The sequence below is a fragment of the Zootoca vivipara genome, chromosome 4 (genome assembly GCF_965207765.1).
Source record: "Zootoca vivipara chromosome 4, rZooViv2.hap1.1, whole genome shotgun sequence".
NCBI lineage: Eukaryota > Metazoa > Chordata > Lepidosauria > Squamata > Lacertidae > Zootoca > Zootoca vivipara.
In genome coordinates this window covers 10,800,250-10,922,145 of record NC_142587.1, presented here as the reverse complement: position 1 = coordinate 10,922,145, position 121,896 = coordinate 10,800,250, and the positions used below count along the sequence as shown (strand labels likewise).

Sequence of the window (121,896 nt, the reverse complement as noted above, 5' to 3'; positions counted from 1 at the left end):
GTACTCTGTGGACTGTCTGGAACGGATTAATTCACTTTCCATTACTTTCAATGGGAAAGTTCGCTTCAGTTTATGAACGCTTCAGTTTATGAACAGACTTCCGGAACCAATTGTGTTCATAAACCGAGGTACCACTGTACAGTATCCTCCCAAGTAGGCTTGTCTCATACATATGTCCCCATGACTTCAGCATACCAGGCCATCATTCTTTCTTAGTAGCACCAAAGTGACCTCCACAGGGCCCAAGCCGTACAAGACCCCCACCCAACCATCTTAGGGACTCCACTCCAGATTTGTGTAGGGCTTACTCTTTAATCTCTCGTGGAAAAATTCCGCAAGGCAGTGGAAGTTTAGGGTCAGGGTTTTTCTGCCCCTCACTTCCCTCTACAGCATGTTTAGAAACCGTTGGACCTGCTATTGGTCTCACATCCGCTCAATCCATTGGAGCCTGTCTTCACATGCATGGAAAGTCCCTAACTCAAGGGTTTTGAGACCCATCGGCTACCCTCACCTACAGATCATAGTTTCATTTATTTTTAATATTGAATCTTGGTGTTTTTCTGTCCCCTCTAAGCACCTCAGCGAGTAATATCCAGCAATGCTCACTGCATTACGATAGGGCTGGGAATTATGCCCCTTGTAGCGTTATTGTGGCTTATGTCACAATAAATCCCTCAGTCCATCAGCCCCTCCCCCCACCCTTTGTTTCCTCTCGCCCCCCCCCCGGCCGAAGTAAGAGTAAGTTAGGAGCCTTGACGCGTAAATTGCGCTGGTTCGACGGCGACGACTACCAAGCAAGAAGGCAGACGCGCAACCCGGGCGCAAAAGACGCCACTGAAGCCCGCGCTTAAACTTCCAAGCTTCAGGATCGCGCTTGCGACCCCTTTGCTGGATCTTGCCACTAGATCCGCCCTGCGGCAGCCAGCGGACTACGAAGGGTGCGTGCATGAAGCCGCCTACCCTGCTCTTTCCTCCCCTTCTGCTGCTGGGCATGTGCGGCCCAAGGCGCACACATACGCGCCGGGCGCGGAGGATGCGCAGACGGCGAGAGGACTGTCGCTTCGCCTAGCTTGGCTGGAGCCCGGATCGGCTTCTGCAGCCGCGTTGAGGCGGGGAAGGGGAGCCTCCTGGAGGGAGGGAGGCGCATCTCGTTTTGTTTTGGCCGTCGGGAAGCGAGGCGGCGGCGGAGGCGGCGAGTCTCCTTTGCGGGCAAACTGCAGGGGAGGGCGGGCCAAGCCATCCAGCCCGCCTCCCAGGAGCGTCGCCTCTCCGTGCGCCACCCCTCGCTCCGAGGAGGCGGGAGGAGGCAGCCCTCGCGGCCGCCTCACTGGCGCTGCCCGCGGGGTGGGCGGGCGCAGGAGGCGGGCGCGGACGGGAACGGCCGTCGCGCAGCTCCAGGCGAGACCCGCAGGAGCGCGGCGGGTGCTGGGAGAGGGTCGCGCCACGGAGCCCTGCAGCACCCCCGAGGGATCGCGGCACCGGGATCCATGCACGAAGAGTTAGCATCCACCGACGTGCTGCCTCGCTGCTTGCAGCAGGGCATGAAATGTCCCCTTGCAGCACGTTTCCTCGCGAGGGAGCCGCGCTGAGCTGCAGGTGACCTGCTTTCCAAGGGCCGCGCAAGGCTGCGCTCTTTCTTTGGACGCCGTAAAGGAAATCGAGGACGCCTTTGGCTGGGGCCCTTGCTCGCTCCCGGGCTGCTTCCTCTGGCCTCATGGAGAAGGTGAGCTCGGACGGGGCGTTCTCTCACCCCCTGGAGCCCTCCGCCGACCCGCTGCAAGGCGTCGGCAAGGCGCCGTCGGGGGAGAAGCGCTTCAAGTTGTGGTACGTGGGCTGGTCGTGCCTGGACCGGCGCACCACGCTGCCCATGCTGCCTTGGCTGGTGGCCGAGATCCGTCGGCGCAGCCAGAAGCAGGAGCCCAGCGCGGTGCCCGCCCGCGAAGTGCTGCTGCTGCTGGGCTCGCCCAACCTGCGCTGCATCCCGTCGGCCATCAGCAGCGCCTCGAACCCGGCCGTCTTCATCTTCGAGCACAAGGCGCAGCACATCTCGCGCTTCATCCACAACAGCCACGACCTCACCTACTTCGCCTACCTGATCAAAGCGCAGCCCGACGACCCCGAGTCCCCGATGGCTTGCCACGTCTTCAAGGCCACCGACCCCAGCCAGGCAAGTCCAGGCCCGGGAGGAGGGAGGGACGGGGGGAGGAGGGCTGGTGTCGAGCGGTGGGCTGCGCCGCTTCCGCGCTTTGGCCGCTTCCGCGCTTTGGCTCTTCCTCCTTCTCCGCCCTCCCCCGAAGGAAGGCCACGCGCGGGGTGTTGCCAGTCCGAGGGTGCAAACAAACCGCATGCGTATCCTTGCAGTGGTGCTTCGTGGCCCCCGGCTAGGCTAGGGCTTCCGCAAAGGTCTGTAACTCAAAGTGGGATTTGAACCCGGCTCCAAGGGCTCTTGCACCAGCCTTCGGACTTGTGGGAGAAACACCCGGATCACCCCAAAGTGAAATGGATTCACAGGCTGAGAGAATGTGCTTTCGTCTAGTAGTCTCCTAGACTAGCATTCTGGTGAAAGTGATCTGAAGGCTACAACAAAGTAATTTGAGAGAAAGCATCACTGAACTCAAGCTTTTGAGGAAACTTGCTTAGAATTGGGCTGCAAATGTAATGCACAAAGGCTGTGATGGACAGCCAGGTCCGCACACCTTTTTGAAGCTGTGGGCACCTAGCTAATATTCCAGGAGTGTAGTGTTGTGTCCAAAGTGGTTCCTTCCCGTGTCTGCTCTGCCCTCTATGTGCAGAAGGGAAAGTAACTTTCTGATGCAGAAGGGAAAGTAACTTTCTGGTGAATCGTGGTGGGTTTCCAGATTTGCAGAGGTGCATATTCCTCTTAATGTATAGCCAGGTGACATATTTCACTTACCACGTTAGAGTGGTGCTGGGGGTGGGTGGCAGTGGAACTCTGGAAAAAGCAATGTGAGAATGGCAGCCTGTGCTTCCCTTGAGTTGTCTTCTGTACAGAATGAGTCCCGCAGGTCCCCTGACTGCATTCATAAAGGAGACTTGAACCAGGCTATTCTCTGAATCCTGTAGTGCAGGGGTCAGCAACCTTTTCCAGCCGTGGGCCGGTCTACCATCCCTCAGACCATGTGGGGGGCCAGACTATATTTTTTTGGGGGGGGGGAAATGAACGAATTCCTATGCCCCACAAATAACCCAGAGATGCATTTTAAATAAAAGCACACATTCTACTCATGTAAAAACATGGGCCGTCCATGAGCCAGATTGAGAAGGCGATTGGGCCGCATCCGGCCCACGGGCCTTAGGTTGCCTACCCCTGCTGTAGTGGGAGCCAAGAGTCAAAATAGGGCAGTAGCGGGTGGAGCAGTAAACTATTTGCAGGTCCTGATGTGTTTCTAATTAAACCCTAAAAATATGCCACCTGAATGCAAAACACACCTGTGCTTTCATTGCACCTAAATAAAAAACAAATTCTGGTGCAGCAGCAGCAGCAGCTGTAAGAGGGAAATAATATTTGATTTTCTGAGTATTGCACAATGCATGTTTACATAGAAGAAAATCCCCACCCCTGGGAATAAGTGTATATGTAAGAGCCTCAATACTTATGCTGGGTAACTCTCACTTAAATTCTAATAGCAGGAGTATCCATCTTGGCCACTAAACCTTTCCTTCCAAATCGTTCTACTCCAATAGGACACATTTTGGCCTTGCTGTACTTAATCTTGGTTCATTCCTTCTGTTATCCAAATATTGTTGGGTATTTTCAGTTACTTTTCCCTAGAGCTCTCCCCATGTTGCATCCCACCACCTCTCATTGCATTAGCTTTAGACAACTCCAGCTAAGGGGATTTTTTTTAAAAAAACCTATGCCTAGATACTGTACTGAGAATTAGTACAGTGGTACCTCTGGTTAAGAACTTACCGTAATTCATTCTGGAGGTCCGTTCTTAACCTGAAACTGTTCTTAACCTGAGGTACCACTTTAGCTAATGGGGCCTCCCTCTGCCGTTGCACTGCTGCTTCCATGCGATTTCTGTTCTCATCCTGAAGCAAAGTTCTTAACCCGAGGTACTATTTCTGGGTTAGCGGAGTCTGTAACCTGAAGTGTCTGTAACCTGGAGCGTCTATAACCCGAGGTACCACTGTATCTTTGATATCAGGATCGAAATCTAGCTCAGATGTTGCTTTTGAGTAATGAAACCTCCGTAACCGCTGCTTCAGGTGACTAGAGAGGAGGAAGGAAACACACAAGAGATGTGAGATACCAAGTTGTGTTTGATATGCAGGAGTATGCTAATTCTTAAGACAAATGCATTCAGGTGCAATGAAGGAGATAGGCCCATGGTTTGGAGACCTGTTGGAGGCATATCAGTTCTTGGCAGGGAATCACAAGGAGAGTGCTGTTGTTCCACTTGGGTCTTGCTTGTGTTTATCACAGGCATCCAGTTGCGCATTGTGAGAACAGGATGCAGGACTAGATGGGCCTCTGTTCTGATCCTCCGGGGCTCTCGTTATGACCTTGTATCTTGGACAAGCGTTTTCCTCATTTTTAATGGGAAAAACCCCATCATTCCCGAATCTTCTGCTATGGCAGTTGCTTCAAGGTGCAACCAGATGGGCAATTTCTTGGCTTGGCACTTGCAGTTACAGGATGACGACAAAGAACTAACTTCATTTGTATTGCTGGCTCATAGTGTTGCTTCTTGCCAATGTGTACTACTACCCTAGCAGTGTGCAATCTGTCCGGGTTGCTTCTGTGCCCTAATAAAACCCCAATTGTACCTTATCTGGAATACACTGAAGGCTCATGACACAGCTTTGTGGCTGAAGGTGAGCACCTGGTCTTGGCTTGCTATGGCCTCACCATATATGAGATTATCTGGGAAGCAGGTGTAAGATACTCCTTGAGGGAAATGTGGGTCTGGGGTATCAGATACTCAGTAGCCACTAAAAGCTTGGCTCTGGTGACTTTTACCAGGGCTGCTTTTGAGGTCACATCTGTTGCCTAGAAAACTTTGTTGGCGCTTTAAAGTTCCGGAGATCTTTACAAGCTTTTATTAATGCCTCTCAGTTCATGTGGCCTGCAGCAGTTTTGCAATCGCAGGTGTCTGCAATCTGTTCTATTTAGTGCAGGCAGGGACAGAAACATGGAATGAAATGGCAAGTTCTCTTGGTGTAGATACTCTATTTCGGTTAAACTAGCATGAGTTTTCTGCAGAATATCTTGGAGCACCAATCCAGCCCAAGTTTAACACCTTTAAGCAAGTTAAAGGGCTATGATTCTAAGATAACTGCTGTTATAATGAGCTGAGTTGCTTGAGGCACAATGTAATCAAAATGCGATGAATTTCGAACTTTTTTCCAGTTCTGATTCAGTGTGATCCACAATTGCCCTTACTCAGCTCAATAGTTGAAAGGCCAAAACAACCTGCTTCAGACAAAGCTTAAAGGGAAATAATGCAAAGGAAGCAGGATTAAATAAATAAATAAATAGGTTTTCTAAGAATGGCTGGGTGCTTTGTTTTGCTTCACAAGGATTAAAAGCCAACTTGTTTGAAAAGTCTTGCTGCACAGCTAGTTGACCACTCCTGTGTGGAGTCACCTGTGCTCAAGAGAACACAGGTGACACAATCTTCATCACCATGCTAAACTATGGGATGGAAAGCTGAGGACCAAGCCCCACGTTAGTTTTGAAGTTATATACGCCTCTTATAGAGCATCTCGCTTTAGCCATATAGTAGGTGCACACTGGCAATGAGGTTTATCTAGAAGTCTAGAAGTCTGCACTTTTCATGCAGTCTCAAACTTGAGCTAAAGCAAGTGCATTCAACAGGTTCAGAACTGAGGATTTGCTATGAATTAGCTCATTAATTTGGATTTATTCCATCACAGAACTACTTAGGCCGAAGCTCCTCTTTCTTCATTGTGTCTTCCAGGAAGTATGAATTAAATTTTCTTGTGCAGAATATTTACTTGCCCAGCATGCAGCATCACATCTGCACATTTCTCCTGTGAAGGGCGTTTTGTGTCAAGCAAACATTCATGCCACCTGCCTGATCCATTAAGATGCAGGACTGGACTATAAATAGGTAACTCATTGTAGCTACGGGCAGGTCCGTCAAAAGCTTTTAAAATATTAAGTTAACCTGGGAGATCTTAGTGCAGTAGTACCACGCTCATGGTGGGACGTAGGTGGCGCTGTGGTCTAAACCACAGAGCCTAGGGCTTGCCAATCAGAAGGTCAGTGGTTCGAATGCCCGTGACGGGGTGAGCTCCCGTTGTTCGGTCCCAGCTCCTGCCCACCTAGCAGTTCGAAAGCACCTCAAAGTGCAAGTACATAAATAGGTCTGTCGGGAAGGTAAACGCGTTTCCGTGTGCTGCTCTGATTTGCCAGAAGCGGCTTAGTTATGCTGGCCACATGACCCAGAAAAACTGTCTGCGGACAAACGTCGGCTCCCTCGGCCAGTTAAGCAAGATGAGTGCCGCAACCCCAGAGTCGTCCGCGACTGGACTTAACGGTCAGGGGTCCCTTTACCTTTACCTTTACCACCCTCATAGTTTGCGATCAGTCACCCAAAACAGTTCTTAGTAGAATTATTCACTCTACTGGTGTAGTAAGAGAAGATGTGTATGTGTGTGTATGCGCGCGCACAAAAGTGATGATAAATGTTTGGCTGCAGAAGCTATTACTTTAAAACTGCCCCTTCTATTTTCAGGCGTTATATAGTGTCTTCCTGTGGCCAAAACTATACATTATGGTTGCCACGTATTTTTTTGTGGTGTGCTGTCCTATGAATCAGCTGATTTGCATGTCTTTTGGTGCTGCGCTGTTGCACAAATCAGCTGACCTGCAGAGTAGCGCAGCACCAAAATAGGCACATTTTAGGTCATGTTTTTCAAAAAGTATAAAATGTTGCTGAATATACACGCGCAACTATACACTTTGTTTTGGCACTCACAACCCAGGAGCCTTGTGGCGGATAGCTTTTTTATCGCAGTTTCTAACACTGCCCTGGCCGCCTTAAAATTAAGGGAGGTTTCCAACATTTAACGTAGCGACATATTAAAACATCAACCAAAAGTGGCATTGTGAAACAAATTTTCAGCAAAGGCAGCTAAATATTCCAGAATGTTAGGAGATTTCTGAAAACGTTTTCAGGAATATAAGCCTAGAAATTGCCTGATATGTTTAGAGGAATAAAGTACTTTAAAGATGCGCCCTAGGCTTTGCTGTGTTCCAGATCATTTCCCTGCGTAGCTACCCCTAAATGACAAAAAATGCTGCATTGTTCTGAAAGAACAAAACATTGTGAACAACCTGCGTTTCTCTGCTGCATGAACTGAAGGAGTCAAAAGCACGTTTAGAAAACTTCAGCCTGAGTTCTTGTGATGGAGGCTAAGAGTCTTCTGCAAGGTTCTGCTGGAATAAATCAGTTTGATGGCAGAAAGGCTTTGTGTAGTAGGACTGAGATCTGCCAGACTGCGCATCACATCAATTTCCTGGAACTCTGCCACAAGCCTGGGAGGGAACTGTGTTCTGAATGCTTCTTTATTAGGAGGTACTGGGTACGAGTTTTGACCTCTGGTTTCAGGCATGTCATAGGCAGAGTGGGAGCAACAGCTTTCAGTAGTTGTTCAGAATTAACTAGCAATACAGACACAATATTCTCTCTCTCTCTCTCTCTCTCTCTCTCTCTCTCTCTCTCTCTCTCTCTGTGTGTGTGTGTGTGTGTGTGTAAAAGCAGATGAACTTTGCTTTTGCGTTGTGGTCTAAACCACTGCCGATCAGAAAGTCGGCGGTTTGAATCCCCGCGACGAGGTGAGCTCCCGTTGCTCTGTTCCAGCTCCTGCCAACCTAGTAGTTCGAAAGCACACCAGTGCAAGTAGATAAATAGGTACCGCTCAGGCGGGAAGGTAAGTGGCGTTTCCATGCACTGCTCTGGTTTGCCAGAAGCAGCTTTGTCATGCTGGCCATATGACCCAGAAGCTGTCTGCGGACAAAAGCCGGCTCCCTCGGCTTATAAGAGCGAGATGAGTGCCACAACCCCAGAGTTGTCCACGACTGGACCTAGTGGTTAGGGGTACATTTACCTTTTACTGGAAGTGCTGCTTCCAAATCGATGCCCAAAGTAGCAATGGACTTCCTCTGTCTCAACATTTGAGTCCACGAGTGTTGCTCTGTGCTGGAGTGCTACTTTATTGTGAAGTGATTTTTGCAGCCCACATTTCGATGCATCATTTCCAGCCAGGGTAGATTTGATTTAAATCACTAGTCAGTCAGACTTGATTTAAATCATCCCCCCTCCCCCGAAAGACTCATTCTTCCTGGTGTAATCTTAATATTTACAACCAGATGAAGGTTTCATTTTTGAAATAATAAATTTTGAGAGTAGTTTTTACAATTCTATCAAAAAAAATTTCTGATTTGCTTATACTATTAGAAATACATAGACCGATAATTGTGAAATTATTGTGAGGTTTAATAAGTTGTTGTTTAGTCGTTTAGTCGTGTCCAACTCTTCATGACCCCATGGACCATAGCACGCCAGGCACTCCTGTCTTCCACTGCCTCCCGCAGTTTGGTCAAACTCATGTTCGTAGCTTCGAGAACACTGTCCAACCATCTCGTCCTCTGTCGTCCCCTTCTCCTAGTGCCCTCCATCTTTCCCAACATCAAGGTCTTTTCCAAGGATTCTTCTCTTCTCATGAGGTGGCCAAAGTATTGGAGCCTCAGCTTCACGATCTGTCCTTCCAGTGAGCAATTTGTCCATAGAGTTTTCCTGGCAGGGATACTGGAGTGGCTTGCCAATTCCTTCTCCAGGTGGATCACGTTTGGTCAAAACATAACTTCTCTAAGTTATTTAAGCCCCTTCGCCACGACAAGGCAGTGATCCATGAAGGATCCATGAAGTTTAATAAGTTAACTGTTTATATTTGGACAACTTTTCTGCTGTACTTTATTGGAAGGAGAAAAAAAATCATTTCCTTAATAACAATTTAAACAATTTGTTTAACTAAAACAATAACATTATAGCATATGTATCCATGTTTGTTAACTGATGTGGTTAAACTGTTTAAACAAAAACACAACAACTTAGAATGAGTTTTAGCACACATGAAAAACTTAAAACAAATTCTTATTTCCTGATGAATAGGCTTTGGACTATAATGTAACTTAAGCAGAAAACTACCTTTAGAAAGATTTTCTCTCAAAAATCAATTTATTTTTAAAAAATCCAATTTAAATAAAAAATCCAATTTTAATTTTTTAAAAAAATCTATTTTTTATTTTTTTAAAAAAAAATCATTGATTTTTTTATCCACCCTGTTCTTTGCTCATGTCCCATTTTGGCACTGAAGGGTCCTCAAATGCAGGTCTTGAGCCTGGGAAGGGGCAGGTGAAGGTAGCTGTCTCTCCCCTTACTAGGCTCTGAGAGTATTTGGAAAACAGCAAGAAATGTTGCTGCTTCTGAGTGATTTGAAAGCTCAGCATGATCCCAGGTGATACACTGAGTCAGAGGAAACAGAGGGCTGGGTGATGGTAATCATAGATTTTGTCTCAGCGCAAAGGGCACCCCCAAAATGTGGATCCCCTCAGTAGCCCAGGGATGGGGAAGATGGATCCAGTTGTCATTGGACTCCAATTCCCATCAGTCCCAGCCAGCATGACGGATGATGGGCTTTGTAGTCCAAGAACATCTGGAGGGCCAGATTCCCCACCTCTGTGTTCATAGATTGTACATACACTCAGATTGAGGCGTTCTGGGGGGTACCTTAACAATTTTGGGTTACATTTTGCACGATATATCCTATCTTTGAGGTAGAGAAGAACGATTGCCTTGTTTTTGAGGTTTCTCAAGCAACTGGACTGTTTTGGATTATATGTGATAGCAAAGCTGAGGGTCGTTCCCTAATAAATTTCAGCGCTGCAATTTCTATGAGTCTGTTCGTGGGGCCTGAAAAGTCTTTACATTAGCAAGCGGGAAACTTCAAAGTGAGCGTAATTTTAGCTTGGCAATGCTTGGTTTAATTTATGGCTTCAGAATAGCTTTCCTTATAGAGGTTATGATTTGTAAGTTGAAAGAGTTACTCCTTTTAACCACACATTAAAAAAACACTCACAAAACTGTACAGTAATTTCTATTTTTTTATTTTTCTCACTGAAGAAGACTGTAGAGAGAGTGAGTTAAAAATTTTGTGCAAGACTTGTCTTTCACTTTTTCTTTCTTTAAGGATTAACATTAAATCTTATTTTGCTTTCTCTTGGTAGTTGTACTAGTAATCCTCTTCCTTCTGAAAAATCAGCATTAAGGGGACAAAATAGATAATTCTGGCCCAGGGTATCTTCTTGTCTTTCCACACAAAAATATTTGGGTAGAGTTGCATTTTCTGCCATGGCAGCCTCATTATTCACATGGGCTACAGAGCGGGTGAAGCATTGTGCATGGCACTGTGACTCGAGGTGGAAACAGGGGCAGTAAATTCTCAGAAGAGCTGTGTATTAAGCATTTAGCCTAAGATGATTCCTGGAATACTGTAGGACATGGGCAGGCAAACTAAGGCCCAGGGGCCAGATGCGGCCCAATCGCCTTCTCAATATGGCCCACGGACGGTCCGGGAATCAGCATGTTTTTACATGAGTAGAATGTGTCATTTTATTTGAAATGCATCTCTGGTTTATTTGTGGGGCCTGCCTGGTGTTTTTACATGAGTAGAATGTGTCCTTTTATTTAAAATGCATCTCTGGGTTATTTGTGGGGCCTACCTGGTGTTTTTACATGAGTAGAATGTGTCCTTTTATTTAAAATGCATCTCTGGGTTATTAGTGGGGCCTGCCTGGTGTTTTTACATGAGTAGAATGTGTCCTTTTATTTAAAATGCATCTCTGGGTTATTTGTGGGCCATAGGAATTTGTTCATTTATTTAAAATGCATCTCTGGGTTATTTGTGGGCCATAGGAATTTGTTCATTTTTTCTTCTTCAAAATATAGTCCGGCCCCCCACAAGGTCTGAGGGACAGTGGACCAGCCCCCTGCTGAAAATGTTTGCTGACCCCTGCTGTAGGAGGAAGCTGGAATAAAAATTTGGACAAGTTCTAATACAGTGGTACCTTGGGTTAAGTACCTAATCCGTTCCGGGGTGCCATTCGCACCCCGAAAAGTACTCAACACTTCTGGGTCCACTGAGTGCACAACCTGAAAGTACGCAACCCGCAGTGTACTCAGCCCGAGGTATGACTGTAGAAGCCATTGTAGATGCTACCATAACAAGCATAAGAAAAATTGAAATGACAAGCTATACTCTAAAACTTAAATACTGTATTAAAGAACACTTTTCTTAAGGGTATTTTTCTTTTGTTCCTGATCTACACTGAGGGAAAGGAATGAGTTTGGGCTCTGGCCATACCTGCCAAGTCTCCCGCTGAAAAATGCGGGATCGGCAGCATTTTTGGCCACCGGGCATGCGTAGAAGCAACATCTGGGGCCGCTCTGCCCGATTTCTGGTGTCCACACATGGGAAGAGCGGCACCCAAAATGGAGGCTCCCTGGCAGGTAGGAAATCCAGGGGATTTCCGGGATTTTTCTCCATTCGGGAGAACAGCGGGAAACGGATTAAAATCCGGGGGTTTCCCGCGAAAAACGGGATACTTGGCAGCTAAGGCTCTGGCTGTCCAAAGTGGACTGCTAGCAAGCTCCATTGATCAGGGAGGCCATTCTTTCCACATGCCCCTCTTGTTTCTGAAATTGCAACAGAGGAGCTAGCAGGTAATCAGATTTGGCCATGTGGCCTGCAGTAGCTAATCTGTATTTTTCTGGTTCCTGCCTTATATTTTCTGTTTTAAGAGTCTAAAGCTGAGCGTATATGGTAAGCAGATTTAGCAATATTTCTTAATTGAATGTGAAATGCAGAATCTCCTTCCTTAGGCTGCTGACGTTTGTCAATGTGTGTGTAGGGCATTATTTATCGAGAACGATGATTTCAATTTTCAGTCTTTGGGGATCTGAATGTACAGAGTGTGCATCATAAATAGGATAGTTTGTCCAAATGAAATAAATAAATTGAGAAAAAACAATAATAGATTGGCTCTGAAAAATTGGGGGCTTGCTCGGAAAGGAAGCAGTTCATTTTTGTGAACTAACTTTTTTTAGTAATCAGTCACGTGTTATGGATTCTGGACATATCCAGCCAGTTTTACAAGTAGCCTGTCTAGAAAGTTCTGAGTTCAAAATTGCCCTCAGCACTTGGCCTCTGTTTCCCCAGTAGTATATGAAAAGAAACAAGCCAAGGAATCTTAGTTGTGAAACTGTGCAGTAGCTTCCTCTATCTAGTTCTTCAGATTCCTCTTGGACGACTGCACCTTTGCTTATATTTTAGGCACCCTGCGTCGGTGAGTCAGCATAACCTACTTAATACTGCAAATAAAGATAGCTGGCTGCTAACGTCCTAGGATTTTAAAGGGCACTGTATTTGCCTGATATGCATGCATTAAAAAAATCCTGGAATTCTATATAAAAATAGCAGACTCTGAGTGTGGATCTTTTTGTAGCCAAAAACAGCACCATCCAAGCCCATAAAAGTGGAATCAGCAGGCTTAGGAAACAGCAAAACCTGCAGAGGTACAAAAAAAAAATTCAGGGGGGGGAACCCTAAGGTAAAATCTTCCTCTCGGCCCCCCCGAAAGCATCCCAAGACTGAAAAATGCTCAGTAGACATGGAATGCTGACTGTGAAGAGGAGGGAGAATAGAATGGAGGATCTCTAACGAAGGCATGGCTGGCTGGAATCCTGAACAGGAACACTGCATACTGTAACATTTTGTTGCAGGACCCACTTCAGGCATCCCCAAACTGCGGCCCTCCAGATGTTTTGGCCTACAACTCCCATGATCTCTAGGTAACAGGACCAGTGGTCGGGGAAGATGGGAATTGTAGTCCAAAACATCTGGAGGGCCGAAGTTTGGGGATGCCTGACCCACTTCTACCATTTCTGACTGGACTATACTGTTGCTTTGCCAATGCAACGGTCATCTTGAAAATTGGTGCATCACACGTGCATAGAATTTTAAATTTATGCACAGTGCTGCAATACTTGTTCACAATAGGGATCCGATTGGCTTGATGTTGGAGATTTGACAGCGTCCCAATTCACGCTTGTCCTACATGGCGCTGGTCCTTTTCCTTTTTGCAATCTTCCAGACCTACGTCCTTTATTGTGCATGGGGATATGCTTGCATTTGATTTGCAAATAACGCCGGACGTATCAACAGTCAGCCGGGTTGCAAGGGTTGAGTTGTTTTCTGTGCTTGAATATTTGTACTAAATACTTGGATGACCACTTATCAGCACAGAGTCTGCCTGTTTTCCAGGCGAGTTCCTAGTTCAAATGATATTGTTGGAGATCCGAGCCCTTGATAGACACATCCCCTAAGGGGGCCTTGGCATGACTCATAGTTGGAGAGGAAGGTGGTTGGAATTGGAGAGAGGAGGTGCATCCTGGGAAGTCACTCTTGGGCAATGGCTTCACTTGCATGAGCAAAACTGCACCACAAGGATAACTGAGTCATAGGCCAGTGGGCCGTTGCCATAAGCCATTACAGTCGTACCTTGGTTCTCAAACTTAATCCGTTCCAGAATTCCATTCCAAAAGCAAAGTGTTCCAAAACCAAGGCGCGCTTTCCCATAGAAAGTAATGCAAAACAGATTAATCCATTCCAGACTTTTAAAAACAACCCCTAAAATAGCAATCTAACATGAATTTTACTATCTAATGAGACCATTGATCCATAAAATGAAAGCAATAATCAATGTGTTGTACGGTACTATAAAATAAATAAGACAGTGTTGTAGATGATAGAAATAAAAATTATTATTTTTTCTTACCTGCACTGATGTTAGTCATTGTTAGTTCAGTAGCTGAACTGGGTTCCACACAGTCACCAAAACAAATTAACCGAAAAAGCCTCAAAAACAAATATGCAAAATAAATAGCAAAAACAAAAGCGCTAAACTTGATCCATTCCGGAAGTCCGCCTGACTTCCAAAATGTTCGGAAACCAAGGCGCGGCTTCTGATTGGTGCAGGTGCCCCAGAAACAATAGCCGACAGCCGCATAGAACGTTCGGTTTCTGAAAAACGTTCGGAAACCGGAACACATACTTCCGGGTTTTCGGTGTTTGAGAACCAAGGTACCACTGTATTTGCAAGCTCTGTCCAAGGTGACCCTGAAGAGAAGACCATTGAGGACAGATTGACTTCCTTGAAAAAGGACTTGTCCACCATTAGCATCCTTCTCCTTCAAATGCTCCGCTCCCAGCAGGGTGTTGTGTTGGATGCAGGCAGACAACTCCATTTTCCGCACAGGTGCAACCTGCCAAAGCTGAGGACTGCCTTCTGTGAGCCGAGTGGAGGCTGTGCGGATGTTGGTGGGCTGCAATTCTCGCCCTCTGGTCATTAGCCATGCTGGCTGGGTCTGAGGGAGTTGTGGTCCAAGCAGGTCTGGAAGGTCACCGCATTGCCCACCCCCACCCCAGTCGCTGTCTTGACCAGACTGCTCAAGGTGCGAGAGAAAAGGGAGGCCGCGGCGAAATAATGACAGGGGTCAGTGAAAAGAAAGGAAGAATCAGGTGCTATAAAACAGGACCTTTCTTTTTTTAAAAAAAACCCACAGCAACCCACACATTTTAATTATAGACCTGCCTAAGGGACCCAGGTGGCGCTGTGGGTTAAACCACAGAGTCTAGGGCTTGCTGATCAGAAGGTCAGCGGTTCGAATCCCCGCAACGGGGTGAGCTCCCGTTGCTCGGTCCCAGCTCCTGCCCAACCTAGCAGTTCGAAAGCACATCAAAGTGCAAGTAGATAAATAGGTACCGCTCCGGCGGGAAGGTAAACAGCATTTCCGTGCGCTGCTCTGGTTCGCCAGAAGCAGCTTTGTCATGCTGGCCACATGAACCGGAAGCTGTCTGCGGACAAACGCCGGCTCCCTCAGCCTATAGAGCGAGATGAGCGCGCAACCTCAGAGTCGGACACAACTGGACCTGATGGTCAGGGGCCCCTTTACCTTTACGAGACACTAAAACAGATGAAAACTTGTGTAGTCTTCCCATTATTATTATTATTAGTAGTAGTAGTAGTAGTATTTGCATTATTAGGATGGGATTATTATTATTATTATTATTATTAGAGTGGGGGTGGTCCTACGGTACTTGTGTCTCTAGCACCTGTTAGAGAAAGCTTTTGGGGGTGTAATTTTATAATCTACCTTTTACCCACTGTTTTTATGTTATGCTTGTCTCTACTTACTGTTGCTGTTTTGCTATGAAATTGTGATCTTAACTAGGTATTGTAAGCTTCCCGGAGTAATATTTACATGGTAGAAGGGCAGGATTAAAGTTCTTGTATAACTAACCCTAGCGTAGAAAGTTGAAAAGCCTGTCAACAGTAGCAAGTTGTCACTTCTGCTATAACTAACACAGGGGTAACCCACCTTGATGTTCTGGGTAAAAGCAGGGCATTGCTTTCCAGATACCCTCATGGCCCTTTTCCCTGACTTGCGTTAAAAAAATATGTACTTTGAATGATCCCTTGATTGATTATCAAAGTACTTGTGCTAAGTGTTTTTCAGGCTAATTTAACATGATAACGGTGAATTTCAACGAGAGCCCCAGCCATATGGACCTTCTAAGCCGGCATAATGAGTCACATGCTGTGTCCTGTTTTTCTGAAGTGTTAAGTTAAACTTGATTGCTGTAAAGTCAATATTATCCCAGTTAGATAAGAATAGCCTTTTATTCATCCAAAATGGACTCTGGTGTAACGAGGCAAAAGCTCAGCATTGATGGCTTTCTTTTTGTTGACATAGTTGAGAACGTGCTGTACTAGTAAGATTTAAAATTGGTCCCATTCAGCGGACTAGAACAATGTAACAACAGGATTGTCTTTTGCAGGTGGCAAATATGGATGTTCTGTTAATAGTGAACTCTGTGTGCTTTGGGCTTGTTAAAGGGGCTCTTTTTAAACACCCTCCTCTAGTTTTCTTCTAGTTCTGTACTGTTGCAGACAAATTGGACTTCTTTGGAAAGTTTAATTGATTTAGCTACATAGGCTGAAGGCAACATGTTTCAGCTGCCCAAATTTGACTGCCAACGAGGGCCAGTTTCTGATACCCCTAATGTCAATGTTTGAGATAAAATACCACCAATAATAATTCTTGTCCGGTGCACTTGAAATGTACCCTTGAAAAATGCCCTAAATCATCCAGAAATTCTCCTTGGTGTCATTAAAAAGCAATCAGACTACAGCAGTGTTGTGTCCTTATCTTTATCCTTCACAATATTATTTCTAGCGCAGCCAAGGATAGATTGCGCAGCACCATGTGAAATATATGTTTCGAGCTGATTGTAAGAGAGGTTTGTTCTTCGTGGTTTCCAAAATCTACTTTCGGATGTGCCGACATCCACGGTGTAACTGTGCTTTCTGAGAAATGCCATTGGGGGACCCTCGCAACCCAACTCAATCCAACCATGTTATTTTAATACGTTCGTTTGTGTTTCTGCACTCGTCAGAGCTGTGTTGGCGGGCTCCATCCTAAGAAGGTTTTAGCTATGCATGGACAGCTCAGTTGGTTAGAGCGTTGTGCTGATAACACCAAGGTTGCAGGTTCAATCCCCTTAAGGGGAAGTTGCATGTTCCTGTATTGCAGGGGGTTAAACCTCAAGGTGCCCTTCCAACTCTTGTGATTTTTTTTAATTAAATAAATCAACTCTTATGATTCTGTGTCCAGTTACACTGCATGGCTGTATAGTTTAGTATGGGGGCAGGATACGGGTGGCTCATAGGATAGAACTTGACCTCACCCACTCTGGGCAGCTTCCAACAAACATAAAAGCATAATAAAACATCAAACATTAAAAACTTTGCCATACAGGGCTGCATTCAGATGTTGTCTAAAGTTTGTAAACCTTGGTTCTCAAACGCCTTGGTACTCAAACAACTCGGAACCCAAACACTGCAATCCCGGAAGTAAGTGTTCTGGTTTGCGAAATTTTTCGAAGCCGAATCTGCTCCGACTTGAGTGCCACACTTCCGATTTGAGTGTTGCAAAAACTGTCTGTTTTTGCTCTTTATTTTGTGTTTTGGTTTTTGCGGCTCTTTTTTGTTTTTTGTCACTGTGACTGTGTGGAACGTAGTTCAGCTACTGATTGATTGATTGGTTTTGTGACTGCAGTCCATTGTTTATTGCTTTCATTTTATGGATCAGTGGTCTCGTTAGATAAAAAAATCATGTTGAATTGCAGTTTTAGGGGTTGTTTTTAAAAGTCTGGAATGGATTGATCCATATATATATAATTTTTTTATTGATTTTCACATTTAGGGGGAAAAAGAAAAAGAGGGGGGAAAGAAAAATTTAAACAAAAAAATACAAAAATACAGAACAATATCATCACATCTTGTTTCTTCAAACTTCTTCACTTCCCCTTCTTACCATCCTTTAATAATTAACTCATACCATTTCCACTCTTAGCTCGACATCAAAAAATTACATCTTAACTCCCATTTCATATCTAATTCATACATAATTCTTATTCATTTTGTATAGAAAGGTGAAGAAAAAATAGAAAGAAAAAACCCACAAAAATAGTAAAAAGACATAATCATATTCTTTCAATTTCTAATCTAAGCATTTCGGACTTCCTCATTCCCCCTCCTTGAGTTCCTTATTGTTCACTAATTATTGCAGTTTCCAAATCTAAAATTACATTCTTTCTTCCAATTTGTAACTTCTTTTTAACCATTTACCCTTCATTCTTCTCTTTACCTTTATTACCCAACATTCTCTACCCTTTTGCATTACTTTCTATGGGAAGGCGCTCCTTGGTTTTGGAACACTTTGGTTTTGGAACAGACTTTCGGAACGGTTTAAGTTTGAGAACCAAGGTACTTACCTCCTTGACACCTGATGGGAGGGTTTTCCACAGGGAGGGCGCCACCACCAAGAAGGCGCTCTCCCTAGTTCCCTCTAACTTAACTTCTCGCGGTGAGGGAACCACCAGAAGGCCTTCGAAGCAGAAATCACCACTTTCTATATTTTGTAGGTATGTAACACCCTGTTTTTCAGACAGTAATGTGGGAGCCCGTATAGTTGGTACTCCACCCTCCAAACTCCACACACACACAGATGAGTAATTTCTTTTAATACAGTTGGCATTACCAGACTAGGAGGGCTTTTCAAAAGGGTAATTTTGGACTAGAGGACAGTTATGTCACTTTTGGTAGTACCAAAAGCAAGGTAAAAATAAGCAGGGTGAGGTGTCCCCCCCCCCTTTGTAACTTTGCTATACCAAAATATCATTTGATTGAATTAAAGCATGGGCACAGTTGCAGCCTTGAAGCAGCAGCTGTTCTCTGTCTGTTGCTGTTTGTCACGGGAGATCTCGCAAGGTCAGTAAAAGACTTTTTCCTCTCAGAAATGGCAGGGATGCATAATGCATCCCAAATGGCAAAGTGTAACCTTGCTCTTTTTGAGACCTGAAAGCAAAGCATCATGGCCAATCCAATGCCCTTTTAAAACATGTTTTTTTTTGGGGGGGCGTATTGGGTTACTCTTGTTTTTATTACGGTATGTATTTTGTGATTTTATATTGTGATTTTTATGTTGCAAACGGCCCCGAGACCTTAATAATAATAATAATAATAATAATAATAATACTTTATGTGGTGGATATTGCTTCCCCACAGGCACTGATTAGGGAGCCTATATTTGTGAAAATCAGAGGCCACCCTGTTGCCCAACTGGACCATTAATCCAGCCGTTAACACCACCAGTTCCCAAGGCCTCCGGCGGCAAGGACCCCGTAAGGAGCTTCAACGCGGCATTCTGCACCCGCTGGAGTTTCTGGGTCAGCTTCAAGGGCAGCCCCACGTAGAGTGAGTTACAATAGTCAAGCCTGGAGGTGACCGTTGCGTGGATCACAATGGCGAGGTCAGGGCAAGAGAGGTGATAATACAGTGGTACCTCGGTTTTCGAACGTAATCTGTTCCGGAAGACCGTTTGGATTCCGGAACGTTTGAAAACCGAGGCGCAAAGGGAAGTCTGCAGAAAACTGGAAAAATGACAACAACATCTACATGCAGCGGGAGCCGTTCGACTTCTGAGGTGCGTTCGAAAACGGAAGCATTTACTTCCGGGTTTTGGGCATTCAAAACCTGAAACATTCAACTTCCAAGACGTTCAAAAACCGAGGTATGACTGTAACAACAACAACAACATGTTTAAGTAGTGTTTAATATTGGAGTAGTCCACCATTTTCTAGCTTTCCACCTTCAGAGAGCCATTCCCACAGTGTCTCGTGTTATGAAAAACCTCTGTGTGCTGCCCCCGGGACTCGGCACATTCCAGAATATTCTGGTCCATGTTTTCAGGTGTGCTCTTTGCTCATGGAGAGCATTGCCCAAGCCTGTTTCTTAGCACTCGCCCGGGGCTTTATGTTGCAAAGTGAGATCAGGAACTGTGGCCAAGATGCCTTTCAGCAATGCTCCCATGCCACTATTGATCTCACAGAGGAATCCCAGATTTTCCTGGCACATGGCACGAGAGCCAGAGGCAAAAACAAACACTGTCGATAATCAAAATAACTTTTTAATTATTCCAAATTTCTGAACCATTTCTCAAGCCTTCATGTTAAATATTTTCCACTACACGGATTGCTATATTAGGAAATAAATAGGGTTGCTAGCTTGTTACAGAAGAGGTGAAGCGCGATCCTATGGGTGTCTACGTAGAAGTAAACTCCATTGAGTTTAATTGGGATCATTCCCAGATCCGTGTGCAGAGGATTACGGCATATTGTGCAAATATTAGTGCATTAATTGGTCAGTTTGAATACATATACTGTAAGTAAAAACAGAATTTTTTCAGCAAGAAAAATAATCTTTATTTTTATTTGCACGTTGCGCGACGGGGTGAGCTCCTGTTGCTCGGTCCCTGCTCCTGCCAACCTAGCAGTTCAAAAGCACATCAAAGTGCAAGTAGATAAATAGGTACCACTCAGGCGGGAAGGTAAACAGTGTTTCCTGGTTCACCAGAAGCAGCTTAGTCATGCTGGCCACATGACCCGGAAGCTGTACGCCAGCTCCCTCGGCCAATAAAGCAAGATGAGCACCGCAACCCCAGAGTCATCCGCGACTGGACCTAACGCTCAGGGGTCCCTTTACTTATTAGAGGCATTATCAGAAAAAGCATTCCTTCTGTGTGGAGGATAACCAGATGCAATGGAGGGAAAAGCTCCTGCACCTTTAATAATGGTGTAGAAGCAAGAATTTGAGCAGGTGCAGTTTGCAAGCAGCTACAAAAAGGTGCACTGATCCTTTACCCCTTTGCATCTGACTAACCTCCTTTTTTTGTGGAAGGAGAGAGGATAGAGTTTTTAAGATGGTACTTGCCACCTGCAGTTTATATAAGCGGAATGATTTATTTATATAGAAACCAGCAACTCAAATAATCGGGACAGTTGGATTTTTGTCAAGTAGCAGCCTCATGAATATGTTTATTCTGAAATCCAAGGGGGGCTTACTCCTGGGTAAATGTGCATTGGATCGAAGCCTTCAACGATTAACCAGAAAATCAAGCGGATGCTGCGCCCCTAAGCGTAAATGTCGGAGTGACCTGAATTTCCTTTTCCAAAACAACTCTTACATCAACAAGTTCGCCCCAGCCTGCAAGATAACTCTGGTAAAATAATTCCATTGATGATATTTATACTGCAACTGGTGGCTATCTTTAGTTGCTGCTGCTGCTTAAAGTCCTATTTAGAGCCACAAGATGAGATGACACTCGACACCCCTAGTACTTGTTCTTTAAAATAAAGTAGGGCAGAAATGCATACTTCGAAGTAGCCTGTTTGCTTCAATTAGAAATGGGCATGCATGTGTTAGCTTGCTGAAAACAGAGTCCGCAGCTCAGCACTAGAAGTTATTCCATTTGTGTGTCCCTTTTAAATGTCAGTATCCCTTTCCACACCTCGAGATGCTACAATTTTCTCCAGATCTTTAGGGAGACTAGTATATAGCGTCCGGTACCTTTGGCAGTGTGGAAAAGAGGGAATTTCAGCAAGGGTACTTCTCATGACAATTGCATCTTGCCCTCTTTTCCGAGCGGCCAGCCTAGATTCCCCCTCTCCATGTAGATCAGGTGTGGGGAACCAACCCTTGGCTCTCTTGATGTTGCTGAACAACAACCTCTATCATTCCTAGCCATTGGCCACGCTTGCTGGGGCTGTTGGAAGTTGTAGTTCAGCATCTTGAGGGCATCCTGATCAAGTTTGCAGATGACACCAAATTGGGAGGGGTGGCTAATACCCCAGAGGAAAGGATCACACTTCAAAGTGGACTTAACAGATTAGACAACTGGGCCAAAGCAAACAAGATGAATTTTAACAGGGAGAAATGGGCAAAATAAAAATGAAAGGCACAAATACAGGATGGGTGACACCTGGCTTGAGAGCAGTACATGTGAAAAGGATCTCGGAGTCTTGGTAGACCACAAACTTGACATGAGTCAACAGTGTAATGCAGCATTTTGAAAAGCGAATGCAATTCTGGGCTGCATCAATAGGAGTATAGCATCTAGATCAAGGGAAGTAATAGTACCACTGTATTCTGCTCTGGTCAGACCTCACCTGGAGTACTGTGTCCAGTTCTGGGCGCCACAGTTCAAGAGGGATATTGGAAAAGCTGGAACGTGTCCAGAGGAGGGCAACCAAAATGGTCAAAGGCCTGGAAATGATGCCTTATGAGGAACGGCTTAGGGAGCTGGGTATGTTTAGCCTGGAGAAGAGAAGGTTAAGGGGTGATTTGATAGCCATGTTCAAATATATAAAAGGATGTCATATAGAGGAGGGAGAAAGGTTGTTTTCTGCTGCTCCAGAGAAGCGGACATCAAGCAATGGATTCAAACTACAAGAAAGAAGATTCCACCTTAACATTAGGAAGAACTTCCTGACAGTAAGAGCTGTTCGGCAGTGGAATTTGCTACCAAGGAGTGTGGTGGAGTCTCCTTCTTTGGAGGTCTTTAAGCAGGGGCTTGACAGCCATCTGTCAGGTATGCTTTGATGGTGTTTCCTGCTTGGCAGTGAGTTGGACTGGATGGCCCTAGTGGTCTCTTCCAACTCTATGATTCTATGATCTGGAGGGCCAAAGATCCCCTGACCACTGGTTCTGCCAGCTAGGGATGATGGGAGTTGTAGTCCAACAACAGCTGGAGACCCAAGTTTGGGAAACACTGGTCTAGGCCCAGTGATTGTAAAATGCATTTGTTGGACTATCTGCTTCCCTGATCGCTTGACCCAGATCTTTGCCATTGGGATTCCTTCTTGGTAGTCCTTGCGAAATGTTTGAAACGGTACTCCCCTCTGCCATTGAATTATGTGCCTCTGATGACATCTCTGTACATAAATCAGCCTCCATTACACTCTTCGACCTGGTCTTTCTCAAGTGACTTACATACTAGAGTACGACTTACGTACGCCTGCTGCTTCTGAGCTTTTTGAAAAGAGCCATGTCGTTGCAAAATAAAGCAGGATGCTAATAAAAATGTCCATGTCATGAGACTATGTGGAAGGCATGTCCACACATGGAACAATCTGAAATGCTCTTGGACAAAGTATGCAGGTCTTTGGATGCCATTGCCCGATGTAGCTGTTTATGTATATCTAAGTGTATTGTTATTCGTTTTGTTAACAAAATATGTTCACAATAAAAAAGTGTTTCAGAAACGGGATTTCTTCCAACCTTAACTTGAGTGAGTAAGGATTTGAACATGTGTCTCTATAATTCAGTCTTTTGCTCTAAGCTGGTTTGGTGGTGGTGGTTGTTTTTAGATTTAAAACAGGCATCCCCAAACTGCGGCCCTCCAGATGTTTTGGCCTACAACTCCCATGATCCCTAGCTAACAGGACCAGTGGTTGGGGAAGATGGGGAATGTAGTCCAAAACATCTGGAGGGCCGAAGTTTGGGGATGCCTGATTTAAAAGATACTTGTAGTGGTGAATGATGCGCTGCAATTTGGAGTGGCACATCTCTTAGGGCTTGAACTGATAAAACAAGTGGACACCCAGTGGTGCACAAACAGGGAGGAAAGATGTGATAACTTGCAGACCGTGTAGGATCAACCTTGCTTTGAGGGACAACTGAAAGTCATGATGATGTAATGGGATTTAATGGGCCCATTGGGATTAAGAATTAACTTTCTCTTGGCAGTACTAATTAAGTCAATGATTGGCATGTAGAAACAATAGTGTGAAGAACAGAGGGCTTCTGTATTTCAAGGATCCAGGCAGGATATGGTTTGCAGTATTGTAGCCCTGGATAGGCTCTGTATTTTGGGAGGGGGAAATCACTCCAGGATCTGTTTTTAAAAGGGGGAAATACACTGTCCAACTCTACAGCAAAGCTGCTCTGCCATATATTTGAAGCAAAAATAAATAAAATGGTGATTAATCATGGAATGTCTGCAAATCAAGTTAAGAATTCAGTGGTTTATGTGCATGTTTGGTTATGTTCAGGATGTAGTAAACTTCATTTGCTGAAAAAGAAAATGCAGTCCTCTGCACACGTACTTGCGAGTAACTCCTGCTGAACTCATTGGGAGTTTCTTTTGATTCAACACGTGTAAGGATGAGCTGCCAGAGTTGGAGCGGGTTAATAGAATTAGCTGATTCTTTCCGTTATTTGTGGCTGTGCCTTCAACGACAGCTTGCTGTGCAGAAATTATTTGGTGATGATGTTTCATTCCGTACAGAGAAAACGTTGACCTGCTGATTTCTGGACATCTCATTGCTTGCAGAAGCACTTGAGCAGCTGGTCTTGTTTACCGAATCATTTGGCCACCTCGGTATGTTGGGTAGCTTACTTGGTTCAGTCATCTTGCTGCTTAAGAGCTGAACTAGAAAACTTCCCTTATGCTTTAAATATTTTTTCTGTTTGTAGTCTCCATCCTGGATGTAAGGGGGAGGGCTTATAGAGAACCCCCCCCTTTCATCCGAAGCAGCCCGTCTCCCAGCAGTCATGAGAGCGAAGGGTCTGATGGAGGGAGTCAGGGAACGGAGAGGGAGGGCCAGGGCTCTGGCAGCATCCAAGAGCCCCTGCTCCATAGGAAGGAAGGGAGGGAGGCAGACAGACAGAGAGGACAGGAATCGGTCAGACAGAAGACCCGTCCCCCGACGCTGGAATTGAGGAGGAGGAGGAAAGGGAGGTGCTTCTCAGTTCCGAGGCTTTTATGTTGGTCCAGAACGCGGAGGGGGGCAGTGCAGGAATCTGACTCGAGCGGGTAGACATGGAATCAGTAGTTCGTTACACTGTAAATAATGTGCATCAATAAAAACGTCTGAAAGACAAGCATGTGGAAGGTCGTTACTCAAGAGTAGTCATTACATCCCTGACACTATAGTACAGTGGTACCTCGGGTTACAAACTTAATTTGTTCCAGAGGTCCGTTCTTAACATGAAACCGTTCTTAATCTGAGGTGCGCTTTCGCTAATGGGGCCTCCCGCTGCCGCCGCGTCACTGGGGCACAATTTCCGTTCTCATCTGGGGCAAAGTTTGTAACCCGAAGTACTACTTCCGGGTTAGCGGAGTTTGTAACCCGAAGTGTTTGTAACCTGAGGTACCACTGTATTATCCTTAAAATAGCAGACAATGGAGACTTCCGGTTTCTACCGCCACCGAAACGGCTGCGCTCCGCCAAAGCTCCGTGCTGCGAGCGTTGTTGGTGAGGCTTTTTGGGGGTAGCGAGGGCTGCGCGACCCCAAGAAAAGTTGGAGGGGGTGACCCTCAACTGATAAACTTTCCAGCGGCGTTGGACGGGGCCCTCAGCATTCTCCAGCCAGCGGCAAGAGAGCGGAGGGAACCAGACGCGAGTGGAAGCGAACGCCTCCCAGCATAAAGCCCCAAAGCCTGAATCGGCGTGAGAGCGGTAAAACTTTCAGAAATTTTACTAACCCAACTAAAACACCGGTACCGATAAAAATAAGGACAATTGGTAAAGAAACTTTTAAGGAGACAGAACAGAAACGAAAAGAAAGCGCGGTACCGCGGCAAACGCGAGAGGCGTATATAATTGGGCGAAAGCAAAGGAGAGAAAGAATAGAAAATTATATCCTATGCAAATAAAGCGTTCACTAAATTCGGGAAGGATCAGTATAAAAAGGAAGGACTGTTGAAGGGGATATTGCAATAAGGAATAACCTCTACCGCTAACTGTGAGAAGGAGGAGGAGAGGAGGTGAAGAAGGGCGGGAAAGAGGGAGAAAGAGCGGTTTGAACTCCAATCATTAAGTAAGGAAAAGGAGTAGAGGTTTGGGAAGAGAGACTTACCCATTTACCCACTTCAGGACAGAGACTTGCAATAATGGAATTTTAATTCAAAATCAGAGGGTCTGGAGCGATACCTGAAACAAAGATGGAGCAGCGTGGGACAAAGAGGGGCGGGGACTGCTAAGCTATGAGGAAATGATCGGCCAGAAGTAAAATAACAAGAGGAGAACAGCATCTGAGAGACTTCCAAACCCTGCTGAGTCAAGGAAACAGCGACACCAGTGGCCAACTTAAGAACTGTAAGGGGACAACGATTGGCCAGAAGGAAAATAATAAGAGGAGAATAGCGTCTGAGAGACTTCCAAACCCTGCTGAGTCAAGGAAACAGCGACACCAGTGGCCAAATTAAGAACTGTAAGGGGACACTGAAGAGAGACAAGAAATGGCAGGGAAAAAATACAACCAGAACACCCTAATCAGCCAACATGGAAGAAGGAACTCAGGAGCAGAAGGGGAGATGGACATGAGAGAACTGATCCTGAGCCTGAAAGGAGATATTTTGGAAATGAGAAAAGACTTTGGGGAATTGAAAATGGAGGTAAATGATAAGATGAAGGGTTTGGATGAAAAATTAGACAAAATGAATGGGAAAGTAGAAGAAAATTCCAAAGCAATAGGAGAGTTAAAAACACAGGTTAAGGAGATAGACGAGGAAGGTAAAGAATTATCCAAGGTAGTGCAAGAAAACAAGGAAAAACTTCAGCAGATGGAGGAATTGGTTAAAAAGGCCTTTAAGGAAATTAAGGATTGCAAGAAGGAATGTGAATTAGCCAAAAAGGAGAGGGATGAATTTAAAATAAGACAAGAGGCCACCTGGGATGCGATGGCTCTGTTACAAATGCAGGCTAAGGAGCGAACTCTCAGGCTAAGGGGGGTCCCGGAAATGCCGGAAGAGAACTTATATACAATAATTCCTAAAGGAATAGCAGAGTGGCTGCAAATAAGAGAAGAGGAAGTGGTGGAGGAGATAGAAACACTATTTAGAGTTAACTCTAAAAAGGCCAAAGAAAACAACTGGCCAGGAGACTGTTTAATTACACTCTACACAACCAAATTGAAAAATAAAATGTTGCAGAAGAAAAGGGGAGATAAGCTAAAGATTGAAGGAGAAAACGTAATAGTGTTAAAAGAGGTGCCGCCACGTATTCTGAAAAAAAGGGACAAATACCACTTTCTAACAAAGGCATTGAATGCCAAATCTATATTTTATAAATGGGAATACCCTGAAGGGCTTACTTTTACCTTCAAGGGGAGAAAGAGAAGGTTTGACACTCCTGAGGCCGCTGATCTTTTCTACAGAAGGTACAAATCACAACTAGGAGGAGACAGAAATCAGGTAGAAAAGGAAACCCAGCAAAAGCAGACAGAAGAAAACACCGACACGGATAGTGAAGACAATAGCTAGAGCCCCCTCTTTAAAGATGGACAAATAAATAAATACAAGGAAAACTCAATTTTATTTTATTTCTATCTTTTTTTGTTTTTTGTTTTTCCTTTCCCTTCTTTGTGGAAAGGTATCGTATACTGAAATTAATAAAATGAGTCTTAAATTAATCACATGGAATGTGAATGGTTTAAATGAGAAAAAGAAACGAAATAGGATAAGACATGTATTACTTAAACAAAAATTGGACATCATTTGTTTGCAAGAAACCCATATCAAAAAAGATCATGAAAGATTATTGATAGACCCAAAATTAGGAGTGGAATTTATAGCAGCAGACGAAAGGAAAAAGAAAGGGGTGGTGATTTATGCAAGGGCAGGCCTAGAACCGGAACTAGTATATACGGACCAAGAAGGTAGAATGGTCATGATAAAAATAAAACACCTAGGAGAAACAATATACATAACAGGGATATATGCGCCAAATGATAAAAAATCAGAATTCTATAAAAAGATGGAGATGAAAATGTTGGAATATGTTGGGGAGAAAATGATACTTATGGGGGACTTGAACGGAGTATGTGATCCTACAAAAGATAAAACAGGGAGGGGGAGGGAAAGTAAGAAAGGGAGATTGCCGCAAACTTTTTTCAACTTAGTAGGAACGATAGATATGAAAGATGCCTGGAGGTTCAAAAACGAAATGGAAAAGGAATACACATATTTCTCTAACTCTAAAAACATGGCAAGCAGAATTGATGCCATCTGGTTGTCGACAGAAATGTTAGGAAGAATACAGGAAGTTAAAATACAACCCAGAACATTATCAGACCACAATTCCATAATTATGTGCTTAAGAGCTGAGTGGAAGACAGGAATGAGAAGGTGGAAACTAAACGATGCATTGCTTTACGATGAAAGAATTGTAGAAGGGGCAAAAGAAACATTAAGAGAATTTTTTGAGTTAAACAACAACGACAACATAAATATTAAGACTATATGGGACACCAGTAAAGCGGTGATCAGGGGATATTTCATTAAACAGAATGCCATGTTGAAAAATAAAAAAGAGAAGGAAAAAAAGAGAATAATAGAAGAATTAGAGAAAAAAGAAAAAGAATTGAACAAGAACCCCAACAGCGGGAAAATAAAGAGAGAACTAGGCTTATTGAAGGCGGAATATAACACTAAAATAGAGCAAGAGATGGAATGGAGATTAAAACTTTGGAGACAGAATAGCTTTGAGTTTGCAAACAAACCAAGTAAATATCTGGCCTGGCAACTTAAAAAGAGAAGAAACGAAAAAATGGTAAATAGACTAAGAGAAGGAGGGAAAACAATAGACAATCCACAGACAATAATGAAAAAGTTTGTAAAATACTATGGAGAGTTGTATAAAAAAGGCGAGGAAAATAAGGAGGAAATAAATAAATATCTAGAGAAGCACCAGTTGAAGATTAACATTAAAGAGAAAGCTAAGGAAATAGAAAAACCAATCACCGTACAAGAGATAAAAGAGGTAATGAAGAAAAGCAAACCAGGAAAAGCGCCAGGTCCAGATGGACTCCCCACAGAATATTATAAGAAAATGGAAAACATACTCCTGAACCCCCTAAAAGAGATAATGAATCAAATCTTAGAAAAGGGTATAATACCAGAGACATGGAAGGAAGCATATATCACGCTCCTGCCCAAAGGAGATACAGACATGGAATTAATGGTAAATTATAGGCCTATATCCCTATTAAACAGTGACTATAAGATTTTTGCAGGGATAATTGCCCAACGGATAAAGAACATATTTAAAGAAATAATCCACCCAGACCAGGCAGGGTTTCTCCCGGGAAGGCAGATATTCAATAACACCAGGAATATAATAGATATATTAGAATATTTGGAATTTAAGATAGACAAAAAAGCTGCCCTACTGATGTTAGATGCCGAAAAGGCATTTGACAATGTCTCATGGGATTTCTTGAAGAAGCAAATTAGTATACTTGGGCTGCAGGAAAAGATGCAGAAGGCTATAGGAGCAATTTACCAACAACAGAAGGCGAGATTAATAATAAATGGAGGTGTGACGGAGTCTTTCTGGATTGAGAAAGGCACAAGGCAAGGATGTCCACTTTCCCCCTTACTGTATATCCTAGTATTAGAAGTGCTATTAAATAAAATTAGAAATGAAAATGAGATAAAGGGAATAAAGGTTGGAAAAAGAGAATATAAAATACGTGCCTTTGCGGACGATATTGTAGTAACAGCGCAAGACCCAAGAGAAACCATCCCAAGAGTGTTAAAAACTATAAATGAATATGGGAAAGTGGCAGGATTGAAGATAAATTATAAAAAAACAACATTGTTAACTAAAAATTTGGATAAAAAAGAAAGGGAAGAGTTAAAACAGCTGACAGGTCTGGAATTAAAAAAGAAGGTAAAATATCTAGGCATCTGGATAACAGCAAAAAGCTTAAAACTTTACGAGGACAACTATAAAAAAGTTTGGAGTGAGATCAAAAGGGAAATGGAACAGTGGAGTAAATTACACCTCTCCCTCTGGGGCCGAGTCTCAATAGTGAAAATGAACATACTCCCAAAATTGATGTACCTGTTTCAGGCGATACCGATCTTGGGAGGAATAAAATGTTTTGCTGAGTGGAAAAAAGACCTTACTAAATTTGTATGGAACAACAAAAGACCGAGAATTAAGTACCAGTTACTAACAGACAGGAAGGAAAGGGGGGGATTCTCCCTCCCCAACCTGGAGTTGTACCACGCAGCAGCCGGATTGGTCTGGTTAAAGGACTGGATAACCCTGGAAAGACCTGAGATTCTAGACCTAGAGGGAGTAGGAAACAGATTTGGCTGGCACTCCTACCTGTTGCACGAGAAAGTTAAATCCCATAAGGGGTTTTTAAACCATCTAATAAAGAAATCCCTGTATTTGATATGGGCAAAATACAAAGGCATACTAGAGCCTAAGATACCCCTGTGGAAATCACCAATAAATGTAATCACAGTAAAAAAAATAAATATGGAGGAAAAAGTTGCCACATATCATGAGTTATTGGAAAACATTCAAAATGACCCAAAATTAAAAAGTTATGAAGAAATTAAAAACCACCTTTCGGACTGGCTGCAACACTTTCAAATTAACCAGGGGCTAATAGAGGACAAAAAATTGGGAATGGCAAAGGAGAAATCCAAATTTGAAAAAGAATTATTACATAATGACAAAAAACTAATTTCACGCATGTATGACCTGCTACTGGAGTGGGAGTTAAAAGAGGAGCAGACCAAACCATCCATGATAAAATGGGCCCAAGATCTTGGACACAACATCTTTATAGATCAGTGGGAGAGGCTGTGGAGAAATGATATAAAATTCACCGCGTGTTACAACCTGCGGGAAAATATTTTTAAGATGATGTACAGGTGGTATCGGACCCCTGAAATGATAGCCAGAATGTACAAAAACATGTCACCAAACTGTTGGAGGTGCGAGAAAGAAGTAGGAACTCAAATGCACATGTGGTGGAAATGTGCAGAGATAAGTAAATATTGGAATAACATCTACGAGGAATTAAAGAAAATGTTAAAATGTAAGATCTTAAAAAAACCAGAAATGTTCCTATTAAATATAATACCTGAAGAAATAAAAAACGCAAACAGAATATTACTCATGTATGGCATAGTAGCTGCGAGAGTTTTAGTCGCAAGAAGCTGGAAAAGCAAGAATATACCCAACGTAACAGACTGGCAAATCTTAATGAAGGAATATTCACAGTTAGCCAGGGTCACTGGGCAAATTAGAGGTCAAACAAAGCAAAAAATAAGAAAGGAATGGAAGATTTTTGACGATTATATATTAATGAGCAAGTGATAAGATTATGAAGGCAGATCGGTTCTGAACCTGTTGGGAATTAAAAGGAGAAAAATTAGAGGTGAACTTTCGGTGTATAATAAGATGGATTAATACAAATTGCATAGGATATGATTGGAAGACCATTGTTATATTTTGTGTATTATTTTATATGTACAGATTTTTCTTTTTTCCCTTTTGTATTTTGTATTTTTCTTTTCTTTTCTTTTTTTTGTAATTTGTATTTTGCAATTCTTTTTTTTTCCTCTCCTTTTCTTCCCCCTTTCCTTCCCCTTTGTTTCCTTCCACCCCCCCCTTTTTTTTTTTGTAATTCTCATTTAGAAGAGATAATTTGTGTATAGAGCAGGACATGTTGTGGTCTTGTCCCAACATCTTCCCCCTCCTCTCTCTATTCTTTTCTTTCCTACTACTTGTAAAGGTGGTTTCATGATTTTTCTGTATGGTTTTAAAGATTGAAATAAATAAAAATCTTTTAAAAAAATAAAAAATAAAATAGCAGACAATGTGTTCTGCCTTAAAAAAGGTAAAGGACCCCTGACAGCTAAGTCCAGTCATGAACGACTCTGGGGTTGCGGCGCTCATCTCGCTTTACTGGCCGAGGGATCGGACGTTTGTCCACAGACAGTTTTTCCGGGTCATGTGGGCAGCACGACTAAGCCGCTTCGGGCGAACCAGAGCAGCGCACGGAAACGCCATTTACCTTCCCACCGGAGTGGTACCTATTTATCTACTTGCACTTTGACGTGCTTTCGAACTGCTAGGTTGGCAGGAGCTGGGACCGAACAACAGGAGCTCACCCCGTCGTGGAGATTCGAACCGCTGACCTTCTAATTGGCAAGCTCTAGGCTCAGTGGTTTAGACCACAGCACCACCATTCAAATCCAACAGGCTTTGCTTTCTGGCTTATTTAGCGTGGAAGCTTGTGCTATACAGTACAGTGTTTCAGTTTGTAACCAGATACAGAACACAGTGATACCTTGGTTTACAACCATAATCCGTTCCGGAGGTTCGGTGGTAAACCAAAAGAGGTTGTAACCCAAGGCGCGCTTTTGCCAGTGGGGCCTCCCCCCCAAAAAATGGGTTGTAATCCAAAAAGGGACATACACTTCAGGGTTTGACGTGGTTGTCATCCAAAATGGTTGTAATCCAAAACAGTTGCAAACCAAGGTACCACTGTAAAACGTTTAGCTAAGGTAACTTTTCATAGCTCTGGTTCTTTTTCTGCAGCCTTGGAATGATTTACCACAAATAAGTCTTAACTGAGGGCAACTTTTCACATTTCTGGAAACTTGTAGTTGGATATCCTTGTTTGTAATAAATATAAAAAAGGGGCCTTGTACATTTTCTTTTACCGTATGTGATTGGGAGTAATGTCAAGGTTTGGGTCTCTATTCTGGCAATATTTAACTAGTACTGGCTTTTCAGGAAGTAACATTAGTATGAACAAACCTGAAAAGGAACAAAATAAAGCTAAGCTTTTCTGTTTTCCCTGAGTAAATGGGTGAAATCAAAGCAAGTTTTGCAATGACTAGTTTCTTCCTTTTTAGAGATAGAAATATAGATGCTTTAATGACAACTCTTATCTCACTCTGAGAGTATTGCAAGCGATATGTTTAATGCTGTTATAGCCCCTGTTAATGGCAGGTAAAGGAAAAGCATTTATATTTAGCCACCCCCCTTTTTTTGAAGCGGTGCTGGCTTCAGAAACTTTTGGGGAACCCTTAGTATAAACTTGCCTCACGAGGAACCTGGCCCCAGTGACCATGCTTGCACATCTTGCTTTGGATTCTGGGAAGTGTTTGAAGTGCACACTCAGTTTTATGTAGTGCATTGTTCTGTCTTGTATAAAACAAGCCCGACGGAGGCCCCCAACAGGTCCTTGTGTGATCAGTGGGAACAGTTGGTCCTGGCAAGTATTAACCACTCTCAATTCCATCCTGATAATTGCCACCTGCCCGGATTTTAACTTGTCTGAGTTAATTTTAAGATGTATTTTAATTAATTGATGTCTGTTTTTATGCTTATTGGTTGTTTTTATGATGCTAGCCGCTCTGAGCCCAGCCTCGGGCGGGGAGGACGGGATACAAATTTATTATTATTATTATTATTATTATTATTATTAGGGCTGTTTATCACATTGCATGACCTGTGGGAGGGACGCGTCGTAGGGGGAAGATCAGTAACAAAGCTGTGCCTTGCAGAACTTGTATCTGGTGCTCCTGGTCCTATCTGAGGCTTCTCAATAAAAAGCTTTCCCTGAATATGTCTGGAGCACCGCTGTTCTAAACTGCGGCAATCTTCAAACATATACTAATATGGTAAGCAAGATTTTGCGAGCCGCCAAGTCTAGAAACATCAGAGGTCTAGGATTTATCAAAGCATGCAGTAGCTGTTCATCATTCTTCTTCCTGTTTAGTTACTGGGGAAGGGAAAAAATGTGAATACTGTACAGTCTTTTTAATGGGCTTCTGGTGATACTTTCATGCCAGTAGCATTACTCTAGGGTAACGGTGCAAGTCTTAATGGACTTTATGCCTTATCGTTGCAGGCAGCATGTTCAAGTCTGCTGTGTAGCCCAGTGTTGTTCTGTAGCTGTAGCACCAATTGGAATTTGTACGTCGTCCTGATGGGCACTCCTTGAATTACGTGTTCTGTACCCTGACAATAACCCCTTCATGCAAAAGGGCTAAGTTTTGTAAGTAGTTAAAGCCTCTGCAGACCTCTTGAGTTCAATGGAATTCTGTGCCTATAATAAATCTTATGTTGATGCTTCAGCCAAGACCAAGCTGAAATTGATAAGGGGTGTGTAGGTGGGGGAAATAAGCCTAGTATGTAGTTGCAAGCAGGTAAATCAGTGGTGAGATTGTGTACTGTTCATGAATTACTGTCATGGCACCCTTGGTTCCATCAGGATCTACGACCACACATGGTTTAGCAGCCACAGTTGGAAGAGGAGGAGAAGCAGATTGGGAAGATTTGGGAAGAAGCAGATTGGCACCATATGTACCAACTCTGTGGGACTGAGGGCAGCTCTCCCCCCCCCAAGTATGCGAGGAAGGGGCAGAGTCTCCCCCCCCCATCTTGAGGGGGCTCACCTTAAGAAACTTTAATATAATCAGTCGGGTGGCTTCAGACAGAGCATACTGGAAATGTTTTTCCCCCCTAACAAAAACAGAGATTTGAGGTCAAAGGCTAACAAATATAGCATGGCATAAATCAGGCACTGAAAATATTTGAGAGCAGTAGGAGAGCATTTCAGTATCCCAGGCCGCTTCTGCAGCAGACTTTAAAGTTGCAAAAGGTTTCTAAAGTGTAAAGTTACTAAGTCGGACTTCATCAGCGGATAGGCCCTGTGGTTCTTGGTTTGAACAGAGACTAGAAATGGCCTCTGCTGAAAGTAATCATGACTCTTAAAACATATTAGACTATTCACTTTGCTATACTTATTTCCCACTAGTGAATCTGGAATGGGTCACCCACGCTGACCGAATCTCAGATACTTCGTGGTTTGAATCTGTTTTCGTTTGTGTTTAGTAGTAGGCATGTCACATTACGATTCGATCTGTCGAATTGCTTGACCTTGCTGGTTTCTTTATTTCACACATTTGATTTTTTAAAATAAAAAGAATCTGCAATCAATATGGATACTCTGTCCCATCAGTGTGAGAGGACTGGCCCACCTAAGCCAGCGCCACTACAGTCTTGAAGATCCATCAAAACTGTTCTAGAAATAAAGCAGCTGGTGTTTTTCCTGGCACTCACCTAAGGCAGTAGATCCCAGCCTATAATGCACTTGCTTAGTCTTGAGCTGCTGCAACACTTTGTTTTTCCTGGCATGGGCAAATGCCAGGATCCAAGGAGTCTGCCAAGGAACTCTGCCTGCCTCAGGAGGTTTTGGGTGACTTCTTCTCAAGCAACATCCTGTTCTCCACCCCATCCCCACTCCCAATCCTATGCAGCATGGACCACTTAGGGGACTCGAGAGAATTAATAGAACCACTTAACTCTGTAAACTGGAGACCATCTATTCAAAATGGCGGACGTTAGGTAAAGCTGAGGAGTGTCTCGAGTAGCTCTTGGATCAAGACCAAAGTACTAACAAAAAGTTTTGCTGGCTTAAATTCTGTACACCAGGCTGCTATTAAAGACAAATGATTTTCACAAGTTTGAGCCAGGTGTTAACACAAGCCCTGTGTACTTGATAGAGCATCCATTCTCTGCAAGGACCAATTTTCTTGAAAATAAATAATTCACCGTGTCTAAACTAAATAATACTACTTTGATGCAGCTGAGAATGTTCTGAAATAAAGGTTGACACTTTGCTGTAGCCGCAGTCCAAAGCTGGTGAGATCGGTTTTTGCCCTCCTCTTCTATTTTACTGCCATATATGAAAATATATGTTCGGTTAGTATGTCAACCTGAGTGCTTTATTGCTTGTGGTCCAGATGAGGAAGGAAAGTAGACCACATAATTGCAAAACGCTGTTGGTTTATTAAGCCTCATAACTTTACTTGGGAAGGAACTCTTTTCTTCAGGGAATGAATGGGCTTAATTCCGTCCCACTGTTTACAGTGCAGTTTCTTGCAATACGTTAATTTCCAAGAACAACTCGTTTTGATGTGTGGCAAAATAGTGGCTCCTCAGCACTGGCATTGGAGTGACCTTAAGGAAAGGTACTAATAAGCTCTTAAGCTTTACTGAAAATGGTGGGATATCATTATCAAAACATCTCTTTTGTACAAGGGTGAGGAAGCTACAACCCGCAGGTATACGTTGGCCCAGCAGACGTCCCAGTTTGACCTGTGAGTCTGTTTCTTCCCAACCGTGGCTCCCTGCCACATCCTTGACATCACATAAGACATTGGGTGGGAGGCAGGTATAGGTTATAGGTGTGGCCTTCACTTTGAAAAGCGTTTCCTAGTGGTTTCAAGAGAAACCTCCTGGAAGTGCATTTCAAAGGCGATGTCTCTCAGCCAGTGCTAGAAATTCCCCAGGCATTAGGCCTGTTTTTCAACTGGTGCGGGTCCAGTTTCAACCACATGGAGATCTCTGGCTGCCAAGCTGGCACTGAGATCTCCACCTGGCTGGCCCCACCAGCTTTCAGTAAGCAGGTACCGTAAGCAGAAGAGTTCATTTATTGCATTTAAATCCCAACTTTTTCTCCAAGGACTACATGGTTCATCCCCCTCCCCAGTTGATCCCTACAACAACCCTGTGAGGGAGGTTAAGAGGCTGTGACTGACTCCATCTGAAATATTTCCCTTGAAGCTTGAATTGGTTTTATTCTAGATTGTTTTTCTTGATGTTTTAATGTGTTGTAAAGCACGGAGAGATTTCTCCCCCTGTAAAATATAAAATGGTATAGGAAGGAAAATAATAATAATAATACAGTGGTACCTCGGTTTTCCAACGTAATCTGTTCCAGAAGACCATTCGAATTCCGAAACGTTCAAAAACCGAGGCACAAAGGGCGGTCTGCAGAAAACTGGAAAAAATAACAGGTATACGCAGTGGAAGCCATTCCACTTCCAAGGTGTGTTGGAAAATGGAACCATTTACTTCTGGGTTTTCGGTGTTCGAAAACCGAAACGTCCAGCTTCCAAGACGTTTGAAAACCAAGGTACCACTGTAATAATAATAAATTTCATGATTACAACAATGCCCCACTAAGACATTCCTTTGTGGCAACTGTCACCTAGGTTGAAGGCGCCATTTGGCAGTTAGCTTCTATATCTAAGTTTCTAACACTGCTTTAAAGTGTGTTTTCAAGTAGTTTCTGTTGAAACTGCTTTGAAACACACTTCAGAGTGAAGGCCAAGTTTAGTATTAGATTGTTAATTCAGGAATTACGGAGATGACAATGTCAGTTTATGAACTTCATGATGACAAAGTACTGTACTGTATATGACAATATACTGTATGTGTCTTTTTATGGCTTGACATTTTTCTGACTTGCTAAATTTACCTTTTTTGTGGCGTTAACAGCTTATTTTGCTTCTGTTTAATATCTTCCTTGTTAATGCTGCAACGATATGTGAAAGAAAGAAAAAACTGGTGTGTGTTTTTATATTCCTTGCTAAGGAAAGGAACATTTTGATCTTTCCTTTCCCTTTCGCTCAATTGACTTCATTAGCCTCAGTGATGTAATCCATGTAAATTTAATTATATATTTGTGTGGTCCCCGTTTGGCTGAAATCACTCTGTGATTAATTCAGCACTTTGTGTTGAAAACTCGTGATATCATAGCTACCACCAGTAGAAGCAATGACACCAACTAGGACTGAAAAAAGCTGTGCTTAAGGAAATAGTTCTATCAAGTGCTATTTTTCTAGAAAAAAAGAGGTGCCAGAACAAACCATGAACACCTCCCTTGTTCTCTTATACAGTAATGGTAATGGCGCTCACCTGAGAGGTGCCAAAACTGAGTCCCGGTCAGAAAAAAGCCCCGGTTCTACCCTACCAGATTCATTGCTATTGAATAAAATTGAAACTAGATGTCATTGGTGGTTTTGTTTGTTTGTTTGTTTGTTTGTTTGTTTGTTTGTTTGTACAGCCTTGATTGAGAGCAGGATGTTTCAAAAGCAAAATCTGTGTGATTGTTTAAGCATAGCAGCTAGTGTTGAAGTGGGATATGTTATTATGAAATGTTGCGCACAAGCAACGGAACTTATATCCTGGTTTGTGTTCTGACAAAGAAAATACTTGAGGAATATTTGGCCTTCTGAATTTAACGGTCAGTTTTCTGCTTGGTCATTCAAAAATGTCAGGATTCCGTTGCCTTTTGCCCTAAGAAGTTGTCTTTTACAGCTCTTTTCCCAGAAGTGATGATGCTTAAAAAAAAAAAAAAGAAAAAAAGGAAGTGATTGATGAAAGATAAAAGGCTGTTGATGGGGAAACTAATTAACCTTATATAGTTCAGTTCTTGTTAATAGGAGAAAATGTTAAGACTCCGAAGAGCAATAAATCAGATTAATTATCCTGCTGGATGCAGGCATTTGAGGCCAAGAACCAAACCATCTTGATGCGGGAATTGTATAAGTAACTAGTTTGAAAGTTGGCTTCATAAGTTATGAAGCAGGGTGCTTCGTATATTTGCAAGATGGATTAAATGTAATGCCTGGGATCCAGACAGTTGCAATGGCGTGCCCAAGAGCTTTGACATGTGCAGTTGGATTTTGCATTATTTTTTCACAGTACCCTGCAATCCCATTTTGCAAATGCCTTCAAAACTTGCATTGGTTGCTAAAGCAATTTCTTCAGTGGCAAAGAGGGGGAGGGGAAACAATGGCCAAATTCAAGCCTTGACCCCTATTTGGCACTCAGAATAGTTCTCTTGGTTTCAGACAGTATTAGGCAGCGGAGCAATAGGTGCTGCTTGTCGTTTTAGCCAGCCCCATGTTCCGATTTAGGTTCTTTCCTCTTCAAGCCTCACAAAGTTTGAAAACCTTAACTTACTAAATGCGCAACCCGTGTTAACAGTGGTACCTCGGGTTAAGAACTTAATTTGTTCTGGAGGTCCGTTCTTAACCTGAAACTGTTCTTAACCTGAAGTACCACTTTAGCTAATGGGGCCTCCCGCTGCTGCCGCTCCACCAGAGCACCACGACTAAACGATCAAACAACAACAACTATCCCAAATCCCTACATTCTAGTTTCTCTGCAAAGCCTTTTCTACTTTTCCTGAAAACTCATCTCTGTAGAACTGAATGGGCCTAAGTCAGGCATCCCCAAACTGCGGCCCTCCAGATGTTTTGGCCTGCAACTCCCATGATCCCTAGCTAACAGGACCAGTGGTTGGGGAAGATGGGAATTGTAGTTCAAAACATCTGGAGGGCCGAAGTTTGGGGATGCCTGGCCTAAGTTATGCTCTGGTGGGGCTTAAATGTGTGAGATCCCTGATCATTCTTCAGCTGGGAAGTGATTGTTCCATATTGTTAGTAAACCTTCTTCAATTGGTCAGTGGCTGTATCTCGCAATTGAATTGCTTCGAGCCGCAGTTGGTGGCAAAATTTGGGTTTCGCTGAAGGACACCACAAGCTGCCAGGGGGTTTATGCAGGGAAAACCTTTTGGAGGCAGGAACCTCTTGGAACTGGAAACAACCTGCATTCCTTTAGTATCTATTAATTGAAGCTCCACTGCACATACCTGTATGTTGTTGTTTTTTAAATCTGGAAATGAGCCAGAACAGCCAGTCTTTCAAGGCCACAGATAAAATCGCCTTTATTAAAATGTGTGCAAGACAAGTTCTTGCAGACCTAACTCTGTCGACAGCTATGCCCACATTCCTACATTGGGTTATGCAGAGGGCAACGTTTTCAAGTACGTCAGACACAAATTGCTAGGTAAACAGAAATGCCTTGCCCAACGGTTCAAGCCTAGTTTTCATATTGCTACGACTGGGTTCGGAAATAAACCTGAAATAAACAGGATACTGTACCAGCTTCTGTGCTTGCCTGGAGGGCTTGTGTGTCTTAACTCTGGCCTGCTTGTTTATTGAACTTAAGATGAAGAAATCTACCTTTACCTCTTTTAGACTGCAGCCTAAGGAGGCTCAGAATGGCAGTGCAGTGCAAACATTAAAATGCACCACTTGTGTTGTGTGGAGTCCTCTTTAAAAATGACAATATCAGGGGTTGGTGTGGAAGCAAAAGAAGTTATATGCCCAGAAAGGAAGCAAATGTGTTGGATATCTTGGTTTTTCAGAGGATTATGCTTTGTCATTCAGTTATATTTTGTGCATGAAGTTCTTTTGCCTTTACTTCTTACGTCTTGTCTTCAATAATTGCTGCCAACACAAGTATAATGTTAATGGATTTCTAGCAGGTGTCCAGGGTTGTGTGTTGTAATATAGCAGCCTCTTTAAAAGATCATTACGAGGGAGGAAAGTCTGTGTTGATGTGGTAGTGGAACATTGAGTTTTCAAATATAGATGCAGAGCTCAGAAAACGAGAAGTAATATTGGTTGCAAAAGCTGAAGAGGCTGGCCTATTTTCCTCCCAAACAGAAGCAGAAATATTTTCAGCATAGGCATTCTGGAATGTGCTTTTGTGGAGAATAACGGCTGATAGGGAATCTGTGCTAGAGATGTGTAGTTCATTTGTTAATGATGAAGGATAAACTTGCTATTTATCAGGATGAAGCTACATGGGGGTGGGGGAACGGGACATTTGCACATTGTGCCACGAACATTCACACTTCAAGGAAGATCTTGAGGTTACGTAAGGTGATATCCTTACGTAATTGTATATACTTTTTCTGTTATGAGTTTGTGGGAGTTTCTGTGTTTCACATGATTCCGGATATTTATTGAAACTTAATTGAGTAAATGGGACACTGTGGGTTAAATCACAGAGCCTAGGGCAGGCACCCCCAAACTTCGGCCCTCCAGATGTTTTGGATTACAATTCCCATCTTCCCCAACCACTGGTCCTGTTAGCTAGGGATCATGGGAGTTGTAGGCCAAAACATCTGGAGGGCCACAGTTTGGGGATGCCTGGCCTAGGGCTTGCCAATCAGAAGGTCGGCGATTCGAATCCCCGTGATGGGGTGAGTTCCCGTTGCTCGGTCCCAGCTCCTGCCAACCTAGCAGTTCGAAAGCACGTCAAAGGGCAAGTAGATACCGGTAAATAGGTACCGCTCCCGTGGGAAGGTAAACGGCGTTTCCGTGCGCTGCTCTGGTTCGCCAGAAGCGGCTTTGTCATGCTGGCCACATGACCTGGAAGCTGTATGCCAGCTCCCTCAGCCAATAACGCGAGATGAGCGCCGCAACCCCAGAGTCAGTCACGACTGGACCTAATGGTCAGGGGTCCCTTTACCTAACTGAGTAAATACAGGCATGGCAATTCCTATCTCTGACCTAGATTCCTGCTCTGGAGATATTTCACTTCCCAGCATATGTTGCTCACCTGTTCTGACATACCTTGAAAAGAGCCTGCTTGCCTGGAGGTGCAGTCTGATCCACCTGGGAGAGTTGCATGCAAGTTAATATTATTCTTATTATCCACAATATATCCACCCCACTAAAACCACACTGCACCCCATGAAACTACCTCTGGAGCAATTCCCTGCACGTGGTTATTAAGCATGTCAGGAGGAAGGCTAGGCTAAATCCCTTTTCCCTGACACTGAATTAGTACGGTATGCGCAGGGATTTTTTTTGCCCTTTTCTTTTTTTTAGTACTCAGCCACTGTCGGCTGTGGTCGATCCTGGAGTGGTTTTGCACTTCATCGAGGGTTGGGGATTTATGTTGCCGAAATAAACTTGAAAATACTTGCCACAGGTGCAGTAAATAAATAAAAAGGCTAGGATTTGATTTGGTGCAAGAAATACATGCAAGGATGGTTATTATGGCAGTATCCGGCAGCAAGATTTAGTTGGTTGCAATGATCTCATTCCTTCAGGTTGGCACAAATCCCACCCACAGCGGTGTGTGGCGTGATAGTATTGTGCATCAACATTGCAGTTGGAGTTACAAAGATGCCATATTGATAGTCATTTCCATCTGGATTCCATCCTTTGACGGGAAGAATGAAGGGTGGAAATCCATCAATGCTGCAACAAGTCCTAGACTGACTTTAAGAGTTATATTGTCTGCTTCGCTTTTAATTTTGGCACACAAGTTAGAATAAAACCGCACGAGAGTTTTGTAATATCGCCCCCTTTACATCTTCTTCCTTTTAATGTTTGATTATGTTTATCTCCTTTTTTCTTCCATATTTATGTATAACATTCCTTTCATATACAGTGGTACCTCTACTTACGAATAACCCTACTTACGAATGTTTCTACTTACAAATGGAGCTCTGTCCGCCATCTTGAATGCGGTTTAGATAGGATTTTTTCTTCTTACGAATTTTAAGATGGGGTTGCTTCGACTTATGAATTTTTTCTCCCTATGCATTCCTATGGGATTCGACTTACAAATTTTTCCGACTTACAAATGTGCGTTCAGAACGCATTAAATTCGTAAGTAGAGGTGCCACTGTATATATTTTGGATGAACACTTTAGGTCCTCTTTCGCTGCCTGTTTTTATTTGGTTTTAAGGGGTATTTTGTTGTTGTTTCTAGTTCTGTTATGTAAATTGCTTCGAAACACTTCAGTGTGAAAAGGGACTGACAGAATAAAGTTGTTGTTGAGTGTTTTGTACACAGATCAGGACAAAGCCCAGTGCTCATGTGATGGGAGCGGAGGGTTCAACACACAATGCTGTGAGCAAGACAATTGTGATTTGCTCTAGCTAAAGGTGATGAGAGGTTAAGAAGAGCCAGCAGAGTTGTTTGCTGCCACCCCAACCCCTATAAATAGGAATGGATGTGACTGGAAATATGGCATAAATCGATGGAACTTGAACTCTCTCCACTGAACATACAAGGTCATGAATGTATGTTCAGAACGCTTCGGCCATGCTTGAGCGTTGCTTCTGTGTTCACAGTTTTCAGGTGTCTCCTAAAAGTCTAGTAGATGTTTTTCTCTTTGACATCTGGTGGGAGGGTGTTCCACAGGGTGGGTGCCACTACCGAGAAGGCCCTCTGCCTGGTTCCCTGTAACTTGGCTTCTCGCAGGGAGGGAACCACCAGAAGGCCCTCGGCGCTGGACCTCAGTGTCTGGGTGGAACGATGGGGGTGGAGACGTTCTTTCAGGTATACTGAATATACCGTATATTCCGGCGTATGAGACGACTGGGCGTATAAGACGACCCCCAACTTTTCCAGTTAAAATATAGAGTTTGCGATATACTTGACGTATAAGAAATACGACCTGGCGTATAAGACAACCCCCGACTTTTGAGAAGATTTTCCTGGGTTAAAAAGTCGTCTTATATGCAGTATATGCATGTGTCTGTATCTTGGTTCCCCTCCCTTCAGCAACTGCCCCTCTTTTTTGAGATCAGCTTGGCCAAGGAGCCTGCTGGGAAGCCAGTGGAAAGATTCCTCTCATGTCTACGTCATCAAAGTGAATCAAGTTTGCCCTACCAAAAGGAAGAGCCTTTATCTATGGATATTTCTTGCTGTTTCTTCCCCGGTCTCCTAAGCAAGGCTGATGTCGTACCAAAAATCCAATTGCTCCAAACCTGATGCATCAATACCATTGATTTGTGCTTCTCTCTCTCTCTCCAGCCTATCTCCTACAGGTTGTTTTCTCAATAAATATAGGCTGCTAAACAAGCTTGGTTCCCCAATAGCTTTGAATTCAAAATTTTACAAATGGCACCTGTCTCTTCATAGAGCAAAGTAATACATTCCTTGGCAACTGCTGTTTTATTAACTTGCTCCTTTTAGATACAAAGCTATTTTATGCTTGCTCACAGAAATAAGAATATGTTTTAGCTCCTTTATGTGCATCTTTATGATCAATATAATAACACTTAATGAGTAGATGGCAGACTTTCCACTTTGATCTTGGAAGCAGAGTCACTGTTGGATAATGCTTTTAAGCTGACGTTTGAGTTACTGTAATGTTTATAAAATCATGTAATCCGAAGTGAGGGCTCTTTGCATCAGTTAGCACCATTCTCCAGTGTTTACTTGAGTGTAAACAAAAATAAAGTAATAACACTTGGGTTCATGTATTTCAGAGATGCTCACATGTGAACAATTTAAGGAGAATTTTAAACATCTGTGTGCATGATACAATACATTACCCATAGTTTACAATCCACCCATGTTTATACCTGTAAAATACTTAAACTTTAGTCTGCTTATGTGAATCAGACTCCTTTAATTTAGTTTTAATTACGGTATATAGTTTTAAGAATGCAACTAGAAGGGCCAGTAGATAGTTAAATGCTTTGACAGCATATGTGCTTCCTGTGTTTTAAATATCAGGAAACACTCTGCTTTTGAATCTGTAATGACTGTTTCTTGAAAAACCATGCAAGTTGCTGTGAACAGAGTGTCTAAGGAAACGCCGTGAAATAGCTGCAAATTCTGTAGCAAGAGAGACTTTTTTCCCCTTGCAGAGGAAGAAAGTCTTTCTAAATACAGTACAGTCCTCTTTCTGTTTCTGGAGCTCTGTAAAACTTTGAGAATGCCTTCACTGTTCTGCTGAAATGCTAATAACAAGGTACCACTTTGTTACATATGGAATAGGAGACACTTCTAGCTTGCTAAATCTTAAAGCACCTACCTAAAAAAAATCATAAAGAAAATATTAATGCAGCTGGTGTGTTATGTGTATAGCATTTCATCTTTCGGGGGAAATTTACTAGCAGAATAGCTTCAGCTTTTTATATGTGAGATGTGTGGCAGAACTAGTAATAATCACAGGCTTCTTCACTTGAAGTATTGTATTATAATGTATGTCCCATTTTCTGTATCCAAAATGGATATGGTGGTCAGCATAAGCCTGTATTTCAGTGATGGTTTTGTGCTGCTGTAAAGCATATCCCATCAAATGAAAATTGGCTGCCCTACATTGTCCTTTCCCACCGCCACCACTCCAAATGGAGAATTTTTATACTGTGGGAGCATGCCATATTTTCCTTTGATAGGTTAACGCTCAAAGTAAATAAATGAACCGTTGGGTTGTATCTTTTCTAAACCTGTGAGATCAAGCTGATGTTGAAGTTCAAGTAGAAAGTCGCCTTTGTAATGATCAAATTTCTTATCCGTACTCAAGTCTTTGAAATTTGAAATTGTTGCACAAATTCTACTGTCATAAGAAAGGCTGCTTTTTATGCTTAATAAAAATAATGCTTCTTTCATTTCTTTTACTGTAGTTTATTGTATTTCAGTTTGCATTCCATAGAATTCAAATTGCATATCAATAAAATAGAATATAAGAAATAAAAGAAGCAGTCAAATACACTTGTAATCAATGTAAACATGCTGCAGACTACCAGAATGAAGTCTGTGGAGTTCTAGTGGTCCATGGACCACAGTTAGGAAATTTGTGCTCTTAACCCCCTTCTCCAAGCTTGCAGTACTGGCAAATAGATGTCATTGTCCCCTGCCCAAACTGAAGTGTGTGTCTGGTGTGTGTGTGTGTGTGTGTGTGTGTGTGTGTGTGTGTCTGTGTGATAACAGAGATGCGCTTCCTGTCTTGGTTATGCTTAGATTTTACAGTGTGTCCTGTTCATGAATGCATGGAGCACTTGATAACCACACAGAGGCATGTCTGAATTCCATTTGGAATCCATGCAAAAGCAAAGGGAGCATACAGTCCCTAAACCTCACGCTCTCCAGTCCAGAAAAGGTGATAGGTCATTTTACAGGTAACTAGCTGGACCTGCCACACGTTGTTGTGGCTTAGTCTGTTAAATGGGCCCCCAGTCCCCCTTCAGACTCCTCCCCCCCACCCCCAGGCTCATCCCTGTGATCGGCCCCACCCTGTCCCAACTCCTCATGACCTTTCATTCCCCCTCCTCCCACTCACCCCCCCACCCAGGGGAGTCCCCACCTCTGTTTGGCCTGTCTTCAAACCTCTACTCGGCCTAGTTGCTGCAAAAGGCATGTTGGAGGTGGGGTTTGTGGGTGTGGGCTAGACTCCATGGGGAGGGAGGAGGTGGAGCTGTGGGAATAACACCACTTGAGGGCGCTGTTTTAGTTCGAGGAGAAACAGGTATGAGATGTGAGCAATCCGAGGTGGTACAAACACTCGGGTAGTGGCATGGATCGTTGTGTCCAAATTCCGGGACAAGCAATCAAGCGGTTACCGAGAAAAGTGGAGCCCACATTTTCACCTTTTTTACATTTTTATATATACAGTGGTACCTCGGTTTATGAACACAATTGGTTCCGGAAGTCTGTTCATAAACTGAAGCGTTCATAAACTGAAGCATTCATAAACTGAAGTGAACTTTCCCATTGAAAGTAATGGAAAATGGATTAATCCGTTCCAGACTAGTCTGTGGAGTACTCAACCTGAAGCGTACTTAACCCGAAGCATGGGTGTAATTGGTTCTGGAAGTCTGTTCATAAACTGAAGCGAACTTTCCCATTGAAAGTAATGGAAAGTGAATTAATCCGTTCCAGATGGGTCCGCGGCATTCGTAAACTGAAAATTTGTAAACCAAGGTGTTCATAAACCGAGGTTCCACTGTATAGATTGTTTGAATCTTCCATAAGATCTTCCTTATATGTAAGGACTGAGCTAATCCTTTTTCTGGATGCCCATCCAAGGCAAGTGGAAGGTAAGGTTACGAGACATCCCCGTTTCCCAGGGACAGTCCCTGGATTTACAAATCAGTCCCCTGACAAAATCCATCTATTTAGTAGGAAGTTGAAAAGTGCCCCCGGATTCATTGAAAAAAATCTGGTAACCTTAGTGGAAGGCAAACCTCCACTCCCCTTCTCCTAAAGGACACGCCTCTCTTTATGTTAAAAAGTTCTCGGTTTTCTTTCAGTTTTCATTTTGTTGATGATGATTTTCTTTCTCTTTTTCTAAAGGTTCCAGATGTCATCAGCAGCATAAGACAGGTTTGCAAAGCAGCCCTAAAAGAGGACGCCAAGCCTAACAAAGACAGCGAAGATGCCTTCTACAACTCTCAAAAATTTGAGGTTCTCTACTGTGGCAAAGTGACGGTGGCACACAAAAAGGCACCTTCCAGCCTGATTGATGACTGCATCGAGAAGTTCAGCCTGCACGAGCGTCAGCGCCTGAAACTCTTGAGCGAGCAGAGGAATGCAGAATCTATCACGGATCTTATGGAGTGCGATGGGGAACTGGCCTCTTCTCCCTCGGACAGTCCGTTTGAGGAGGTGGACGGCCTCAACAGTGGTAGCCCCGGGATGTTCATAGTTGGAAGCCAGCCCAACCTGGCCAGCTTGGCCAGCTCCCGCGGCTCTTTCCCCGAGCGCATTTTGGAGGATTCGGGGTTTGATGAGCAGCAGGAGTTCCGATCGCGGTGCAGCAGTGTGACGGGCGTCATGCAAAGGAAGGTTCACGACAATAGTTTGAAAACACAATCCCGGAGACGTCACGCAAGCGCCCCGAGCCACGTCCAGCCTTCTGACTCCGAAAAGAACAGGACCATGCTGTTTCAGGTATGTTCTGTGTGCAATCCAAGTGGTACCTCAGGTTAAGAACGGTTTCAGGAATTAAGTTCGTAACCCGAGGTACCACTGTATATTTCTAAATTCTTAAAAGTGTTGCCTTTTTCAAAAAGTATTTGAGTACAGTATTCGTAACTCTTTGAGCCTGAAACTGACCATGATAATTTGTCTGTCAGATGACTAAACCAGTAGTTGGACACTCAAACTAGGGTTTGGATGCTAAAACATATAAAATCTAAGCTATGATTTAAGAATTGTTCTGCTTTCATTTTATGCCATCTTGTAACCCTATGCACTTGTCTCCTTGGTGCAGCAGAACAGTGAATATTACAATGGTTTCTCAAGTCAGACATCATGCCAAACTACGGTTTGCTAACCTACTTCAGAACGTATTTTTCTCAGTCTGATTTGCTGGCCAGTAATCAACTAGAGTTAAGCTACTGCAATTGTGCATTTGAACAGAGCTGAAAGGGAATGCAAGATAATGTACCATAGCAATCGAGTACCTATTTTGTAATATATATACTGTATATATTGCATTCCCAAAGCAAATCCTGAAAAAGCAAATAACTAGTTACAGGTAGGTAGCCGTGTTGGTCTGACGTTGTTGTTGTTTAGTCGTTTAGTCATGTCCGACTCTTCGTGACCCCATGGACTAGAGCACGCCAGGCACTCCTGTCTTCCACTGCCTCTCGCAGTTTGGTCAAATTCATTTTAGTAGCTTCGAGAACACTGTCCAACCATCTTGTCCTCTGTCGTCCCCTTCTCCTAGTGCCCTCAATCTTTCCCAACATCAGGGTCTTTTCCAAGGATTCTTCTCTTCTCATGAGGTAGCCAAAGTATTGGAGCCTCAGCTTCACAATCTGTCCTTCCAGTGAGCACTCGGGGCTGATTTCCTTCAGAATGGATTGGTTTGATCTTCTTGCAGTCCATGGGACTCTCAAGAGTCTCCTCCAGCACCATAATTCAAAAGCATCAATTTTTCGGCGATCAGCCTTCTTTATGGTCCAGCTCTCGAAACAAAAAAATAAAAAAAATTCCTTCCAGTAGCACCTTAGAGACCAACTAAGTTTGTCATAGGTATGAGCTTTTGTGTGCATGCACACTTCTTCAGATACACTGAAACAGAAGTCACCAGACCCTTATATATAGTCAGAGGGTGGGGAGGGGTATTACTCTGACGGGTGTTCAGAATAATACCCCTCCCCACCCTCTGACTATACATAAGAGTCAAAAGTATATGTAAGTATGGCAAAAAGTATAATACAGTGGTATCTCAACATCCGAATGACTCGACTTCCGAAGGTTTCGACTTCCGAAGTCAGCAAACCTGGAAGTCTTGTCGCCGCGCGTGTGTTCTGCGCCTGCGCAGAAGCGGCGTGTGCACTCCGTGCATGCGCAGAAGTGCAAAATCGCGCTTCGCGCATGCACAGAACAGGCGCTTCGACAACCAAAGACTTTGACTTACGAAGAGCGCCGCGGAACGGATCGTCTTCGTAAGTTGTGGTACCACTGTATGTTCAGCAAATGGAGCAAGAGGGGAAAACTTCACAAAATGAAATATAAATTTTAAGAGGAATATGTGGTGGTTTGTGGGTTCTAACCTGTGAGGCCAGAATTGTAGTTTGGAGCACTGGGGAAGCAATGGCTCTAAATAATGGAGAAGTGTCTCTAAATTATGTTTTTGTTTGGTTGACCACCATCGTAAAAAGCATCCCAAAGCTATTATACAGTGGTGCCTCGCTTAACGAATGCCCTGCTTAACGAAATTTCCGCTTAACGAAAGGTTTTTTTCTAGCGGAGGTTGCCTCGCTAGACGAATTCATTTTATGAAAAATTCGTCTAGCGAATCGCGGTTTCCCATAGGAATGCATTGAAATTCAATTAATGCGTTCCTATGGGCAAAAAAATCCAAAAAAATATCAATGCATTCCTATGGGATTCGCTAGACGAATTTTTCGTTATAAGAAAAGACCCGTGGAACGAATTAAATTCGTCTAGCGAGGCACCACTGTATACTGAAAAAGATACTGTACATGTACATGTTCAACTGATAACACAGCCAGCAATTTGATATACTGCAGATAAAATTCATTGTGACCAGTCCTGTTCACACTTACTTTCTGCTTTGGTGCGTGTTAAATCTGTAAACATGTAAGATTAGCTTCTGGATGACTGGTTAAAATGATCTTCAAGATCCCTTAAATTGAAAATATTTGCAGGCAAGGTTATTAGCATTTAGAGGAAATTCATCCATGTCTATTCTTAAACTGCATGCTGATGCTCTTCCTGGTTCCTCTGGACTATTTTTCTGTATCTCGTAATTCCCATTATGTATTCATCTTCTGTCACCTAGTTTTACTCTGAATATTTCCAGCTGCCTTGACTTTTTGGAACATTGGAGAGGCTTGTTGTTACGGAGACTTCAAGCCTGTATCTTCTGTGGGAGCTTCAATGACTGACGACTACTCATCCCATAGATAAAATGGAATCCTGAATAAAACAAAAGCAAAGCACTAGTGAGACTGAGTATATTACCGGTATATGCCTGTTGCTCTTTCTCTGTTCCAGTTGCTTTCAGGTGGCTTAGCAGAACTGTCACCTTGTCCTAATCATTACTGTTGGCATGACATCACTTTTTGATACACTTCCCTTTGTTGAACAGGCACGAGTAAAAATTTCTGGCACCTCAAGTCTCAAGGTTAGCTATTTGTCCACGGTGTTCTGGTTGCCTTAACATGTTGTTGTTGTTGTTGTTTTCTCTCTTTTCAAGGTTGGTCGATTTGAAATTAACCTCATCAGTCCAGATACTAAATCGGTTGTGTTTGAGAAGAACTTCAAAGATATCTCCTCATGTTCTCAGGTGGGTATCCAGGCTGGGTTGAAGAGAGTTTGGAGAAAACAAGCTGGGCATCTTCAGAATAAAAACAGGTTTGGAAAATTAAGTGTAAGCAGAAGGACTGGGGTGGGAGGAACTATTCGTTAGCATCTGCTTAGTTGTTCCTGCTTTTAACTGTAGAATTCAGTATATTCTCCCAAAATATAATAATCAAAAGGGAATGCCAGAGAATTATCCTGCAGTATCAACAACAGAGACATCTGTTAAGTTTCATGCTGTTTGCTGCTGATTTCTCATTTCCACTCCTCGTGGTAATCAGTTTTTCTTAGGTTATTATTTAGAACTACAGTGGTACCTCACAAGACAAAAAAAATGGTCTTGCGGAAACAAACGGCAGGCGGCAAAAAAAAAAAGTCTTGCGAGACGCGGCCATAGAAAGCTTCGTCTTGTGAGGCAACAAAGAATTGCTATACGCTTTCGTCTAGCGAGTTTTTCGTTGCGCGAGGCATTCGTCTTGCGAGGTACCACTGTATCTGAAATTTAAAATAAAATTGAATGATCAGTGGGTACTTCTGACATGATGTTTTGCCTACTTATTGAAGGAGAAGTTTCAGTTCATTCTCTTTATTAAGGTAATTGCAGGTGAAAATCTTAACTGTTCTTCACATCTAAAATTAAAAGTATCAAAGAGACAAATGATGAAATAGCGCTCTGGGGTATTTCTTGATCATTCCCCTACCCCCCAAAATGGGGTCTCGTTGTGACAGCTAATCCTGTTACATGTGCAAAATAGATGGACCTCACCAGTGAATGTGCTTTGTGATAGAGATAGTGAGATGTGGGCTTCTGTGGGCTTTGTGTATGGAAGGCAGTTTCTGCTTGCAATTCTCAACTGCTTGGTTGCAGCCACTATTTTCCCAACGAGACTCGCAGGCAAATACCTTCATCACGTCATCGTCTTTCGAGGAGGTTGCTGCGTTTTTAGTTTCCTCAACACTGGTTTTAGAGTTCTCAAGCATGCGTTCTCTTGGACTAAAATAGCAACGCCACTTCCAACCGGCTGTTTTCTAGTGACTGACGCTTTTGCAGGAAGGCTGCATGCATTGAACTCGTACAAGCAGATCACGAATATCAAAACGTATCAGTTTGGCGTTGCATGTCAGAAGCAGCTGTGAGAGTTTCCCTGTACCGAGAACAATAAAACAAACTCACTTGTTGCTCTTCGGTTGTTGAAAAACCCTCCCAGGGAAGAACTAAGAGGAAAGAGGAGAGAAACTAACTGACAGGTACACCAGTTTTAAGTTTTAGGGTTTCCCACCTTACAGACAGTTGTCTCACTTACTGTGTTGTGGTAAGAAGCAACTCTGTGATTACTTTCACTCCCTTAGTGCTGGTGAAGGAAAGAGAATCGTCTGCTTGCTTTTGGTTTAGTAAGAACTTCTGCTCCATTTCTGCTCCATTTCTGTTGATGTCTGAAGTCCTTGCACTTCTGTTCTGCAAGGGCTTTGTGATATAACCGAGGGGGATCCTCAAGATGACGTTGGACTACAACTCCCATCTGCTCTGGTCAGCATGACCGGTGATAATGTATGGGGAGAGCTATAGACCCAGCAGCATGTGGAGGGTTGTCAACTGCTGGCAAAAACCTATGCATGTTTACTCAGCCACAACCCCCACTGAGTTCAGTAGGACTAAACTCACAGATAGACATGCATACGGTTGCAGAATGAATACCTTCCTCCTTTACACTGTTTAGTGCGGTCAGTGCCGTTTTTGACTTCTTAAAATCACTTTATTTTTCATGTTTTCCATTTTACTGCAAAACTACTTCAAACACACTCATCATTATTTTATTATTTATACCCCTCCCATCTGGCTGCGTTTCCTCAGCCACTCTGGGCGGCTTACAGCATATATTCACAGGTACAGGGACCCCTGACCATTAGGTCCAGTCGTGACTGACTCTGGGGTTGTGGCGCTCATCTCGCGTTATTGGCCGAGGGAGCCGGCATACAGCTTCCAGGTCATGTGGCCAGCATGACTAAACCGCTTCTGGCGAACCAGAGAAGCGCACGAAAACGCTGTTTACCTTCCTGCTGTAGCAATACCTATTTATCTACTTGCACTTTGACGTGCTTTCGAACTGCTAGGTTGGCAGGAGCTGGGACTGAGCAACGGGAGCTCACCCCGTCGTGGGGATTCGAACTGCCGACCTTCTGATCGGCAAGCCCTAGGCTCTGTGGTTTAACCCACAGCGCCACCATATATAAATATATAAAACATAGTAAATATATAAAACATACCGTAGTAAAACATCAAACATTAAAAAAATTCCTAATACAGAGCTGTCTTTGGATGTCTTCTAAAAGTTATGTAGTTCTTTATCTCCTTGACATCTGATGGGAGGGTGTTCCACAGGGTGGGCACCACTACCAAGAAGGCCCTCTGCCTGGTTCCCTGTAACTTCACTTCTTGCACAGGAAGGTAGCCGTGTTGGTCTGACGTAGTCAAAAAAAAATAAAAAAAAATCCTTCCAGCAGCACCTTAGAGCCCAATTAAGTTTCATTGGTATGACCTTTGCATGCACATGATAGCTCATACCAATGACAAACTTAGTTGGTCTCTAAGGTGGTGCTGGAAGGGATTTTTTTATTTTGTTTCACTTCTTGCAGCGAGGAAACTGGCAGAAGACCCTCAGAGGAGAATCTCAGTGTCCAGGCTGAACGATGGGGATGGAGATGCTCCTTCAGGTATACAGGGCCAAGGCCGTTTAGAGCAGGCATCCCCAACCTTCGGCCCTCCAGATGTTTTGGACTACAATTCCCATCATCCCTGACCTCTGGTCCTGTTAACTAGGAATCATGAGAATTGTAGGCCAAAGCAACTGGAGGGCCACAGATTGGGGATGCCTGGTTTAGAGCTTTAAAGGTCAGTACCAACACTGGACCGTAAAGAAGGCTGATCGCTGAAGAATTTATGCTTTTGAATTATGGTGCTGGAGGGGACTCTTGAGAGTCCCATAGACTGCAAGAAGATCAAACCTATCCATTCTTCAGGAAATCAGCCCTGGCTGCTCACTGGAAGGACAGATCCTGAAGCTGAGGCTCCAATACTTTGGCCACCTCATGAGAAGAGAAGACTCCCTGGAAAAGACCCTGATGTTGGGAAAGATTGAGGGCACAAGGAGAAGGAAACAACAGAGGACAAGATGGTTGGACAGTGTTCTCGAAGCTACTAAAATGAATTTGACCAAACTGCGTGAGGCAGTGGAAGACAGGAGTGCCAGGCATGCTCTGGTCCATGGGGTCACGAAGAGCCTGACACGACTAAACAACAACCAACACTTTGAATTGTGCTTGGAAACGTCCTGGGAGCCAATGTGCCAAGACTGGTGTTATGTGGTCTCGGCGGCTGCTCCCAGTCACCAGTCTAGCTGCCACATTCTGGATTAGTTGTAGCTTCTGGGTCACCTTCAAAGGTAGCCCCACGTAGAGCACGTTGCAGTTAGGCTGGCATACCAGATGAACATACAAATTTTATACACGTACCAGTGTATACAAATAAACACTGCATGTGACCCATTTCAACTCAGGCCAAGGCTGCCACCATTTTCATTTTGTATGCTGGGGCCTAGAAGTCGGGAGCTATGCCAAGTAGAAACTTAACCATTTCGGATCTCTTCATGCTCCCCTCAGAAAGAAAGGGCATACATAATTTTGGTGTCCTTCTTGATTCACAGGGCTTGGGGGGAGTGTCAGAAATGTGTACTGAGAGGAGGAATAGGCAGTGGAAGAAGAAACAAAAGTCAGAAAAATGATCCTGACTCTTCAGTGTAGTAATTCAAAATAGTGATCTGTTTGCTTTGGAGTTTGTTTGTTTTTTGGAGATGTGTGTTGGAGCAAGGAGCATCACATATTCAGACATGTTTGTATATATTTATACGCTCTCTTTTAAACAACCACAAATGGATCGTGGTTTTTCTATCTATGTGATTGGGATACAGGAAAAGTAGGTTTAGTTACTCCTGATTTTTTAATAATAATAATAATAATAATAATAATAATAATAATGCTTGAGTCCTAATGATCAGTAGTCGATGAGCATCAGTTAATTTCTCACTGTATGTTTAGCTTTTCATTTTATTTCTCTCCAGGGCATAAGACACATAGATCACTTTGGTTTTATTTGTCGGGAATCTGCGGAACCTGGGATCAATCAGTATGTTTGTTATGTGTTCCAGTGTGCAAGCGAATCTCTGGTAAGTCACTACTGTTTACTGTATTCTTCAGTCCATCTAGTGATCTGTATCTGTATCTTCAAAAGTGTGGTCAGATTTTTGTGTTCCTTTTTTTTTTTTTTGGACACAGGCCAAATCCATAACGTGATCTCCTTGTGACTCTTAGTTCTGGACGGGGGGGGGGGGGGGGAGAGAGCTGCACACGCGTCTAGTCTGTGTTTTCCTTCCCAGATCCTATGGCAGTAATTTCATGTGCCAGGGCACATTCGTCAGATATTTCATACCCATTTTGAGCTGGGTAATGAAGTGCGGCACATCTCCCTTTTCTCTTCACCAAGATAGGGGCAGCGACATCATCATCATCACAAGGGCAGGAGGAAAAAGACCCTGGGGTTCAAGAGACTATGGTTCTGCAGTAGCAGGGGAAATCCCAGAAACAATCCAATTGACAAAAAAACAAAAAAAACCCCAACAGTACCCACCCAAAGTACTACAATCCTAAAAGAGTATAATAGCTGCCTCCCCCCACAACCAACACCCATAGTTGCAAAAAGGGTATCGCTTGTTCTGATGCCTGATTGACGTGACTTCCTACATGCCTCACAAATAATACACCAGTTTATGCATGCACAACTGCCCTCAGACCTTCTATATTGGCAGGACAGAATTTTATTCTGTGATTTCAGGTGGTGAGAATGGCGGCAATTTATAACTAAAAGCCGTTTTGACAGAAAAGCCAAAACAGAAATCTGTGCCTAGGCTCCTGCGCCATTTAAGGCTCCGAACAGCTAGGGTCTAAGTGATAAAGATGATGTGATATTTGGAAAGAGAAAATTGCACAGCCACCAAATACTCTGCTAAGCAACAATCCAAAGGCGAGGGCCTCGCTTTCCTTTCATGGCAAATATTCTTCACAAGAAAGCTGTGGAACCGTGTCCAAATGCAAAAAAGAAGGAAGTTCAAAGCAAACTAGAAGCTACTGTAAAAAGTGAATCCTGTTCCAGATTTTTCCAGACTCGAGGTCTGGCTTTCTTAAACGGCACAAGATAAAATATAGGAAGGGAAAGGAGATACAGTACTGAAAAGCTTCTATGCAGGGCATGAAAATGGATTTGAATCTCTATACCACTCGAGGGGAAGCCTTATAACCTCTGACCCTTTCCCTCACAGAGAATGTAAAGCCCCCCCCCCTAACGTGGGAGAGTGTGGGAATTTTGCTTGCCTCTATTTGCAGTTGTGTTGGGGGGAGCATGGCCCAGACTACCGTCTGGAAACAATAAAGGCTGGCGAGCTGTTCAGTTGGTTACTAATAAGTTGGTAGCTCCTTTTAGTCCCAGTACATAAAGGCCCAGTTCTCTAACTTAAATTCTATCCAGGAGTAGGATTTAATAACTTCATTGTGCTTATTGCAAAAGTTAAGTGTCTGATCCCTATTATCAAACAATTCAGCTGTGTTAAAAAAAAACAACGACGACGCAAGAAAAACGGCACTCATGTTTAAAAAAAACCCCAGCAACCCAAATGTGAAACAGAGCCTGCAAAATCAGTCTAATTTTAACAGCCCATTTAAATGAAAATAGGACACAGGACACTGGCAGATTCTTCCGCAGAAGCTGTAGTGAAATGAATGGGTTCTCCTTAGCCATTGTGTAACTCCCATTCATTTCTGTCAGGAAGTTTGCTGTGCTTTTTATTTCTAATGGTAACTCAGTGGTTTGCTAGCTAGATTGAAAATGGGCTCAAAGTGTCTGGTTTTAAATATATAGATGTATGTATGTATTTTTATGTAACTGGTATTAAGATGCACACATAGGATTCATTGGATTTTAATCCCCCCTTTTCAGGTGGATGAAGTCATGCTCACTCTGAAACAAGCGTTCAGCACGGCTGCAGCCCTCCAGAGCGCCAAGACTCAGATTAAGCTCTGCGAGGCCTGCCCAATGCACTTTCTGCACAAGCTCTGCGAAAGGATTGAAGGTAGCTGGGAGCCCTTGCTTGCTTTCCGAATCTGGAGCATTGTGCTTTGCACACAAAGGTGCCTCGGGGCCTTGTTTTGCAGTAACAGTCAAACCTCCTTTGCTTAGGGTGCCATGCTAAGTTTTCCAGTGTCCGTATAAGCCTGGCTAAGGCTGTAATTCTATGTAAAGTTGCCTAACTGTGAGGGACTATAACTGCTTCTTGTGGATATTTGGTTCTGTATCAAGAAGGCCCACCCACCTATTACAGCCCCCCTGCCTATTATAGGATTCCTGTCACAGCCATAAATAGGGCATGGGCCAGACTGTTGCCTTTTAAAGGAAAGGAAGAGGGGCTACCTTGAACTATATGAACCCTATCCAGAAGAAGAGCTCTCCATAATTCGACCAAGGTCTAGCTAATCTGTTCAGGAATTGTGTTTCAAATGGTGACTTGAGAGGTTATTTTGAAAAACCTACAAACAAATCACGAAGGCAACAGCTTGCTCCCTACAGACCACCCCACAGTATCTTGGTATTCTGAGATTGACAGTATGGAGGGTTCCATTTGGTTCCCACCCTGGCTGGTCATTCCACCTGAGCAGTGCTATTTTTCTAGATATTTGTTAGATGTCTATAAGGGCTCATCTAGATACTTCCTTTTGCGCTGTGTTTCTAGGCACAGGTCCAGTGTTGTTGTTGTTTTTGTCTTGGTGCTTGTCTTGCCGCATTTTAACACTGAGAGAAAAAACACCCCACTGCACCCATAGCAGCAAAACAGGGCACCTTCATCAGCCCCACCTGCAACAAAACCTGTCTCTCCCATGTCGGTCTCTACAGTAATGTAACTCTCCAATGGTTTGACCACCCCCAAAGGCGTGCTTATATATGGTTTCATGAATGGATGGATGGATGCCAGCATACATACCACCAAATCAGGGCAAAGGGCAGTCAGTGGGAAACCCAATTGCCGTTTGCTCTGATTCAGCGGTGAAACACAGGTTTCAACATGGACCCTGTGCCTGGAAAATGCAGAGCAAAAGGAAGTCTAAATGAGCCCTAACTCATCCTGGGCAACAGTTTCCATCAAAGGGATGACTCACACATTGAAGCTCAACATCAAAAAAACTAAGATCATGGCCACTGGTCCCATCACCTCCTGGCAAATAGAAGGGGAAGAAATGGAGGCAGTGAGAGATTTTACTTTCCTGGGCTCCTTGATCACTGCAGATGGTGACAGCAGTCACGAAATTCAAATACGCCTGCTTCTTGGGAGAAAAGCAATGACAAACCTATACAGCACCTTAAAAAGCAGAGACATCACCTTGCCGGCAAAGGTCCGTATAGTTAAAGCTATGGTTTTCCCAGTAGTGATGTATGGAAGTGAGAGCTGGACCATTAAGAAGGCTGATCGCCGAAGAATTGATGCTTTTGAATTTTGGTGCTGGAGGAGACTCTTGAGAGTCCCGTGGATTGCAAGAAGATCAAACCTATCCATTCTGAAGGAAATCAGCCCCGAGTGCTCACTGGAAGGACAGATCATGAAGCTGAGGCTACAATACTTTGGCTACCTCATGAGAAGAGAAGACTCCCTGGAAAAGACCCTGATGTTGGGAAAGATGGAGGGCACAAGGAGAAGGGGACGACAGAGGACGAGATGGCTGGACAGTGTTCTCGAAGCTACGAACATGAGTTTGACCAAACTGCGGGAGGCAGTGGAAGACAGGAGTGCCTGGCGTGCTCTGGTCCATCGGGTCACGAAGAGTCGGACATGACTAAACGACTAAACAACAAACAACAAATGGAAACCTTATTCAAAATGGAGGCCGTTGGAAGCTAGTCACTATACTGACAGCATGACAAGGCTTCCCACATGGTAATCCCCCCTCCCCCCAGCCCAAAATAAAGCATACTTTCCTCTATGCTGGCATGTGTTTATAGCAAAAGTACATATTTAGTTGTCAGCTCCCTCTGGTGGGCAGAGAAGTGTGCCAAGTCTGCGCAAGTACAGCCCACCGTGACTTTAGCTGATGCTTTCATCAAGAAAAGAAAGAGCTTTGTCTTGGGGGGTTGTTGGCTGGCAGGGTATATATAGGACCTATAATCACCTCTCTCGAGAATGACTGACCGCTCAAACTCTCAAACTGAAATCCTGCGGGTTTTGAAAGGGGTACGTCCTTCCTTGGCCTTAAAGGGGGGGGCACCTCACTGCTGAGTTATGATTCTGCCCTTGAGCAAGAAAAACGCACACGAAACAACAACAACTTTGCATTGATTTAGTTACGCCAACAGCTTAAAGAGGATTTCTGTCACATGTGGGTGGGTTTTTATTTTATTTTATTTTATTTAAAAAGAATGCTTTATCTTGGAAGACTGTGCTTCAGTCGATAGAGGCGTTCCAGGTGAAAGTAGGTACCAGACCTGGTGGTATGATTGTTTAATTTTGTTAAATATTGAGTACCAGTGAAGGGAAAAGCCTACTTCATACTGCCAAGAGGCTCTCAGAGCAGCCGAGAAAAAGTTTCTCAAAAGAAAATCTCTCTTAAAATGTGGCACACAAACAGAAATCCCACAGTGCTCATATGAAGGAGGCCTTTCTGGCTGCCATCCTCATGTGTCCCCTAGTGTCATATCAACTCCCTCTCGAATCCTCTGAGGCATGGCTGTGCATCTGAGAAGATGGTTCTCACTTGGCACATGGCAGAAGCCATCTTCCCTTGCATCTAAAAAGGAGGGCCCCAATAAGATCATTAAGTCTAGTGCCTAAAACCACATAATCACATCACTGGTGGTAGTTCTATTTACCCACTTGCTTGTTTGAGACCTCCCCCTTCCCCTTCCATAAATTAAGAATGTAATAAGACTGAATTTGTAAAAGTTGTGGAACAGAAACGTACAAACTGGTTTGATTTTGTTTTTAACATAAAATCTGGGTTTTCTTTGACATTGTCATGATTTAATATACTGCACATTATTCAGTGTTAATGTTCTGGTGAGGTAGTTTGTCAAATAAATATAACTTACCTGATCAATGTCTGCCTTCCCCTCTGTTGTTTTTTAAGGTCTTTATCCGCCAAGAGCTAAACTTGTGATTCAGAAACATCTGTCCTCTCTCAGTGACAATGAGCAAGCTGACATCTTTGAGCGTGTGCAGGTAATAAACCGAACCGGTTGGCATTCATTCTCTGGAACGAGACTACAGGATCAAGTTGTTAGCTCAGAAACACCAAGAGTCAAAAGTCCATTCACAAATGTGTAATCCGAAGGCTATTGTTAAACTGCTGCAAGCCACCCAGAATGACTGGGGAAACCCAGCCAGATGGGCGGGGTATAAACATTATTATTATTATTATTATTATTATTATTATTATTATTATTATTATTATGTAATGAAATGAATTTATTTTGATACTTTATTTCTACAAGAATGAATTGTCTATTTTATAAAAATCAAGTTGAACCAGAATTGCAGGTATCAAATTTCCAAAAAATTATTACTTATTTCCCACCTAACAGAAAATGAAGCCCGTTACTGACCAGGAAGACAATGAGCTTGTGATCTTACACTTGCGACAACTGTGTGAAGCTAAACAAAAGGCTCATGTGCATATTGGAGAGGCTCCAATGGTAAGGCTCTGTATCCTGTTTTGTTCTTCAGTGATGGCGGAAGACATCTTAGAACAATGTGAACCCAAGTGCTCCTGTGGGATGGTTTTCCATCACCATCTTAACACCTTCTCTGGGGCTGCAGCATACATCTAAGCATACATTTAGCTTAGTCCCGATGAAATCCCACTGAGCTAATGTATGGTCAGGTTGGTAAACTATGGCACCTTGTGGCAATGGATTCCAAAGGGCAGCTATGTGTTGTGCCAATCAGTTTCATTGGGTGACCCCAAGCTCTAGCCTTGTGAGAGAGGTGGGAAACTCTAGCCTTGGGGTGGGAGTTGCAAGTTGATTTCGTTTGCAGAATAAGGAAGATGGTGAATGATAAGTACCATAGCGTAGAAATTATTGAGCTACCATCATGCTGAGAGATCTCTTAAGCATTACAAGAATAGCTTCCTTTAATTATAAACCGCCATCTTGATTGAAATATTGTTAAGGCAGCAATTAAGTTAAAAACTTAACTACACTGTGAAACAAAACTTGGTTATAAAACCCAGCAACAGTTAACTATGTCAGAGCAGTTAAACCAGGCTTTCTCAGCCTCGCCCCTCCAGATGTTTTGAGACTACAATTCCCATCATCCCTGACCACTGGTCCTGCTAGCTAGGATCATGGGAGTTGTAGGCCAAAAACATCTGGAGGGCTGAGGTTGAGGAAGCCTGAGTTAAACTAAAGCCCTATTGAGTATTCCTTGCTCCTGTGTTGACAGAGGTCCCACCTACAACTTTGCATGCAACCCCCCCCCCCAAATGTTTTTAATGTGAATGCCTGTAGCAAGGGAGCATGAGCCTTCATATTCATGCATGGAGACTCCCTAGAATATGAAACCCTGGCTTTGCTTTTAGCAAATGAATGGCCAATGGGACCCTCTGATTTGCTTTGGGGCTGCAGTACACACAAAAAAGGATACACTACTCCCCTGTGGCCCAGCCGCAATCCAAATTGTTTATAGCAGCAACATCAAGAAGTCAGCGACGAATTTTGCACCCCTGCCTGATGTTGCATCTAGTTTGACCTGGTTTCCTTAAAGGTAAAGGGACCCCTGACCGTAAGGTCCCGTCGCTGACGAGACTGGGGTTGCGGCGCTCATCTCGCTTTATTGGCCGAGGGAGCCGGCGTACAGCTTCCAGGTCATGTGGCCAGCATGACAAAGCCGCTTCTGGTGAACCAGGGCAGCGCTCGGAAACGCCGTTTACCTTCCTGCTGTAGCGGTACCTATTTATCTACTTGCACTTTGACGTGCTTTCGAACTGCTAGGTTGGCAGGAGCTGGGGCCGAGCAACAGGAGCTCACCCCGTTGCGGGGATTCGAACCGCCGACCTTCGGATCGGCAAGCCCAAGGCTCAGTGGTTTAGACCACAGCGCCACCCACGTCCCTACCCGCGTTTCTTTACGTTGCACTAAAAGCCAAAGTGTAGCGTGCAGAAAAAGTTAATCCAACGACACCCTGCAAATTTTAAAAGGCAACGTGAGATAAGGACACTTTTTCTGGTTTGTACTTCGTATATCTGTGGGTCAGTTTGGCAGGGGTGCATTTGAGTTGTCTTCTGTAGGCAACATTGACAACAAAGCTTGCCTTTTTGTTTCAGCAGAATGCCTCCAACGCGACAGTTCCAGAGAACGCAGCTAGTGGTGGCAGATTCAAACTTGACATTTTGAAGAACAAGGCCAAGAAATCTTTGACCAGTTCTCTAGAAAACATTTTCTCAAGGGTAAGGTTGACTCAGGAGCGAGGACTCCTGGGATGTAATTGTCCATAAGATCATTGTAACCTTTTAGATATTCGATTAGCTTCTTCGGTAACAAATTTTTCGTATTCTTTTTTTGCATGTTTCTCTTGAAAACTGAAATTTGTGTTGAATTGTACAGATCACCAATTCATTAAGTTGTCTTTGCAACAATTACTGCAGAAATAAGAACTAATTTCAGTATGGTTTGTTGGGAGTGCTGGTGTTTTGCCTGTCTTGAATGTATTGTGCCCTACAGGAATTTGCTTATTTATTTATTTATAAATAGTTTCCAGTTGACTGAATAAATACAACCTATTAAATTCCAGGTTTCATAAGTGCAGCATATGTCTCCTGTCTTCAAAGCATGCCATACTCTGTTAAGGGTAGCTTATGAACAGTCAGCACATTTTTTGAACATAGAAAGGAAATCTTGATGCTTTCCTGAGGCAAAATCTTGAGCCTCTTAAGAATTTCATTTATATCTCCTGCTGTTTTGCAGCCAGATAAATAATTGCTTCACTTCACAAGAGTTCTGTTCAACAGGCCTTAGTAGGTATAGCGTCAATGCTCAGTTACCTTGCAAGGTTAATGGCAGATGGAGGTGTCGTCGTCAAGGGTCACTTCCGATACTTCTAACCATCAAACTCATTTCTGGGATGGAAACACAATGGCATCCAAGTTCACACACATGCCTGGGGAGGGTGTGATGTTCATGTGACCCAGATGTTCCTACCATTCCTACCCAGATATTCCCGACTGGCTATTGAAGTTCACACAGCCCTCTCTACTAAGCCCTATGGCTTGTATCCTGTGCTTCGCTCCCATTCACAGAAGGGCTTTTGAGCCAACAGGATCCCGCTGGCAAAAAGAGAGAAGGAAGTTCCATTAATTACCCTTCCTGCACCATCCATGCTGTTCTGGGTGCAGTGTTAGAAACTCAGATCTATTAACTAGGCACCAAATCGCTCCTTAAGCCAAGGTTGCAGTCGCCAAAATGGAATGTCTGCTTGCCATTTGGGGGCAAAGCGGCTCTGAAGTCTTAGCTTTCAAATGATGGGGCTTGACTGTGATTAATTCTCATTTAAACACCTGGCTAGTGCAGATTACAACCTTGAGTTCCGAGAACTTAAAGAAGAAAAGTCACGTGATCCAGAGACAGTCCACATATATGTTGGTTATTTCCAACCTCTTTTTCTTAATGGTGACTGCTGCTGCTCAGGCTGCACAGAAAAAGCATTTTGGTTCCTGAAATTCATTCTGATTATACAGATAAAACATAACTGATAGAATTCTATAAGATGGGGTATTTGTGTGTGGAAACAGATCCAATGATCCCCAAGTAGTGGAGATATCAGGCACCATCCTGGTGCAAGTGGTTAAAAGCCAGGTGCAAAATGCGCCTGGCGCCTAGCTAATTTCGAACACTGTCTGGATGGCTCCCTAACCCTCTGACATAGAATTTCAGGGGGTTAGTGACAGGAAAGGGGGAGTCAATGAAAATTGCCTTCCTATCTGTTCTTTAGCGGGAGAATCCCATGAACAGAGTTCTGCTTATAGGATCAGAGGATTCAAGACTGTATCCTTTTTTTTTGACACATGAATGCGCTAGAGCTTAATAAACGGACATGTAAGTTGCGCAGGATTTCAGTTTTCAAGTAAGTGTGCCAATTTGGGGTTGGTTCACAGCGCGTTCCAACTTGGATTTCTTTATCAAGGATATTTCTTCAGCATGGAATTAAATGGCTTGCCTTTCAGCACTTAACAGCTGTATTGGTATCGATCGTGCTAGAAGCACGTTCAAGCACCACATTCAAACACCACAGCAGCACATTCAAGCACTCTGTCCTATCCTTGCCAGCTACCCCAAGGGATCTACAAAATGGGAAAGTTCCCAAATTCAGAGGGGTCCACAGGCTGCTTCTGGCCTCTGCAGGCTGTTGCTGAGCCGTTAATGCTCCAGGCAAAATCCTTTTGTGAATTGTGTTCCTGGCTTTGCTCCCTTGGAGCCTCAAGTAAGCTGCTGTTTGTGAATTGCAGAGAGTGGGGAATGGGATCTAACAGATGGGATGCTTTCTTGTTATTCCATAGGGAGCTAACCGAATGCGTGGCCGTTTGGGGAGCATGGACAGCTTTGAAAGGTGCAACAACCTCACTTCTGACAAAGTAAGTAACGGGCTTTGCACGCGGGGGTGGGGAATAAAATGCAAAATTATGCTGGATATAGGAGTTTATTCGGGTTTTCCTTAAAAAAAAATAAAAACTCTTGTGAGAAGCTCACTTTCTGATAAATGGCCGATTATGGTTTGCTGACTGCTTACTTTTACAGGCAAAACAAAACGATAAGTAGCCTAACAGTGCTAGAAAACAGTCCCTTACCTCGTAGTTTATGGCTGGTTAGAGTCACTGCCTGGCAACCCAGCAGAGAAGAAGGTCTAAATTGGAAGAGTTAGACATTTGTGGTAACTCGATGGCTTGGGGGGGGGGGACAAGGAGCAGCGATGCAGGGCAGATATTTTATTTCTTGGTGGAAAACATTCCAATTCATAAATTCCTTAGTCAAAAACAACGGATGCCAACTGCAAATACATATTAGGAAAGGCTGAGTTTTTAAGCTTTTGTTTAGTAAATACAAGTAAAACAGAAGTCTGAATTGGGTCGTTCTCTAGGGCGCAGAGGTGGGGAACTGGCCCACCTTCCATGGGGCAAAAAATATCTGGGCTGGAAATGCAAGGCCAGTGGAGGGGGTGGCCTGGAGAGAGGGCTGCATTTGGCCCCTGGGCCTAGTGTAAGAGGATCTTTAGTTAGCTCAGTTGGTTAGAGCGTGGTGCTGATAACACCAAGGTTGTGGGTTCAATCCCCACATGGGCCAGCTGCATATTTCTGCGTTGCCGGGGGTTGGACTAGATGATTCTCAAGATCCTTTCTATGGATCCTGATTCTAAAATCCTACTTGCTTTTATGAGTGTAAACAGAATACAGTGGTACCTCTACTTACGAATTTAATGCGTTCCGAACGCACATTCGTAAGTCGAAAAAAATTGTAAGTCGAATCCCATAGGAATGCATTGGGAGAAAAAATTCGTAAGTCGAAGCAATCCTATCTAAAAATTCGTAAGTCGAAAAAATCCTATCTAAACCGCATCCAAGATGGCGGACGGAGCTCCGTTCATAAGTAGAAACATTCGTAAGTAGAGTTATTTATAAGTCGAGGTACCACTGTAATTCATTGCCAATCGGAGTTGAAACTACTTAGGGGAAGTAAGCATGTAAAGCAGAAAAAAAGATAGCCCTTGTTTATCCCAGTTGATACATGTCTCTTAAACAATGACATTTTAAATCTGTCATCCTTTGCCGTTAGCCTGCCTGTGCAGCATGTGTAAACAGCTCGTTGTACACTTTCCATTTATTTCCTGTTTTACATAGCAATTGCACACACACACACATTATTATTATTTTTTCCCCTCCGAGAGACGTGGAAACAGAGGGGTTCTTTTGACTTCTAATCTTCCTGTTGCTCTTAATGCAGCTTTTTATTAGCAGACCCCTCTTCCAGGAAAGAGCTCTGGCAGGACAGGAAATCTGTACGCGATATGCCGAGAAAAGAAGCCAGTTTTGATTGGAACCCAGGCTTGAAAATGTAGTAACAGTGCCAGTAACGTATTCGGATTCTTTTTGCGGTATTGTTTGCGAGAGGTCATGGCAATTCCAGGGGCAAAGGATGTTTGGCATAGTTTCTAATTAGCATACAATGGGTTTGTTTTCCTTTTTTTTTTGCCCAGGAGGAGAAAGAGGAGGCTCAGTTTCATCTCCTCTCTTGTTAACTTGCAGGGATTACTCTCACTGAGTAGCTATAGGGTGTAAAAGGGGCGACCTTAATTCTGCCTGTGGCTGACTTCTTCCAGGAATGCTCTTCTGGGGAGTCTCCTCCCACAACGCCCCCCGCTTCTCCCGTATCCTCGGCTTGGCAGCCGTTCCCCGAAGAGGATTCCGATTCTCCCCAGTTCAGGAGACGAGCTCATACCTTTAGCCACCCGCCGTCCAGCGCCAAAAAGAGGATTACTTTCCAAGACGGGAGGTCCCAAAGTGTCAAGTCTCCTCTCCCGAGACAGAACTCTGCGGAGCATAGCAGGTGAGTTTTGAGCAAAGTGACTGCATAGGACTCTTGTAGGCTTATCTGGATATCTTTTATTTCCCCTTTTCTTTTGATGGAACAAGGATAAGAATCTTGGAATAGTTGCCAGGGTTTTTCATTCTATCGCAGGCAACCGGAGAGTAACAGTTTACAGCCTGATCTTCAGTGTATTTTACTCAATAGTAAGTTCCAGTGAGTTTAGTGAGTCCTAGGAGGAAGAACTATGAGGGGAGAGACTTCGTCAGGCAAGGCCTCCTTCCACCTGCCTTGCTCCACCCTCTAGTCTCTGCTTCTCGATTTGTATTGTATTATTTCATGTACTGTGGCTTGCCATTGTTTTATTGATTACAGTTTAGAAATTATTCATTGTAATTGTTGGGTGGATTTCTGTTTAACTTTTATATGTTGATATTATTATTATTTTATACTGTTCTAATGATTGTTGAACGTTACTTTTTTGATGTAGGTTGCTTATTTTAAAGTTTTGTTTTATAATTATCACATTTTTTGTATTGCATTAGATCAGGCATCCCCAAACTGCGGCCCCTCCAGATGTTTTGGCCTACAACTCCCATGATCCCTAGCTAAGAGGACCAGTGGTCAGGGATGATGGGAATTGTAGTCCAAAACATCTGGAGGGCCGAAGTTTGGGGGTGCCTGCATTAGATTGTTATAAGATGTACCTTTTTTGTTTCTTCAGCTTGTAAACCGCCTTGGGTATTGTAAGATAGAAAGATGGTATACAAATTAAAAATGATGACGATGATGATGCCTTCTTCCTGTGTAGGGCTTTGCATCCTACAAATAGAGATTGAGTTGTTGTTGTTGTTGTTAATGAAAACACTTTCATTCGACGGCTGTAAAATATCTGAAGCAATTAGGTGCTTATCATTATGGTGGTCTACATTTTATAAATCAGAAAGCAGCTAAAGGCAGCCAATACAAATAGAGGTTCCGTATAAAGAGCTGCTCTTTGGATATGGCTCATTCTTCTGTGCAAACCTTTTGAAATGAACGGAAGATGCACAAAAGCGATTGGACCCACTGATTCGTGGACTTCATTTATTTAAATCTTTAAGGCCTTTAGTGCTTTGTATAAAGTCAAGTAGCAGTTTTCTTTAAAAGAAGATCTGCCTTGTTTTGTCTAAAATTCTAGAGTGGTCCAAGTCTTGTGCTTTGTTGCAGTATAGAGCCCTTTCTCTTTTCACCATTCAGGGGTTTGCAATACAATGGTTTTATTTTAGACTTAACCTTTTTAGGGTGCTTTTCTGTCCCAAAATAACTCTCAAAGCAGCGTTGGAAAAAATATGCTTTTAATTATCTTGGGGAAAAATATTATTATGTAAGAAGAAGCAAACATTGAACAATGAGGATTTTAAGCAATGCAAAAGCAGCGACAGAACTGTTCTGGCACCTCTCAACCAGGAGAGGGGGCAGAGAGATAACTCACCTAATCTCAAAAGGATATAGAATAAGTATAGTCTTTTGATACTGGAAGAATTCCCAAAAACTGCACTTCTAAAAATGGTGGGACAGAGGGAGGATAATATGGGAACTTTAATATGGTCCTTTAACTATTTATTCCCAACCTGTTTAGGGAGTTATAATTTATTACCAGCACTTTGGGATCAGGCTTCAAAACAAGCTGGAAGTATCAAGTAATTTCTGAGTGACATGTTCACAAAAAAGCCCCCCCCCCTTTCATCCGCTCTGGCCACTGCCTTCTTCGACGGCTCCAGCTTTTGAGCACTTGGCAAAAGCAGGCAACACACAGTGCATTGCTGCCGTTGAAGATGGATGTGGCCAAGGCATGTAAGACAACAGCCAGAGCCTCAATACAGATATTGTCGCCATCCAGCTATTGAATAATTCCTATGCAACGGCTGCAGTGTTTAAGATGTGGTCCAATACTTGGGAGGAAGTCTCATTGAACATATAAATGATTGCACTGTAAGTGTCCTTAAATGCCTTCAAACAGAATAAGTTCAGTTAATTTAGGTGGTTTTATTCGTAATCTTAAGCAAAACTTCCCCTTGAAACTGGAGAACATCTTAGCTTCATAGAACAATGTGCAGAGGTGAGTTGCGGTCTACATGAGCCTCCATTGCAAACAGTGGCCATGCAATTTCGAGGAATCACAATACACTATGTTCTGGCACCCACTCCGTTAGGCCTGCTGAGAAGATACAGGGTGGTGCCATTTTAACTCTTGGGAGGGCAGGATGAAGGCTTGGATTCCAAATACTCCCATAATCCCCCCCTGAACCGTGTAGCCTTAATACCAAGTCACTTTTTAAATTAATTGAGATGAGAGGAGTTGTGCAAAGAATGAGCTGGGTTCCGGACACCTCTAGCTGAGATTTCCCTCCCTAACATCTAGGGTGGAGAAATCTAGGCATTTTCCAAGTGTTTAATGCACCAAGCCTTTCTGTACTGTATTTCTCTGTTGAAATGACTGGCACCACCATTTATTCATTTATTTTTAATTGTACAGTCAGCCCCACAGCCAGACCAGTTGTAACAGCAGCCCTTGCAGTCGAGACCCTTGCTTATTTTCCCGGTTAGTGCTAATGCCTCTGGTGATCACCATCGGCAAGTTGAGCTTCGCTTCGTCCAGTGTTTGTGACCGGATCCACAATGGATTGCAGTGTGATTGAAGCTGCTCAAGTTGTTTCACCCTTAAAAGACTGGTATCGGTTCTTGCCACTGTTTAGCACAGGCATCCTCAAACTGCGGCCCTCCAGATGTTTTGGCCTACAACTCCCATGATCCCTAGCTAACAGGACCAGTGGTCGGGGAAGATGGGAATTGTAGTCCAAAACATCTGGAGGGCCGAAGTTTGGGGGTGCCTGGTTTAGCAGGTTGCTGCAGCTCTGTGTAGCAACCGCTTTCCAAACAGCTGGCGGCGAATTGCCCCTAGTAGTAGGTCTGCTTGCCAGCAGGAGTATCTGTTGCTAATCCTCCCTTCTGGGTCCATGGTTAGTTAACACCTCTCAACACCTTCTGGCAGTTTGTAGCCTGTCAGCAAAGTGACCTTGACTTTGCTGATGAATTTAGTGTTAGGTTGCTTTGCCCCCCCCCCACCCCACCCCCAGACACTAATCATTACGGTGCTGCGGTGAAACAGGAAACTTGAACAATAATTGTGTTAGACTTGCTGACAACATTTATTTGCCCATTGCTGCAGAGTTGTTGTCTTGCTTGCTCAGCAAGTTTTCTAGTCAAAACAGCAAATCTTCAACAGTTTGATCGTAAGTTGTTTTTGTGCACATGCTGTAGACTCAAAAACGATCGCCCCAGAAATATTTGATGGTGGAGGCTTGTAATGATTCACCCTCTAAAAGCCTGAAATCATTCTGACGATACTTGAAGTTTTCCCACCAACTGCAGAACATGTTTATTTTGACCGACTCCACCATTTTTGGAGTCTATCACTGTAAAATAACTGCATGCTTTGTATCCCCCCCCCCCGGTAGCATCTTTTTGCCCACCCCAAATAATATTCTGGTGAAATGTTGTTTTTCTTATTTAAAGCAAGCTTGTACCTGAAAACAAGGTAGCAGAGTAGCACTTTGCAGGTACATTGCAGAAGGGCAAACCATAAGTCAATATGAGTTTATAGAAGCCTGATCATAAGTAAACTCATGAATGTGAATCTATTACCGTATTGGCCCAAATATAAGCTGCACCCGAATAGAAGCCGCATCTTTAAAATTCAGGGAGGGGAGGGGGGGAGACAATACCTGAATATAAGCTGCTCCCTTAAAATTCTGCAGACATTCACACCCGCAAATGACAAATGTAGAAGAAAATCTGTAGCACCGTAAATGCAAATAAAAAAATCAATACTGCATTGTAAAATACGGGGAAAGTGATGAATGACAATAGAATTAATTGCACAACAGTCTCAAGCTTGCAAATTGGCAATAAAACATTTTTTTGTTCCGTTTTACCATATGTCTGTTTCAACAGCGATACAGTGGTACCTCGGTTTATGAACACAATTGGTTCCGGAAGTCTGTTCATAAACTGAAGCGTTCATAAACTGAAGCGAACTTTCCCATTGAAAGTAATGGAAAGTGGATTAATCCGTTCCAGACGGTCCGCGGAGTAACCGTTCATAAACTGAAGCGAACTTTTCCATTGAAAGTAATGGAAAGTGGATTAATCCGTTCCAGACAGGTCCGCGAAGTACTTAAACTGAAGCGTTCATAAACTGAAACATGGGTGTAATTGGTTCCGGAAGTCTGTTCATAAACTGAAGCGTTCATAAACTGAAGCGAACTTTCCCATTAAAAGTAATGGAAAGTGAATTAATCCGTTCCAGATGGGTCCGCGGTGTTCATAAACCGAAAATTCATAAACCGAGGTGTTCATAAACCGAGGTTCCACTGTATTGTAAAAGCCAATTTTTGTAAGGTTGTGAATTTAAGCCGCACTTTTAAATTTTCACAGTCGGAATTTGACCGGGGGGGAGGGGAGTGGCTTATATTCGGGCCAATACAGTAAGTTTGAATAAGAGCAAATAAAAAAACAGGCAGTTGTCCTAGGTCTAGGGACATAGGGAGCCCCTTTATGCTGCCTTACCTAGAGATGCTGGTTGCTAGACCTGGGACCTTTTGCATGCAAGGCAAGTGACCTAAAACTGAGCCACTTTCCCTTTCCTGTTTTGTGTTCATAGTTGAGATGCTGTAGGCTGAAGTAATAATCAGTTGCCACCACAAATGGTAAGCGTGTGTCCAAAAGCTCACATGCCCCCTTGTAACACGTAGCGGAACTTTCTTCTTGTCCAAATATTCTAATATCAGGCAATGGATAAATTCTATGTGACGTTATAGGAGGAGGAGGATGAGTTAAGGTGTGGTGCTGGTGTTTTTATCAGGATTAGGTATCTTCAGTGTAACCTGCCTGTTGGAATTACTGTTCACGTGGTTTTTCTTGGTTCCCAGTATATCACAAGACTTGCGACTTCTTAAGTTTTAATGAAAGCTGAACCTTTAGGGTCTAGTACAGTGGTACCTCGACTTACGAATGCCTCGACTTACGAAGGTTTCGACTTCTGAATTCCGCTAACCCGGAAGTATTTTCGTTGCGCGCGCAGTTTGCACATGCGCAAAATCGCGCTTTGCGCATGCGCAAAATGGACGCTTCGAGTTACGAAGGATTCAACTTCGGAAGAGCGTCGCGGATCGTCTTCGTAAGTCGAGGTACCACTGTATATTCCTGAAAGGGGGAGGTGGGGGTAGTTTACCTTGACTAGATGTGTAGGTTGAGGGAAGTGAAGCCAAGTACATGACACACCTTTTCAGTTTCTTTAAATGCCCCCCACCTCAACTTCAGCAAAATTTCATGGTGCCTTAAACTTGAAATGCATTGAATTTTCACACTGTTACTGTAATAATGGCAATTACCATTCAGGTCTTAACCGAACCTCTTATATGGTGAGTATGGAGTGTGGGAAACGCTTTAAAATGTTGCACTGAAACTCATTTTCTACGCCTTTTCTTATCGCCTGCTGTCAGGCTGACAATTGCCCGACGCGCTCGCAGTGAGAGTGAATCATCTGCGCCGTCGAGTCTCCCTTCTTCCTTCTCTGCCCCATCTTTCCTGAAAAGCTTTTACCAGAGCTCAGGAAAATCATCTCCTCAGTCTGAAAATGAACTCCCCCAGAGGTGAGAACACTGGTTTCTGCCTGGCCTGCAATTTTGCACTTCGTATGCAGCCGGCTTGCGATGAAGAATTTTTGCCACACGCTTCTAAGTGAGATACTTCACTTGTTTCATGAAAACCTGTGAACAGAGCGTTCTTTGGAAATGTCTGCTGAGGGTTACAGCACAGAGGTCTTGCATAACTACTACACTGTTTTTCTAACTAATGCCAAAATAGTGTTAAAAAAAAATCAACATTGCCAAACCCAGTAAGTGAAAAATCATGAGGTTTCTAAATATACTGATTGTTGTTTTCCCCCAAATGGTTTTTTTAAAAAAAAAAAAAACCACCCTGCATAAATCCATATAAATTATTCCTCTGGACAATCTCTGCATGTCTCCCTAGTGTAGTCTAGTACAAGACTTTGATGTGGAAGCACTTTTATTCCTCGAATAAAATAGATTTTCTGTCATCCTCAGTACCCCGTCCATAAAAATGGGAATAATCTTGTTCTACCACAGAGAATTGGGACGTGGGCGGCGCTGTGGTTTAAACCACTGAGCCTAGGGCTTGCCGATTAGAAGGTCGGCAGTTCGAATCCCTGCGATGGGGTGAGCTCTCATTGCTTGGTCCCAGCTCCTGCCAACCTAGCAGTTCGAAAGCACGTTAGTGCAAGTAGATAAATAGGTACCGCTCCGACGGGAAGGTAAATGGCATTTCCATGCGCTGCTCTGGTTCGCCAGAAGCGGCTTTGTCATGCTGGCCACATGACCTGGAAGCTGTACGCCGGCTCCCTCGGCCAATAATGCGAGATGAGCGCGCAACCCCAGAGTCAGTCACGACTGGACCTAATGGTCAGGGGTCCCTTTACCTTTCCTTTACCACACAGAATGGTTGTAAAGTTCGTTTGAGGAGATGATAACAAGCAGGGCATTTTATACTACAATCTTTTGAAGTGTATCAGATTCTTCTGTTGCAAGCCGCCCAGAGTGGCTGGGGAAACCCAGCCGGATGGGCGGGGTATAAATAATTTATTATTATTATTATTATTATTATTATTATTATTATTATTATTAAAAAATAAACTACCCTTATTGCTGAGCTAACAGTGTAAAGAAAATAACCCAGGGACTTAGAAAAAGAAGAAGAAAAAATGGCAATGTTGATGATCTTAGTGGGTATTTTACTAATTAGCTGCTTAAACGTGTGCTGTATGGCAGGGGCAATGTGAAGGCTGCCCGTGTGTGACTAACAATGGCATGCTTTTGTTGTTTTTAATGCTTTAAATGAGGAATATAATTTGCACTGGGCTGCTAGCGCCTGCTATCAAGGAGGCTTGTTATAGGCTGTGTGAAGTGACCTCCCTTTGGCCAACCTGGATATTTGCATTTTGAAGGCACCCAGCCACTGGTACGATCCAACCACTGCAGCTATGTTTAGATTCCCCAACCCGCCCTCCTTTCAGTACACAATGACACATCCTATACAGCAAGTGCGAATTTCCCTTGACTTTCTTAGCATGGCGATGAAGGTTTTGTGAAGCCCCGGTGCATGAGGGAAGCATCAAAAAGTAATAGTGGCACATTTCTTTGGTGATGCAATTGAATGGCTTCGGAACTGGTGATTTCACCATTTTTGCTGCTCGCGAAAGTGTAGGCTTCACTGCAGTCTGTGGACCCTGATGTGGAGGATATTGTGCTTCGGCCGACTTGTAATGTCTCTGTTTGGATTTTATTTTTACTGAACCAAAGCAATGTTCTATTTAACCGGAGGTCTGCACGCCCCGCGGAGTGTTCACTGGCCCATGCCTGTGGCCCTTTGTCTCAGGTACTGTTCTTTGCCAAACTGGCTTGTGAGTATGCAAGTCACTTTGGACCTGGAGCCACAGAGTCGAGGAGGCTGGTGATGCACACTGATTCACACAGAATTAATAGACATTGCAGGAAGAACAGCGATAACCATAGTTGAGAAATATCACGGGGGTGTGTCTTTCTTTCCTGCTAAACCCAAATGTCACCCTGCAGATCATCTTATTAGAGTGACAGATGTTTGTCTGATGCAACCAAAAATTATTATTTAACCATATTACAACTTAAAATGTGATTAAATAAGAATTTTAAAGTCAAATCTGGAGTACATCTAGCCAGCGCCCCTTTCACGCCAAGATCATTCGCTTTCAAATGCCCATCTCAAGATTTTTCAGCTGTTGGCTGTGGCGACTTCAATAACAAACCGTTGCCCTTATCTCTTTATTTTGTAAGTTTGAAACCACAATGACCTTTGTAAACAATTAATGGGTGTTAGCATTCTGGTTGATGCAGGTTTTAATAGGAGCAGCAATGTTGTTCCTGATTTTAAGCAGTTAAAGCACTGTCGGATGGCTGAAGGAGGCAGCAGAGCTATTAAAATTACCTTTCTAATGGAAGTGCTTAAATGCCATCGGCAACATGCACCATTCTTTTCTGTGTGAGGAATGCCTCTTATAAGATAACACATATCATGCATGTGTCTTTCTTTAAAATTTACTGTAGGCAACTATATGCAGATTTAATTGATCAACTGTATCTCCTAAATTAGTAGACTTTGTTGTTGTTGTTGTTTAGTCGTGTCCGACTCTTCGTGACCCCATGGACCAGAGCACGCCAGGCACTCTTGTCTTCCACTGCCTCCAACAGTTTGGTCAAACTCATGTTTGTAGCTTCGAAAACACTGTCCAACCATCTCGTCTTCTGTCATCCCCTTCTCCTTGTGCCCTCAATCTTTCCCAGCATCAGGGTCTTTTCCAGGGAGTCTTCTCTTCTCATGAGGTGGCCAAAGTATTGGAGCCTCAGCTTCGGGATCTGTCCTTCCAGTGAGCAACCAGGGCTGATTTCCTGAAGAATGGATAGGTTTGATCTTCCTGCAGTCCATGGGACTCTCAAGAGTCTCCTCCAGCACCATAATTCAAAAGCATAAATTCTTCGGCGATCAGCCTTCTTTATGGTCCAGCTCTCACTTCCATACATCACTACTGGGAAAACCATAGCTTTAACTATACTGACTTTTGTCAGCAAGTTGATGTCTCTGTTTTTTAAGATGCTGTCTAGGTTTGTCATTGCTTTTCTCCCAAGAAGTAGGCATCTTTTAATTTCGTGACTGCTGTCACCATCTGCAGTTACCATCTGCAATGATCATGAAACTGGCAACCCACTCCAGTATTTTGCCAAGAAAACTCCATGGACAAATTAGTGGACTAAGGCTTCTTTAATCTGGCTATAGCCCTACTTTTAAGAGGTTCTCTTTTTATCTGTGTTATCTTACAACTATCAGCTAAAATTCACCCACCTGGCAGAGGAAACCCTTTACTGTTCTCATCCTGATCTTGGCCTCTTTTTACTAAATATTTCTGTGGGGAGGAACATCTTGGCCTCATCTTCCTAGCTTAGTTGGCAGAGCGCGAGGCTCTTACTCTAGGGTCATGGGTTCGAGCCCCACGTTGAGCAAAACATTCCTGTATTGCAGGGGGTTGGACTAGATGACCCTCGGGATCCCTTCCAACTCCACATTTCTGTTGTTCTATGGTCTCTTATTGCTCCTACTGTGCATAACAGGTTATCACTGTTAGTGACGGACTTAAGTCATGAGCACTCCCAGTTCATTGACAGGCCATAGTTTCTTAATATTTCAGACATTTCATCAGTAGGAAATACATCTATCTATCTATCTATCTATCTATCTATCTATCTATCTATCTATCTATCTATCTATCTGGCTTAGGTTTTTTTCTTGCACTTTTAGGGCAAGCAGGAAAATTGGGTGTGTGGTCTTCTGTAATTCAGAGTAATACAGAGAGAGATAAGCAACATCATAGTCAACCCATCAGAGGATTAAAACTGATAGGAATTTTTCAGCCTTAGGACACATTAAAGGCGCAAGCATCTGAGCTGCTCTTTTCTATTCATTGGGTGGGTGTGTTTTCATTTCCCAGCTAACATCATTGAGTAGGTACACAGGCTAAGGCGTGAATTTCCCTTTTAGTTTTCTGTTTTCCTTCAAAGGAAAGGAGAAGTTGAACCGAAAGCAAAGCTGAGAGACAATGCAAATTTTTCATATGCTGCAGCTCTAAAGATTTACTTTTGGGTGAGTTATGGCTTGCGGATTAAAATTCAAAAATGCTCCAGTTGTGAACGCAATAAGGGAGAATTATTTTCGAAAGACGGTTGTGGAACTGTGCTACCAAGAAATCTAGAGCTTGTTGCTCTTGTTGCTTAGGAAATCCCCTGCATTTATTTGGAGAAGCTCAGTGCTTATGCTGATGAAACTTGAAGAAGGAATTAAAAAAGGGCTTTCGTAATTGCAGTGTGGTTTTGGTACCAGATCGTTCTAAAAGAACCTTTTTTCTTCCTGTAAAAGTTTGCAGAAGTAGAGGCAAACTTCACACGATCTCACAGCCGGCTAAATGGAGATGGGGTTCATGGCCAACCAGGTAGTTTTAAGGGTTTTGCTAATTTCTTTCTGACGTTTCACAATTTGTCATCAGCTTAAGAGTAAAAATACAAAGTGAGAAACTGAAGGATGGTTTTCTTTGCAGTTTTGATTTGGTTACTTTTATCCTGCTTTGGCTCTTAAGAAGGGGCATTAAAACTTAGATGGGTTTAGTATGGGTTTATGGAAGTCCTTTTTATTTGTGATGGGAACTGTGATGTGTGCTTGTGAAAGCAATCTCTAAAGTAAAAGGACTAGATCGGAGCTACAATGTGTTTTTTTATTATTATTAAAATGTAGGGAAACGATAAACACATTTCACTTTCAGAAGACAGTCTTACTTGCATTTGTTTCACTCTAAAGCTGCTGGTATACTTTACAAGCAAAGGTTGATAGTACTACTCCCCCCTTCTCCCCCCCCCCCGCTCCCCAAGAAACTGCTCTTGCCAAGCTCTAGGGGATTTTGCCATTTCTTGCTGAAACCATTTTTTAAAAAACCTAGCAAAGACCTACATTTGCTACCTGCTTGGAAAACTAGGTTACTTGGGATCAGAAAATTAAAGGGAAGACATATTACACAGCATTCATTGATCTGAGCTCAGTTTTTGCACAATAGGGAGCATCTATGGCTATCCTGTTTAGAAATTAACATTTTAGTGATGAGTGTGGGGGCAACAAAAGAGGTCGAAATAGTTCTTTCTCGGTGCATTATTTATATAAAAACTGTCTCACGCCCACTTGCTATGTATGTAAAATATTTCAGATTGTCAAATAAGGCTTTCTGTATACTTTTTGTCACAATACTATTTTGTCACTATAATGCCACAATAATGCAATGCATTTTGAGAGAGTTTAGAGGGTTTTCTCTGAAAGCCCACTTCTTCCTCTTTTGTAATGCAGTCTTTGTAATTCTGTGTTTGGCTATATTCATTTGCTTTCATGCACATACAAGCCTCGTGGAATGTGGATGCAATTTGAAAAAGAGAGACTTAATATGCTTGTTTGGACCTTCACGTCAAGTGCCTTGTGCTGTATAGCCTTACCTATCCAGAAAGCCTAAAGCAATTGTTAATCTTCAGGTAACCTAGAAGTTGAGATCAATAGCATTTTTAGCTTAGATTACAGATATATGGACATGAGGGTCTACTCCCGATTTTGATAATGAAGGTTCGGTTATATACAGTTTTCCTTCTTCTAATAGACATGCAATGTGCAACATAGTTTGCCGCAACTCTAAATACTGTATTCATAGATTCCAAAATTGTATGGGACTTACAAAAAACTTGTTGGAGATTTGTGGATAAACTTCCAGGTTTCTGGCTGTAGAAACAGTACAGCGCCTAGGACAAAAATATGGCGAAAACTTGGGCCCAGATTAGGCCGGTGTCCTTAATGAAAAGATCTGGGAAGCCTCGCTCTTATGGTGATTACATTGAAATGATGTAATCCTTTGTGTGTTAAAGGCTGTTCTGCTGGCTTTGCATGGCCATGCCTAGGCTTCTCTCAGTCTCCCTTGATGCTGACTTGAGCTGTTGCCTTTTCCTCCTGATCCTGCAGTGATGGGGAAAGAAGAAAAAGGACCTCCTCTGTGTGCAGCAACGACTCTCTAAATGCCGGCGGAATTACCCTTACCCCCCGCCGGATTTCCTGGCGGCAGAGAATCTTCCTAAGGGTGGCATCGCCCATGAAGAAATCCCCCTCAGCAATGCAACTTCAAGGTCAGTTTTCATTCTGAGGCAGCAGTTTATGTAATGACAATTCGATTTCACATCTGTTTAAGAGCGGCAGTTTCCAGTCTGCTCTTAAAAGACGTGGGCAAGTTCTGCAAGACCCAAGTTTGAATAATTGATATGCTTGTTAGGTGCAGCTTTCGTTTTAGGGTTCCAAATGGGTGTTTTTTCCCAGCTAGTTGGCCTTTTTTTGTGGCAGTATGCTATCGAAGTCAGAGTCAAGTCTATGATTGACTATCCCTGTATCTTTCAACATGTTGTTCTAAGAGCAACCACTTTAGTTGTCTCCAGAAACACATGGCCACATCTCGCCCTATCTGCTTCCGAATCATGTTTCCTTCTGACCTCCCTGGTAACATTTGGTTAACAACTCTATTATGCAACGTATCTTTGTCACCAGCACTGCCTTGACCTCAAGTTACAGCTAAGGAAGTCATATGGGGTGGTGCAAGAGGAGATGTCTGGTGGCAACAGGCTAATGAACATAAGACGAGTCCTGCAGGATCTGATCCAATGTTCATCTAGTCCAGGGTTTCCCAAACTTGGGTCTCCAGCTGTTGTTGGACTACAGTTCCCATCATCCCAACCACTGGTCCTGCTAGCTAGGGATGATGGGAGTTGTAGTCCTAAAACAACTGGAGGGCCAAGTTTGGGAAACCCTGATCTAGCCCAATATCCTCCTTATACACAGGTGCATCTGGAAACCCCACAAGCAGAGCCTGAAGTAAATTCATTATGTCAGGCATGGCCAAACCTGGCCCTCCAGATGTTTTGGGACTACAATTCCCATCATCCCTGACCACTGGTCCTGTTAGCTAGGGATGATGGGAGTTGTAGTCCCAAGACATCTGGAGGGCCAAGTTTGGCCATGCCTGCATTATGTCATTGCTTCTCAGCAACTGGCAATCAGAGTTACCGGTAATACTGTTACATGTAGCCCTGTCCTCCATGAATTTGCCAGTCCTCATTTAGGACCGCCAAGGCCAGGCATCCCCAAACCTCGGCCCTCCAGATGTTTTGGACTACAATTCCCATCATCCCTGACCACTGGTCTTCTTAGCTAAGGATCATGGGAGGTGTAGGCCAAAACATCTGGAGGGCTGCAGTTTGGGGATGCCTGATCAAGGCAAATATCATATCCCTTCCTTTTGCCTCTTCTGAATCTCCTGCTAGCCAGTTAAACTGGATGAATCCTAGTGTTGAAAGGGAGGGACAAAAACTTCTCTCTCCTCTTTTTTCACACCGTGCTTATCAACCACCTTGCATCATTTGGGCCTGTATCATACCGCCTTACAGATGCTATGAATCAGATGCTATGGACTATCTTTCCTTGGTTTTAAAATAATATGTTAGAAACACTTTGTGTCCTGTTTAATACAAATTCCTAGCATAGGAAAAGTCAGGTGTTGCGTGTGTGCCAGGTCACCAGATCTGTATCAGGTAATGAAGGCCAACTGGGCAAAGCTAGATCAACTCTTGGTTAAGATAGGCAAAGTTTCGCCCCTGGAGGAAACTTTCTGCTAATTGCAAGTTTGCTGCAGTACTGCTTTCAATGCCTAAGTTGGATAATATCCAGTTATCATATTGACAGGCTCTGCTGCTAGGAGAGTGCTCTAGTAACAGTTCTGGGTGCTAAATCAAAAGGAACACTAATTACATCTGGCAATTAGCAGTTAGGAAGTATTTATTCAAGGGAAGCCATAGGCTAGAAAAAAGGGGTTCAAGCATTTCAACTTTTGTCTTTCCCCAAAGCCAGTCTACGGCTCATAAGGGAATATATAACCCTGGCACTTGACTCTCGAGAACAAAACTTGCAGAATTATGTATGTCTGCTTGCACTTTCTGACTTGATTGTTATATTCAGCAGAACCACAGACGATGAATGTTCATTAGCACCTGATTTCCAAAATTACATGCAATAGGTGACACTGACTGTTAGAATGGCTCGTCTGTCTGTCTAGCAGGGCAAACTGTGGATGCAAAAAATCTTAAAACAAATTTGCTCACTGTTGTATGAGGAAGCAGTATTGGATGAGATAATAAACCCAGAGTTAGGCTGTATCAGGGTGACGTTATAAAAGTTCCATCTTGCTTTCTTAAAGGTAAAGGGAACCCTGACCATTAGGTCCAGTCGTGACCGACTCTGGGGTTGCGGCGCTCATCTCGTGTTATTGGCCGAGGGAGCCGGCTTATAGCTTCCAGGTCATGTGGCCAGCATGACAAAGCCGCTTCTGGTGAACCAGAGCAGCACACGGAAACGCTGTTTACCTTCCCGCTGTACCTATTTATCTACTTGCACTTTGACATGCTTTCGAACTGCTAGGTGGGCAGGAGCTGGGACCAAGCAATGGGAGCTCACCCCGTCGCAGGGATTCGAACCGCCGGCCTTCTGATCAGCAAGCCCTAGGCTCAGTGGTTTAACCCACAGCGCCACCCTTGTCTCTGTCTTGCTTTCTTATGCTGTCTTGCTTTCTTATGAGGGTATAATTGGGCTTGTAGCAATATGTCCTTAGGTCCATGCGCTTCAGTTAGGGTAGTATATATGTTACTGAGTGCTGGAGCACAGACTAAAAATACCACATACTACTGTTATTACTTATGGAGTGACATCAATGTGCATGGCACTGCTGCAGAATAAGCAAAAAACCCAAACCCCAGTAACCCAGGTCTCTCTCCCAAGAGGAGAGAAAAGTGAGATGGGTGAATGTGAGCATGTGCAGTAATATAATAAATAAAATCCTAATGGTGGATGTCCATGCATATTTCTGCCGCCATACTAGAACTCTCAAATAGTGTTTAATAAATCCATGGCTAATGCAGCAATATTTTGCAGATGGAGGTGATGTAAATGAACTGTTGCCGCTGTCTCCTCTTGCGCGATCTTTTGATGAAGACCCCCTTGTTTCCATATTGCAAAACGATGATCTTCAAGATAAGACTGGGGAGAAAAAGAACTCTGAAGAGCTGCAGAGTCTGTGGAGAAAAGCCATCCACCAGCAAATTCTGCTCCTTCGAATGGAAAAGGAAAACCAGAAATTGGAAGGTTAGTGAAGGTTAAGATAAAGAATGGTTGCTCTGCCTTCCAGGCATGGACATCCCAGGGATCAGTTAACAAATTCCCTGCGGAACTTGAAGCAGAAGTAGCTAATGAAATAGTGTTGTGCGACTGGCAAATTTCATGGGCTTACATGTCGTCCTTCAATATAAAGGTTTTCAGTATGCGTCACAAAATTAAGAAAAAACTGTTTAAGCAAATGGCAAGCCCATCCTGCATGGCTTTTGGGTCTGGTGGGACCTGCGATCCCTGTTAACAGTTCAACACCTTAAAACTATGTTTATTTTCCTTTATCTATAAGATGATAGGCAGTCCCTGCTTCCAGTTTTGCCTCCAGCTTCACAGCCCTTGCTGCCGTTCTTTCCTTCTTGCCACTTTTGCTCTCCAATCGGCACAAGATAATCTCGCCAAGGCAGCTACCTGCAAACAAACAAACCAATAAACGTCCATAAAAATGGCAAAAGTAGTTTCTTTCCCAAACTAGTTTTTAACTTAAAACAATAGCAAACACAGTAATAAAGACTTCGCTGGTAATATATATCAGTGGTTCAGTGCTCATTTCTTCTCTTTCCAAAATAGATTTTTATGACTTCGTTCCGGTAATCTGACTTTTCGTCGCTAAAGAGCTTAGTCATTGAGCTCTGTAGTAAATAATATACAAGAGAAGACAGTATGTAAATGACTTAAAGCAGGGGCATATCTTTCTCCATCTGCATGTTTCCATCGGGACGAGCATAGAAAGTGGACGAGGTCCTTCAGTTTTTTAAACCGGGGGTGTTGTCTTGTGTCGACTGCAGTAGTCATTGTATCACCACCCTGTTCATTGTTTTATTGTTGTACATTCTCCCTCCGGCTAGACTCTCTGCTCCTTTCTGTTCTCTTGCTAGCACAGTAGTTTTCAGCTGTGTTCTTCAGGAGTTGGCCAAGGAGATCAGCATTGCCTGGCTCCCTTTAGGGAAACTTGACTACCTGTTTTTGCTCTTTGCCATCAATGCGCAGGCAAAAAGGGTAATTTGGTGCATAAGTTAGGGCAAACCAGGGTGGATTTGATTTAAATCAAACTGATTTTAAATCACGATTTAACTCACGATTTAACTCACTAGTCAGTAAGGCTTGATTTAAATCATAGTTTTCTACATAAAGACTAATTCTTGTTGGTATAACTTTAATATGCAAGTAGATGAAGCTTTTTAGAATAACAACTTTTCATATTAGTTTTTTTATCCCCAGTTTAATAGGTTAATCATTCATATTTGGACAACTTTACTGTTGTACTTAGGAAGGAGAAAAATAATCATTACCTTAATAATAGCAATTTAAATAGATTTATTCAACTGAAACAATAACATTACAGCATATGTTATTTGCCTTCTGGCGGTTCCCTCGTTGCGAGATGCCAAGTTGCAGGAAACTAGGCAGAGGGCCTTCTCGGTGGTGGCGCCTGCCCTGTGGAATGCCCTCCCAACAGATGTCAAAGAGGAAAACAACTACCAGACTTTTAGAAGACATCTGAAGGCAGCCCTGTTCAGGGAGGCTTTTAATGTTTAATAGATTATTGTGTTTTATTTTTCTGTTGGAAGCCGCCCAGGGTGGCTGGGGAAACCCAGCCAGATGGGCGGGGTATAAATAATAAATTATTATTATTATTTGCTTAAACAAACACCCATGTTTGTTAACTAATTTGGCTAAACAAAACCAAAATGTATATATTTTAAGAAACTTAGACTGTCAGCCCAGCCTACACATGAAAAACTTAAATACTGTCCACTCCAAACAATCAGAAAAATATTGTTTCTATCCTATTCACTGAACTTCTTGAAACTTAGCACTGAAGGGATTGATTCTGTATTCATAGGTTTGTAGAACAATAGGATTAAGGTCTTTTTCTCAACTCTGTTCATGTTATAAGATTTTTGCTGTGAAGAAGAGGCATGTGATCTCTGCTGAGTCAAATTCAGTTTTGAGAACTGCAAAAGTAAACCAAGCATCTGTGATAATATCTTGTAGGCAGAGAAACTGCCCAATAATCTTACAAAAACCTCTGGAAGAGCATGACATTGTGAATGGATTAATGGAATATATTTACCCAAAAAATCAAACATATACAACGTTATTCTACATAATTAAAAAACTAATCTTTATTTCATGATGGAATAACCTTTGGATGGTAATATATTTTCCTCAAAAAGCATTTTATTTAAAAAAATTTGATTTAAATAAAAAAATCGTGTTTTTTTTAAAAAAAAATCATTGCTTTTTATCCACCCTGGGGCAAACTGTCATTTCATACAGGGCATTGCAATGTCCCATCATTCCACGTGAGTCCTAACATCCTCTGTTCTAGGAAAGTGTTCCATGGCACACAAAAATGATGTGGAAAGGTTTTCTCAAGGGTAGGAGGCTTTAAACGAATGTCCTTTGAACATTGCCTCTGGAATGTCACTGTCTTAGCGTGCACAAAATATCCGAGCCAGCTTATAAATTCAGCGGAATCTAGTGGTGAAGCTGAAAATCAAATCTTTTGCAACTTCTTGTATGTACTGAGGGTGATCAGTGCTGGGCCCACCCACTCCTAACATCCTGGGTTTTTTTCTATGTGGAGAAAATTGGGAGTTTGTATGTGTTGCATAGCTGCCAAGTACCCCGTTTTCTCCGGGAAAACCCCAATTATACTTGCCTTTTCCCGGTTATCCCCCGCATCACTTCGTCTCCCATTTTTCTCTGTTATTTTCTCCTGCCGACGGCCATTTTTTTTTCTTTCCGATTTGCCCTTCTATGGGCACCAAAAATGGCCACCGCCGGCTTCAAAAGTCGCATCTACGCATGTCCGGAAGTGCATAGACGCGACTTCCGGTGTTGGTGGCGGCCATTTTTTGTGCCCATAGATGGGCGGAGCGACACCGGAAGTTGCGTCGACGCACTTCCTGACATGCGTACAAGCGACTTTCGAAGCCGGCGGCGGCCATTTTTGGTGCCCATAGAAGGGCAAAGCGACACCGGAAGTTACGTCGATGCAACTTCCGGTGTCACACGGCTGCCGGTCCCGGATTCTGCAGTCTGGGACTTGGAAGGTAAGATGTGTTGTATTCTCTCTCTCTCTCTCTCTCTCTCTCTCTCTCTCTCTCTCTCTCTCACACACACTCACACACACACACACACACACACACACACACTCATATATCTTCAGCTCTAATGAGGTGGCTGAGAGATAAGCAGGCCCTTAAATGGGACACTCAGCTTTTCAAACATTACCGCAGATTTTGGACTTTGTTTGTTTCACTTATTTATTTTTAGCTTATTTGAACTGTCTAGGAGGTGCATATGGGCACCTGCATCATACACCATTTAGCAGAGATGGTTGTGAAGAAAATGTAGATAGAAATGCCTCGTAATCTGTGGTACTGGGAATTCTGCTTGAGTGGAAGTTTCTAATCAGTGTGTGTGAGGGACGAGGGATACAGGGAAGTCCCTCCCATCTTAAGTTCCAGCCCATCCCCAAGCGCGGGAGAGAGTAAGGAGAGCTCTGCCTCCAGCGGAGAGTCAGGAAGTGGTGTCCGAGGCTCAGGCAAGGTTGTGGAGCCCAGGCCGCAGGTGGGACAGGAAGTTGGACGCACAGGGGGGAGGCCAATTCCCCCAACTCCCGAATTGCGACGCAAACGTAGGGGGAAGAGGTTGGGTCTGCCAAAGCTGTGGTGCTGGAAGAAAACGCGCCAATCGCCATTCGGGAGTTCAGACACCTCACCTTAAGGATGCATTTTTACTGCTCTGAACACTGTAAATAATCAGCACTTAATAAAAACCTTAAAAGACCATGCTGGAGTCGTTACTCTAGAGTAGCCATACCAGGCCCTCTGACAGTGTGTTTCAGCTGGTTGATTTGCATCAGCTTCAAATTCTTTGCTATTTCACATAACATTTAACATTGCCTCGTTCGATGGCTGAGGCAACGTATAAACCTGCCTCCCTTCTTCCTCACCTTCCCACGCACAGAGAGCTAAGTTGATAAAGGAAGTTGCAGCAGATTTCACTCCTGCCTTTGTGCAATTTATTTCTGCCCGTACACCCTCTTTGCTTATTCATCATCAGATGAAATTTGTTGACAAAATGCTAATAAAAATACTTCCTATTCTTCTTAATGCTGTCGAGGAAGCTTGAATTATGTTTTCTTTTATAGAAGGTAAGATGCACGTAAGGAAAATCTTTTCTTCCCCTCCTTGTTAAGTAAGCCACTATTTGAATCACCTGCAGATAGCAGAATAGTACTTCATCTTTCACAGTTTGAGTGATGGAATTGTAGCTTTACGTCTTGCATGTGCTGCTTCCATCTATTCAAGCGCCATGTTCTTTGCAACTCCACCAAATCTAATGATTAGCATTAAGACAGGATCACATTGTGAACCATGGCGCAGGGGAGACAGCTGAGTGCATGTTCTCACCTTCCCACAGGTTTTAAGAAAGTCTTCTGCTATTTATTATTGAGTCTTACCGAACTTTCTACAGCTTTAGTTTAAGAGCTGGTTGTACAAGGCTGTAAGTGTGCAGAGCTTATGCACAGTAAGAGAACAGTACTATGTGTAACTGCCCACAAACATGCCTTCCTAAACCTAGGCTTGTTGGATGGTCCACGTGACATAACTTGATATGTGGCCTACATGCCAGACATAGGTAAAGGTAAAGGGACCCCTGACCATTAGGTCCAGTCGTGACCGACTCTGGGGTTGCGGCGCTCATCTCGTTTTATTGGCCGAGGGAGCCGGCGTACAGCTTCCAGGTCATGTGGCCAGCATGACTAAGCCACTTCTGGCGAACCAGAGCAGCACACGGAAACGCTGTTTACCTTACCTATTTTATCTACTTGCACTTTGACGTGCTTTCGAACCGCTAGGTTGGCAGGAGCAGGGACCGAGCAACGGGAGCCCACCCTGTCGCAGGGATTCGAACCGCCGACCTTCTGATCGGCAAGCCCTAGGCTCTGTGGTTCAACCCACAGCGCCACCCGAGTCCCACATGCCAGACATACATGGCATTAAATGCTGATCTGTGGTCCATCGTCTAAAATGGTCTGTGCCTTGTGTTCTCTCTTGCAGCAAGCAGAGATGAGCTCCAGTCCAGAAAGGTTAAGCTGGACTATGAGGAAGTTGGTACTTGTCAGAAAGACACTATCAATATCTGGGATAAGAAGCTGTTGAATTGCAGAGCCAAAATCAGATGCGACATGGAAGATATCCATGCAACTCTGAAAGATGGTAATTTTGAGTGCATTTTTTTTTTGAGACCTTGCATTTTCCATCTGCCTGAACACCACCATATGCAATGAATGAGCCTGATGCAAAGCAATGACATTTTCCTGGTGATTTTCCCTCGCTTTTGTTGCCTTGCATTTCCAGTTGAAAACTGGGCAATTATAGTCCCTTTGACTCTTGGGAAAGGAGTGGCGGACAAATAACGATTTCTGGGCTATAACTAGAGAAAGGGAGAGCGCCGCTTGAGTTTGGGTGGAAAAGTAAACTATTTCCCTAAAGCTCAGAAAATAGGTCTGAAAATTCTGAGGCTCCTGGAGAATGTCACTGGGCCGGCAAAAGGATCCCACTTTTTGCCCCATTGTGAGGCTGCAATAAATGAGATGTTGAAAGTGTTCATGTGGAACAGTGTGTGTAGAAGTTCAAAATAATGACCCTAATGGTTATAAATTAGAAATGGGTAATCTTTATATTTGTAGTGAACTCTATTAAACCACTGCACAACCCCCTGAATAATTTTGTTTTATATCTTCTGTGTCCAGGGGTTCCCAAAAGTCGCCGGGGAGAAATATGGCAATTTCTTGCTGTGCAGCATCGCGTAAGGCACCGGCTACCAAATAAACAGCAACCGCCTGACATCTCTTACAAAGAACTCCTGAAACAGTTGACAGCTCAGCAACATGCGATCCTTGTAGACCTAGGTAACTTTTTTTCCCTCATAGTCAGGACTTTAGGTCATGAACAGGTTGGAGGCGGGGCGGGAGAGGGGACTTGTTCCAAGTTAATCCGGTTCTACAAATTGTATAAATCGTACAATGGTACCTCAGGTTACAGATGCTTCAGGTTACAGACTCCGCTAACCCTGAAGTAGTACCTTGGGTTAAGAACTTTACCTCATGATGAGAACAGAAATCGCGCGGCAGTAGCGGGAGTCCCCATTAGCTAAAGTGGTACCTCAGGTTAAGAACGGCCCTCCGGAACTAATTAAGTTCTTAACCCAAGGTACCACTGTACAAGTGAAGTACCAGCGTAACACCTCTTATTGTGCATAAATTCATTTTTGCTTTGCTAGCCACCAGGTAAAGAACTATGTGAGCACTGAAGACTTGCTCTTTATTCCTTGAAGTCTTATTCAGCCACCCCCCTCTGGTTTCTGAAACGTTAGGTGGCACTATCTGCAAACATGCAGCTGCATATTTTAGCCACGTTCAAAAAAGAAGAGAGTTTTTTTTCTGGGAACCTGAATTTTGTGCCTAGTGTTCAGTTCTGTGCTTCTGCTGTGGCACCCAAATCTTGCAGCATGCTTACATTTATTGTTTTATGGCTACCAGTTGTTATGCCTGGAAACTGCCCCCAGTAATAAGCACCCCGTTTTTCATTTGCTTAGGGTGGTTGATTTTCACACTTCTCATGACCACGGCCCAGGAGTAGCACAGTGTAAGGAACCAAGAGAGAGGGAGGCTTCCAAGTCCTGCCGAGAGACGAAAGAGAAGTTTAACATTCTGTCGCTGGTGGACAATGGGGCGGTAGTCAATGAAGGTTTACTCAGAGTAGACCCATTTAAAATAACGAACCCAACTAAGTTAGGTCCATTGATTTCAATGGGTTTGCTCTGAGTAAAACTTAGTTGACTGTTGCCCATGGTTAGGAAGTGTGGCAAAAGCTTCCCATTTGTACAAGGTTACAGGTAGGTAGCCGTGTTGGTCTGACGCAGTCAAAACAAAATAAATAAAAATTCCTTCCAGTAGCACCTTAGAGACCAAGTTTGTCATAGGTATGAGCTTTCGTGTGCATGCACACTTCTTCAGAAGTGTGCATGCACACGAAAGCTCATACCTATAACAAACTTAGTTGGTCTCTAAGGTGCTCCTGGAAGGAATTTTTTAATTTATTTGTACAAGGGTTATATCTGTGTATGTGTGTGTAAGCAATCACTTTGGAAGCCAGTCAGTTACACTCATGGCTGGCTTCCCAAATGATTGCATAGACTGGTAATAGAACTTCTGATGATTTTTATTCTGACTGAGTGTCCTGTGAGTTCTTCATTCCGGATGACAACTCTCTTTCTCTCTCTCTCTCTGCACCAGGAAGGACCTTCCCAACACATCCTTACTTCTCTGCTCAATTAGGAGCAGGGCAGCTCTCCCTCTTCAATCTCCTGAAAGCTTATTCCTTGCTGGACAAGGAGGTGGGCTACTGCCAAGGCATCAGCTTTGTAGCTGGGGTTCTGCTGCTCCACATGAGCGAAGAACAAGCCTTCGAAATGCTCAAATTCCTCATGTACGACCTCGGCTTCCGGAAGCAGTACAGGCCGGACATGATGTCGCTACAGGTAAGGCAGAAATAGGCTTCCGCTTGGGAGAAAGGTGTTACACTGGGAGTTGGAGGCAGGATTGCAGAAGGCTCATGAACTAAATGTGGCCTGCCACCTGCTTTCCTTTGGTTTCTGATCTCTCGTTGTACTCAGTACAACCTCTCTTACCACTGTTTCCTTTATTGTCCCTTAAAAGTTCCCATTGGCTTGTTGGGCAGTTCTCTTCCCTGTGTTTTTCTCAGCCATCTCAGGAGTTTACACTATTCACCGCATACTCTGCTGCCAAATATTTAAAGGCCTAAACGGCCTCGGTCCTATATACCTGAAGGAGCGTCTCCACCCCCATTGTTCAGCCCGGACACTCAGATCCACCGCCGAGGGCCTTCTGGCGGTTCCCTCACTGCGAGAAGCAAAGCTACAGGGAACCAGGCAGAGGGCCTTCTCGGTAGTGGCGCCTGCCCTGTGGAACGCCCTTCCATCGGAGGTCAGGGAGATGAACAACTACCTTACATTTAGAAAACACCTAAAGGCAGCCCTGTTTTGGGAAGTTTTTAATCTGTGATATTTTGATGTATTTTTATATTTGTTGGAAGCCGCCCAGAGTGGCCGGGGAAACCCAGCCAGATGGGCGGGGTATAATAATAATAATAATAATAATAATAATAATAATAATAATAATAATAATAATAATAATAATAATTCTGCTGCTCCATGACTTTATTAGGTACTTTCAGTGGAAGCGGTCAATGAGAGGAACACGGTGTTAGAAGCTAGCTCGCTTTACATACTCAAGAAGCACGCATAGAGCTGAGCTGCTGATGTGGCAAACTATTCCCTCACGCAGAAACAGCGTCTTTCTTTACGTGTAAACCTCTGTTAGCAATGTAATAAGACGTGGCAGCTGATCAATATCTCCCTGCTTTTCATTTCTCGATTTTGAGGGAGAGCTGTGCAGATCCCTCCCTCCTCTGTGCTGCATCTCAAGGCAGCCCTGTTTAGGGAAGCTTTTAATGTTTGATGGATTTCTGTATTTTAGTGTTTTGTTGGAAGCCGCCCAGAGTGGCTGGGGGAACCCGGCCAGATGGGCGGGGTATAAATAATAAATTATTATTATTATTATAGTTGGAATTCCTAAGACAAATTCCAGAGTGCTAGTTCATAGGAGAGTAGTTTAAATGTTTCGACATAGTTTATCAGTTAATGTAAGAGACAAACGACATCTGTGATAATTTTCTAGCTTGGAAAAACCAACCTGAAATACGGCCTTAGGGGCTGCGAATCTGAAAAGCTGCCTGCATTAGTGACTATGACCGCATCTTACGGCAGTGAATTCTAGATATGCACATATATACATGTGGTCACACCTTCTGGACAGACTAAGCATCATGTGAACAGCAGCCACAGGGAGAGGGGACCCAAACAGCCTCAGGGTCTCCCCGTGGGGAAACTGTGATAGCAGGTCCAAATTGCACAAGTCAGAGAAATTCTTAATCGCTTCACTTTCCCATATTTTAATACAGATCCAGATGTACCAGCTGTCAAGGCTACTGCATGATTATCACAGAGACCTCTACAACCACCTTGAAGAGAACGAGATCAGCCCCAGCCTTTATGCTGCCCCCTGGTTTCTTACTTTATTTGCTTCGCAGTTTCCATTGGGATTTGTAGCCAGAGTGTTTGGTAAGAAGCTTTTCAGTGTATTGGCTGGGCAGATCAATAATAGGTCCCTACAAATTGGTGGGGTGTTCTTTGGGGGGGGGGTCTATTCTGCAACATGCCTTTGACGTAATCATAGTGACTTTAGTGATAAGTTTGTACCGGATCAGAGATGATCTAAGATGGCGGAGTATCAACATCCTCCCTTCTGACCTCCGTACTTTACTGGTTTGTTTTTAAGTTTTTTACTGTTTTATACCGTGTTTATATTTTATTTTCGTTTTATTCTTATCTACTTAATTCAGCTCAGTTTTAAGTTTTAAGTTTTAGTCATAGGTTTTAAGGAATTAAAGTACAGCAGGGAGTTGTTTAAAGTCTTCCTGACCTTCACTTGGGGGAGCGTCTGGGCCTCAGCGTTTTTTTAAAAGAAGAAACCTTTCAAGTTGTGACTGCTCTTATCGTTATCTCCCTGCATTTACTCCCTGCTCCACCATTCTACTAACCAAGCAAATGAACTGAAGCGAGACTTTTACCAACCTGATTTTTACCAAATAAATAATGGTGACGACCCGGAGTGGCTGTAAAACCTCGGGCCTTCCTCGGAGTGATATAAGACCTCTCTCTAAAAGAGCTACTCTAAAGGAAGCACAAACAAAAATCACTCGGCCCTATAAGAATAGGGGCAAAGTGGAGCTGATTGAGAATCAGCAGAAAATTGAAACTTCCCCCCTCTGCACCGAGTCCTCTGCCAGCCACAACGAAGGGCCGGCAGTGCAGAGAGAGGATTGTGCGGAGGAATGCCACAACAATGGGCCGATAAAGCTCAAAATAATTTCAAATATAACTGGTACAGACACCGAAGTACTCCCGAAACAGAGACTTAAACCCCTAGCTTCTCCTGAACCATCCCAAGACCGAGAAGTGGAGGAACTGATGTTAAAACAAATTGCAGAGCTGTCTTCGGGAAACTCTAAAACATCAAAAGATTCTTGCTTCCAATCCCCTGAGACAAATGGTGAGGATTTATCCGTTATCAAATGGCTGGTGCTTTTAACTGAGGATATTGAACATATAAAATCCTACCTGGGCACCTGTACAAAAATCCTCACTATAATGATGGACACTTGTAAAATCCTCTGCAGGGAACCTGGCGGAGTGACTGCAGAATTGGAAAGTAACAACAACTTGCCTCCTATCACCTGCAAAAATAGATCATCAAGGAATGTAAAGAGATCCAGCAGGGCTATCGCCTTGAAAAGGAGGCCCATAAGTGCAAAAAAGAGCAAAAATGTTAAAAATTTCAAGGCAGTGCGTTACAAAAAAATGGATTTTAAAAAGCTCTTTAAACTCCTCAAGAGTTCCCCAATAACCGGGATCAGTGGGAACACCAAGAAACTTCCTGCCAGGAAGCCTTCTAAGCAAGAACTTTCTATAAACCCTTGCCCTGATGCTGCATTGGAATGCTTGGAACCCCTAACGCCTACCCCAACACCTAACTCCAAGCAAGACCTTTTGATTCAAGATCCATGGTCTCACGTTTTATCTGCAGATAAGACCAATCCCTCTAAGAAGAGGAACCTGACAAATAATAACTGGAATTTGGTGCTATACCGAAACAAGCTCGTTCTATCAAATTATCCTAAACCCCCAGGACTCCTGTCACAAGAAGAGCGTAAAGCCCATCTACTGAACTTTCTAAAGCTCTATATGCCAGGTATCCTTAATAACCCTACTGACTTGGCCCAAGTGGAATATCTATACTTCGACGGATTCCTTGCCAGAGCGGTGGTCTCATTTTATGACGGGAGACTGGCAAAACTGGTGTACAAATGTAGAGAACACCTGAAGACAAGTGGCGTAAGAATCTCAAGGTACTTTAAAAATGAAGCACCCCCAATTCCACTTATTCCCCATACTGTGATTTTGCCAAAAACTCTCCAACATAAGATTGACCAACATGTTCTAATTGATATAAACTCTGTGGATGACATCCTTAATCACCCTACTGGTCTGGTAGCCAAGGACCCTCAAAAGTTGGACTCCCTTGGGCCCACGTATGCGGTGAATCAGGGAATCGTCCTTGACAGCTTTGAAAATAATTTACTTCATTCTTATAGTGCTCTCCCACAAGAAGCTCAGAAAGAAATACTCCAAAAAATGGACACTCTCCGCCTTTGCCTGACAAAAGTGATGAAGGAACAGCTGAGACTACCTAAACAAAATATACCTGACTGTGCTTCAGATTCTGCCCCATTCTTATACCACCAAGAGCTGGACTTGTGGGTTGGGAAGGCACCCACCCCTTCCAGCCAACAGGTTGTTGCTGAGATGAACCCACTCTTCCATAATCTGGAGGCGAAAACCTCTCCACCAGACTCATGCACCACGCAACCCCCCTCTGAGGCAAATATGGCCACAACATCTGCCTGGGATAAAATGAGAGAACTTAATGAGGCCGAATTGGGCTCTCCATATAAAGTGCCCTATATGAGTGCGCTTACTTGCAACTTTATTAACCCACTCTCTTCCAACGTGAGCAAGCTGAATACATCCATAGATATCATCGAACTGGTAACAGAACCAGCTGAACCAGCTCAACAAATGAGAGACGACCCTATTTTATTCTCAGCCCCGAAGTGTGATCTGGTTGAAGACCCAACGGGTCGTATTAACAAAATTACTCAAACAATTAATGAAAATCCAACTAGTGGCACTACTTCTGTTGACTTAATTTCTCTCTCCCTAAGTAATACCCCTCTAATTCTACCATCTGGCTCTGAAGAGCCGACTATTTTAGGCCTAAAACCTGCCTCTAGTGAGACGAGTGGCTTGATTTTACAGTCAAACCATCCCAGTAAATCTAAACGATTGGGATGTATAACACGATTGCCACCTTCTCAAAGAAAAATAACTGAATTTTTTGAAGCTGAAACTCCCCCGAACTCAGAACCCCATTCCCACTCGATTTGACTACCTAATGACCAACCTAGTCACCCTCTGATGTCATTTCTATGCTGGAATATTGCGGGATGGAGGGGGAAGAAACTTGATCCAGACTTCTTAAAATTTGTTAACTTATTCCAAGTGATTCTTTTACAAGAAACTTGGGAAGAGGAGGTGATTGATATAAACGGATATGATATTATTTTACTTCCAGCTTGTCCCTCTCTTAAAGGTGGACGCCCCAGAGGAGGTTTGGCGATAGCCATTTCCCTCAAATTGCAAGCAAAACTTACACTTGTGAAATCACTCCCTCCTTACGCGATCACAGGCTTGATTTCAGGAGGGAAATTTGAATTACTGGTAACAAATGTTTATTTCCCCCCTGGGGGGCAAGCAGCGGACCTCCACTCCAAATGGGAAGCACTTGAAGAACATCTAGCTTTCTGCTATACCAAGTATCCGAATACCTCGTCAGTCTTGGGAGGTGATTTCAATGCTCGTACAGCTGCAAACTGGGAAGCGTTAGGCAAGGCCAAATGGTGGGTCCCCCCTGATCACCAGAACTTGGACCTATCCCCCCACGTACAAAGAAAATCGAAAGATAATAGGGTCAATGAAGCGGGCACCCTCCTTTATCAGCTGATTTTACGTATGAATTTAATAATTTTAAACGGGAACTGTCCCCCGGATATTCCGGGTGATTTTACTCATTTGAGCACACATACAAATAGTGTTCTTGATTATTTTATTGTCTCCAGAGATTTATTCCCAATTTTTTCTTATTTTAAAATAGAAAACGTTCAAATGAACGACCATCTTCCCTTGAGTGCCAAGCTTTCCCTAGACTGGCAGCCAGTCAAGTCTAGGCACCCCATATATATGGGAATAAATGCTGCAGAACAAGTGAGAGGAACAAAATGGTCTGTAAGTCAAGCCCAGAAATATACGGAATTTTTCCAACAAGAGATAGTTCAAACCCATGCTCTTTTAGATTTAGATCTGTATGGGTATGAACAAATTATTAACTCATTCTCTCTGCTTACGGAAGACCTTATGTCCTTTTTTACAGTACCAGCTATTCAGGTAAATTGGGCCCATTTTAAGACTGGTGCCCCCTGGTTTAATTTACATTGCAGACAAGCTAGACAGCATCTTTGTGCCATTTACAAAGAATATAAATCTTCTGGTGCTTTAGTATTACCTAGAAATTACCAACAAGCAAAAATAGCATATAAGGAAGCTCAGAGAATGGCTAAACAAGAGTGGCAACAAAATCGCTGGCAGGCACTCACAGTCGCCTCTAGCTCACGTAGTTCACGGCAATTTTGGCAATTGGTTAATAGAAGATCAAAGAGGTACCCCCTAACAATTATTCCTGCCCCAGTCTGGGAATCCTTCCTAAGGAAATATTTTGCGTCAACAGAACCCAATACCAACACTCTTGATGATGTATTTGAGCATCTCCCCATCTGGTCCCCTATTGATCCTGACGAAATCTTGGATCTAATTTCTAAACTTAAAATTGGCAAAGCCCCCGGGCCAGATTTGGTTCCGGCGGAAGCCATAAAACTACATTCTGACTGGTGGGCAAAAATCTTGGCTGTCACCTTCGATGCCATTAATGCAACTGGAAGGGTACCAAAAATATGGAAGGATGCTATAATAATTCCGATATATAAAAAAGGCTCCCCGGATGATCCGGAGAATTACAGGAATATTAGCCTATTGTCAATAATTGGAAAGATATACGCACGTTTTCTATTGCGTAGACTTACTCAATGGGCTGAAGAAAAGAAACTGATAGGCCCTGAGCAAGCAGGATTCAGACCGAACCAGTCAACAACGGACCATGTTTTAGTTTTGCACCATCTAGCCCGAAAATATTCTTCTTCAAACCAAGGCCAACTCTGTGCGGCTTTTATCGACCTTAAGGCTGCATTTGACAGCATCCCCAGAAGGTTACTCTGGGAAAAGTTGGTTCGATGGGGAATTGACAGACGACTTTTGTGGCTAATAATTCAGCTGCATGAGGGGTCGGCTGCTAGGGTGAGAATAACCCCAGCCGGCGATCTCACAAACTCTGTGCCCATCAACAGAGGAGTCCGTCAAGGTTGTATCCTAGCTCCTTTTCTTTTCAATTTATTTATTAGTGACATGAGGACACCATTGGCTGAATCTCAGACAACCATTCATGCCCCCCGTCTTGCAAACTATCGATGCCCATTACTACTCTATGCTGATGATGCAGTAATTTTGTCATTTTCAAGAATTGGCCTCAGGAGAGCACTTAAAATATTTGTTTCATACTGTAAAACCAACTCCCTTACTATAAATCAATCTAAATCAAAAGTACTAATCTTCTCAAAAAGTCGAAAATCCTATAAGTGGCAATTAGATGGAAAACCTATTGAACAGGTATATAAATTTCAATATTTGGGAGTTTTTCTCCAATACAATCTGGGTTGGAAGGCGCATATTGCATATATTTCAAATAAGGCTAAAGCCCTTTCTTTTGCGCTTTTGCGCTTTTTCTTTTCCGATGGGGCTCTTCATGTGCCATCCGCCCTGAAGGTATTTAAAGCCAAAGTGATCGCGACACTGGCATATGCTGTCCCTTTATGGGGGACCGCAGTAAATTTGATGCCATTGGAGGTCATTCAAAACCAATTCCTGAGACGGCTGTTAAAACTCCCTCAGTGCGTTAGCAATGCGGCTATTCGCTTAGAATTAAAAACTACATCTTTAGAAAATACTCTTTGGAGGCGCAGCCTTTGCTATTGGTTGTCCTTATGGCAAAGGCTCCCGAATCTGTACCTGATTCAATGTCTTTGGAGGGATGATTTTCCCAGCCCATGGGCAAGAGAGATCCATTCTAAAGTAGTGACCTATGGATTGTCCCCATCAGAACTATTAAAACTGGACCTAGCCACGGCTAAAAGAACCCTCATTCAAAAACTTGAGGAGATTGACCTCCAACAAAACACCATTCTGGGTAGTGGCACTTGCTCACCACTAAATCTTGGCATAGTGCCTTCCCAGCAGATACCATCTTATTTGACTTCCTTGTCTGTAGCGGTCCACAGATACGCCTTTATTAAGGCAAGATTTAATGCCTTTCCTTCTAATGTTATGAACAATAGATTTTCCAAAGGTCAGATTTCAGCTGTGTGTGTATGTGATAATAGATCTATTGAATCCTTACAACATATACTATTTTGCTGCCCACTGCATTCAGTTTCTCGGACCAGATTTTTGTTCCCTTTATTATCGGAAACCTCAGGTGACTCCTTGGAAACACAGTTAACACACTTACTGCAAGATTCTGATCCGAGTAGGTCCCTTTTTGTTGCCAGGTTTCTGATTACAGTCTTAGCTTATAAGAGGAAAAATGGATTACTTTATGATTATTGATCTCGCTTATATAATACTGATTTATAGTGATAATCTGATATTTTAAGTGCTGTATTGCTCTTATTTTAATGGAATTTAGGAATTTATGATTTTAGATATGTATTTGAATTTTATTAATTTTATTTTGTCATATTTGCTTTGTTGTACAATGTATATTGGTATTGCATATGGGCCTATGGCCGTAATAAACTATCTATCTATCTGTACCGGATCAGCCACAGGGACGCAGGTGGTGCTGTGGTCTAAACCACTAAGCCTAAGGCTTGCCGATCAAAAGGCCGGCAGTTCGAATCCCCACGATGGGGTGAGCTCCCATTGCTTGGTCCCAGCTCCTGCCAACCTAGCAGTTTGAAAGCACGCCAAAAAGTGCAAGTAGATTATTAGGTACTGCTCCGGCGGGAAGGTAAACGACGTTTCCGTGAGCTGCTCTGATGTCGGTGTTCCATTGCGCCAGAAGCAGCTTAGTCATGCCGGCCACATGACCCGGAAAAACTGTCTTGGAGCAAACAAACGTCGGCTCCCTCGGCCTGTATAGCAATGAGAGTGCTGCAACCCCAGAGGCGTTTGCGACTGGACTTAACTGTCAGGGGTCCCTTTACCTTTACCTAGTCACACTTAATGCTGCTTTATGCTGGCTAACATGCATTGGCTTGCTTAACATCTGCTTCTCATGTGTAAGAACTGCTCCCTAATTTGTGTGTGTGTGTGTGTGTGTGTGTGTGTGTGTGTGTGTAACAACACATCTTTTTGAGTAGTTTGGGCACTCCTACGCTAGCACTAGAACAATTGTTTAAGACTTTTCTTTTTCTTTTTAAACTGATCCTTCTGCAGGAATTTTTAAAAAGTGTATTGCAGGAACATAATCTACATTTCATTAGCTCTCTTGGGCCATGGTGACGGTTCTCTGGTGCTAACCAAGTCATGTGTCGTGCTCTGATTTTACTTGAGAAGACATGACACATTTTCTTGACTTGGAATATTAAAGCATGTGTGATGTATATATTAATTATAAAACATGTTTTTCGCAGGTAAGTGTAACAACACAAAACAAATGACTTTTTTTTATCCCCTTGAATCTTCAATATATCTGTCGACATAAATCTGTGATTAAAATAATGGGAAACGCGATCTAATCAATGTTTCATTCTCTGTCCCAGACATTATATTTCTTCAGGGAACAGAAGTCATATTTAAAGTAGCACTAAGTTTGCTTAGCAGCCAAGAGGAACACATCATGATGTGCGAGGCTTTTGAAAGCATTGTCGAGTTTCTGAAAAACACTCTACCAGACATGACAAAGCTCCAAATGGAAAAGATTATGACACAGGTAAGAATCACATCTGCTCTGTTCCACCCACCCACAAACAGTATAATGCATTGATAATGCATCCCTTGGCCATTCAGTTATACGATAGTGCCCAGAGAACCGAGCTGTGAACCAAAAGCCCCTGGCTTGAACCTCGCTTCCCCCATGAATTCATGAGGTGGCTTGAGGCAAGCCGCTCTCCAACAGCAGTTTGAGATACAGGGAATAATATCTGGCCTTCCTTACAGGGTTTTTTTTTGTAAGGATTACTGAGCTGATGTACGTGAAGCACTCTGTAAAGTTCACTGTTGTTCTAATGAGAAATATTAGGTTGCTATCCCAATGCTGTAAGTCATATTGCTCATGCCCAGGTACTTTCAGTTTCTGCCTCAAGCCAGCAGACCGGGTGTTTACTGTGAGCAAGTTTATGCACAAGCTGTTAGTGGCGTGTGAAGCCATCTTTAAGGAGCTGGCTGGTTAGGTTATACCTGGGTGAATGGAGGAGATTGAAAACTCCGTTCTGTGAAGGACTACCTGAAAAGAGCTCTCTCTGTGTGTCAGTGTTATAACTTTATCTTGCAGTTTCAAGATATTGCGATATCTGGTGTATTTTCAAAATTAATTTTTAAAGAACATTTTAACTGAACAGGATAAAAGAAAAGGTATACTATTTCATTATAAAAGGGAGCAATTCCAATTCCATATACAGTTGTACCTTGGAAGTCGAACAGAATCCGTTCCAGAAATCCGTTTGACTTCCAAAGCCAAAGAAGCCTCGTCAGACGTTTGGGTCCCAAAGAACGTTTGCAAACTGGAACACTCACTTCTGAGTTTGTGGCTTTTGGGAGCCAAAATGTCCGAGTACCAAGGCATTTGGAATCCAGGGTACAATTGTATACCTATCTAATGTATAGGCATTATTATTATCTGAATACAAATATGTATATTTTTAGCCTACTGTATTTTGTATAAATGCTTCCAAATGTCAAAGGTTGACAGCTAAATACATTTTAAACAATCACTCATTTGAATTATCCTCGAAGTGTCATTGGAATATATTTCAAATATGTGTGAGTGTGTTTTGAAAATGTACACCTGCCACAAATGTGTGTGTGGTTTGGTGTTATTGTTTTTTAACTGTACTTAGCTATTGGCAAAAGGTCCAGAAAATTTCCCAGCTATCTTACTGACATTACTCTCTGCCTCTGGTAAGATCCCCCTATTTATTGGCCTGTCTAGAAAGTGTGTTTGTTTGTGGAATGAGGGTGGCGCTGTGGGTTAAACCACAGAGCCTAGGGCTTGCCGATCAGAAGGTCGGCGGTTCGAATCCCCGCGACGGGGTGAGCTCCTGTTGCTCGGTCCCAGCTCCTGCTAATCTAGCAGTTTGAAAGCACATCAAAGTGCAAGTAGATAAATAGGTACTGCTCCGGCGGGAAGGTAAACGGTGTTTCTGTGTGCTGCTCTGGTTTGCCAGAAGCGGCTTAGTCATGCTGGCCACATGACCCGGAAGCTGTACGCTGGCTCCCTTGGCCAATAACGCGAGATGAGTGCCGCAACCCCAGAGTCGGTCACGACTGGATCTAATGGTCAGGGGTCCCTTCACCTTTACCTTTAGAAAGTGTGTTAATGTAGCCACAGGGTTCCACTTGGGTCCACACACTTCAGTTTGGAACATGCATGCTGCTGATTCCTCAAGATTGCATCTTTTTGGCTCATTATCCAGAAGCAGCTTCTAGTCTTGAGAGTCATCCCTTCTGGGGGATAATTGCAAACAACGCCTCCTTGACTCACGTAACCAGTTGAATGAGGCATCCTCGTAGGCATGCTCTGTTTAGTTCAGATGGTCCTATTTGCCTAAATTAAACACGGTGGGACCTCTCATAAGGAAGCTGGCTTTCTCTTCTGCCGGTAGGTCTTTGAGATGGATATTTCCAAACAGCTGCATGCCTATGAGGTGGAGTACCACGTTCTGCAAGATGAACTGCAAGAGAACTCAAGTCTGTGCGATGATGGGGAGGCTCCCGAGAAACTCGAAAGGGCAAACAGTCAGCTGAAGAGGCAGAATATGGACCTCTTGGAGAAACTGCAGGTAAAGTACCAAGGGCCACGCTGCATGCTGTGACTCTATCCTGCATTGCAGAACCGGTATGGCACATGGGGTTGGCCTAGGAACCCTAACCTGATTCTCTAGACACCAGGAAGAGGGTACAGGAGAGCCTCTTTTCCTCAGAGGAAACTCCCAGTCCTTTGTTCGGTGGCTGCGGAAGAGGATTATGGAGGAAGAGTGAGCCACTCCCACCAACAGTTTTCCTCTTCCAATTGCATCCTCTCGCCTGTTTTGTTGTTGTTGTTGTTTACATGTTTGTCAAACACCCAGATCTGATGGTGAATGCTTTGTTTGGTCTTCAGGTTCGTTGAGGTTGAGGTTGGGTAGGAAAACGCACCAGGTTGTACCCATCTAAGCCAGAGTAGAAGGGCCATAGCCCAGTGGGAGAGCATTTGCTTTGCGTGCAGAAGGTCCCAGGTTCAAATCCTGGCCATCTCCAGGGAGGGCTGAGAGGAACTTCTTTCTGCCTGAAACCCTGGACAACTGCTGCCAGTCAGTGTAGACAATACGGAGCTGGGAAGACACTGTGGTACCCAGCACAGAATGGCTGTTGCCAAAGTGTAGTAGACTATGACTAGAAGTTGAGATCCACAATAAAATAGCTTCGTGCAACTAGTTCTTTTCAGTAAACTGGAAATTAGATGTGCCTGTATCGCAAGAACAACAGCGAGCAAACGGGAAATGATTTATCCCCAATGAACCTGAAGGGAACAGTGAGCAATTTGTATAATGTATTTGCAAGCATTTTATGAATGTAGGTGCTATGCGTTTCTGCTTATAAAAAATCCCTTTTCCTGCTTTCCGATTAGGCAGCTCATGCTAAAATCCAGAGTGTGGAATCGAACCTGGAAGACGTCTTGGAAAGGGAGAACAAAATGAAGAGCTTAATTCAGTCTCTGGAAGAAGAGAAGGCGCTCTATAGAAAGACTATTGAGAAAATCTGCAAATACTTGCCGGAAAATGTGCCGCCCGACTGTGAACAGCTGCTAAAGGAAGCAAACTGTAGCCCAAGCAAAATTTAGAAAATAAGCCATAAGTGAAGCGTTGCAGGCAACACGGTTTCGAACAATAAAGAAAAGGGAAAACGGCAAACGTAGAAGGTATCTGCATAATCTCACACGGGTACTGGGGTTCTTCTAGCAGCGGAGAGGCCTTTAAAATCTCGATATGCAAATCCCAGGTTAAATGTTTTTAATAATGGGTGTACATAAATAGCAATGCAAAAAAAGAGGAAAGAAAAAGAAGATTGGATCTAAAGAAGACAATTAGATGTATATTTAGGATTGGTGTAAAGGGAAAGAGATGAAAGTCCACCCTTTTGGACCGCTGGTAACTTAAATGTCAACTTCAATATGTTCTCTGGATCTAGTGAAAGGAACATGTTGTTGTCTTTATACACATTGAATAATACTTGAAAAGAAAACAAGAATGTAATTGTTCCCCTCCAAAGAAGAGCATGTTTTCCATTTTAGTTGGGGATTTCTTTTGTGTTCTGTGTAAGGTTTTTTTCCCTGTGTGTGTGTGTCTCTGGCCATTTTTACGTGCCTGCAGTTCATTCTGCTGACTTCCACATACGTCCAAGAATAATCCTGTCATTTTGCGGCTCAGCTTCTTGAGGAGAGTTAAACGGTGCCAGGGTGCTTTCTCCTGCATCTAGAGAAGTGGCCATACCTTATTCTCCCCAACGGAGGCAGGAAAAGTGAAGGTTGCAAGCAGTTCCTCTTCCCCCGTTCACTGGGGTGTGAAATTAAGAGCCGAAACACGCTCTTGGAAATCTCGCATGATGTATCTCGCTGGAGATACACCATGATACAGAACTAGCATGTGTTTCTAAGGTAGCTTTTTCCTCGGACACGCTAGCTCTGTAGGTTTAGGAATTACTTTATGTGGGGAAAGAATCAAAGTTTTCGTTCATCACCCGTCTTCTCACATGATGCACACCAACAGATACGCCACATGGAGTTTCCGCATGTGCTGGCACATAAGATAACCTTTGATTTGAACGCTGCTTCATGCAGTTTAAAATGTGATGAATACATGGTTTCAGCGAGCCAAAGAAACCTTGTAAGAGTCCCCAACCTCTCTCTGTGCAAAGGGCCAACGACCCGTCCAGTTTTCCCCCCTTTATTGGGATATGGGCACTGACAAAACTTCAGGATTCTTTATGTAGACTATTATGATGCCTCAAAGATGCCCTTGCCTCAGAGAAGCATATAGACGTGTTTACTCTGCAGGGAAGTCGTCGTCCAAATCTAGTGGTTAGTACATTTCAGCTTAAGATATCTGTTCTGGAGCATACCTTGTCTCGTTTTGTTTAGAAGCAGGATTCAATACCAATAGACACAGTTCAATGCTTTTTTCCGGGCAGCTTCCATTCTTTTTATCAGTCTCTGCTTTTGCACAGCGCTGAAGAACTGTTGTTTTTGGAACCCACTTCAGTCTTGTAGACCCGACCCTGAAGTCAATATTTGATCTGAGGGAGCTATGAAAATAGCAGTTAATCATGCACAGGAGATTTGCATTTGTGGGAACATGCTTGAATCGAATTATTGTAACACCCAGTGGGGATTTATTTGTTATATTTTTCCAGGTATTGTTTTTTTCTAAAATAATAATAATAATAATAAGCCAAGTGCCAAATTCAGCCAAGTGTCTTACTCATAAGTGGAGAGAGTGCCAATGTTTCCTTTGCAAAATGCCTAATGCAAGCGACAAGCAAATCCGAGGGACAACAAAGTTGGTTTGCTGGTTTAGTACGGCAGTATCAAGTCTTTTCTTGTTAGTTGATAACATTAATGGTGTGATCATCACAAGGCACAGTCCAGCAGGAGTGGATGAAACAAATAGGTGACATTGTAGGAAATTCCACTGTGGAAGACAGATTTCTAACAGATTGTGCCTAGCATTATTTTCTTGCAGCTGTTGCCTCTCACCCAAATGAATAAACTCACTAATAATTGCATTTTCCCAGATGGAAGGGGGAAAGTGATTCTCCTTTCTTTTTTGCAATTTCACTTGAAGCAATATTGTGCATACAGAACCAGTCCCATAGAACTGTTGAACTGTGTACTGCATTGATCAACTTGTCAAGGCGCACGTTGCAATTTCTTTTCAGAACTTTTTTTTTTTAAGAGGCAGAGAAAGTTTCACCCTAAGTTGGACTTATTCACATGTATCATTTGGAGAATTTCCAATAAATGTCATTGCTGCATTTCCTCTGGTTGTTTTCATTTGTGATACAGATCTTTTGTATGTGAAGAGAGGAATTCCTGTTCCTCTTTTGTCTCAGCAGAACTCATAATCGGGGGGGGGGGGGGTCACCCACTTAAATTAACTGGCAGTAAGCTCAGGACTGACAAAAAAAGAGTATCTATTTAAACTGCTTTTTAACGGAAAAGATTATGGCTTTAGCTGCCGAAAGAGAGTGGCTTAGATTTGACACATCCATGAAGGAAATTGGTGGCTAAATTTGTTAGCTAAATGGAGCCTCCATATTGAAAGGCAGTAGACCTCTCTGTAACTGGCTATAAACAAGCCAACTTCCTGGCTGGTCTATGAGCATCCTCAGGACACCTGACTGTCTGGCTGCTCTGGGAAATTGAATGCTGAACTAGATGGACCCTTTGACCTCGAAATCAAATATGTGCTGGAAATGTAAGGAGAAAGAATGTACTTTTCACCATATGTGGTGCTCTTGTAAGAGTGTGCAGTGGTACCTTGGTTCTCAAACTTAATCCGTTCTGGAAGTCCGTTCCAAAACCAAAGCGTTCAAAAACCAAGGCGCGCCATAGAAAGGAATGCAAAACGGATTAATCCGTTCCAGTAGCACCTTAGAGACCAACTAAGTTTGTCATAGGTATGAGCTTTCGTGTGCATGCACACTTCTTCAGATACACTGAAACAGAAGTCACCAGACCCTTATATATAGTGAGAGGGTGGGGAGGGGTATTACTCAGAAGGGTGGTGGGAATGGGTTTACCACTCCTATCAGCCAATCACCCATTCCCACCACCCTTCTGAGTAATACCCCTCCCCACCCTCTCACTATATATAAGGGTCTGGTGACTTCTGTTTCAGTTTATCTGAAGAAGTGTGCATGCACACGAAAGCTCATACCTATGACAAACTTAGTTGGTCTCTAAGGTGCTACTGGAAGGAATTTTTTATTTTGTTTTGATTACGTCAGACCAACACGGCTACCTACCTGTAACTAATCCATTCCAGACTTTTAAAAACAACCCCTAAAACAGCAATTTAACATAAATTTTAATATCTAACAAGACCACTGATCCATAAAATGAAAGCAATAATTAATGTAAAGGTAAAGGGACCCCTGACCATTAGGTCCAGTCGTGACCGACTCTGGGGTTGTGGCCGTCATCTCGCATTATTGGCCGAGGGAGCCTGCGTACAGCTTCCAGCTCATGTGGCCAGCATGACAAAGCCGCTTCTGGCAAAGCAGAGCAGAGCACGGAAATGCCGTTTACCTTCCCGCTTGAAGCAGTACCTATTTATCTACTTGCATTTTGATGTGATTTCGAACTGCTAGGTGGGCAGGAGCTGGGACTGAGCAACGGGAGCTCACCCTGTCGCGGGGATTCGAACCGCCGACCTGCGCTGTACTGAACTATAAAATAAGTAAGACAGTATTCTAGATGATAAAAATTTAAATTAATTTCTTTTCTTACCTGCACGGTCGATAGTCATTGTTTGGATGGGGGGCTTTTATCCATTTCTGCAGTCACACTATCAATCTATCGGTAGCTGAACAAGGTTGCACATAGTCACAAAAACAAATTAACCGAAAAAGCCTCAAAAACAAAAACGGCGTTTTGTCCACAAACAGCTTTTCAGGTCATGTGGCCAGCATGACTTAAACCACTTTTGGTGCAACAGAACACCGTGACGGAAACCAGAGCACTTGAAAACACCATTTACCTTCCTGCCGGAGCAGATTACCTTTTAATCTGCTGCACTGGCATGCTTTCAAACTGCTAGGCTGGCAGGAGCTGGGACAGAGCAACGGGAGCTCACTGACGTGGGGATTCGAACGGCCAACCTCCTGATCAGCAAGCCCAAGAGGCTCAGTGGTTTAGACCACAGCGCCACCCGCTTCTTCCTGGCAGTAGTAGAGCATATGGTAACTATGGCAATAATAATAAAAATAATAAATTTTTATTTATACCCCACCCTCCCCAGTCAAAACTGGGCTCAGGGCGGCTAACACCAATAAAATTACAATAAAACATAAAAAGCAATTAGTTAAAATACAGATTAAAATACAATATTAAAATTTAAAATGCAGCCTGATTTTAAGTAGTCCATAAATCCAAGCCATGAGGGAGGAAAACACAGGGGTCAGACTGAATCCAACCCAAAGGCCAGGCGGAACAGCTCTGTCTTGCAGGCCCTGCGGAAAGATGACAAATCCCGCAGGACCCTGGTGTCCTGTGAAAGAGCGTTCCACCAAGTTGGGGCCAATACTGAAAAGGCCCTGGCCCTAGTAGAGGCCAATCTAGCCACCTTATGGCTCGGGATCTCCAGAATATTGTTGTTTGTGGACCTTAAGGTCCTCCGTGGGGCATACCAGGAGAGGCGGTCCCGTAGGTACCCCATAATTTAGTGGGCATTGCAGAGCTTGGGCTCACCATCTCTCTTGCTTTTTCCTGAAGTGTGGCTGCTGTTTTCCCCACCCCCAGAAAGAAATTGCGGCATTTTTAATCCCCTTCCTTTGTGCGTAATGCAACCATAAAAGTTAACGCAACCACTCTTTCTGTAAGCTGCAGCTTCATAATGGAGATTTAGTGGGCTGTAAACAGGATGTCGAGTGGTGACCTCCGTCAAAAATTAATGGTGGCAACGGAGATTAAACCATTCTTCCGTCAAGTTGGAGCACATAATGCTGGGATAGGTTTTCAAGCAAGCTTAAAATAGGCTGTTCTCCTCCCCCCCCCCCCCGGCAGCCCCAAGAGCTCGCTGCTGTCTCCTCCATTCCCCACAGAAACTTCACTCCACAGAAGGGAGCAATTCCTAAGCCCTGTAGAAAACCAGGACAATGTTTTTGAGTCATTCCAAGTGGGAGCTCTTTTATGTAGCCATCCTCTCGTGTATATGAGTTACAGCGGCCTCAATGGCTTGGGACTGGCCCATCTCTATGGTCTTGCCCTAATGGAGGTTAGCGATTTTGTAAAAGGACAGGATGGTTCGCAGGGACTGACTCTGGATCCCTTCCCCCTTCAACAGTGCGCCTACTGAGGTGGGGTCTGGGTACATGGCATGAGAGAGAGTGAGATTTAAATGGGGGGGGGGAGAGAGACTTAGACTTTTGAGCTAGACTTACCTGGAAAACTGGGACCTGAAAAGGGGGTTGGGTTGGGTTGGGTGGGAAGATGCACAAATTGGTTTCAGTAATCTATACCAAACAACAATAACAACAAGCCTGAAGCTTTTTCTTTTAGGGATGATAGGGACAGAAGTTCCCCACAAAATGGCACACAAAATGGAAAGAAGCAGAAATACCCACTGAAGAAGAATCGATAAGCAAAGCAGTGGATCACACAGAACTGGCAAAGTTAACAGCTAAAATAAAAGAACCTCATGACAAAGGTTTTTTTGGAAGAACGTCAACCCTTTTCGGATTATTTAAAGAAATACAGTGGTACCTCGACTTACGAATGACCCGACTTGCAAATGTTTCGAGTTACGAAAGAGTTCCGTCTGCCATTTTGGATGCGGTTTAGATAGGCTTTTTTCGACTTGCAACTTTTTTTAAAAAAATCCCTATTGGCTTCGACTTACGATTTTTTCGACTTACGAAGGTCCATTCGGAACGGATTAAATTCGTAAGTCGAGGTACCACTGTATGATTGTATGATGAACACGCTAGCAGGATTCGAACTATGAGCAACAGAAGGGATTAAAGAATGGAGTAGTTTTGCTAAGGTTTAAGAGAGAGACGACGGCGTTATCCCAAGTAAGAAAGAGGTAAACATTCACTCCTATCGAGAAAAGTAAATTCACTACAAACCCGGTTTCAAAATCCCACCTCCTCTGAAGACACTGAGGTGACTTACTCCCCCCCCCCATATGATTTTTATTGAGTTTTCCGAACATAAGCATAAGCATAAACATAAACTTTTGTACATCTTTGTATATCATTGGTCATTTTATACAATATGCCAAAATACAACCAAATACAGCAAATTCCCTTACCCCCCCCCTCGTTGTTTTTTTAACCTTTTATTTTTATCCGTCCTGCCGAACTCAGCTTCCTTCTTCTTTCACGTTTGGTTTTCTATACTCTTTTATCTGCTCATTTCCTTTTGTTTCTATACGTTTTCTCTTTTGCTTATTTCTCCGTTATTTCCCTTTAAAAAAAAAACTATTGTAGGTATTATGTCAAGCCAATCAGTGTTATTGCTGGTTTACAATGTACTCTCATATATTCTCTAAATTTGTTCCATTCTTTTTGAGATTTCTGGTCTTTTTGATCTCTTACTCTTCCAGTCAGTCAAGCCAATTCTAAATATTCTACCATTTTTACCCTCCACAGTTGGAATGTCTAACGCATGCATCCCCAAACTTCGGCCCTCCAGATGTTTTGGACTACAATTCCCATCATCCCTGACCATTGGTTCTGTTAGCTAGGGATCATGGGAGTTGTAGGCCAAAACATCTGGAGGGCCGCAGTTTGGGGATGCCTGGTCTAACGTTTTCCATTTCTGAGCCAGCAGCACTCTGGCCGCAGTGGTTGCGTACATAAATATTCTATGGTCTTCTTTTTTAATTTCCTTCCCCATTAATCCCAACAAAAATAATTCTGGTCTTTTCGGGGATGTGTACTTTAACAATCTTTTAAGTTCATTGTATATTTGTTCCCAGAACGGTTTTGTTTTCCTACATCGCTACCACATGTGGCAGGTATCCCCATCTTCCAACATACATTTCCAACACCTTTTGTCTTTTTTCTTATAAATTTTTGCTAGCTTGACTGGTGTCAAGTGCCACCGGTACATCATTTTCATTATGTTCTCCTTTAGTACCGTGCACACAGTAAACTTAATATATTGATTCCACAGTTTTATCCATAAATCAACTTCAATGTTATATCCGAAGTCCATCGCCCACTTGATCATGACCTCTTTCGTGTCCTCATCTCACAAGCCTTTCCTGCACACAGCATCTGGCTATGGTTCCTTTTTGTTGCTCTTCTTTTTTCTTGTTTTCCCGGCTACCTGTAGAGATCTTCTACTCGAGTGTTCAGTTCTATACAACTGCACGATAACTACCCAGCGCTGGAAAATCTCCCCTTCATTTTGCTCTCCATAGGCATTCGCTGTCATTTATTTTACATACGTAAGCGTTGCTGGATGAGAAAAACAGACTGATTTGTCTCCAAAATGGAAAGCAGTCATCGTCTTGTTTTATCAAGCTTGGTTTTAAAAAATGCAGATGTGCTTCTGATACATTGCAAGTGCCTCAATAGATGGAAGAGGTCTATGTGGCAGTGCTAGTTATGAACCCTTTCTCATTTTATTTATCAATTTTATTTCTCAGCTTTTTTTTAAAAAAGGATTTTAACAGAAATTCAAATCCAATATTTCCCCAATAAACATACATATTATGCTCCCCCCCCCCCGGGGTCATGGTTTCTTTCCTTTTTTTTAAGTTTGTAACACTTAATTTCCTTCATTACACCAATTATTAATTCTTTTAGCATTAATTTTAGCTGCTTGGTTTTAGTTGATCCTGCTAATGAACTTATATGTGTGCAATAACATTTCAGGTAATCCACAAATTTCCCCCAGTCTTTGATAAAGTTCTCCCCCTCTTGGTTTCTGATTGCTTCCGTAAGTTTTGCCATTTTGGCATAGCCCATTAATTTAGTCTGCCGCTCCTCCTTGGTTGGTACAGAATCTTCAAGACAATGCACAGCAGGGGTGTAGCCAGGATGAAAATTAGGGGGCCAAGGGGCGGGGGGGCCACAGCGGGCCAAGGAAAGCTCCCTTCTTCCTTGCCAGCTTTCCCTCCACCCGCCCCGGCGATCGCGGAGGGGGAGGAGGGGATCGGAGGCTGCTCCGACCCCCTCCTCCCCCTCCTCGAACGGCAGGGGCGAGGGGGCGCCAGGATCAGCCCAAAATCGGGCTGCTCCGACTCCCTCCTCCCCCTCCGCGATCGGCAGGGGCGAGGGGGCACCAGGATCAGCCCGAAATCAGGCTGCTCCGATCCCCTCCTCCCCCTCTGCGATCGCCGGGGCGGACGGAGGGAAAGCCCCAGAGCCGTGCAAAGCGTTTGGCTGGCTTTCCCTCCACCCGCCCCACAGCCAGCTGGCTAGAAGGGACGTCTCCCTTCTCCCTTGCTGGCTGTGGGGCGGGCGGAGGGAAAGCCAGCCAAACGCTTTGCGTGGCTCTGGGGCTTTCCCTCCGCCCGCTCCACAGCCAGCCAGGGAGAAGGGAGACGGCACCGGGCGGGCAGCGGGGCAGGCTAGCCAGCGGCCCTGCTTCTGGGGGGGGCAATTGCCCCCTCCTGCCCCCCTGCCTACGCCCATGATGCACAGGGTCATTCGGGCTCAGGGCTATTCAATGAAGCTGAATGTTGCAAAATTCCAGGCAGACGAAAGCACTTCATAGCCATTGATATTATTAGATACAGTATGTTCTGCCTTCACTTCTTGGAGGAAGCCTGCTTCTGAATACCAGTTCTTGGGAAAAACAAGTGGGGAAACCGCTCTCGTCCAAGTCCTGCTTGCACGCTTCCCATTGGCATCTGCTTGGCCACCGTGTGAGCAAAAACCTGGGCTTAGATCATCCATATTTCAGCAAGCACCATTCTAAAATAAAAAGCCACCTTAATCTTGTGCTTCGCAGAGTTGCCACTAGATGGCGCCCCATCTCCGAAGAAGAATTTCCAGGCGAATAACGCTCCTAGCCTGATACAGAGGATTCCCAAGGCAACGTGCTTCCCAAGCTGATTTTTTTTTCAGATTATCGTTCTGCAAAGATGTAAACATTGCACGAGCGCACGAGAAATAATTCTTTCGAAAAGCATGTGCGCCCTGCAGGGGCGTGGCTGATCACTGGCTTTGTTCCAGATATTACAGAATGACGTCTTCCATGGACCATATCGCCTGGACCTTTTAATTCTCCCACACAAAATAATTGCTGCTGGGCGGGGGGAAAGGGGCAGCACATTGCTCTCATTATCACCTTGGTCACCTTCTCAGCTCAAGCATTTCTTCGCTAGGTTCCCAAGCAGTAGCAGGCAATCAAATCAAGTGAAATTCCTCATCTATTTCATTGTGTCCTCTGCTCTTGTCTTCTGGTTCTGGCACAATTCTTCTGAACGGATTCCCCCCCCCCCCTGCTCTCTGCAATCTGATTATAGAAAAATGCACCTTTTCAAGCTGGTTTTTTTTTTTTTAAAGGCGGGTGTTTTAAAAAAGGACAGGTTAACATATTAGAGAGTTCTAATATGATGATTACAGGAAAAGCTCTGTGGCGATCTCTCTGTAAATGCAGGACCATGTCCCTTGAGAAGGGCTATTGAGTTATTATTACTGTGCAAATAGTTTCATTGAGACTATTGGCCAGATGAGTAGACTACAGGCTAATTCCTGAGGCAGGTTTGGTTTGTAGAATCATAGAATAAAACAGATGGCAGTCACATTTAAAGATCCTTGTATGTTTTTTTTAAAAAAAATGTGTCTAAAGATCAAAGAAGACATTATACAAGCTATCTCCTTCAGTTCAGAAGCTTCTCATAGTTGCATTGAAACCGATGAGAATAAAGACCTTTCCTTCTGAGCCATTTAAAGATTTCCCCAAACAACCCTGGGAACTGTAGTTTGCTAGAAGTGCAGGAATGGTAGCTCGTTGCGGGGCGGTTCCCATGATTATAGAATCATAGAAGAGTTGGAAGAGACCACAAGGGCCATCCAGTCCAACCCCCTGCCAAGCAGGAAACACCATCAAAGCATTATTGACATATGGCTGTCAAGCCTCTGCTTAAAGACCTCCAAAGAAGGAGACTCCACCACACTCCTTGGTAGCAAATCCCACTGTCGAACAGCTCTTACTGATTCCTTGGGGCAAGCCAGGTACTTTAAATGTGCTTTAATTGGACGGTGTGTACACAGCCCAAGTCGTCCTTGTGGATGCGAGCGTATGGTTGGACCTCAAATAATCTCGCCACAACTTCTTGCACGCTCTGGGGCAACACGGATGTTAACGCATTTGCTCCAACACGGCATCATATAAAATGTCTACCCAAGTGGCTGGGCTTCCTCGTGCATTTACACCACTGTAACGTAACATAGTGTCTGTGTTATGTATCCGCATGGAAGCTCAGCAATGTGGGCGGAAGTTTCCAATACATTCCCAACAGCAAATGGGAGCAGCCGTGTCATCCACATGTGTAAAAGAAGCCTTGGGTTGGTTTTATCATATGTGGTGGACGTGCGAAAAAATTAAAAGATTTTGTGAAATGATATATAACGAATTGAAAAAGATTCTTAAATATACCTTTCCCAAAAAACCTGAAGCTTTTCTATTAGGATTTATAGGACAGGAGATTGCGGAAGAAGATCAAGTATTATTTATGTATGCGACAACCGCGGCTAGGACTTTGTTAGCCCCAAAACTCAGGAATTACCGACGATTGAAGAGTGGCAGACAAAAATGATGGACTATGCGGAACTAGCAAGACTGACTAGCAGGATCCGAAACCAGGGAGAGTCAAAGTTCCAAAAGGACTGGAGTAAATTTGTGGACTATATGGAGAAGAACTGTAGAAGTTTAAAGACACTTGCAGGACTGAAATAAATCCTACGAATTGACTTTAGGTAGATGGAATAAAGAAACTGTGAGACAGGAATGGATAAGAAAACCGATTGGGGGGAAGGAGGGAAGTCAAAGCTCGGCAGAGCAAAGAAAATTGAAATAATTGATAAGATGTTTAGAAGAAAAATTGTATGTTTATTATGTTTATGTAATGTGTTTGTTGTTGTTTTGTTATTGTTTGTGTTTAATTGGAAAATTTAATAAAATGTCTTTAAAAAAGAAGAAGCAGCAGCCTTGGGTTGGTTTCCACACGAGCACCAATGTACCGTTAATCTCTGCGTCATTGGTAAATCTGCACAACTATTTTACTCCCTTTGGGGTGGGTGTTTGTCTGATTATCTTTCAAAGTTCTCTCCATACTTCACAACTTATTTGTTTTGCTCCAGTAAACTTGTCGTTTTCTCCTCCTTTGTTTCTGAGGAACGGTTCCATGGTGAATTTATGACATTTCAATTATTAGCATGGCAACAGGCTGCAGACTTGTAAAAACATGATTGCAGGGACAGGGGGTTGGTCCTTCCCAACTCTACAATTCTATGATTCGCAGCAGAATTATAGAAAAGAAGAAAGTAAGTGGTTACCATGAAAGCCACACTCTTCTCTCCCCAGTAAGAACGTACTGTATCAACATTAGGGCCAAAATAAAGACCCGCCAGGTATGAATTTAACTGCACCTTGATTTGCTGAATCAAGAGATGATGTTGCCTAGAAACCGGCACCGCCTACATACATGTCGCCGAATATCCTCAATAAGAACCCAACTAGCAATCTGGTTGGCTGGACATTTTCAATCAATATATCTCCTCCAGAGACACCTCTGTGGTGATGATGATGGCATTAAAATACCCTGTTCTTCAATAAAAGAGAAAAAGGGAGAGCAGATCGTGTCAAAGGTATATTTTGGGGAGATTACCTTTGATTAATTGCAGAAGCCTTGTAGGGCAGGAGAGTCCCGTGAATGAGCTTGCCCCACCTCATCTTTAGAAGCTTGGCAGGGGGGGGGGTTATGTCAAAGTGTTGAGACATCTTCCTATGTGGCTCCCACTGAGTTCTGAATCTCTTGCCTTGCTCAAGTGCCTAGGAATCTTGACTTATGGACCTTGCTGATGAGGCCGTCCTGAAATTAGCCTGACTAAAGTCCCCCCCCCCATTTCCGAGGAAGAATATGGAACGGGATGTGTATGTCACACCCTAAATGCACCTGATCGTACCCCCTCCATCAGCTTTAATGAACCAAGAGGAACACCTTATTGGCCACATTGCCACAAGCACTTTCCCCCCATTATCAAGACACATCCATTGAAACCGATCCCACAATGTTGCAGCAGACATACTGGGCATCTCGCAAGAGACTGCAGTGAATGTGGATTTAGGGTCAAGAATGCGATGGAAGCAAGCAAGCTTACCCTCAAAATGCCTTGCAAATAAATCTCCATGGGCTTCCAAAGGGTCTAAAACACCATTATTAACAGACTTTGGACAATACAAAAGGATGGCTACTCAAGGATATGAGGCAGGGAGAGCAGAGGGTCTTCTTTGCCACCCTCGAGGCCAGGCAGCAGGCATAATTAATGGTGAGCTCTTCCTCCTGCTCAGCGGACTTTTCAGTGACCCATTTACCACATGTGTTCTAGCCATTCTCGGGCATGTTTCATCACCCTTAGGTCTATGGTGCACCAAAATGCAGAACGCGTTCCACCGTGCTGGAGAGGGTGCTTGAGGGCAGCCCTGTTAAGAGCTTGAAGCATCTCAGTACAGCGGCACTCAACTTGGAATCTAAACACTGCAAACCTGGAAGTAAGAGTTCCGGTTTGCGAACTTTTTTCAGAAGCTGAAAGTGCTCCGTTTTGAGTCTTACGCTTCCATTTTGAGTGTTACGCTGAGGTCTGTCTGTCTTTGCTATTTATTTTGCATTTTTGTTTTTGCGGCTCTTTTTGTTGTTGTTTTTTGTGACTGTGTGGAACCCAGTTCAGCTACTGATTGATTGATTGATTGATTGATCGTCTGACTGCAGTCCATTGTTTATTGCTTTCATTTTATGGATCAATGGTCTCGTTAGATAGTAAAATTCATGTTAAATTGCTGTTTTAGGGGTTGTTTTTAAAAGTCTGGAACGGATTAATCCACTTTGCATTACTTTCTATGGGAAAGTGTGCCTTGGTTTTGGAACGCTTTGGTTTTGGAACGGCCTCCCGGAACAGATGAAGTTTGAGAACCAAGGTACCACTCTGTTCCACAAGGTGGGCTTCAATAGGGTCACCTGCTCTATCCACTGGGGAAAAACCCGAGGGCATTCAGAAATCCATTGGATTCCATTTGTTTCCTAGGGCAGATAATTAGTCCACCATCCCTGATTGGAGAATCGGAGACTTAAGTCCAAAATTCTCCAGGAAGTGGTCTGACATTGACCGTGGGGTGATATACGGTATGTCATATGCCGTTGTAATTATTTTCTTATATGCACACACACTTTAAAAACATTATAATAAAATGTAAATGCAAAAAAGCAATCACTAAGGTAAGGGGCATCCGGAACTTTGCATTTCATGCTTAGCTGCTGCAGGAATATTGTAATCCAGACTGTTTGTGTGTCTGTCTGCATGGAAAGGTGGGAATTTGTTTAGGATTGGAGGAGCAGAGAGGAGCACATTCTCTGGGGTTTTGTGTCTTTACAGCAGGAAGCTCCTGGGGGGTCTATTGAGACTCAGCGATATTGAGCATTTTACTCAATTAATTAATTGATTGGTTAATTAACTTCTATAGAGAAGCCTTCCTAAATTGCTTGGCAAATTTTGTTCGTAGTAATTATTGTTGCATTTGTGAAACCCTAGAACAACATCCCCAGGAATTTTACTGCCTCTGGTGGCAGAATCCACAGGGGCAGCAGATCCAGCCTCGAAGAAACACACTGTTTGCTGCTCTTGCAGAAGCAGTGACTGCTGCGTGCTCCGTGGAGGCCAAGCTCTGCCTCCTTTTCCACAGCCCCTGCCTCAAACCACTTCCACAGCATCCTTTCAGTGAATAGGAGGCACTGCTGGCCGAGGGAGGAAATGGTGGGGGGGGCTGCTTTCTGGGAGCCCCTGGGCTCTGCCCCCACCCTACATGATTCAGCGCATGCCCCTTTCCCACCTATTACGGGTACCGTTGATTGGTTTCCCTATGTAGGTCCCCAGCCCTGCCTTGTTCTTGAGGTAGATCTTCATTCCCTCCTCATTCCTGATATAGATCTTCACCCACCCCATCTTCTCTGGTGGGGAGGGATGCCATCTTGTGGTTCGCCTCAGGTGCCGAAATGTCTTCGGCGGATCATAGCCATGGAGTGTACCTGGGTGTCCTTGCAGAGGGATGTACAGCTGGAGAGCCTCTGAACATACCTGCCAAGTTGCTGTCGGAGAAATAAGGGACCGGGCGGAAGTAGCAGACCGGAAGTAGCGCTGCCGCCATTTTGGAACTGGGCGGGGCATGCTCAGAAGTGACTTTTGATGCTGCTTTGCCCAGTTCCAAAATGGCCACCGCGCCAGAAGTCGCACTGCAGCCATTTTGGAACTGGGCAGAGCAGCATCAAAAGTCGCTTCTGAGCATGCTCCGCCCAGTTTCAAAATGGCCGCTGCGCCAGAATAAACCGGGGAAAAACAAAAAAAAAATCTGTTTTTTCAGCTAGGAACAGCTGGAAAAACGGGGATTTCCCGGGGAATACGGGAGACTTGGCAGCTATGCCTCTGAAGTCCAGTTCTCATCTCATCTATCTGTCACAGACAGGTCTGGGGTGGTAAATCGGGGTGGGAGGCCCACTGTCCTCCAGCTGCTTTGGCCGACGACTTCTATAAGGAAGCATCCAGATCCCATGGGGGCCAAAGCAAATCCTCCTTCAGAAAACCCTCTCCAGATGTAGCTGCAGCTGTCGTGCCTCTGTAAGTAATGGTTTGTGTGAGGTATCTATGTGTGTGAGCAGGGTTTTAACTGGAAGGCTGAATTCATGAAATATTGCCACTTCTCTTTTGTGAATAGGCAAATCACAACTCTCCATTTTCCTGTTAAGGAAAGAGAAGGGAACATTTATTTCTGTGTGCCTGCCTGCTTGGTGCTCACTGACCCTCTGGGAGTGTCTTTCTCCAGAGAAACAGCCTGCGACCGTATTTCTATGGCTTGTCATTCCTAAAGGGGCTACACATCAACTTAGCTTTCCTGCTCTGCTGCAAGCAGCAGGGGAAATTTTGCCTCGTTTAAGAGGGTCTCTGCTTAAACTAGACTGTGTAATAAATATATTATTATTATTATTATTATTATTAATGTGCAATGTACAGTATTTTTTTATTGTTGGCATCCATCAGTCTTGAGAGACAGTGGCATCAGGAGTAAAGTCAAACTGTTGGAGAGTTACAGAGCCTGCTGTGGTCTGATATGGGAGAGACATGTTTTATTCCAGCTGGGGCAGATGAAGGCAAGCAATTTCACTGTTACAGGTGCAATATGGCGTTTCTTCTCTCTGCACTCTTCCCAGTGGTCATTTCTCCTCTGGTCACTGCTGTGGATACACAACCTGACTGTCTCCACACACTGTGGTTGCCTGCAAGGGATTTCTACAAAGCGGGGTTAACATTGCCAGCCTTCATGTCATGAAGACCACAAACTTGACATGAGTCAAAAGTCTGATGCAGCAGCTTAAAAAGCCAATGCAATTCTGGGCTGCATCAATAGGAGTATAGCATCTAGATCAAGGGAAGTAATAGTACCACTGTATTCTGCTCTGGTCAGACCTCACCTGGAATACTGTGTCCAGTTCTGGGCACCACAGTTCAAGAAGGATATTGACAAGCTGGCATGTGTCCAGAGGAGGGCAACCAAAATGGTCAAAGGCCTGGAAACTATGCCTTATGAGGAACGGCTTAGGGAGCTGGGTATGTTTAGCCTGGAGAAGAGAAGGTTAAGGGGTGATATGATAGCCATGTTCAAATATATAAAAGGATGTCATATAGAAGAGGGTGAAAGGTTGTTTTCTGCTGCTCCAGAGAAGCGGACACGGAGCAATGGATTCAAGCTACAAGAAAGAAGATTCCACCTAAACATTAGGAAGAACTTCCTGACATTAAGAGCTATTCGACAGTGGAACTTGCTGCCAAGGAGTGTGGTGGAGTCTCCTTCTTTGGAGGTCTTTAAGCGGAGGCTTGACAGCCATCTGTCAGGAATGCTTTGATGGTGTTTCCTGCTTGGCAGGGGGTTGGACTGGATGGCCCTTGGGGTCTCTTCCAACTCTATGATTCTATGGTTCTATGTTTGCAGACATCTTTATTTCATAGAGTTGGTCTGCCAACAGGCCTGGGTACCTGAAGCCAGTTCCCCATAAAGCACACATCTTTGGAGATCCTGCCACCTTCTGTGGACGTGACGAAGCCGGCATAGATGTCGCTGAGACAGAAGAGCGAACATGCTGGGAAAGTGGGCTTCAAAGAGCACATGTTTGTCTGAGACTATCCTGCCACCTGATGCCCAAAATCTGGTAGACCTTCATCTTGGTATTGGTTGTTAGCCTCCATACCCTTTTGGAGAGGCGAGCCATTGCCGTAGCTGTCTCACCAATATGCTTCTCAAGCTCCGTGGTGATGGAAAGGTTGCTAGTTATGGTGGAACCTAGGAAGGCAAAAGTGTCTACTACCCTCAAGCATGTGGTCACCATGCCAATACATGAAGTGCTGGCAACATCCTGACCCAATATGTTGGTCTTCGTTGGACTGATGGCGAGGAGAAACTCCATGCAGGCTTGGGGGAAAGGTTTGATGAGTCTCTGCAGAGCTTCCTCAGTTATAATAATAATTAGTAACAATATGAATGTGCGATGTACAATATTTTTTATAGCATCAGTGATTTCCAGAACGATACCACGAGCAGATATCCTGAAACCGATATTGGAATAAACTGGAATAAACTGAATAAATTGGAATAAACAACCCTGGTTTCCCTAATAGGAAGCACCCCAAACTACCATCCTACAGTCATTTAGGGTAACATCCTCGGGTAACTTCTAATGAACATGGGCTTATTGAATTAGCTAGGAGCACTTCATACAGCTTGCAGAACTGCTGAAGCTAAGAGGGCATGGAGGTAAATAAAAGTGTCACCATAGCCTTATGTCAGAAGCTGACATAAGCAATTTTTAAAAAGCATTTTACTACCCCAAGGCAATTTCCAATGTATCCCAGGGTGGTCATATGTCCCCAACAAAGCCATGTGTGCAGAATGAAAAGAAGGGCACTGATCAGCTTATATTGCCTAGGCTCTTTTATATTCAGGAAGAAAACCCTATCTGCTATGGGGTTAAAATTCAGGGATGTTTGCTTACTACTCTGCAGGTGATAATCTATTCGGAAAACTGCACGGGTGTGGGTGGCGCTGTGGTCTAAGCCACTGAGCCTCTTGGGCTTGCCAATCGGAAGGTCGGGGGTTCGAATCCGTGCGACGGGGTGAGCTCCCGTTGCTCCCAGCTCCTGCCAACCTAGCAGCTTGAAAGCACGCCGGCGAAAGTAGATAAATAGGTACGGCTGCGGCGGGAAGGTAAACAGCATTTCCGTGCACTCTGGTTTCCGTCACGGTGTTCCATTGCACCAGAAGCAGTTTAGTCCTGCTGGCCCCATGACTTGGAAAGCTGTCTGCAGACAAACACTGGCTCCCTCGGCCTGAAAGCAAGATGAGTGCCGTAACCCCAGAGTCGCCTTCGACTGGACTTTACCGTCCAGGGGTCCTTTACCTATTAGGAAAACTACATTGTGGGATGTCTATTCATGCGCAAATTCTTCATGGAAAAGTTCCCTTGTGGTTGTTTTTAATCCCATGGTGGTATCTTAGGAAGGAAAATCAGTATTTTTAATTTTTTTTAAAAGTCATCATTGCAATTCTGACCCAACAGAGCATTTGTGGCACAGGTAGGGCTGAGTGTATGTAGCCGTTTTTGACAGCTGTGGTCCTGCTAGACAGCTGCGAAAAGTGGATATAGTGTAAAAGCAGCATAGCAATTTTTAGAATCCAGCCTTTGCTTCCTCTCCTGAACATCTGATTTATTGAAAGGGAAGGAACAAAAACTTCTTTTTTAAAAAATCGCTCTGTTGCTGAATCGCTATGCTGCTGAATCAGGTGGAGAATTGCCTCACACAACTCCCCATTCAGCCTAACTAGGGGTGTGCTTATCAGAGCCTGTTTCCTCAGGTATATCGGACGCTTTATGGGATCGGAAGAGATTCCTTTAATTCTACTCAATGGAAGCGTGCCCTTTTCCTGAAGAGAAATCCAGAGGGGGGGGGGAAATGTTGACGCAGTAATGTTGTCATAGATCAAAGGAGAGGAGAAATATACTGGCTGAATATAATGTCACGCCCACAGATGACCTTCCTCTTTACGGATAGCCATGAACAAAAAACTCTCACAGACGAAACTCTGCAAAAGTGGACTGATACATCATTATAAAGTGAAAACACCCAGAAACTCCGGATGGTGTGCTGTGGGTTTTCTATTTTTTTTAAAAAAAAAAATCCTGTGTTCGTAGCAGATGTAAATCCAGATAGCACTGCTACTGCCTCATGTTTAGAAATTGGAAATTCAGGTTTTAAATCCCAGTCCGGCTCAAATTATACAAATACTGGAGGTATGTGGCGTGTGAGGGAGTGGGGGGGCGGAAATCCCCCGAACTGTCGGCGTGCATCCAATTATGTACAATATTAAGTGCTTTGATAATAGCCATTTTAAGACAACAATGTTGGCAGCCTTGGAAAAAAGGACAGAGAGGAGAAGAGGACAAACGAGGTCTGACGCGGAGATTGCCGGATGAATGTGACTTGAAATGAAATTTCAGCTTTAACGCGGTTGGAAGCCGACCCCTTTGACCTTCTTTTTCCCGGTGCCGCACCACCACACCCACAGGCCTCCATTTCATCTCCCGCCCTAGACGGTCCCCAGGATACCACGGGCTTCAGAACTCCCTCCCATTAGCTGCAGGAATCCAGGATATCCATGGCAACCAGTCTCGATTCTAACCCCAGGGAGGAGACAGCGGAATTGAAAAGCCCCAGCCTGCTCCTTCGTCTCCAGCTCAGTAAATTGACAGTCTAGTTGCTGCCTCGGCTCCATTAGATTACGATGTACACTTCTGTCTTTCTTTGTTCCTTTCTTTCCAGCCTCTGCGGCTCTCCCTCTTTCTCTCGCTGTCAGAGGGCGAGGCCCTTTTTCAAGGCAACTTGCTTGGCTTTAAGGTGGGGTTTGGGAGGGTGGGGGTGGGTGGGCGAGGCAGGGTGGGGCTTTTTTGCTCAGTATTCCCAGAGCGCACCGAACAAATGAGTAAAAAGGTGCTGCAAAGTCCCTCTGAATACGCCAAGTCTATCATAGGGCTGATCTCATAAACCAGGCTGCTTGGATAATAAATAGGTTTTTACGATGCAGTTAAAATGAAAGACCAAATAACTGCGATCATTACAAAAGTGATGGTTTATATGGCACAGATATTAAGATGAGATGCATTCTCCCTCCTGGCTAATGCTACATGGATGCAGCTAATTTGTGCACTCCAGTATACCTGAAGGAGCGTCTCCACCTCCATCATTCTGCCCGGACACTGAGGTCCAGCACTGAGGGCCTTCTGGCGGTTCCCTCGTTGCGAGAAGCCAAGTTGCAGGGAACTAGGCAGAGGGCCTTCTCGGTAGTGGCACCCACCCTGCGGAACGCCCTCCCAACAGATGTCAAAGAGGAAAACAACTACCAGACTTTTAGAAGACATCTGAAGGCAGCCCTGTTCAGGGAGCCTTTTAATGTTTAATAGATTATTGTGTTTTATTTTTCTGTTGGAAGCCGCCCAGAGTGGCTGGGGAAACCCAGCCAGATGGGCAGGGTATAAATATATATTATTATTATTATTATTATTATTATTATTATTATTATTATCACTACAAACTTATGGAATTCTAGTTTGGGGCCCAATAGGATTGCATGGGAAAGTTAGCCGGTCCCTTAACACATCAGTCTACTAACTATATTTTAGTAGGAACTTTTCTCAAGATGGTATTTTGCAGGTCATGTACACCTCAGAGCACTTAAGAGTGGTTTAAGCCCACATTACAATGGGTGTAGAAAGCTGCAACTTGTAGGCATTTCCCAGAAACTATAAAAACAGTGTTAACCGTCTCTTGCCTGTCATTCAAAGTAACATTCACAAATGCAGGTAGTTTAAATTAGTGATTTAAACGGACTCCAGTTAAATACCTGGGGATCTAATCCCACAAGGATGTATCTATGTAATCCTCATAATACACCACCTTCAGAAATAAGTAGGGTCTCGGCTTTGAAAGATAGCAGGGTGAACTCTGTAAAGAGTTTATTATTATTTTATCTACCAGTATCCCTCTGGAACATAACACAGACATGGCAGAAACTAATAGCAAAACTCATATGGCAAAACCAGCAAGAATAGCAACAACGTTTAAAAGCCAGTTCGATGGAAAAACCGACCTTTGCGATGATCACAGGCTGTGTTATTATGCATCCAAAATAGCTAAGGTTACAGCACTGGTGGAGGAAGGGTGCGATCCACCTCGGGTGTCATCCCTGAGGGGGAGTGACATTGCCGCACCACCCCCTGGGATGCTTGCCCCACCCCTGGGTGCACAGCTAGCTCCGCCTCTGGGTTACAGAGAGCTTTATTTAAGATTTAAAAAGCTCTGCTTCCATGCCCACCAAGGAGGGAACTTATTCCGGCAGGCAACAATGGCAGGGCCTTTTCCATGATGGCCCCATGGTTGTCCAGGATTGGTGTTATATGCTCAAATCGTGAGTAGCCTGGCTGCGGCATTCTGCACCAGCTGAAATATCCAAACCATCTTCAGAGGCAGCACCATGTATAACACATTGCAATAACCTAGAGATTACCAGAGCATAGATGACAGAAGTTAGGCTATCCCTGTCCACATAGGGGTGTAGCTGATGGAAGGCACTCCGCACCACTGAGGCCACCTGAGTATCCCCAAGCTATGAACCTGCTGCTTCAGAGGAAGTTTAACCCCATCAAGAGCCAGCAACATCCCAACCATCCAGTCCAGGAAACCACCCACTAACAGCGCCTCAGTCTTATCTGAATTGAGCTTCAGTTTATTGGCTCTCATCTGGTCCATAACCGAGGCAAGACAATGGCCCCACACCTCCACTGGCCCACCTGCAGATGTAAAGAAGCAGAGCAGTCTCTCCTCAACATATTGCTGACAACGTACTCCAAAGCTGCAGATGACTCCACTCAGTGATTTCATGCAGGGCCGGCACGTCTATTTAGGCGAACTAGGCAGCTGCCTAGGACGCCAAAATGGAGGGGGCGCTGGCCAGCCTGCCCGCCGCCGCTGCCTAGGGCCGCCTCTACTGCGCCTGTCACCTGTTGAGCAGCTTCAGGCCGCTATCCTGAGGCACACGCGTGCCTCCGGAGAGCGGCCTGAAGCCGCTCAACAGCTGACAGCCGCAGTTACCCTGGGCTTGACTTCTCATGAAATTCCCTTGCAATTTTTTCGCATGAGGAGAAGCCCACATGGGCATTCCAGCAGAATCTCTGCTCTGTCTCCTGGGGCTCTTAAAAATGACCAAATGATGGTTCTTCAGAAACCCGCAGGCTATCAACTTGCATGAATAAGCAAAGGCATTGCTTCCAAACAAGACATCACTTCATGTTTAATTTTAACCATAACTTGGTTTTCTGCCACCTGCGCAAGAAAGGTAAAGCTCTGATGAAATGAATGCTCACATGCATAATTAAGCAGCAGTACAATATGACATAGCTTACTAATTTGTTGAACAAGACTCAGCATAGTTATAAAAAAAGGGAATATCGAATGAGCAAAATCATAGCTCACTAGATGACAGAAGGAAGGCAGACCTGACACTATTCTTTGGGTATTAGAACACTGTCCTGGAAGAAACTGCATACAAATTAGGCTTTTAGTAATTCCAGAGCTTGAAAACAAAAGGC

The 121,896-nt window shown here is 43.6% G+C and overlaps 2 protein-coding genes and 1 non-coding gene across 10 annotated transcripts; all 3 read left to right on the top strand.

Moving 5' to 3' along the window:
- Positions 1-1,039: 1,039 nt before the first annotated feature.
- Positions 1,040-102,286, top strand: TBC1D4 (TBC1 domain family member 4). Of its 8 annotated transcripts, none has more exons than XM_035114246.3 (20): positions 1,293-2,167; positions 46,033-46,629; positions 49,412-49,501; positions 53,631-53,735; positions 55,559-55,691; positions 58,732-58,823; positions 59,186-59,296; positions 60,931-61,050; positions 63,157-63,231; positions 64,971-65,197; positions 70,723-70,872; positions 76,871-77,031; positions 79,877-80,086; positions 85,186-85,344; positions 85,881-86,039; positions 87,426-87,670; positions 89,173-89,332; positions 96,820-96,989; positions 98,881-99,057; positions 99,885-102,286. In XM_035114246.3, exons 1-20 carry the CDS (start codon positions 1,715-1,717, stop codon positions 100,095-100,097), a joined length of 3,807 nt encoding a protein of 1,268 aa, XP_034970137.3. In that variant the 5' UTR covers positions 1,293-1,714; the 3' UTR covers positions 100,098-102,286. The 8 variants fall into 8 exon arrangements, with proteins under 8 accessions (XP_088524647.1, XP_034970137.3, XP_034970139.3 ...); XM_035114245.3 differs by having other exon boundaries at positions 1,336-2,167; positions 60,928-61,050; XM_035114248.3 differs by lacking the exon at positions 70,723-70,872.
- LOC148685838 (uncharacterized) lies at positions 24,598-28,040 on the top strand. Its single transcript, XM_088668522.1, has one exon. It carries the CDS (start codon positions 25,761-25,763, stop codon positions 26,781-26,783), a length of 1,023 nt encoding a protein of 340 aa, XP_088524648.1. The 5' UTR covers positions 24,598-25,760; the 3' UTR covers positions 26,784-28,040.
- Positions 63,860-63,937, top strand: TRNAI-GAU (transfer RNA isoleucine (anticodon GAU)). Its single transcript has one exon. It is a non-coding gene; the product is annotated as a tRNA-Ile (tRNA).
- Positions 102,287-121,896: the final 19,610 nt, after the last annotated feature.

Coding starts and splice junctions, on each gene's coding strand:
- LOC148685838 (XM_088668522.1), top strand. CDS start 25,761: ATGGCAGGGAAAAAATACAACCAGAACACCCTAATCAGCCAACATGGA.
- TBC1D4 (XM_035114245.3), top strand. CDS start 1,715: ATGGAGAAGGTGAGCTCGGACGGGGCGTTCTCTCACCCCCTGGAGCCC. Junction 85,345..85,880: donor CCATGCAACTCTGAAAGATG/GTAATTTTGAGT, acceptor TTCTGTGTCCAG/GGGTTCCCAAAAGTCGCCGG. Junction 89,333..96,819: donor ATTTGTAGCCAGAGTGTTTG/GTAAGAAGCTTT, acceptor TCTCTGTCCCAG/ACATTATATTTCTTCAGGGA.